Raw genomic sequence first — 144179 nt, 5'->3', positions numbered from 1 at the left:
GTAAACAACAAATCTGTCCTCAATGTAGTGAACAATAGATTTGTCTACAACATACTAAATAGCAGGTCTCCTACTTGCACAAAGTAAACAATTGATTTGTCTTGCACAAAGTAAACAGTAGATCTATCTTGCATAGAGTAAACAATAGATTTGTATTGCATAGAATAAACAATAGGTCTGTCTTGCATAGAGTAAACAACATGTCTATTGTATATTATAGCAAATGATACATGTCCTACTGCATAGAGTAAATAGCAATTTTGACATATATTACAGCAAATGATAGATGTGTGGAGGCTCAAATCAATGTCCAAAGTATCTTGAGACATGGGCCAAGTATCCAATCAATTATCTGAGTATCATATGAGCATCAATATGCATGTGTAGAAGCTTAAGCAGTGGTATAATGGCTCTCTATTTTATGACAGCATGTTGCCCTAAATATCTAGCCACAAATAGAGGTTGAGAAGGTCAAGATTAGTGCCCAATGATGAATGCCAATGCCAAGAGAGGAGAAAAGCAATGACTAGTGATCAGCAAGTGCCATAGTAAGTAGTAGTGATGTTACATGGATATGTTTCTCTTTTTCAAGCATGGCCAAGGCAACCTTTCTTTCTTCGTCTAACTTATGTCTTTGATTCTCTAGTTCTGTTAGTAGGTCTTTGAACTCTTCTGCATGGTTTTGCAAGAGTAGATGTATAGAAGTCAAGGATCCTTCAACCCTAAGTATTTTAGGTGTTCTTTGTTCAAACTCTGTGTATGTGATCACCAATCTTTAAGAACCTATGATAGTGACTTACTCTTATCTTACTTGCAAGAGAGCTACAAGTTACACCCACTTCTAATTCATGCACCATGTCTTCTAATTCTCCCTTAGAGGTACCCTCAACCATGGTTGTTCAAACAGATGGTGTGATGGTCATGATTGGAGTTAATGGGGCTTCCAAAGGAGCCTTACCTTCATGTAATATTGGTGCTCAAACCTACTCCTTGGCCGATGCTTGCTTGTGTTAAAATTCCTAGATTAGGGGCCCTGAGTGATACTTCTTCAACCCTTGTTGGCTACTCTATTCATTTTTTGATAACTAGGGCTAAATCCTCTATTCCTTTCCTCCTGAGCTCCTCCCATTGTCTTTCCTTTTATCCCCCTTCTTCCCTTCATGATTCCTCCTTGTCTTTTTCTATAGCCTTTTCCTTCTCAAATGTAGCCTTCCTCTTTTTAGTTGCTAGTTTAATAATGATATTTCTTTTTCCTCCTTCATTAGAGGTGGTTAAAATCTCAGTAGCTTTGATTGTGCTTCTTGTTGGTATTTTTGGGTTTCAATTCCTACTCACCATGGATCCAGGAACCTTTTGCTCCTCTCCTCTAGTAGTCATTATAATGATTAAAGCCGAGAGGTTTTTGCTACTATGTTTTCTGGCTTATAAATCTCCTCATTCCTACCAGAACTTCAACTAGAGACTTGGCTAAATGTTTTCTTACTAGATTCTTGTCATGTCTTGAGCTTCTGATGCATTTTTGCAAGTTTTTGTGCATCATCTTCCACTTGCTATTGCAATTTTCTTACGTCTTTTCCCCTAGATCATTTACAAGTTTTTGATGCAATGTTCCTTCAAGCATGGAAAACACTTATTGCACAGATACACATGGAGGCTTTGGGGATAGTACTACCTTTTTCACCTATGAGTCTTTCATGGTCTTCCCTATTATTGCGATTAGAATATCCCTGAACCCCACCAGTGTAGCTTGGGTTGTAGCCTTTTTCCTTTTTACTCTTACCACAATGTAAGTTTGGATTCTTCTAGGACCCATGGTCATGTGCTCAATGTCTTAGTTGTGTTGTGAATGGTATTCTTGACATAAGCATTGATATTCCTCTTATCCATAGTTCTTGCTACTACTCTCTCTAGCATTTCCTCTCAGATTCTACTCATTGTAGAGTTATATGTGGTGCTAGAGAATAACACATGTATCAGCTTAGCTTGGATTCTTGCAACTGAGTTTGAGATGTACTACAGTGACAAGAGAGATTGAGGTGTGTCTACTAAAATCTTGGAAATGTTGGTTTCCTTTTGCTTGTTTATGACAGTAGCTAATGTTTAATAGAAGGGAAATGAGTGACTAGGTAAGAGCTAGCTAGTTTGGCTCAGATGGATTGAGCTCCTAAAACAATAGGAGTTCCACATTTATCCCACTATCAAGCGTGGTTTTCGCTTGATAACAACAAGAGACTACCAGGCATGTGGATTCCCCAAGAATCCCACCTTGTCCAACTACCCTGTTTCAAATGCAAATAGTAGGATATGGTAGAAATTTTCCTTTTTCCTTGGAATATATGAGGCTATTTACAATAACACTCCTTTTAATATATATCATTGCTCTAAATAGTCGATGTTGGTTTTTCCATCCATGTTATTGTCATGTATAGAGTTTATAAAAGCTTATTTCTTGTTAAGGTTTGGATCTATACTACTTCTACATTGAACATGAGATCATAGTATTTATTTTATTTTTTGTGAACTTATGTCTAAAAAGAGAATTCAGAATTTTGGTTTGATAACATTACTAGGGGAAAAAAGTAGGGTATTGATAGCTTTCAAGTACCTTCCATTATGAGGATACAATTTATGATACTAGTTATTGGGAAAACCAAACTCTAGGAATTATTGATAACGATAAGAAGGTGAGGGTGGGAAAGCATACTGGTGGGAGATATTAGAAACCACTAGATCAGAGCTACCTAATTATATGATAATGGTAGCTATATTGTCCTAGTGGTAGGTAAATAGGATAGTGGTAGTTACCTTTTTCTAGGAAAGGATTCTAGTTTTATTAACTCAATGAAGGAAACCATAGTGAGAAAGAAATACATACCAGCATGCAATGGTAGCTACTAGTAGGACAAAGGTATCTCCCAACATGATAATGGTATCTGCCTAAAGAAAAACATTAGCTACCAGCAATACAATGGTAGCTACCAATATGATAGTGGTAGCTACTAGTGGAACAATAGTAGTCACCAATAAACTTGTGTAATCCTTAAGTACTTGCACGATATCATGATTCAAAGTCATCAAATGACAAAGGTGGCTACCAATACATAGTTGTAGCTACTAGTAAAACAAAGGTAGCTACCTGGATAATGGTAGCTAATAGTAGGATAGTACTAGCCACCAATGACCACTTGGTAAGTATAGATAAGTGCATTTTCTTATCACATCTAGTCATAGATCTATGTGGAATGTGAGTATGTTAGGTGAGAGATAGTCATGCACTTCATAGATTGAGATCCTTAAATTGATAAAGGATATGTCAAACGTTGTTGTCAAGCTTGTAGAGCACGACATTTTGGTTCCATTTTTGGGACCCAAATACATTGGTCACATAGTCACTCGCACACTTTGCATTGTTGAATAGGATGGGTGCACATATACCAACTCCAAAACGTGCACATAATAGTTAGATTTTGTTGAAGATGATTGAGCTAAATGCGTGGATTTTGTTTTTCATTAGATGTGATGATATTTATGGTATTGAATAATGGTAAAACAATTAAGTCATAAATAGACTATTCGTTTTCTTTCTTATTTCAAATGATGAGCTCCATTTTGACTCGAAGGAAATTTAAGGATTTATTGATTTTATCTTTGTTTACATTCTTTGACACTAGTGAGCAAGACCCTCATAGGGGGGATGAGAAGAGAGAGAGAGAGAGAGAGAGAGAGAGAGAGAGAGGAGATTTTGTGTGTGTGTGCGCACGCACGCACATGTGAACTCGTGCTTGCCACGACCTTGCACATGCCTTAAGTCCTAGAAATTACTATATTAATGTTAATTATAGATAGAGGAAAGAAAAGGAAAGGTAAGAAAAGTTTTAAAAAAGAGTAAGTTACAAGAAGGCCTCATCATTAGCATCATCATCATCATCATCCTCTCCCTTTGTTTATTGCAAATCACACCTCGGCTACACCTATTGTAAAACACCATCATCATCATCTTCATAACATCACCATCTTCTTCATCATCTCTCACACATGTTGCTATTTTCCTTCAACAATTCCCCATGACCACCATCATCATTATCTTCGACATCTTCATATCATATGTTGTCTACCCTATTACAGTCACCATCACATGCCCTGCAATTGTATGTTACAACCATGAACATCATCATTGGCATCGTTGTCATCATCATCATCCTCCTCAACATCTCTACCATCACCTACCACTATCTACTCAATTGTAGTGGTCATCACACACGTAGATTTGGTGCACCTTTAGCTATTGTTCACGTTGCCATGGATGATGATCATCATCATCACCATCATCATAATCATCTTCAGCATCTCTGCCACTATCTACTATTGTCAAGTTGCATGTCATCTTCACAATCAACATCATCTCGGTTATCATCATTGCAATCATGTGCTATTTGCTAGGTTTGACATCACAATCATCTTCATCATCAGCATCATAATGTGTGCATCTTCTTTAACTTGTGAGATATCACCTTTAGTCACCATCATCATGTTGCATGTATCACATGTGGAAAGTCATCACACCTATTGTGGTTGTCCTACCCATCTCCTATCTTTTTTGTTGCAGTTTCCCTATATTTTCTCTTTCCCTACCACTTTGCATCTCCACCATAACCTAACCACCATCTCCTCTAACACACCCTATTCCCTCTCCTTCCCCATCACTCTTACCCTTATTCCATCTCCCTTGTACACCAATATATAAGAGCCACTACAAGAGTAGAGCTACCATCTGCCATTAAGGAAGAGGGAAAAGCTACCACACAAGGAGCAAAAGACTACTAATAGAGAGAAGGAGCAACCAGTGGAAGCAAGGACTATGCAGCAACCATCACCACAACTAGTAGGATAATGATTTATGGTTGTCTCTCCTCCAATATGAAGAGCATGATCAATTTTATTAAAGATAAAGTCGTGGGAGGCTGTTACTACGATGTTGCATGAAGATTTCTTGCTCGTGGTGTTCTTTTCTTTGTTGTGGTTCTCTAAAGGATGAAACAAAAGCTTATTGATGATAAAAGTTTGATTTTCTTGCAGTAGAAGCCCATTTTCCTTGGTGTCTCTCTTGGGACTCTATGTTTTTGGTGCGTCATTGGGGAAAGTTGCCATCAACAAGCATCAAAGAGGCTGAAAATGAAGGAAATGGCATTGCCAAGAAGAGAAGAATTCAATGGATACTTGCCAAGTTCCTTCTACCACTGAAGAATTGGAGATTCTCATTGCCAAATCCACTTTTCACAAGAAGTTCATCCCTCAATGGTGGAAACATATTAGCATCATGATGCATGCTCTATGTGGTGGACTATTTCCTCTTTTTGTTGAAGCAACAGAGACATGCATCTTGGTGGCAAATTGTATAGGAACAAACTGAAGTGCAAAAACAGAGAGAATGACCATCCATGGAAGATTTAGCATTCATTGAGAAGTTTTCAGACATCATCAAGCGGGAGATCATGAAGAAGCTTTAGGAGTCGTAGTTAGTGGAGGTTCATGAAAACAAGAAAGAAAAGAGTTGGAATTTGTTTGTGGATACTCAATAGCAGGATACGTGGGACGCTTGGTGCAATGATAATTTTCTATTTGTCCAATTAGCAACCCATTGAAAGTTAGTGGATAGTTTATTCTTCATAACATACACTACTGAAACCATCAAAAGTTGGCATTACTATGATAATGGCACAATAATGATCCTCAAAAGAATGAGTTTTGATACCTTCAAAATGGAATATCTCCCCTTCTATAGCAGTTTGAAGGCTGAATTCAAAGACGTAGAAAAGCAAGAAGTAGAAGGGATGTTGGCTAGAGAGTCCTCAAGAGACTGAAGTCCCCCTTTAATTCCGTTATGTTGAGTACAAACCAACTGGTTGGAGCGAACCCCCTGATGAATGATGCAATCAAGAGGCAAGCACTAGAGCAAGTCCAGAGGTATGTGAGAAGAGAGAAGGCAAAAATCAAGGCCGAGACCGAGCTTGCAGCAGAAGCCTCCTTTGACACCTTAAAAGTACTCTTTATAGAAGTCCCCATGGCAACTCAAGGTCCCCTTCCTAGTCAAATCCATCTTGGAAATGTTAATGATAGGCCACCAAATGTAGTCCCATTGCCTATTTTTAAGGAAGAGTACAATGAAGATCCTGATATTCATGTAACAGAGTTTACGGTAGCATGTGTGGCTAACAATGCCAAAATCCCCGAGCATTGGCTAGCAATATTCTCCATCACTTTCAAAGACACGACATTTCAGTGGTATGAGAGACAAGCAGCATGAACTTTTGGCACATGGGATGACCTGAAGTTGGCTTTCCTCACTAAATTCAGGCGTGAAGATTTTGAAGAGCAAATGCGAGAGGCATTCATGAACCTAAGTCAGTCCTTTGGAGAAAGAGTAGAAGTCTATGACTCGTAAATGGAATCCATACTGAAGAGATGAACCAACCATCACTTGGATTAAGGCATCCAAAATGGAGTTTTCCTTAGAGACCTACAACCAAAAGTTCGCAAGTTTGTGGAATTGAGAAGACTAGTCAATCTACAAGCTACAGTGGAAGATGCAAGACTGTGTGACAAAGTTGAAGCAAGGTTGGCAATTACCTCAGGAAGAGGAGTCTTACCTCCTCCCATGCCAGGAATGGTATACCCACCAAATACAATCCTAGGGATAGTTCCCTACCCCTACCCCCAGATGCAAACTGTGCTGCAGTACAACGCACCTAATCCACAGTGGCCACATACAACAATGCCTCAAATGATGGTTCAACCACAACAACAGTGGCCCCAAACAATTCCTCCAATGGCAACTCAATAATAGTGGAATCCTATCCACTGGAATCAACAACCCCAAGTCTCAACAAGAGCTTCGAATCAGAACCAAAATAGAGGACCCTCTAGATCAACCCAACCAATGTATGTAGTAATAACAGAAGCTTCCCAAAACCCTACTACAAGTACTTCAAGAGGTGAAAATCTAAAGGACTACATGTTCAATTCAATCCCAAGTATCAAGAAATATCTTATGGATGTGATTACAGAAGAGCTATAGACGCTGAAGGTGAATAACACTAATATATCCACTCATGCGAGAGGTGGAAGAGATGTGATGTGTTCTAATACATGATGTGAAAAGTGCCATCAAGCGAGACATTTAGCCACTCAAAGTACCCAAAAATCAACTGTTCCTGGAGCCTTCTATTCATTATGTTTGAGGAAGAACCATACAGAGGAAATCTACCCTCTGAAAGAGATGCATGAACGAAGAAAGAAAGATGAAGACACAAGATTCAACTTGCCAGAATCCAAAATGACAATGCAGGACATTGGACCAAAGCCTAGGGAGTTCGGTCCTAATTTTGGTCCAAGGAGGTTTCCTTGTCAGAGTTACAAAGGACGATAGCATAGATCAAAGGTGGAGTGTTACAGATGTGCAGAAAAGGGTCATATCTCATCGAATTGTCCAAACCCTAAAAGGTCTATGGATTACAAACCTTTGTGTAGTCGATGCAAAGGAGAAGGTCACATTGCAAAAGATTGTCCAAATCTAGCTCTTATGAAAGCTATTTCTAATACCCAATAGAAGACCCAAGGACTTACTTCCAATTTGGTGGAATTGGAAGTGGCCGCAATAACGCATTCAAAGAAAGGAGAAACCATAGTTCCAAAAGAGAACGTTCCCTCTACCAAGACCGTGAAGTTCAACCTTCCTAGGGAAAATCAAAATAGTACAATACAGAACAATGTAGCAAAGAGCACTATAGAGCCACAAAAGGCTACGAAGACAATTGCAGAGACAGGACCAGAGGTTTGGGAGATAGAGGATGCTAAAGTACCTTCTCATGGAGAAGAAGCACAGATGTTTTTACTCCTAGAAGAAAAAGGGAAGATAAAAGTGAGTGTGGCCCCATTCCCCATCCAATTGGAAAAGCCTCTGGATCCTATCAAAGAATATGATTTGGTTAAAACTTAGACACTTTTAAACCAAACTTAACATTTCGACAATTGATGATGTTGTCTCCTAGCAGTCGAAATAAATTTAAAAGTATAATAACAAGAGAATTGCTCCCTTCATTGCAACCAAGTCCAACAGAACCTCAGAACCCGTGAAGGAAGTAGATATGGCTAACACTTTCCGAGATCCAGGAACTCCAAAGATAGGCATATGGATTGAAGAATGCTTTATTGCATACGCATTAATTGATGGAGGTTCATCAGTAAATATAATGAAGAATTTGACAATGAAGGATCTAAGTGTTAAAATATTGAGGATGCATAATAAGGAGGATCATTGAAGAGCAAATAGACAATCATAATGATGCATAAGCATCGACAAAGAAGAACAACTGATATTATCTAAGCATAATGCAAGTACAACTGATGAGAATGACTAATGGAATGAGTGTGGGGATGAGTGCCTTTTATAGGCTTACAGTAGGTGGTATTGGTAGGTGGAGAAAGGTGATAAGTGACCATGGTATTCACCAATTGTGGTTTTAATAAACCATGCATACATGACCTAGTCTAAGGCTTTATTTGCAAAGTCTTTCTTTGCCTTGTTTGTTCCTTACAAAGAGATGTGATTGCACATTTCTCAACACTCTCCTCAGTCACAACCAAGAAAGACACTAAGTATACAAAGGTTGTCATGAGTAGAACCTTGCTAAGTGTAGACATGGAAAGAACCAACCATACAAAGCTAGAGGTTGTTACAAGGCCTCACTAAGTATGTAGAGGCTGTAGTGTGCAAAGGTTACATCAGGAGTATAGGAGCTTATGGTGGGAACATTAGGCAAGTCCACATTTTAAACTTAAAAAAATCTATCAGAAAATGAGCTACAAAAGAGGGACTGGTGAGTCCTATCCTTTTGTTCTTGGGTGTCTTCTTCTTCTTCTTCTTCATTGTTGCCTTCATCTTCTTTGACTATAGCAAGATATGCTCTTTGAGACCTTTTCTTAGCATGGCAAAATTTTTCAATATTCCCAGTTTTCTTACAAAAATCACAAACTATGCTCTTTTTCCCTTTCACATAGAGGAGTTGTTGGTCTCCTCTTGGGATGCTTGTTTCTCCCTTGCTCTTGATCTTATTTTCCTCTTCCAAGAGAGAGGCTTTGATATCCACAAGCTTCGGCTTTGACATGTTGATTAATGTGGTAGGCACATTTTCAAACTCAAGTGGAAGACTCTTGAGAAGCACTCCAATGCAAATGTCTTCTTCCATCTTCAAGTCGATCCCTACAAGTCGTGTCAACAAGCCTTCCATATAATTCAAATGAGTTGCAAGTGAGGTACTACTTTTCATGTCAAAAGCCTTAAAAATTCAATTAGTAAGCCATATTTGGAGGATTTTGAATGGGCCCTGAATAGGGTTTCTAATCGATCCCATGTTACTTGAGAGGTTTCACAATCATCAACATGATGAATGTAGCTATCATCAAGTTCAAGCTTATTAATAGCTTGAGTCTTATCATCATTTTTATCCCATATGACTGAAAGTGCAGCTTCCCTTGGTTTCTTCTCTTGAGCACTTGTGATTGACCACAAGCCTTTCTTCATCAAGATCTGTTTGATCCTAGTTTGCCATATACGAAATCCAACACCATTGAATCAAGATGTCGGTGAGTCCTTGCCCATGTTGAGGTTGCAAGATCAGTAGCAAATCAACTCCAAAAAATTCAAATTTTAGTTGAGCACAAGTGCCAAGAAGCACTAGGTGATTAGGTAACTAATATGCCCTTTGAACTTGGGATCTTCAAGGCCTTGCACGTCCGAGTCTTCCCCTCCTTGGTTTGATGCTAGAGTAGCACAAAAAAACTTAGATTTGATCAAAGGCATAACATAAGTGCTAAAAGCACTAGATGAGTGTCAATGGACACTATGCTTGTATCTTCTTGGATTGAACTTGAATCTTCCACAATGTCCCCTTCTTGTTGGTTTGATGCCTCAAGTATTACTGAAAATTGAGTGAGAATTCTAGCCCAAGTGGCAAAAACTCCAATTGACTGAAAAAAGTGAAAAAATGAAGTGAAATAAAAGCTTGAAGTTTGATGGCTATGGAGTTTGCATTAGGGTTTCTGGGGATAGCCTGGTTTTTCAGCTCGTGTGAATTGAATAGTTGATCATTTTTTTAAAAAATTATATAGAAATGAAGCTTGGTAGATAGGCTACCAAAGCCCCATGATGATTGTAAGCATCACGGCGTGTGTAGGTGGATTGAGCAATACGAATAGAAATGGCGCAGATCCGGGCAGCAATTCATTGCAGGTGCAATGTTGGAGTTGAGAGGCAATAATGTCATACCCTAAGATGATAGCAAGGAGCACCCTGAGTCAAGGAAGATTTTCCCAAAAGGAAGCATGAGCTAAAATGGTCTGGGAAGAGAGATTCAATTCCTCCACTAAAGATGGGTAGCTATGGAGGTAGGTGAGAGATTCATGGGAAAGTGGAGGGAGCCAAAATTTCAAACTAAAGTAACCCAATCAATGGCCTAATGACTCATTACCTTGAAACCTGCTCTAATACCATGTTAAAATATTGATGATGCATGCTAAGAAGGATCACTAATGAGCAAATAGACAATCATAATGAGACATAAGCATTGACAAATAAGAATAACTGATATTATCCAAGCATAATGCAAGTACAACTTATGAGAATGACTGATAGAATGAGTGTGGGGATGAGTGCCTTTTATAGGCTTACATTGGGTGGTATTGGTAGCAAGAAAGTTGGAAAATGACCATGGTATTTGCCAACTATGGTTTTAATAAACCATGCATACATGACCTAGTCTAAGGCTTTATTTGCAATGTGTTTCTTTACCTTGTTTATTCCTTACAAAGAGGCTATGGTGGATGTGATTGCACATTTCTCAACATAGGCTTGCAAGGAATGCAGCCTATGCAATGGCTTATCAAATTGGCAAACCAAAGCAGAATCAAGCCTTTGGGTATTCTCCCATATGTAAAGACAACCCTCACATGAAGAGACTATTGGCTAACATATCTAGTGGTTAACCAAATTCCTACAGGACCTCATACCCTTTGTTGTTGGGAAGACCTTGGCTTTTTGAAGCAAGAACAAGGACAAACTAGTTCAAAGGAACCCTAACCCTAGGCAAAGGACCCAACAAGGTGGTGTTAAAGTTGTATGAATCACAAAAAGGCAATGGATCCACATCCATCGAAGTCATAACAGACTCCTCCAATGAAGTAATCAATGGTACATCAGGAGATGAAGAGGCCGTCAAACATATCTTTCCCAAGAAAACAAAGGCACAATCCCTAATAGTGGGCACTGTAAGCCAACTACCGAAGGAAGCAAAGTCTTTGTCCATGGGAGAATACCTCCTGCCTGAACTAGAATTGACTTCTAAAATCACCTCTGACAGCTAGATAGAATCGTGCATGTATTGTTCTCCCTGTTACATGGCAATCGCAAAGATAGAGATAGAGATAGACATAGAGAGAGAAGCAAAAGTAGAAGCAGAAGACATAACAGAGAGCTTTTTCTTCTCTTATAGAGCACCCATAGATGTAAAAACAGAATCTAAAGAGGACAAAGGTGATAATGTAGAAGAAGATTATGAAAGCGGGCTAGAAGGATCTATCCTATTCACAGAAGGCAAAGATGAGGAAGAAGTTCTTGAAGCCTCAGAAGCAAAAGGTACCTGTCTATTCAATAGAATGACTATGGTACCCTTTGGACTGAGTAATGAGTCATGTTATAAGCAATGCCTCTATAAGAAATGGATTAAGAAGAATAGGCCTTCCTTCAGTAGTGGCTCTCGTCGTCCAAAGTTACCCGTTCTAAGAGAAGATGATGACTATGCACCATGCCAACAACCCCCAGCCCTACAGTTTAAACAGAACTAAGAAGGTTCACGTTATGTGATGTTCTTGGATGCATCTTTAGAGGACAAGTCCTCGAGCCAAAAAGTAACTTATCCCCAACCCAAACGCGAAACCTCAATGATACCCTTTCAACTTCCCAAAAAGAGAAAGCTAATCCTCCATAAAAAGAGGACACTGATTCCAGTGCATCATCAGAAGAGGAGACCACTCCCTTGAAGGAGCCGGATCTCTACCCAAAAGCAGTCCATGGGACATTCATCTGTAAAGTGAAAGGTCAAAAGCAATTGACATTCGTGGATGCTAGTGGATGCTAATGGTACTGAACGTCACCTAAAGGTGCATCTAAATCTTCGAAAAGAAGAACTAATGGTCCTGCAAGACCTACTAAAGGAGAAATTAGATGTGTGTGCATGGTCGTATAAAGATTTAAAGGGGATTGATCCCACAGTATGCCAACACCACATCGACCTAGAGCCTAATGCCAAACATATGAGGTAAAGACAAAGGCACATGAATCCAAATTATTCTGCCCTAGTGAAGGCCGAACTACTAAAGCTCCTTGAAGTTGAGTCCATTTATCCAGTGGCTAACAGTGAATGGGTTTCGCCCATTGTGGTAGTACCCAAGAAGAATGTGAAACTGCGAATATGTATGGACTTCCGAAAGTTGAATTCCAAGATGAAGAAGGATCATTTCCCTATCCCTTTCACAGACCAACTGTTGAACACAGTGGTAGGCCAAAGCTCTATTCCCTCTTGGATGGATTTAGCAGATACAATCAAGTCCAAATCGCAGAGGAAGACCAATCAAAACAACCTTGGATGGATTTAGCAGATACAATCAAGTCCAAATCGCAGAGGAAGACCAATCAAAACAACCTTCACAATAGAATGGGGAACCTATGCTTACAGAGTGATGCCGTTTGGGCTTTGTAACACTCTTGCTACTTTCCAACGAGTGATGATGGCCACCTTCCAAAACTATCTACATGATTTCATTGAGGTGTATCTTGATGACTTATGTGTCTATAGCCTAATCCGTGAGCATTGGGGACACCTAGAACAGTGCTTTGACAGATGTCAAGAGTATGGGATTTCTCTCAACCCTGACAAATGTGTCTTTGGAATCTCATCAGGAATTCTTCTAGGCCACGTTGTCTATGCACATGGGATAACAATAGATCCTACTAAGATTGAGAAGATTGTTGTCTTAGCAGTCTCAACCAAACTAAAACAATTGAAGGGATTTCTTGGCCATGTGGACTATTACAGAAGATTCATTGCACACTTTGCAACAAAGATAGGCCCTTTGCAGAAACTCCTAAGAAAAGATGCCGAGTTTACATGAACCATCGATTGTGAGATGAGGCGTTCAACACCCTGAAGTAGTGTTTGATTGAAGCACCCATCCTGTAGCCTCCTAATTGGATGAAGGAGCTCCATATGCACACTGGTACATCAGTTGAAAGCCTAGGTGTAGTCTTATGCCAAAAGGGCCCCTCTAAATTAGATCAACCTATCTATTATGCAAGTCAGAAAGTAACCAATAGAGAGCAAAACTACACAATGACGGGGCTTGAGTGTCTAGCAATGGTGTTTGCCTTGGAGAAGTTCTGACACTATCTCTTGTCGACGCATTTCAAATTTTACGTGGACCATGAAGCCCTATCCTTTCTGATGAACAAGCCTGATGTGAAGGGAAGAATGATGAGATGGCTCCTTTTGTTTCAAGAGTTTGACATTAAAGTGGTTACCAAACCCGGTCACTCTCATGTCCTGGTTAATCGTCTGTTGCGAATCCCTCAAAGCGATGATGAAAAATAGCTAGATGATCCAGACCTTCTTGATGCTTCCTTGTTTCTCATCGAAATAATTACCCCATGGTATGCAGACATAGCCAACCTCCTAGCGACCCAACAGTACCCCCTGGTTATCTCGAGCTATAAGAAGAAGAAGCTTCTATTGGAATCAGCCCCCACACCCTGTTAGGTGGTGCTCTGTACAAGAAAGGCAAGGACAATGTCTTGCAATGATGTGTTGCAGGAGAAGATATTAGAATTATTCTTAAAGCATGCCATGACAAGCCCTATGGTGGACACTTCGCAGGAGAAGCAACAACCAAAAAGGCCTTACTTGCAGGATATTGGTGGCCAACCCTTCACAAGGATGCTATGATTACTACAAACGGTGTGATGCTTGTCAACGAATGGGAAAGCCTATCAAATCTAATGCCATGCCCCTGCAACTCATTCTTCCCCTAAAGCCGTTCGAGAAGTGGGGAATTGATTTCGTAGACCCCATTTATCCGCCAACCGAAAGGAAACAGAATAGATACATCTTGGTTTGTACAAACTACGTAACCAAGTGGTGTGAAGCCAAAGCTCTGAAGCGGGATGATGGTAATAGCATGGCCTTGTTCCTGTACAAGAACTTCATCACCCGTTTTGACAGTCTCCTAGAGCTCATTTTAGTGACCGAGGTACTCACTTCCTCAACAAGATTATGGAAGAGTTGACAACTATACAAGATCCTTCATCATAAGTCCACACCCTATTACCCTAGAGCCAATGGCCAAGCTCGATTCTGACAAGAACGATAGTCGCACGTCATCGTGATTGGGATGATCAACTTACTGAGGCTCTCTGGGCATATAGAACCGCCCATTAGGTGGGTACAAGACAAACCCCTTTCCAATTGGTATATGGAACAGAAGTCGTCTTTCTTGTTGAACTTGAGCTACCCTCTCTACGCGTGGCCATCAAAGAAAGCTTGGGAGATGATGAGTCCTTGCAATCCCGTCCCTTGCACTTGGAGCGTCTCGATGAGATTCGCAGGATGACCCTACAGTGCATGGAAGCCATGCAAGCTCGCAGAAAGGTCTATCATGACAGCTTCATCAAGCAAAAGGAGTTCAATGAAGGCACCTTAGTCATAGCTTATGATTCCCGATTTGGAAAGCTTAAAAAATGATGGATAGGCTCTTATAAGGTACTTGTTGTCAATCCTAATGGCTAAGTCCAAGTCCAGACACTCGATGCCTCAGATGATCCCTTCCTTACTAATGGCTATCGCCTCAAGAATTATTACCCTCCCTAGGGATCCTGACAATCACCGTTAATAGCTTCCTCATTCCTCTTACGAAGGTCATTACATCTTTATCTAATGCTCCTGATAACCCTCTTACTGATCCTGATGATATGGTTTTGTTCTACTAGCCTCTCGTAGCCACCTTCTTCTCCTCCTTGGCTTTCCTTCTATCTGATCCAGCAGTGGCAAGCTTCAACAATGCTAAATGGGGCCTTATAAGGTACTTGCCATCAATCCTAATGGCTTAGTCCAAGTCTAGATAGTCGATGCTTCGGATGATCCCTTCCTTATTAATGGCTATCACCTCAAGAAGTATTACCCTCCTTGGGGATCCTGACAATCACCATTGATAGCTTTCTCATTTCTTGTACAAAGATTGTTACGTCTTTACCTAATGTTCTTGATAACCCTCTTGCTAATCCTAATGATATGGTTTCGTTCTGCTAGCCTCTCGCAGCCACCTTCTTCTCCTCCTTGGCTTTCCTTCCATCTAATCCAGCAGTCGAAAGTTTCCAGACAAGCTTCAACAACGTTGGATGGGCCCTTATAAGATACTTGCCATCAATCCTAATGGCTTAGTCCAAGTTCATACAGTTGGATAATCCCTTCCTTATTAATGGCTATTGCCTCAAGAAGTATTACCCTCCTTAGGGATCCTGACAATCACCATTGATAGCTTCCTCATTCCTTATATGAAGGCTTTATCTAATGCTCCTGATAACCCTCTTGTTGATCATAATGATATGGTTTCGTTCGATTAGCCTCTCGTAGCCACCTTCTTCTCCTCCTGAGACTTTCATATGATCTAGCAATGACAAGTTTCTAGGCAAGCTTCAACAACACTGGATGGGACCTTATAAGGTACTTGCTGTCAATCCTAATGGCTTAGTCCAAGTCCAAACAGCCAATACTTCAGATGATCCCTTCCTTGTTAATGGCTAATGCCTCAAGAAGTATAACCTTCCATAGGGATTCTAACAATCACCATTGATAGCTTCCTCATCCCTTATATGAAGGTCATTACGCTTTTACCTAATGCTCTTGATAACCCTCTTGTTGATCCTGATGATATGGTTTCGTTCTGCTAACTTGTCACAACCACCTTCTTCTCCTCCTTGGCTTTTCTTCTATCTAATCCAGCAGTGGTAAGTTTCCAGACAAGCTTCAACAACGCTGGATGGGCCCTTATAAGGTACTTGCCGTCAATCCTAATGGCTTATCCAGACAATCGATGCTTCGGATGATCCCTTCCTTATTAATGGCTATCACCTCAAGAAGTATTACCCTCCTTGGGGATCCTGACAATCACCATTGATAGCTTCCTCATTCCTTGTACGAAGGTTGTTATGTGTTTACCTAATGCTCCTGATAACCCTCTTGCTAATCCCAATGATATGGTTTCGTTCTACTAGTCTCTTGCAATCACCTTCTTCTCCTCCTTGGCTTTTCTTCCATCTGATCCAGCAGCTAAAAGTTTCCATACAAGCTTCAACAACGTTGGATGGGCCCTTATAAGGTACTTGCCGTCAATCCTAATGGTTTAGTCCAAGTCCAGACAGTCGACGCTTCAGATGATCCCTTTCTTATCAATGGCTCTCGCCTCAAGAAGTATTATCCTCCCTTGGGATCCTGACAATCACCGTTGATATATTCCTCATTCCTTATACAAAGGTCGTTACACCTTTATCTAATGCTCCTGATAACCCTCTTGTTGATCGTGATGATATGGTTTTGTTATGCTAGCCTCTCGCAGCCACCTTCTCCTCCTCCTTGGGTTTCCTTCCATCTAATCTAGCAGCGGTGGTGAGGATGGTTCTGACACATGGTATTTCTACCATTCTCTTTATTAATTCAAAAAAAATAAAAAATATATATCGATTGTGGGAGAAAAGGAATTCGGTCCCTGTCATGCCAAGTTATTCTTCATCGAGAAAAGGTGGAAACACCCTCGGGAGTAGGGTAAAAGATTTTTTTTAAATAACAAAATAAAAATAAAACTGTTATGGGAGAAAAGGAAGCAATTCCATGTCATAACATTCCTGGTTCCAAGAAAAGGAAGCAATTCCATGTCATAACATTCCTCTTTCCAAGAAAATGTGGCACACACCCTTGGATAGGAAGCTGGCTGTGGAAAAGGTGATAAAACCCTGCAGTCTAGGATCATCGAATCTCTAGTCAACCTCTTACAGAACATGTTTTCGAGCCACCTCCCTTAGTGCACTGAATCCTGTAACCTCATCAGTGCTTTTGATTCCTACGACAGACTAGGTTCCAATATGCAATCCCAACACCGAACTTGTTGCCTACCTTCTTGAGTATGCCTTTTCATCAACCGGTCTACGTTGACACCATCAACCAGACGAAGCTGATCCTCATCGACAAAACTAGAGCGTTGTGAGATTTCATCCTAATCAGATGAGGATACGAGTATGGGTTTCCCTTTGTATCTATTAGATGAGTGTGCGACAGAGGGTGGGGTGAGTGACCAATCCTTATCCTTTACATTCAACATAGAGATGCGATGTGTGAATGGAGTGTTGTTCGCACAGGTTGGGCCTCTCAATGCACAAAGCACAAACTTGTTCATGTGCACGGCACTATAAGGCTCCCTGGTCTTCCTTTTTGCATTGTATGCTAGCACATGGCGGGTTGCACAGTTACACCATCAATTGCTCACAAGGTATACACCCTCTGCATAAGTGACAGTGAGGATTACATCAAGGGATTTTAGGAATGGGTTGCCCTCTAGTATCTATCAACCAAGCACGAGACAAAGGGGGAACTAAGAGTGAATGATGTTTCCTCAAACAATTATTGAGAGGTGCAGATTGACGGATGTTACGACACTTGTCATCATGTACGTTCTCATTTTCCTATGCACATACGGGATGGGTCTTTGCCATCACCCTAGGACATGTCACCTTGTCTATACACTGCACTACAAGAGTCCCTGGCCTTTCTGCTTCTTGCACCTATGCTAGACAGGATTGGACACACTAATCACCATCAACTGTGCACATTGGTATACTCCCTCCAAACCATCTCCCTTGTTGACTTCTGAACCGGGTGTGAAACTGGGTTTCCATCATTTTTCAAATCAGTGATGTCCATGGTGGGGAGAGTGACTGTTCTTTTCATCCCCATTGAGTGAACATGAGTTGAGTGCAATATTCCTCGTCATCAATGATTTCCCACAATTCCATCCACACAGCTGCCTCCTTGGGTGCTAATGTATGGCCTCTGTCGCATTGGACATATGCTATGAAGAACCTTGGTAACTCCTGCGACCGACAACGACACAGGACGCGACACTAACAATCGACATTACTTCTCGGCAACATGGGCTAGGTTTTCCTAACCCTACACTTTCTGTTTATTAGTGAAGATCATGTTTTAAGTGTGGGGATGTCAGCAGTTGGTCTAATGTATGGTCTTAAGTCCTTGATGTTCAACTAACCCTTCTCAGTAAGGTCTTAAGTGTGGGGATGCATCCCTACACATCTATGTTGCATTCCTTCATGTATCTACCATGATTTGATCATGTGTGTATGCCATGTCTTGATTGTACTCTGATGGGGTCCCTTCCCTACCCACCCATTAATCTTCACCCCCTTCCTATGGCCGTTCCTTTTTCGATTTTCTTTATCCCTTGTTTTGACTTTTTTCCATGTGCATGCACCCTATATTCACCGAAACCCATATCCACCCTTATAGCCATGTTTGTACCTTTGAATGGTACACTTTTTCTTTTTATAGCCCCCTATTCCAATCAACAGTTCAAAAGTTATTAATTTTTGAAGCATTTTACGTAAAATTGATGTGTTTCCATGTGAATACATCTTTTTTTCTTCAAAACAGCCAATGGATGCAACAGCCCTAACTTATACCTTTCACTTGATATTTTCTCGTTTTACCACCAATCAATTTGAGGTACAGTTTGTCTGTTATTAATTTTTGCGAGTTTTCGTGTCTTTTTTGTGCATCTTTTCATCCTTTTTCCATGCAAACCTGCCCTATTCTCCTCAAAACTTTATTCTTATTTGATAGCCTTGTCCGCCACACCTTTCTACCCATTATTTATTTTTACTTTGCCTTGTTTCGAACTCCAAGATTTTAGTTATTAATTTTTATATGTGTTTTCGAGCTTTATTTTCTTGTTTTTTCCATGTGAATGCCCCGTATTGTTCCCAAAAATGCATATTGACCTAATATCCTTGTCACCCACCCTTGTCATGACATTTTTTATTCTTATTTCCCTCTATTTCAATGTATGAATCTTTCACAATTAATTTTTGAGTCCCGTTGCATGTGCGTTTTTATTCTTTTTCTCATGTGAACGCACTTTACGTCCCTTGGAACCGCATTCTCCCTTATCCAACCAGTCCCACACCTCACTGCAAACCTTTTTCCTTTTCATCTCGTGGGGTTTCAACCTACGTATCCCTACGTATTAGTTTTTACATCTTGTTTTTTGTGCATTTTGTGGTTTTTTTCCATATGAATGGGTCCTATCCCTGTCGGATTTGCATTCTGACATGATAGGTCAATCCAACATGTCATCTTGCACAATTTTCCTTCTTTTTGCACTTTGTTCCAATATACGGATTTTTCAGAATTAATTTTTGTTTAATATTGCACCCCGACGTCACGCGGGTTTGCGCACAAACACCCCCTTTTTTGTTTTTCGATGTGCATGCAACGTCTGTTCTATCGTCCTCTGTCCCTATGCGTGGCTGCACCCTCTTCCGTTCCCAGCAACGCAAATTTTTTTACCCCCCACCCGTGTTGGCGTGCGGGACAAGGGGGCCGCTTGTCTTTTCTTCTTCTTCTTTTTTACAAAACTAATTTTTTAAAAAAACTTTAATTCTTTAAATTAAACAAAAATTTTCAAAATACCCCCCCAACCACCCGCGTCCCCCCACCCTCCATTTTCCCTCCTCTCTCTCCTCTCTCCTCTTTCTCTCTCCCAGACCCCTCTCCCTCTCCCTACCTCCCTCTATGCCCACCCCCTCTCTCCCTGCAGTCCCCCTGCGACTCCCCATCTCCCCATCTCCCTCCCTCCTCTCCTTCTTCTCCCTCCTCCTCCCTTCTTCCCCTTTACCTCCTCCCACGCCTGCCCCTTGCCCCACTGCATTGGAGCGCCTCCCTCGCCTCAATCCGCTCACCGCCCCCGAAGCCCCCCCTCACGCTACTTGCCCTGTTGGTGTCTCCCTCGTCGTCTACTGCTGAGACCTATGGGCCGCCCCGTCCCCTTCTCCGCTGTTGTCAATTGCTCGTGCTATGCTGACGTTACCTTCTCCACCACCAACGCCTTCCCCTCCTTCGCGCTGTCTTCAGCACCACCTTCGCTGGCGGATCGCCATCGTTGCCTCCTACAAACCTCCCACCAACTGCTTCTTCCTCCCCTTCCTATTCCAACTTCTTCCTCCTTAACCACCTCCTCCTCCCTCCATCCACACCTCCCCCAACCCCAACCCCCTCCACCCAACCAGACCCAACCCCCCATTCCCCCTAACCGCACCTAAGCCCCCTTCCCACCCTTCCCCATCCACACTCGTAAGACCCCCCCCCACTTCCCATAGCCCCCTTTCCCATCACCCCCAAACCTGCAACAACCCTGTAGCAGAAAGCCATTTTCTTTTAAAAAAACAAAAAGACAAGCCCATCTCCATGTGGCCCCCGCTCCTGCCTTGCGTGTTTTCGTGATTGCGGGTGTTTGTGTATTCGCGTGTTCGTGCGCGTAACAAGTGTGCTCATGACTCGTTCATGTGTTGTTAGTGAGCTTTCACACGAGAGGATGTACATTTGGACTTGTTCGTGCCGTGCTGCGTGCTCAATTGTTTCCACACTGTTGTTCACACGTAACCTCGAGTACCTATTTTTAATTTTAAAACCCGATAAAAACACGAGAAAACACCTAAAAACCTTAAAAATTCATAAAAATTGATCAATAAGAAAACAAAAAAATGGCTGAAATTTTCTTTGTCAAATTTAGAAATTTTTTGGATTATTTTTCTGGTTGCAATGCAGAAATTTATTTGCAAAAATTTACAAACATTCAAAATCCATTGAAAATTGAACAAAATTCATTTAAAAATCAATTAAAAATATTTTAAAAATAAAAAATATCACCAACTCATTTGAAAATTTTTGGACCGTTCCACAAGTTAAAAATGCTTTGCAAAATGGTCAAAGTATTAATTTTTAAGGTAAAAATGTAAATTAAATACCTAAATTCATGAAAATTTTATTTTAAATTCAAAAAATAAGCTTAAAATACTAGATGAATTCAAAAACATTGTTGAAACTTGATGTTTCGATTTTTACTAATGGTCGATTGTTGAAACCTCACCATTAAAATTTGAAATTTATTCATGTGACCAATTTAACCAATTTTGCAAACCAAAAAAATAAATCAATCAATCTACGCCTAAAAATTTTCCCTATGTTGGATTCACACCAGTATCTCCCAATAATATTTTTTCAGTTGAAATATCCCCACTTAATCACAACCAAATAATAATTTTATATATATATATATATATATATATATATATATATATATATATAATCTTTGTTTTTTATTTTTTTAACAACCAACAACAATAATCAAACAAACCAAATACACCTACACAAACCTTGACTTGATTTTATTTTTTTCAAAGGAGGTGTTGGTTTTGGTTTTTTGTAAGCTTACTTTGTCACATTTTTTCCAGTTAGTGGCCTTTTTCTTTTTGGGACTCACTTGCATCTTGGGACTGATACGTGAACATTTACTTTTATTGTATACACATCTATGCCATGTATTTATTTTATTTATTTCTTTATTTATTTTTTGGTTACCCCAAAACCACATTTAATTATTAAAATAAACTTTAATCACATACTTTTCCACACCTACTCGTATCAAATACATATTTTTCTAATAAATAAAAATAAACCCACCATTCACTTAGTACACGCTTCGTGCATTGTAGACACATCTAAGTTTATCTAAAAATGAACCCACCATCACAAGTGCACGCACTAAACAAAAAGTGCTAAACACACACTTAATTGTTAATCAATGAATTTGCATTTAGAGACTAAAGTAAAGGTTCGAAGTCGGGGTTACGATAAAGAAGTATTGTTTCACACATAATAATTTTTAGTTAAAGAATAATAAAGAATCGTCGTTTTCTTGTAAAGGTTTATAACCTAATAAAATCTCACATATTCTTAATAACATTATTAAAATGAACCCTTCACTATATTAATTTCCTTACATTGCACATTTCCTTTTTAATAAACGTGAATCGTGGGGATAGATCATGATAGAGTGTCAAGAGTCTGTTGTCGTTAATAGTGGTTACTAGTTATAGTGTCATATCAACATGATTAGTTCCTTTGAGATTTTCCTTTTTGTTTTGGTTATCTGGATGTGTCAGGGATATGGTATGTCTTGTTATTTTTCATTGTTGCCTGCTATAACAACATCACAGGCAGCACAATTGTTTTTGAAAACTGTTTTCACTAACCATGGATTGCTAAAAGTTATTATTTTAGATCGTGATTCTAGATTTTGTAACAACTTTTGGATTACTCTGTTTGCTAACCTAGGCACAAAAATTGATTTCTCATCTGCATTTCATCCTGAAACTAATGGACAAACAGAAGCCACTAACAGTACTATACTAGATCTTCTACGTGCTTATGCTATTTCTAAACCTCAGACATGGGATACACATTTGCATTTATTACAGTTTGCATATAACAATACACCACACACATCTACAAAGAAAGCACCGTTTGAAGTGATTTATGGTTATAGATTATCTACACCTGTTGCATCTTTGTCAAATAGAATTCAGAGTGCTGATGATATTGCTAGTATGCATAACACTATTTTTGATGAGGTTAAAGACATGATTGCCAAAGCCCAGCAATCATATACCAAACAAGCCAATAAGAAAAGACAAGCAATGAATTTTAAAGTTGATGACTATGTTTGGTTGAGAATAGAAAAACGTAGACTACAAAGTATAGATAGACACCCAATTGGGATCTAAGGTGTCTGATTGTATTGTATCACATGAAGCTTTCGGTCGCACATGTGTAGGGGTCATATCAAATTTTTTCTAGGATGTGGATTGCTTGGGGTAGTCAGTTAATCGATCAAGTTTGTGTTAGTTCCTTCGTATTGATATCTTATTCATATCCTATTGTTTTTGCATGCATTCGTTTTGCGATTGTCTGTGTGTGTGGTGTGTCTGTAATCCATCTAAATGGCGCCTTATACTCCTCCTCCGGTTCAGTACGTTCCATTACTATCTCATGACTATTCTTTATTACTGGAGTTAGATCTTATTAGCAAAGCGAGCTTAGCCAAGTTCTCGCACTCTCATGAGGATACCAATACTTGTGATCAATTTCTAGCCTCTTATAGTAAGAGGTTTGGCCCTGTCAAAGGAACTGTTATTCAACTGACGCCTAAAAGCTTGGGCAAGGCTCTATCTTTACCCTATCAGGGAGACTCTTTCCTTGATGCTAGACTCTTTCCTTAAGTTGTTGTAGAAGTAGACACAAGATGTGTTGAATCCCAAGAAGGTTCTTACCACTTCACGTATCAGTGTCTCCATGATCTCTAATCCAGTGTGGAAGCAACTATGTCAATTTCTCCATGACAGGTTTATGCCTGCCAAGATACCCTCTAATTACCTTTCAAAGGAGTTGTTTACAACTTCCAGAATGGTGTTGAAAGGCATAACTAGTGATTGGAATTCCTACATTTTGTCAAAAATGGATCAACGCTTTGTCAGAGGCACCAGGGGTAATGTAACTAATGTTACATTTGGTTCCTACCTTTAAGTCTTCTTGTCATATGCCGCCCCTCTGAAAGAAGTTCCTACCTTGATAGTCGATCCACCAGAAGCTCCTCCTTCTACTGAACACACTGATGTTGTCATTGAGGATCTTGATCCTATTCCCCCTGTGATAGTTCAAGGGAAATGCCTTAAATGAGTGGTTGAATCAGCCCCAGCTCCTCCTTCGGTCTCCATCCTTGTTTAATCTAGCAGTCAACTACCAACTTTTCTCACAACGTTGAATCTTTTCAAAGCATGTTGTGATGGTACTCTGGAGATTTCCATTCCTTCTGTACAATGCTTGGTAGCTAGAGATGCAATTCCCTTTCTATATCAAGACATTCAGCGTTCTATTGAGCTCTCGGTGACTATCTGTATCCAGCAACTTTATTCCTCTTGCTATGACGAAGTTCAACAGACTAATGAGAAGAGCTAACAAAAGCAAATATTGAGCTAGCTTTTACTCATGAATGCTTTTTTTATCTTTGTACCCAAACGAAGTAGCAGACTAAGAGCATTGATGCTCAGAAAATGAAAATTTCTAATTTGCACACTTAGTTGGCTAACACTAAAACGTAAGTGATTAATGTGACTAAGGAGAAGGGACAGATTGTTGAAGAAATCTCAAGAGCTTCAAGCTTTGATAGCTCCCCGAAAAAAGGAGCTTAAATTAGCAAATACCACCCTAGAATAGAGCAATATCCAAATTTAGCAACTTAATGATCAGTTGGTTTAGTCACGTTCTTCTTCACAAAGCCCTATTGTACATCCAGTTCCTTCTTTGTCCCCTATGGACTTGGCAGTTTTCCAATGACAAGCTACATTATGCCCTTTGTCCAAGCTAAACTAAAAAGGCTTCAATCTAGGATGGACTTATTATGGTCTTCATTTGAGCACTTTCAGGAGTATGCTCCTTCAGATCACTCATTTTTTGTGCACTATCAGCTATAGAAGTTGGGCTTCTATATTAACGTCTCAACGATGGATCTATCTCTTCCAAAGGATGGATGGAGTGGAGCTTGGTCTTCAGATTTATTGACTAAAGTTATTCGAATGGTATTTGAAGACTCTGTGACTTCGAATACAATGCTGATGTCTTATATGTATTTGAGAGGTGATCTGTTGATTTCAAACGATGAAGATCTAGCTTGGTATGTTGGGGATGTGGTCTTACAAGCTACCTTGTACATTAAACATTTGGAGTTGAGGATAAATGAAATGTTCCAATGTTATTCTTCCAAAGTGGCTGCTTACCCTTACATATCATGGGATACAATGATTGATTCTATAGTCTTGAACCAAAGGCAGAACAATGCCTCTAATCATGTGCAGAACATTAACCAACTGAGGGTGGATCTTTTAACTTATCTTTCCAAGAAACATCCATTTGATTCATCTTTCTTTGATGCTTACCATCAACGATCTACTTTAGGTCCATCCATTCCTAGCTTATCTTATTATCAACAAATAGCCCATCGGTATGATGCTTATTTTTTCCTTTATAAATCTAACTCAACAGTCATTTTACCTCTCCTTTTCCAACCTCAGGGTGCCCCTCAAATTCCTATCTTTACTTATTGTTCTTTCATTGAAAATCGAGTATTTTCCCCTTCTCCATCTTGTCCTTCCCCATCTATGCATATTCCTTCCACTTTTTCTGCTTATCAGTTAACACCTTTATTAACTGATTCGCCTAAATTCTTAGCTAATCCTTCTTTAGCTTCTTCCTCATTTTATGATTTTGCCTACCAATATCTTCATCCTCTTGTACCATTTCCTCTTCCATCTCCTACCACTTCTATTTCTTAGCCGCCTCAATTGGTTAGTGGATATGCAAGGTTTGATCCGAAGATTCCAAGAAGAAGAGGTTGCAGCTCAGCTGGTTCTCTTCTAGACTGCAGATTAATTGGCCATATAATTCCAGGGGAGTGGATGACTGCTAGTCAAGTGTACCAAAATTATCTCCATTTTGCCCAACAATATTCACAATCTCCAGATCCTTCAGTGAGATTGACACCTCACTTTGCTTGGTACCTAGCATATATGCATAGGCATTCACATAATGATCAAAAGGCCATTCCAAAGTTATGTATGAATATCAATGTGAATATTAATTTTCAACAACTGGATGTACTATATTTTCATGCCCTTTGTCTGCTTAGCAAATACCTTGTTTTGTTAGAACAGATGTGCTGCCTTCAATGCTTTCGGAATCCTTCAAAAACTTTTGTAGATGAATCCTTATCCATGGATTGTTTTCGTAATCATCAAGCCTTCAAGAGGAATCATCTTCATTGATACCTCTGGATGTATCTTTTATGATTCATAATGATATATCTTTCTTTTGGAGGTGTCATTCGGATGGTTGTTTTGTGCTTGTGTTGTGTTAATTTCTCTATGTGATGAGTTCGTGGTGGTTGAATATTGGATTTGTTCGAGAGCTCTCTTTTCGACTATTTGCAGTGATGGCGATGGTGGATAGAAAGTATAAGATGCAAAGTTGAAGAACCTCTTATATCCTTTACGAATTTATTATGATTTACTGTTATTTATAACAGATGTTAATGGCTAAAGGGTTTTCCTTTCATTGTATTCTTTATTAGAAACAGGTTATAAGTTGGGATTGTGGTTGCATGGTTTATCTAAGATGCTAAAGATGATCGAGTTGAGCTATTTAATGAACTTGTATTCCCTTTTTCTTAGGTCGCGAGGATGCTTCCTTAATTAAGTGTGGAGATATGTTGAATGCTAAAATGACTTGGTTTTTTGGTTGATTTTTGTTGTTTTATAGGGTTGAAAGGTTGATTTTTGATAGTTTTTAAATTATTTTGGAAGTATTTGAAAGTGTTTTTGGATGAGTTTGATTATGTTTTGGAAGCTCATAAATATTTTTAATAAAGATAGGAGGCTCTGTGATGTTCTGGTTGATTCTGTTTTGTTCTAAATTTTTTATGTATGAAGAATGGAGTAATGATTGATGAAGGTTGAGAATGTTTGAAAGCTCATTGAATGGTTTTTAATAGTTTGAAATGGTTTTACTATGAGCTATGTGGTTCTGATGTTTTCTTTTGCCCTTCTATAACCCTCTATTGAGCTTCTGTAGAGCCTCTGTTCTTGTTTTGTTTTGTTTTGTATGCCTCTATAAGTGTTCTATGGAATGTATGTGTGACTTTGGAAAATTTTTCTAGCCTTGAAAAGAGGTGAATGTAAGTTCAAAAGAGCTCAAGGATGTTGGGGGTAAAGGCGCCTCTGCCTAGCTGCCCGTATATTACTACACTCACAGTCACCGCCATTGCATACTGCAGGTGGCGGGTGCCCGTCACCGTTACTTTATTCTTTATTCTTTTAGTGACAGTTTGAATAAAGGAAGGCCCGATCACACATTATGACTGTTGGAGTTCCCACTTCTAGTCTCTCCCTTTCTTGCTCTTGCTCTCCCGCCATAGCTCTTGAGTCCAACCTTCGATCCGTCGCTCCCTTTCAACTGGTATCAGAGCTTTGCTTTCTGACTCTTAAGTTTGGTTCGTGGCATTCTCAGCATTCCATCAACTCCCTACTTGCATTGGGTCTCCTTCCCAACAGACATATCCGACTCCTTCAAGCTCTCGTCACTCCCCGGCTTCCCAAGCACCTTCATGGCATTGTTGGGCACCTTCAGGGCATTACATCAGAGGTATTTGATCATTTTCTTCAGGGTTTACTTCAGTTCTCAGGTCTCATAGGCTGTGAATAAGATTGGGGCAGCCACCATTGAAGCTCCCTTGCTTCATATCTCACTTGCCTTTGAACAATACTTGTTGCTGGAGCTTGTTTGAGGCCTTCCTTGGCTTTAATCGGACCCCTTCGAAGCTTGGCCACCATTTTTTGCAGCCCCAGGACCAGCATTTACAGTTGGCGGAATCACGCAGCCCTCCCATATACTCTCCCCCTCCATTGGCACTTGGAAAGGCTCCATTTTGGGCATATGAACATGCTTTGATGCTTGGTTTTGATGGTTGATGTGTTGGCATAGCATTTGGAATGATTTAACACTATATTGGGACTGTCATAACAGTCCACAGGCAGTTTATGATAGTGTTGCACTGACATTTGATGCTACAGCTTGTTTGGCATTGTCATTTGATGTCCGATTGGTCCCGTCGTTTGATGCCCGGATGTTAGGGGAATGTATGCCTATTGTTTGGCAACCATTTGGAGCTGATTTTGGTGCTGAAATTCTCAGTTTTGAACAGTAAATCACTGCTGTTCACAGTTGGACTGAAGTTATTTTACTCATGTATACTTATGCCTATGCTTTTCGGGCTATGTTTCGAGCATATATGGTGATGTATTGACACTTGGGGCTCGACATAGAGCTTGGTTTTGATTTTCAGGATCATTGGTTGAGCGTGAGCTCGCTTTGCAAAGCATTTGGATGCTCCGTCTTGGATATACTTATGGCATGTATGTTGCTTATGTCTGATCGGTCTTGACATGCTTAGCCTATGCCATTACTACATGCTAGTTACATTGTTTGGAGCCTATTGCTACTGGAGCTCGGTCTTGGCTTGACCTTGGATTCTCAAAGCTTACTTGAGCTATTTATTGGCTTGCCAGAGTTGTATCTTGGGATGTACTTGATGTCTTACATGCTTATGGATGCTACATACGGATGCTCTACCTCCTACATGTTTGGGATGTACTATTGATGTATTGTATTGGACTTATGTCATTGGCACTGTGTCTTGCCTTGGCTTGAGCTATTGAGCTTGTACATATAGCTTTTGTGCCAGTGGGAGCATTCTTGAATGCTTATCAGACATTGAGCAGGTGGTACTTTTATGCATTGAGCCGTTCCATGCTATTGAGCAGTTACAGACACTTGAGACTTTGGGACTTCTTACCTTTTGGGATGATACATCATATGTCTTGGTTCACTATATGCTTATGAGATAAGTCTCAGTTTTGGATCCCTGACATCTACTTGTGTCAAGTTTTGGTAGTGGTAGGAACACTTTGCCCTGTTGCCTGGGGGGGTGTCCCTACTCACTAGCAGATATTTGTATGACATACTTGGGTGTTGGATTCATGCTTATCGACCGTCATATGCTTATGCTATGCCCGCATGATGCCGGCTTTGGTTTTGGCAATATCTGATTGCCTTGGGATCCAATTTTGGCATTGTTAGCTCTCTTTTACTGAAATCTGAAATTTATTACAGCAAGCATATATATATGGACTGACATGGATTTTTCATGCTGAAACACTCTGAAATGATGTACTTTCACTAGTACTTGGTGGACAGCAACTTTGGTTCCACTTTCCTTGCTATTTTCCCTCGATTTTGGTGATTTTTTTGTCATTTTTTTGCAGTAAACAGCAAGCAATTTTGAACTGTCTACAGTCTTCCAGCCTGCATTATGACGAGTTCGTCCATTGATCATGCTATTTTCAACATCACTAAGCTTGATGGTACGAATTACTCTTATTGGAAGAGCCAGATTTGGCAAGTGTTGATACAGAAATCGTAGATCAAACCTTTGAGATTAAGCAAGCATCTATCTGCAACTATGCCAGATGAGGAATGGCTTAAGCTTGATGAGTTATGCAAGTCCACCATTGTATTGTCTCTCATAGAACAGGTTCACTACAATGTATTTGAGGAAGAACAGAGTGCATGGCAGTTGTGGGATAAAATCAAGAATCTTTATGACAAGAAAAGTCCAGCGAGTCAAATGTATTGGCTGAAGCAGCTTATGGATCTGCGCATGAAGGAGAATGTGACTATGTCTGCTCACTTGAGCCAGTTCCATGCTATACTCAAGAACTTGACTTCGCAGGACATCACTTTTGCAAAGGATGTCACTCCTCTTTTCTTGCTTGGTACTCTTAATGAGTCATGGGATGTATTCCGCACTACATTATGTGCCTCTACTGCTACCTTGAAACTATCTAATGTTGAGAGTGCTCTTCTACAGGAAGAGGTTAACCGTAAGAATTTGGATGCCTCTCGTGTGTCTCATGCTATGACAGTTAGAGGCAGGAATGATGGATATGGAAAGCATGGCAGTGGTAGTGGCCATGGACGGGATTCTCAGAAATCTCGGTCCAAGTCTCGTGGGAAGTCACGTAGCAAATCCCGTGACAGGAATGCAGATGTTACCTGTCACCATTGTGGGAAAAAGGGCCATATTAGGCCACAATGCCATGAATTGCGCAATGAAAGGCGCAAAGATATGGGAAAAGACAAAGTGCAGGATAAGTCTTCTGATCGCAGCATAGTGCCTGCAAAGTCTAGTGTTAAAATTGAAGAGATCAATGTTATGCAACCTAAGAATGTTGATGATGATGATTATATCCTAGCAGCTTCTTCTAGTGCTTCATAGATGACAAAGATACACTCTATGTATGCACAATGTTGGCTCTTGGACTCAGGTGCGTCCTTTCATGTGACACCTTGCCGAGAGTGGTTTCATTCATACCGTACTGTTTCGGGTTCTGTGCGCTTGGCTGATGACAGCTCTCTTGATATTGTGGGCATTGGTGATGTTAGGCTGCAATTTCCTTCTGGCAGCAGTTTTATTATGTAGGATGTACATCATGTACCTGCTTTGACACGCAGTCTCATGTCAGCTGGACAGCTTGATGATGCAGGATATCATGTATGTTTTGGAGACTCTGCATGGAAGATCACTCGTGGCAGACTTGTGATTGCGAGAGGTACCAAGGCTGGTAGTCTCTACCCTTTGATTGTATCAGCTTCTTCCCTTGATCATGTTTTGTCTGTGGGTTCTTGCCCGTTTGGGCCATATGTCTTTGAAGGGAATGAAAATGCTTTCTGGTTTGCAGTACTTACCGCCCCTTGATTATGCATGTTTTGATTCATGTGAGCATTGTCTTTATGGCAGGCAAACTAGGTCTATGCATAAGAAGTCTGGTAGGCCACGCATGAGTGAGCCCTTGGCATTGGTACATTCGGATGTCTGTGGGCCCATGCCTTGTCAGTCTATGGGTGGTGCAAAGTATTTTGTTACATTCATAGATGATTTTTCACGAAAAGTTTGGGCTTATCCCATTAAGCTGAAATCCGATGTATTGGCTGTGTTTCAGAGATGGCTTGCATTGGTTGAAAACCAGTCTGGGTATAGGCTAAAATGCCTAAGGACAGATAATGGGGGTGAGTATGTCTCATGTGCTTTTGAGCAGTTATGTGATGAGAGGGGTATTAAGCGTCAATTGACCGCCCCCTACACCCCCCCTCCCCAGAATGGTTTGGCTGAGCGGATGAATAGAACCATCCAGGAGTGTGTACGCAGTATACTTAGTCATGCAGGCCTACCACAGAGCTTTTGGGCTGAGGCAGTTAGTACAGCTGTGCATGTCATAAACAGATCACCTTCTAATGGTTTGGATTTCCAGGTTGCAGAGGAGGTATGGACTAGAAAACCCCCCTCTTATGCGTATCTTCGTGTCTTTGGATGTGAGGCATTTTTCCATGTGCTCAGGGACAAGAGAAGTAAGCTGGATCCCAAGAGTGTCAAATGCATTTTCCTTGGTTATGGGGATGCAGGCAATATGGGTTATCGTCTCTGGGATCTGCAGGCGCGGAAAGTCATCCGCAGTCACGATGTAGTCTTCCATGAAGACAAGATGCATAGGCAGCCTGAGAGAGTTGTTGAGATTCGCAGGGTCATATTTCAGGAGGAGCCGATGGCTCTCGCACAGCCAATTGGACAGCCTACAGCTGCAATAGATGCTCATGGTCAGGGTATTGGACAAGCAGATGGGCAGGCAGCAGAGCCTGCCGTGAGATGGTCTACTAGAGACAGACGTCCACCTGATAGATTTCAACCCTCAATGCATTATGTCTTGGTTACAGATGCAGGAGAGCCTTTCACCTATGATGAGGCTATGCGTAGGGGTGACAGTCACTCCTAGGAGAGGGCTATGCAGTCTGAGCAGGGGTGACAGTCACTCCTAGGAGAGGGCTATGCAGTCTGAGATAGACTCCCTACATAAGAATGACACTTGGGATTTGGTTTCCTTGCCTATGGGCAAGAAGGCTTTGCCATGCAAGTGGGTATACAAGCTAAAAAGTACCCCTAGACACCCAAGCCGGCATAAAGGCTAGATTGGTAGCAAAGGGTTTTAAGCAGGAGCATGGTGTGGACTTTGATGAGGTCTTTTCTCCTGTGGTTAAGATGACTACCATGCGCTTAGTCATGGCTTTGGTTGCTCAACTTGACTTGGATTTATACCAGATGGATGTCAAGATGGCTTTTTTACATGGGGGCTTGCATGATGAGATTTATATGGAGCAGCCTAAGGGCTTTGCAGAACCTGGCAGGGAGCACCTAGTGTGTAAATTAAAGAAAAGTCTTTATGGCTTGAAACAGGCACCTAGGGAGTGGTATCATAAGTTTGATGCCTTTATGCATCACAGGACTACAGCCGGAGTGCTATGGATCCGTGTCTTTACACGAAGAAAGCTCGTGATGGTTCTTTGTTGATTTTGGTACTCTATGTGGATGATATGTTGATAGCAGGGAAAGCTCATGATAAGCTAGATGCTCTTAAGGCTCAGCTCAAGAAGAGCTTTGAGATAAAAGATCTGGGACAGGCCGCTCACATACTTGGTATGCGCATTACACACGACAGGCATCAGGGACTCCTCTACTTGTCACAGAGGGAGTACGTTCATAAAGTCCTTGAGCGCTTCCGCATGCAGGATGTAAAGCCTATTGGCTGTCCATTGCCTTTTTATGTGAAGGTATCACAGGCTGATTGTCTGCAGACAGATGAGCAAAGGGTCGAGATGGCCAAGATTCCCTATGCATCTGCAGTGGGCAGTCTTATGTATACCATGATAGCCACTCGTCTAGATATTGTCTTTGCAGTTGGTGTTGTGGCACGCTATATCGCTACACCTGGCAAGAAGCATTGGGATGCCGTGAAGGGTATCATGAGGTATCTGAAGAGCACTGCAGATATGTGCATATGCTATGGTAGCCAGGATACAGGAGTGGTGGGGTATACTGACTCTGATTATGCAAGACATGCAGATAGTAGGAAGTCCACTTCTGGCTATGTATTCACCTATGCTAGAGGTGATGTTTCTTGGGTGTCCAGGGTGCAAAAATGCACGGCCCTTTCTACTACAGAGGCCAAGTATGTTGCAGCCACTGAGGCTTGCAAGGAGGCCATTTGGTTGGGTCGTTTAGTTGCTGACCTTGGTATTGATGCTATCCCTACACTACATTCGGATTCTATGAGTGCTATTCAGTTAGCCAAGAATCCGGCCAAGAATCCGGTCTTCCATGCGAAGACGAAACACATTGAGGTGAGGTATCACTTCATATGTGGGGTTGTTGAGGATAAGTCTGTTGATCTTGTCAAGATCTCGACTGACCAGAATCCTGCAGATCTGCTCACGAAAAAGCCTCTCTACAGAGCGCTTTGCCTTCCTTAGGAGGTTGATGGGTGTGGGATAAGATGACGTCTTTCCTCATTCTATTGTACATGTGTACATCTTGTACTGTCTTTTTTCTTTTTCTTTTCACTCCTCACTGGGACAGATTCGCCTTTAAGTGGGAGGTTGTTGGGGGTAAAGGCGCCTCTGCCTAGCCGCCCGTGTATTACTACACTGACAGTCACCGCCACTGCATACTGCAGGTGGCGGGCGCCGTCACCATCACTTTATTCTTTAATCTTTTAGTGACAGTTTGAATAAAGAAAGGCCCGGTCACACATTGTGATTGTTGGAGTTCCCATTTCTAGTCTCTCCCTTTCTTGCTCTTGCTCTCCTGCCATAGCTCTTGAGTCCAACTTCGATCCGTCGCTCCCTTTCAAAGGAAGTGGAAGAAGTAGTTTGTTGAAGACTCAAGAGAAGACTGGAGTGAAGTGACAGTGATGAGCTATGAAGAGTCACTGTAGTGGCTCTAGTGACCTTTCATATCAGACACACCTTTTGGAGGGGCACCCATAACCAAAGAAGGATTATTATGAGTTATTATTGAGCATTGTAGTAAGGATATGATGTACTATTGATGGAGAGAGAGAGAGAGAGAGAGAGAGAGAGAGAGAGAATCAGAGATAGCTAATTCTATGCAAGACAATGTATCTTTTTATGAGAGATTGTGAGAGAAAACCACGAAGACAATGAATATGAATACTATGTGATTTTATTTCCATTCAAAGTGGTGTTTCTCTTGTGTTCTCTTTGCTAGTTGATGAATTCTATGAAGAATATGAAGAGCATGATCAATTTTGTTGAAGATAAAGCTGTGGGAGATTGTTACTATGATGCTACGTGAAGATTTCTTGCTCATGGTGTTCTTTTCTTTGTTGTGGTTCTCTAAAGAATGAAACAAAAGCTTGTTGATGATAAAAGATAGATTTTCTTGTAGTAGAAACCCCTTTTCCTTGTTGTCTCTCTTGGGGCTCCACATTAATACAAGAGTTGGATTTAATATAGTTAACAAAAATGTACTTCATGCCTAAGGAAACCCACCAATCAAAACTATCCATTTTAACTTGACTATTGCCAATGGGTCCAAAGTCCACCCATAAGGTGTGTTGCAAGATTGGCTAGTCAAAATTTTTGGGGTGCAATTTTCAGTTAACTTTGTCGTCATTAAAGTGGTGGACAATGACTTGTTGCTTGGACATCCTTGGATACAGAACACATGACTTATCGAGGACTGGGGTGACAATCTAGTCTTCCTAGGGAATAGGAATGACATAATATGAGGAGACCTAGAATATATCCCCATTTGGTCTTGATACAATTTCCAACATGCCATGCAGAGATGCTAACTACCCTCTTGTCCAATAATCTCTCACAAAATACATTCCACAATTCAAGGATGAGCAAGACTTGATGCATACACTAGCTACTCTAGAATTTCCATTCACAAGTTGATTGCAAGAGATACTATGCTAGTTGATAGAAAACATGGCAAAATAGCCTCTCTCTTTTCTCATGCAAACCATATCTCCAAAATCCCCTGGTTGAGAGCTATGAATCCAAAAGACCACTTGTACATGTTTACATTTGTTCACCTCATTATATTTCTAAATCCTGATGGATCAACCACAAATATAGCTAGAGCCAAGTGGCCTACAGCTGTAGTGAGAGCTAAGAGGACTTGTTTTGCTTCTTTTGCAATTGCACCCCACCATCAACAATGGCATCCACATTGGGTATGTGCATTCAAAAGTAGTGAGTTGTATAGTGGACCTGTGAGACATTTGAATCTCAACTTTCGCTATAGACCATAGCTAATAGCTCACACACACACACACACACACACACACACACACACACACACACATTTAGTCAGGGTCCTTAAGGTGTTGATAAGGCAAGGTGAGAGCTAGTGTTACCATGCAAATCTTCCATACTACTGCTCAGTAGGGTCAACGATGCCAAGTATGCAAGGGGAAAGGTGTGATATTATAGGTGTGTGGAATATCAAGATGTGGCCTATTATGAGTGCCAATAGCCATGTTGACATTGCCCTACAATGTTGGATTGGCCACATTTGCAACATGGAGGAGGGGCTTCTAGTTTGGAGGACTTGCAGGTGCCATTATATAGTGATAGTGATGGCATTGGAACCATGAGTTGTCTTTATGAAAATTGTTTTTGAATGAATGTGAGAGAGAGATGGACAAAGATGGTTAGCCATAATATTGATCTCCTTGGTTGTTTCTACCATATTTCTCCTTTCCATCTTCCTCTTTCTTCACCTCATGTTAACCCTTAGACGAACAAGGTGGAGAATCTAGAAAATCTAAAGCAGAAGACAAGGCCAAGGCAAAAGTGAAACTGAAGATGAAGGCGTACCAAGAAGAATTTGGAAACACAAGAAGTGCAGAAAAATCCTAAATCAAGGAGAAAGGCGCACAAGAAAAAGCACATGTCAATACTTTTGTAAAAGAGCACAAGGCGCACCATGATTTATTTTAAGAGCGCCAGGCTCTCACCCGTGTAATTTGTAAAGGTAGATGGGTGGTAGGAAGGAAGCTAGGAAGACATAAGAACAATGGGAAAAAGGGCCTAGTGGGCCACGGCCATGTAAAAAAGGAAATAAGGCAATGACCACCCAAAAGTGTTTTAGGATTGTGTATATAGAGTTGAAAAGTGAATGAGAAGCTCATTCTTATGTGTGGCCAAAAGTAGCTCTCCTCTTCTTCTTCTTCTTCTTCTTCTTCTTTTTCTTCTTCTTCTTCTTCTTCTTCTTCTTCTTGCTTGCTTGCTTGAGCTTGTTATTGAGAGAGGGAGTGTGAGAGTGTGAGGGTGAAGGACCGGGAAGGAGAAGCTCTCCATCTTCTCCTCTCTTCTTATCTTCTCTTCTCTTGTCTTGTCTTGCTCGCGGCAATGGAGCTTGGAGCATGAAGCTTGAGGATGGAGCTTGCTTGAAGCTTGCACTTGGATCATGGAGCTACCGGAGTGCTCATTCGGGAGAGGAGGTAATTCGATCGGGCATGGAGGTAAGCTCACTACACCCATAGAGACAGATAGCACGTCGGCTATGTGAGAGGTAGCCATTAGTGCTTGGCTTGGAACGCTTGAAGCAATAAGCGGTCCGTGGGTCTTGGCGGTTGATCGCCTCTACATTTTGGTTCGGTTGTGCCAAGACCAACGGATTCAGGCCTTGAGCGCTTGTGTGCTTCGAATCGAGCATTGAAGTAGGGTTTTTCCCGAACTGGTGCTTGAGATAGATAGGTAGGAAGCGAGGGAGTTTGAAGAGGTATTTGATCTCCTTAACAAGTAGGTTTTTGGTTTTTTGGATTTGGAAAAGCATGTTGGAGTAGTGTAGGTATTTTTTTGTGATTTGGATGCATTAAGATAGGAAAAAACAAAGAGAAAAGAGAAAAACAAGCATTAGGGTTTCTTCTGTCATAACATGGCAAAACAGGGCACAAATCGTGGTAAACGAGAAAAAAGAGTGGTTGAAATGATTAATGTCGGTAAGTGAGTGATTGCGGATAGCAAGACCTTGCCCAGGAAGGGGTTTAAGGGCTAGGAGACCATAGAAGATCTCATTTTTTACCCTAGCATTGAGAGAGAGAGAGAGAGAGAGAGAGAGAGAGAGAGAGGGAGAGGGAACTTCCATTAGTGATTCAAATCAATCTTGCCATCGGGGAGTTCTTCTCACGCGCCAGGTATATCAAACCCTTCCTCCTACATCCTTGTTGTGATTTGAAAGTTTGTGTGCCTTGTGATTGCTGGGATCACTAGATTTAACGAAATCGCCCCTGGCGCTACTATCGTTTCGCGTAACTCGGCCAGTCTGAGTGGCTTGATTTTGGACAGAGTCCTAGAATTAGCCCTTAGCCCTCTTGCCTCAGCCCACGTCCGAACATACCATTCAACCCTATTTGGATTCCAACTCAATTCGGCCCAAACCAACTTGGTCCACGGTCAACATCCACTAACCTAACTTAGTCATCGACCATGTCCATTTGGCTGTTTGAGTGGCAAATTCGACCACTATTCCTATTCGGCCTTCAACCCGGTCCACTAACCTCACTCGGCCCTCGGCCACATCCATTGGGCCGTCTGAACAGCAAATTCGACTATTCCTATTCGGCCCTCGACCCATTCGAATCCACCACTCAGCCCCTGCAATTCGAACGAGTTGGGCCAGTCATATTTTTGTAAGTTTTTTGGAGAATTGCACTACACCCAACTAGAGTTCAACCGTGCAAACCTTATGAGTCAACCCAGAGCTTGATTATGATGCAAGGAATATGCAAATTCGCAAGACGCAGTCGCTTAGCAACTTGAGTAGGTTGTTGAAAGAGTCAGTGCCATAACGGCCAACCAATGGAGACATAGACCCCGAAATGAACCTAAAACGAGTAAGACGACGCAGCAAGAAATCCTAGAATGTCAATGGGCCAATCTAGCCAACAACGGAAAAAAGGCCACACTACAAAAACATGTATAGGTTGCATTTGGATTGCATCTAGTCAAAGTGGAATGCAACAATCTCAGGCTACAACTATGAGGATGACTAGACATGATAGTCCTGAAGATAGATGCATCTTGAACGACACTACATAGATGACCCAAGATATCAGTAGAGAATCCAAATTTAGCTGTGTAGTTGGGGACTCAAGGGCATGCATCAGAAGGCTTGAATTTACAAGCCAAGACCTGGAAGATGAAGACATAGTGCCGCCTGCTTATCTTAGGGTCAAACTCACCGCAAAAAGAGAGCACAATGTCGATGCTCTCATCGATGAAGGGGCAGATTTTAATATCTTGACCTATGAAGCATGGACTTTGCTAGGCCAACTAGAGCTCACACCAACTAATGCAACTCTTAGTCCATATGGGGGACACCCACAAGCACTCATAGGAAAGTGCAAAATCCTTGTAACTATTGAAGCTAAAAGCTTGCCTATCCTATTCCATGTTCCTCCAAATAGTGCTAGTTGTGGAAAGGAAACCCTCATAGGACGACCCTTCAAAAGGGCAACGAAGTGTGAGGCTGATTACGTAGCACAGAGGATACACTTGACACTACTGGGTGTGAGGATAATCACAACCTTTAGTAAAGGTGACCTCATCAAACCTTGAGGGAAAGACAAGGAACATTCTGACATACCATGCAAGTCTAGTGATGAGAGCAAGGACTTGTTGAAAGAGTTGATACAAGTGCATGTTGAACGGAGAAAATTGGTGAGTGAGGCCATGCTCGAAACAAGAATGTCAGGAGACAATGCCAAGGATGGGCTTTGGACTTACAAATATCATAGAAGACCCCAAAAGAAGCCCAAGCCTTATAGACAAAGGTATCGATGGAGAGCCAACACAATGCCGAGATGGATATCCAAAGTGTTGCTACGTACTCAAGGGTATTACGCTTGTAACCGATGGATTTGGGTACCAAAACCCCCTTCTAAACCACCTCTATCAGCCAAAGGCTAAGATGTATCAAGAGCGAAAAAGTGCAAGAGGAAATCTAAATGAAAAACCAAGTCTCGAGTCAAAAACATTGGAGTGACGGAGCCCCTCACGATCGAAATCAAGAAACCAAACGAAACTATTTGAAGAAGGGTAGATCCTTAGCCTAGCATGCTTAATAAGCACATATCATATGTATGTGTCAAGTGTACACAAAGGCCACTAGTGCCCAAGGAGCTTTCAATTTCCCAAAAGGATAACGAATGTCTTAGGTGCAACATTGCTCGTGGTAAGGTTGATTGCTCAGCAAAGCAACTGGCAAAATCATCTAACAGCCCCACGAGCAAATCTCCCAACTAGTGCCAAATCCACCAAGGAGTCCCAAATCTCTTACACCCTCTTTCCCTAAGCGGACACATGAAGCACAACAACAGTCGTCAAGTGCAACTACTCAATCCCAATCTCTATCTCCATATAAGCTTCCAAATGTTTAAGAGGTGGGACATGACACCACCCTTAGCTCTCAGCCTAAGGATATGCCAGTGCAATCCATCATGACTAGCTCAACTCATGCTCAATCTGCGCAAGTGAATGCGCAAAGGGAAACAAAAGACACGGCCACTTCTAATATGCTTAAGGACTTGACACTGCAGTCGACTAATAGTAGCCAGTCCACTAAACTAGCTGCTACTACTTCCAATCAGAAATCACAGCAGTCACAGCCTTTGGCCGTGATGATGCCTCAACGCTAGCTACTTCCTAGAGACTTGGTTGATAGGAAAGAGACCTTGACTTCAGGTCGGTCCTAAGTGGGAACGGCTGGATACTTCCGCTTCGGGGAAGACTCGAAAAAACCTAGATCGCAAACCTTGTGACATTCCTTACGAGTGCCAGGTGGCGCTTTTTAGACTCCCCTCTCGATGGGCTACTAAGACGTGTCCCACAAGTGGACAAGCGGACACGTTACATTGACCAAAACCTCTAGCAAGCTTGAAGTCCAAGATGGGCAAAACATTGCTTTCAAAAATGGAAAAGGAAATGGTGCAAAATAAAATTCTACCTTTGACTAAATGCTTTGAGGAACTTGATGACACAATGACTCTACTTGCTTGTGTATTTGATCAAAGTGGACATTGGAGTGTTGTTATAAAAGCAAAAAACTTCACAATAGTGTGGATGACATGGAAGGAACAAGAATAAAGTTATACCTATCATCCAGTTATTGTTGAAAAGCTCTTGAATATCATGTTCAAAGGCATAGTCAAACTTAAAATTTATTAAAAATAAATCTATTAGATGAACTTCCTTGCTTAGTCACTTATGAGTATTAAAGTTTTATTGGACACTTATGCTTCTAGATGTATTTGTGATGCACTTCGGCTTTCTAAATGCTTTGATGTATATGTTTTGAGGTTTCCTTACTCACTTTACATTCTAGATTTGTTTCCAGGTGGAGGTGCGTACTTACTTGGCAAAGCTTGGTTCTTTGAGATAGTGGGATTCTTGGTTTATGTATATGCTCTCCTATATACTATTGGATGTAGTTACTCCTACTTATGGGTTGTTTTGATTTCATATGCTTTGGACACTAGTACTTACCTCTCTCAGTAGTTTGTTAGTGATGTATGTGCTTATGGGAGGTATGGTTTATTGACACTTTGAGTTTGGGTCAATCTTTGGTAATGATGGTATATACCCTTAGTCATCACTACTACTTGCATTCTTTATATCATCCTGATTGCTAATCAAATATCCTTGGTAATGGGAGCTTGCTTTCTTGGCTATCGCCCACAATTGAATTGCATACACTGCTATCTTTATTTCACCAATATTGTAATTATGGTTTTCAACATTGACTTGGAGAGCAGTACTTTGGCACTCTATTTATTGAAGTTGGTGGACAATGCTATACTTGGGTATTCCCTCTTATTTTTCCCTTGTTGTAGAGCTGAGTTTTGGGGGCTGATTTGCAATCATTTACAGCAACCCACTCTCTTGGAGAGCAAACATTGTACTTTGGCACTCTATTTCTTGTAGTTGGTGGACAATGTTATACTTGGGTATTCCCTCCTATTTTACCCTTGTTGTAGTTGAGTTTTTGGGGCTGATTTGTAGTCATTTACAACAATCCATTCTCTTGGATTTTGCATTGACATACTATCATTATGGCTAGTTCTTTGAATGATAGTACTATTTTCAATATTGAAGAGCTTGATGGCACAAATTTCACCTATTGGAAGACTCAGATATGGTAAATGTTAGTTCAAATGAAGTAGAGCTTAGGCCTTTGAAAACCAAGAGTATAAAGCCCAAAGGCATGGATCAAGATACTTAAGATGCATTGGATGAGCTAAATAAATGGACCCTTATATTGTTATCATCTAAATAGGTTGATTTCAATGTTCTAGCACCACTTGAGAATAATGCTTGGTAGTTATGGAAAAATATATGTAATCTTTATGACAAGCAAAGTCTTGTTTCACATATGTATTGGTTGAAATAGCCCGTGGACCTTTGCATGAAGGAAGGGACTACTATGTCCTCACATTTGAATGAATTTATTCTATTTTTAGCTAGTCGACTTTGTAGGTCATTGAGCTCAAGGATAATCTTGATCCCTCCTTGCTTATAACACTTTTTGAGTCATTAGAGATTATCCATACTACCATGTATGTTGATATGCGTAAGGATGGTTTGAAACTCTACGATGTTGAGGGTGCCTTACTCACATAGGAGATAAATAGAAACCATGTGGATGTAGCTAGTAGTTCTTAAGCATTGACTATTTGTTGAGAATCAGCAATCACACTCACTAAAGGAGCCTCTTTGTATGGAGCTTCAGGGCCAAGGACATGCAGGCTAACCTATCCCATATGCATAATGGTCCCTACTGCAGTTTCCTACTTTCCTATAAAGCATTGTACTTGCTTCTTTTTCTTAATGCAATGATAGTACTCTTTTCTTTCCAGTGAAGTGTCAGTGTCATTGTCCACATACACAAGATTGTGTTTATGAGTCCAAGTCTCAATCTTGGAACCTAATTCACTTGTGTAACAAACAGTGTCTTTGTCTTCTCCATCATGAGTCCACACTTCTCCTTCCATCCACCATAACTCACTACCATGCTCTAGATCCCGTAACTTTAACATGGTATCAGAGCCCAGTCGGGCATGGCTCAACTCGGCTTAGCTCTCCTCTATCCTCTCTCAGCTCATGTTAATCTCTGGTCAGCTTAGTTCCATCCCATGACTTCATCTCCCAACTCTACCCTCACTGAAGCTTCCATGGCAGCCATAGCCAGCAGCACCCTGTCAGATTGAGCTGCTTATATCTCACTCCACAGGTCAAATTTCTTGGAGCTTCCTTCTGGAAAAGTATTCCCCAACTCACAAAGCTTCCCTGTATCACATCAATCCATGACATTTGGCTATCTGAAGCTCAGCATTGTGAAAATTCCTAGTCAATCACTGCCATAGTCTTCAACTATGACCTGTAGGACATACCCTCCATGGAGCCTTCATATCTCTCTCTGTAGAGCATATCTTCATGAATTTTCTTCTAGACATATCTTCCTCTACTTAGGGCGCTCCCTCCTGGCACAATAATCGATCACATTGGCGATCTATAGCCCTGGCATTGTAGAAATTTGACGTCCCTGCCCAAATCTGCACCGTGGCTATTCGCGCCCTCTGCGTGCATCGTGCTGTCCACGATCTGGACGATTTCCATAGGGCTTTGATAGCCCTTGATATAAGCTTCCTAGACATGTAAAAATTTTTGAAAATGATCAACTACAAGTCCTGCAATCTGAAAAAAACCAGGCCCCTGTCTCAGAAACCCTAATTCCACCATAGCCAAAATCTCTCAAGCTTCTTTTTTCCTCATTTTTCTCACTCCTGACACTAAACCAAGCTAAAGCCCACTCTAATCCATTGACCCAACATCAAATCAAGGAGGGGAAGGACCTGAGAAGATTGAAGAACGACCAAACGATCCTGAACAAGAAGAATTAAGCTCAACATCAACACTGACATAGTGTGTTTTCACACTGTCATTAACTGTGTCTCTTGACACATTGCAATCTGCTCTTCTACTGATAAAATCCCAGAATTCTGGTGTTGATTTGCTGCTGATCTTGCAACCTCAACATGGGAAAAGACTCTCCAAATGCTCGATTCAAAGGAGTCGGGTTTCACACATGGCAAATCCACATCAAGCTCATCTTGATGAAAAAGGGTCTCTGGGCCATCACAAATGGCAAAGAGAAGAAACCTCAAGATGCGGACCTTGCAACTACTTGGCAAAAGAATGATGACAGAGCCCAGGCCATTATCAAACTGGAGCTAGACGACAGTTATATCCACCATGTGGATAACTGCGAGACCTCACAGGATACATGGAAGAGACTTGACACCTTTTTCGGTGCACAATCTAAATCATCAAAGTATGGTCTCCTGATTGAGTTCTTCAGGCTTGAAGTGAAGTCCACCACATCACTTGCCACACATCTAAATTACATGGAAGGACTCCTAACCCAACTTGCAGGAATCAACATTAAAATGGACAAAGATGTTTGCATCGGTGTTCTACTTAAGAGTTTGCCTCTTGAATATAATAATGTATCAACAACTTTAATCAACATGCCAAATCCTGAACTTGTTGATATCCAGGCATCACTGTTAGAAGAGGAAAAGAAGCTAAAAACTAAGGAAGAACCAAGTACCTCTAGAGATGAGCATGCATTATATGTTGGCAACAGGTACAAAGGCAAGAAGGATCAGCTCTTCTGTGACTTCTGCAAAAGGACCGGACAAACCGAGAAGTTCTGCCACGCAAGAAAGAGATCCCAAAAGGCCTATCTAGTCGCAGTCAAAGAAGAAGAAGAAAATGGAGCAAAGGAAGAAGAAGATGAAGATGAAGACCACCAGGATCGGAAGGACAAGACTCATCAGTCCTTCTACTCTCATAACTCTGATAGACTGTTTTAAAAGCCTTGTATTTCCTTGCCCTAATGCTTCCTACCATAAGCTTTGTAAACTCCTTATGTAACTTGGCATTACAATCCCTGTACACTTTGTGAGGCCCCTGTTACAGCCTCTGGATGTCCATCATGTTTTGGTGCCCACACTTAGCCTTTTCTGCGACAGCCTCTGGTGTCTACCATGTTTGTGGTGTGCCCACACTTTGCAAGTGGTTCTCATTACAGCCTCTACACACTTTGTGCCTTTCTAGTTGTGATTGAGGAGGGGTGTTGAGAATCAGCAATCACACTCACTAAAGGAGCCTCTTTGTATGGAGCTTCAGGGCCAAGGACATGCAGGCTAACCTATCCCATATGCATAATGGTCCCTACTGCAGTTTCCTACTTTCCTATAAAGCATTGTACTTGCTTCTTTTTCTTAATGCAATGATAGTACTCTTTTCTTTCCAGTGAAGTGTCAGTGTCATTGTCCACATACACAAGATTGTGTTTATGAGTCCAAGTCTCAATCTTGGAACCTAATTCACTTGTGTAACAAACAGTGTCTTTGTCTTCTCCATCATGAGTCCACACTTCTCCTTCCATCCACCATAACTCACTACCATGCTCTAGATCCCGTAACTTTAACACTATTAAGGGTAGACATGATGATAAGAGCAGTAATGATCATTGTGGGAGATACTCTCAAAGATCTTAGTCTCGCAAGTAGTCTCACAGTAAGTCCTGTGGTCGTAAGGCCTCTCTTACATATCATTAATGTGGAGCAAGGTCATATTCGGTTACAATGCCATATGATGCGTAGTGATAAGTGAAGAGAAAGACAAGGGTAAAGTGAAAAAAAGTTTGATGATCATAGTATTGTCTCTAGTAACTCCAACGTGAGATAAATGTAGTGCAACTCAAGTCAAATTATGAGTATATCTTAGCATCTTCCTCTCTTGATACTTCTCAGTTGGTAGATGCTTCATCTACATTTCTCAATATTGGCTACTTGATTCGAGGATTTCCTCTAATGTTACCCCACATAGGGATTGGTTTCACTCCTATCACAACATGATAGGTTCAATGAGCTTGGTGGGAAATGACTCGGCATTGGATATTATTGGCCTTGGGGATGTAGGATTGCAATTTTCTTTAAGCAAAATTTTTGTTATACATGATATACACCATGTTTTGGCTTTGACCAAAAACCTACTCTTTATTAGACAATTGGATGATGTAGGCTATCATGTCTCTTTTGTGGATTCCATGTAGAAGATTACACGTGGGAATTTTGGCTTTGCTTGAGGTGCCAAGGCTAGCAGCCTCTATCCCTTGCTTGTATCTTGGTCTATGGACCATATTTTGGCTATGGTTGATATATCACATGTATCTTTATGGTATTGTCACATTGGGCATATGTCCTTAAAGGGAATGAAAATGATTACTCGGGCACAATGTCACCTTGGAGACATGTCCTTAAAGGGAATGAAAATACTTGTTTACAATATCTTCTATATCTTGATTACAAATGTTTTGACACTTATAACCATTGTCTTTACGGTAAGCAGACATGTAGTTCTCATAAGAAGTCTTATGTGGACCCATGCCCTATCAATCACTAGGTGGTGCGAAGTATTTTATGACTTTCATTGATGATTATTCACATAAGGTTTAGACATATCCTATTAAGTAGAAATTAAAAATCTTATATCTACATTTCATTCTTGGCTTGCTCTTGTCTAGAACCAATTTTTGCATAGACTGAAATACCCAAGGTTTGACAATGGGGGTGAATATACCTTTAAGGCATTTGAGCAGTTTTGCAATGAGAGGGATATTAAGCTTTAGTTGATCCCCCCTATACCCTATCCCAAAATGGTATTGCATAGCACATAAACATGATGATTCAAGAGAGAGTTTGTAGTATGCTTACCCAAGTTGTCTTACGACAACATTTTTGGGTTGAGGCAACCACTATTTCCATACATTTGATCAACAAATCCCCACGCATTGCTATTGGTTGTCAGGTTATAGAGGAGGTATGGTCTAGAAAACCTTCATCATATGCTCATTTGTGCATCTTTGGATGTGAGGCTTTTTGCCATGATCTCAAGGACAAATGCAATAAGCTAGATCCTAAGTCAATGAAATGCATCTTTCTTAGTTATGGGGATACATGTGAGATGGGCTACCACTTATGGGATCCACATGCTCAAAAGGTCATTTGTAACCATGATGTTGTTTTTCATGAGGAGAAGATGCATCAACAACGTGAGTAGGTAGTTGAGGTTCATAGGGTGATCTTTCAAGAGAAGTATCCTATTACTATACAACCAACTAGACAACCTACAGAGCTAATGTTCCAATGGTCCATGGTCATGATGTTGGATAAGATGTATAGGCCCCACAACCTATTTTGGGATGGTCTATTTGAGATAGACATCAACTTGATTAGTTTGAGCCCTTTGTGGACAATGTTATGGTGACAAATTTTGGTGAGCCACTTACTTATCAGGAAACCATGCTAGAAGTGATAGTCACTCTTTGGAGAGGGCCATGTAGTCAGATTCACTAGAAAAAAATCATACATGGGATTTGGTTCCTTTGCCCAATAAGAAACATGCATTGCAATGCAAGTGGGTATAAAAGTTGAAGAGTATCCATGGATGCCACAAGCTAGCATATAAGGCTAGATTGGTTGCTAAGGGTTTTAAGCACGAGTATGGTGTTGACTTTGATGAGGTTTTTTCTCTTGTACTCAAGATAATCGACCTACCCTTGGTATTGGCTTGAGTTGTCAGTTAGATCTAGATCTATATTAGATGGATGTTAAGATGGCTTTCTTACATGGGGACTTGCATGATGAGATGTATATGCAACAGCCTAAGGGCTCATGATGATAGCCTTATTATCTTGGTACTTTATGTGGATGATATATTGATTGTTGGAAGAGTTGATGATGAGCTAGATGCTTTGAAAACTTAGCTCAAGAAGAGATTTGAGATGAAGGACATGGAGCAATCCTCACATGTAGATTTAAATGATGCATCTTTTTGTGTAATGTTACCACTAAATAGGAATATGATGGCTTCTGGGGTCCATCACTTTATTGGATCATGTTTCCTAGTCCATGTAGATGTATTTGTAAGGCAAGCCTAGACATCATTCCAACTACATCAATAAAATCTGGGAGTAGTTAGCTGATCATTGTATAACTCCTTCAATCGATCATTATGGATATAAAAAAGTTGTTGTTGAGGACAATGGATGCAAAATAATATAAAACAAGGCATGAGACCTATGTAAGATGTAATCATTAGCTTGGAAATGAGAGCTTGCAAAAGAAGGTAGCAATATAAGAAGACGACTTACCTTGATATCCTTCAAATTTACCTGTGTGGACCATTTTTCAACATTCTATCTTGTAAGATTTGACTATGAATCAAGAAGCCATGAACATAAAGAGCAAATTTGATGAAGCAAGCTTCATTTGAGAGGAGATCCACACCAAATTTGACACTTAGATTCAAAGTGCAACCTCTTCTTCATCATTATGTATCATTTTAAAATGTTTTACATTGTTAGCATAATGTGTGAACTCTCTAGGATTGAATATCTTGTTGCATTAAATTTTGTTACATTCTTTGCATCTACAAGGAGACATGTACTCCATGTAGTGCTCTGTCCCATATTGTGGAAATTGAAGAGGATGTTGTATTGGAGACATTTTTGCTTTCCAAATAATTTGTTCATTGATTGGAACAAGGTGAGAGACATTTTCAACAATGGAAAGTGATGATTGGAAAGAAGAGATCTTGTGTCTTCCATTTGAAGGAGAGCCTAAAGATTCGTACTCAAAGATACAGAGTCTCTGAGTCTAAAGACAATCACATTGATATGTGGAGAAATGAAGGGTACCCACCACAAAGGATGAAGCATTAGTACAATTTTGGAAAATTTTAGGACATTGGGTGATGTAAAAGGCATATAATAGAAAACTTTGCGAACTAGAGACCTAGTTTGTTGGTGGCATCATCAAGCTAGAGCCATTGGGGGCACTTTGTCTTAAAGGTAAGATTGTAAATTTGCAAGATGTTGATATATAAGATAGGTTGTGCTAACTTATTATGAGATACATGATTAAGTTTTCTTTTATTTTTCAAGTTGGTAAGCCAATTGTCAATGCACTTATTCTATGAACAAATCTTTTGGAGTCCAACATGTAAGCTAATTGGTGGCTAGGAAAAAGAGATACAAGAAGAAAATCACCCAGTATGACACTTATGTCATGGATCTTGTGAATTCATAAATCCAATGTGCTTGCTAACTCGTTCTTCTTAAAGGCAAGCATATGATTAGAGCACCTAGCTTGGATATGCTAGCCGAGAGAGCTCTCTCAAGGCAATAAGAATACGTTTGCCAAGTGTTGTGTCTAACACAATTTACGATGTCATCATAGGTACTCCAATATTCAGAGCAAGAAAGGATAGAGGAAAGTCTTAATGAAGTGCTCTCTTGATCTTGATGACTACTACTATAGACGAAGCAAACTACAACTACCTCCCAAAGTTCATATACATGAAAATTAACAAGCATCACATAAAATATGCTTAAGATGTAGGAAAACTTAGTTGCAATAACATCACCTAGTTGCTAATAGGTCTAAGAGACATCCATGCAATAGGTTTTGAGATAAAAATGATGCTTTGCCTCATGCACGGAAGGTGGCTCCAACCTTCTAGAGTGACTACTAGTTAAGCTAATGGAAAAAGGCAAGATGATGTGAGGCTTTTTTTGAGAATTAGAAAGGTAGTGCCACAACTTTAGCAATGTTATGTTTGTGATTTATAAGGCCACTTCTTTGGGAAAACACATGGTTGTGGGAGGAAAAAAGGCTAGCAATACACACTTTGATTTTGTTGTCTCATATGGAGGGATAGAGGCAAAAGATTAAGAATAAGGTGCAATTATGGATGTGGAACCTCTAATAAGGATCATCCAAAGGCCTCCCTATAGATGGTAGAGTTTGGGAAATCCAACAACAAGGAGAAGGCAAAGAGGAAAGTTCATCATGAATCATTAAACATTTAGGCAGAAGAAGACAGAATGATCAACAAGAGGATGTGAATTGAGAGCAAAATTGGAATAATCAAGAAGATAGCAAGAGGTTGTTTAATTTCAAAAATCTACGAGTGGGAGGAGTATGAGAAGACAATTCGAATATCCTTTGAGGAATGAATCAAAAAAGAAATATCTTCCATATAATAAGAGTATGAGGTATGCCTTTGAAGAACAAGCACCACAAATAAGAGGCAATTGAGAGGATGCCCTCCTTTGGATAGAGTATGCAAGGAATTCTTAACTTTTTACAAGGCCAAGTAGTAGTAGTCAAGCAACTAGCTACAAAAGTGTGTTTTCTTGAAGAAAAGGTCTGTAGATGTTACCATACTAGCCTCCATTACTACAAAGAGACTTGTTAGCAAAGGCATAGAAGCTAACCACCCAACCAAAGCTCCTAGAGTGCACAACACTATCTTGAATTTTGAAGATCTCAATCACAAACTACAAAAAGATAAGAATATGGTCATCAAATAATGTCAAGTGACATAAGGGCTACTTGATGAGGAGAAGGTATTACACCATGGTAACATGAAGAAGGCAACCAGAGCAATCCTTGAGGCCAATCAAGAGATCAATACACTAAAACAAACCTTGGAGGAGAAGTATTTAATTATCATTAGTTAGAAAGAGGAAATTAAAAGAGTGAAGAAAACCATAGAAAGCCACCAACCTTTATGTAGGCAAGTTGTAGCAGTCGGATTATAACTAGCTCAAGAGAAGGCTAAACTTTCATGCTTACCATAGAGATATGAATCATTGTAGTCTCATGAGCAATTAGAGAAAACCTTTAGGGGAATTTAAGACAGCATCAAAGGATTGATGTTGCTTAGCACAATGGCCTTGGAAGATAGACTAAGTAACTTCAAGTGAAGGGAAAAATGCTAATGCAAAAGGTTAGATTCTCATGTTAGACTAGAAAGAGACTTGTTAGAGGGGTAAGAGGCAATTGTTGACAATCTCATGTCTATTTAGAGGGATATGTATTTTAAATCAATCTAAATTTCATTAAGCTAGTTAAGGAGGAGGATGTGGAGAGCCTAAAGAAAAAACTAGCAATGATAGAACTACCTCTCCAATATAACTTTGGTGCTTTGTTAACAATGATAGAGGTTGAACATGCCAAAGAGAATGTGAAACACACTTATAGAGATGGTGGTTATATCAAATGGGAGATCAAAGGATTGGGCTTTAAAGTAGTAGAAACTTCAAGACAACGTTCCACTTCTAGTACTAGACCACAAAAACTAGAAGGGGAATAGAATGTGCCATTAGAACCACTACAAATGGCTTTTCCATTACTAGCCTATGATGATCAATGGGAAATGGAGCCATAAGAATAATCCCAAGAGCACTCAGCAAAGAGCCCATTTATAATTGCCACAACTAGACCTAGAGGTAGCCAATAAAATGATTGGGACAAATATATCTACTATCCAACATGTGCTTATGATCCATATCCATGATCAATAGTTTTGACTCCATAAGCACATTCATATCCAAACAATTGATTAGACAAATAAAGAGGATTTTGTCCAATCTTACATGGATAGCAAGGTTGGCATGTAAAAGATGCATTGAAAACCAAGGTCCAACTAGCATGGAGTGTAACATCCTTGATATTAATGGTCATGCCTACTTTGCCTTTCATATGGCCACTAGAAAGGAGAGAGTGGTTCAAACATGATGTCCTTACTCTAGGCATTATAGAGCTTCATATGATCCTAGCAAGAATGAAAGCTACAACTTTCCAAAGATCCCTAACATTAATACCAAGGACCCAAAGACTACCTACCTCCTCCAACAACCTAGGGACTCTGACCATTCTTTGGTGCTTTTGTCAAGACATTCACTAATTGTCTAGATCCCACATTCTTTGTCACATGTATCTACCTTAAGTTACCGATTATCTCAATTATGCAAAAGTTGACAATATATGAAGATCGGGTTTCAACCTTGTTCTTTGATATGAATGCTAGAGTTAACGGAAATGCCATGGCCAGTCTGATACTCCCAGCTACATCTTTACCTAACATACCACTTAGAATTGTTGTAGGGCATAACAGGTGTATTGATTTCATCCCTTTCTCCTTTAGTCTCTCATTTAGATGTAAATACCACTTAGAATTGTTGTAGGACATGGCTGTGTATTGCTTTCATCCCTTTCTCCTATAGTCTCCCATTTAGATGTAATTGGCAGTTAAAGAGTACTTGATGAGTGAGAATTTCCTTGCTCAAACATTTTTCCCACTCCCTAAGGCATAATTTTATTTTTAATGGAAATATAGGGAGATGAAAAAGAAATAGTTGTGAGAAAGTGCTCCATTTTCTTACAGTTCTAGACACAATCACTACACTTAGGGATCCTCAAGTTAGATATGCCCAATGGCCTTGGTCAACTTGCCCCTTATCTAATCACCCAGTCATTCTCGCATATATCACAATTCAAGGCACCTCAAGCTAAGGGCACCCTCAAAATTTCTTAATAGAATTATAATCCTAAATTTCACCACACCACCTTGTCTCTTCCACAAATTAGATCATCAAGTGTGGAATGTACCTAGGGAGTCTTTGCTTACATAGCGTTAGATCCATCTCCTAATTTCACTATATTAATCACCCATCTTTGGTACAATTAGATTAGACACTGCCCGGTGGGAGAGAGCATAAGGTTCTATTTAAGTATACCTTAAAGACATGCCCCATCCATCAATATCCATCCCATTTCCTTGACCAATTCCATCCTTACATCATTATCTCATTGTCATTTGTGTCCCAACTAATACTGTCTTTAGTGCTTGCTACAACTTACTACATCAAACCAAGATACCAAGGGGCTAATGCTCATAAGGGGTGTAATGTTGACCCTGAATAGAGAAGGTTGCAAAAAGGCTGTACATATTCAAAGTGAAAGGGATAACCAAAGCAATCAAAGGTAAGGTCATAAGAGTTGAGGTCAATCATAATAAAGATGAAGATATTTGGAATTTCAAGAGGTATTGGAAGTAATGGTAACAATTCTTTTAAAATAATAACAATAAATGAAGCTAGTTAGATTTTCAAGAGGTGTTGGATCTCACAACTATCATTGATCAACATTTTTCAAAGATAAGCTTAATTTGACCCTTTGGCAAGGTAGGAATAGTTTGTGTAGGCTTTAGGGTAACTAATTCAACCAATCTAGAGACATATGCAAATCCATCAATTAATTGTATCATATGGTAAAGATGTGTGGACACGCTAGCTCTTTCCCTTGGGCTTGTACACATCTCATCCTAATCCATTTAGTTTTCTTTTTCACTATCTTGATGATAGAAGAGTGAGCTTCAACTTTCTCCTCCATTGTTTCCAACAATCAATATTTTAACCTTTAATCCTACACCCCTCCCCCTTTCCATCAAGACTCTTTGAATGGGTACATATGATATCAAATTGCTACATAGTCTAACATAAACTTAAGTTATGGAGTCTACTAGATAGATTAATATTTTACTATATGTTTTACTAAACATGCATGTTTTGAGTATGTCTGAAGCTCTAAAAGAAAACTTTGAGCACTTTTTGTAATGCATGGAATAACTAATCTCTTCTTTTTTGGGTTTTGTTGTTGCATTGTGATGGCCACTTTCTATACCAATTCACATATGTAACTTCTAGCTTCAATACACACATTTTTATTGGTTTGGTATATCATTTTATATAGTGTAGATTATTGTTTATTTTGCTGGCTCCAAATGGGATGCAAAGGATGCACATGATCATTCATTATTACTTCTATCTATCAATAGTATTATCATGCATTAGTCACTCATGTCAAACTACCAATAAAGCTTGTGATGAAGTTGTTTAACATCCATCATGTGTGTAATGTGGCATGAGTTGCCTATCTATTTAAAAAAGTTGGATTCTAAAGTGATCTATGGATTTATGGATGCATTTTTCATGAAAATGAAGGATCTCTACAAGCAATTGGATGACATCATCCTGTATGGTATGTTGGTCACCAATTTCTAAATGCCTTGCTAGACTCTTATCAAGGTTTGACATGTACAATTTGGCTTATGATGGTCACCAATTGACTAAATGCCTTATTATAGAAACTTCTATCTATCAAAGGTGTAATCATACATCATATATTTGTGTAATCATACATTATAGAAACTTCTATCTATCAAAGGTGTAATCATACATCATATATTTGTGTAAAACTACCAAGAAGGCTTGTGATGAACTCATTTAACCTTTATCATGCATGAAATGAGGCATAAGTGGTCTACATATAGAAAAAATGGATTTCTATTTAAAGTGATATGTGACCCTATGGATGCATTTCTCACAAAAATTAAGGATCTCTAAAAGCAATTGAAGTCATCCTATATGGTATGATGGTTAGCGATTAATTGAATGTCTTGTTAGACTCTTATCAAGGTTTTGCATTTGCAATTTGGCTTATGGTGAAGGGAAGGCTAAGTTCAATCATGTTGATGATGAGTTCAATAATGTTATGGGAAGAACAATCCAAACAAAATTGTTGTTATGTGTACATTTGATCTTTCAATTTGTATAGGTCATCACAAGGCTTTTAAAAAAGGACTAGTTTATTATTGGCTAAAGAAAAGTCTAACCCTACATAGAATTTAGGGCAAGATAGTGACCATATTAATTACTCATACAATTGAGAAGACAAACAAGGTGCAAGTTTTGGCAGTTATATTATATTCTAGTACTAAAAAGAGGAATTATGCATGTCATATTTAAAAAGACTATACATTCACATGACACAATGTAGTTACAATTGATTTGAGTAATAACAAGCTATATGTTGGGGCTTTGATTGCTCATATTTAGTCACAAGTGTTGCACAAAATGTCAAACATATTTGCCATTGCATAGAAACTTTGGTGTTTATGGGGGCATACATTTTTCCTATGGAGATCATAGTTTTGTTTGTTACATTCAGTGATAATGGACAATTGTTGTATTAATTTGTGGGGATGCCCTTGGATGTACTGAGAGCACTCATTTGATTTGTCCTTGTGTTTGCCATTGATTGGCCATTCCATTTGGCATTTGAGTTGTGGTATTGTTAATCTTTTTGTTGGTGCAATTGTCATCCTTCGATTACTTCTTAGTTTGCATTTATAGTAGTTGTGATGTGTCCATCCTCTTTTTCTAAAAATGCATGTTCAAAATTAAGAAGTTGGATCAAATTACTTTTATTATTGATAGGAGTAGATCTCCAATTTTTCGGTGCAAAAGAGGCATGTTAAGCCCATTAAATGCTAAGGTGTGAAGCCTAAAGACATGGATAGGGATGATTGGGAGGACTTGGATGATCTTTCATGCTCTACAATCATGCTAGCACTCTCTAAATTAGGGTGTTTCAGTGTAAAGGCACAAATGGCTCTGCTTGTGCATGTGGAAAAAGCTTTGTGATCTCTATGACAAGGAGACTGCTACATCTCACATGTATTGGCTGGAAAAGCTTGTTGATCTTTGCATGGAAGATGGGATATCTATGTCTACTCACTAGAATTTCAACACTCCTTTCAATCAACTTTCATCTCACACTACTGCTTTCAAAACAGCGTTGTCAAAGCCATGTTTTGAGTGAGTTTAAGGACTATCACATCTATGTTGTCTATTTTTGAGGACTCTACCAATACCATGTTCATGCTTGTTGCTTTATCTAAAGGATACTTTCAAGATAGGTACAAGGAATTCAACACCTATGTGTAGATTATAAGAGCAACTTGCTTACTGAGGAGGGTCAATAGGAAGAACACTAGGGTATTAGAAGTTCTAGTGCACTTACCATGACAGAAAGGTCTAATGTGAGAAGGAATTTCATGAAAGATGCAAGTCTAGGAGAAGTCTCACACACCAAAGTATCTAAAGTGTTTCTAATGTAACAAGAAGGCTCACATCAAGAAAGGTTGCTTCGTGGAAGAAAAAAGGTAAAAGTAAGAAGAAGACCAATGATGATAGCAAAAAGGAAGATAATTTAAGGCAAAGATGGAGGAAAATAGTGAAGATGATGATGTCACGTATGTCTCTACACTTGATGATGCTTTTCTAGCTATGAATAATGATGTCATGTCACATGATTGAATCATTGATTTAGATAGATCTTTTTATGTTACTCTACACATGGAGTGATTTGTGTTGAATGATGTAGGAAAGGTTGTGCTCAATTGGGTAATGACTATGCATGTCCCAAGAAGAACTTGATCAGCATTAGATGATTGGATGATTGTGGATACCATGTTATTTTGGGGAGTCATTCCTCATGGGAAATTTGCAAAGCATCTCTTGTTGTTGTGCGAGGCCCAAGTATGGTACTTTGTATTCTTTACATGTCTAGTATCAAAGATCATGTTATAGTAAATGTGAAGAAGCAATCGTCTTTATCTCTTTTGCATCATTGGTTAGGTAACATGTATGGCACACGAAATCAACATCCTTCCTTGTTTGTAGTATATCGTTTTATTTAATTTTTTATATATTGACGCGCTTGAGCATTGCATGTATGGAAAGGCAAGCCACTTGGTGTAAGAAGAGGTCTCAACCATTGGAGTTTGTCGGCTATAATGTGTGTGGACCTATGCCTATCGTGTCATTGAGAGGAGAATCATTCTTCATCAAATTCATTTAATAATGTTATATGGAAAGTATGGGTCTATCATATTCAAAGTAGGATGATGCCTTTGATGCATTTCAAAAGTTCTTGTCATATGTAGAGAATTACTTGGGCAAGAAGCTCAAATGATTATGTAGTGATAATGGTGGGGAGTACACTTCTCAAACCTTAAAGACTTTTGTGGAATGTGGGCTATCAAGAGGGAGATGAGTACTCCAGATAACCTAGCTCAAAATGCATAGAAGATGAATAGGAGCATACATGAAAAAAGTGAAAGTATGCTATCTAATGCATGTCTTCCATATAACTTTTGGGATGAAGCTATCAAAATAGTGGTTTATTTTATCAACAAATCACCTAGTTGCTCATCAATAATGGAAAAATATTTGAAAATGCATGATTGAAAAAGAAACCCTGTTATGTGGAATTTACATTTGTTTAGCTATGAGGTTTATATGCACATTTCCAAGGGAAAAAGGAGCGATCTTGATCCTAAATCACAAAAGATAAAGTTTCTTAGGTATGGAGCCCTAGAAGAGATGGGATACCGCTTATGCAATCCAGAGGCCAGAAAGATAGTATGCATCAATGATGTGATATTTAATGAAAAAAGGATGCATAAATAACCCATGAAGGCCTTTGAGGTACACATGGTGGTGTGTCATGAGGATGGATAATGACCATATGAGCCATATGCATGACCTATCCCACATGGTGCAAGGCTAGGACAGCTAAGAAATATTGAGGTGAAACTACTAGAACTAGGTGTGTGGTTTCACATTCAGCAAATAGATACTTTGCTTTAAAGGAACCTTGGCCTTTAAGTGGGACGTTGGTGGGATAAAGGCCAATAGCATATGGCTAGGTAGGTATTCACTTTATATGAATACACTACATGACTTGTATATAAGTGGAGATAATAGGAAACATGAGTACCCAACACCCACAAAACCTCTCTCTCTCTCTCTCTTCCCCGAGCCAGACTCATGCAGAGATTGCAGAGCGCTCAAAATCCCGACAGAGATGAGATGGGGAATCCTAGCTCTATACGAGTCGGGTCCGAGCACCGGGAGGGCTATCAGAGGAGATTATTAGCACTATTGGGGTAAAGCAGGGATGCTCCCTCTCCCCCACCCTATTTGGGCTCTACATCGACAATATATCAGATTATGTGGACAAACTTGGAGGGGAGGGGTCTTGCATGGGGGGGACACTGATACCCATACTACTATATGCAGATGATATAGTTCTCCTCTCTAGCATGCCGGAGGGACTACAGCACCAGCTAAACGCATTATAGACCTTTTGCAAGGACATGGATCTCATAGTGAACCTAGGGAAAACCAAGATAATGGTATTCAACACATCCACCCAATGGATCCGCCGGTCAGTGCCCCACTTCAAATACGGAGAGGATATAGTCGAGGTGGTCCAAAAATATGTTTACTTCGGGATCACATTCTCAAGGCTGAGATTAACCCTCAGAAGGGCTGCAGCGGCGGACATACTAACACACGGCTGCGTTGCCTTGGGATCTATGGAAAGTCAATGTGCACATCTACAATTTCAGGAACCTCGAACGAAGCTATGGCTCTTTGATACCTTGGTCACACCATCACTTTTGTATGGGATTCCGATATGGGGGTCTAGCCTCTACCATACATGACGAACCACATAAGATCAACCATTGCCTGAAGGGGAGGAGAGATACAAAGGATGGGAGCGATGGAACGCCCCCTGGTGATGATGATCTCTCGGTTGATTAGGACTAAACCATCAATACCACAAAAGATCGTGAGGGAAGAATTGGGAGCACCACCTACAGTGGTAGAGGCTTTGGAGCCTACCGTGACATAGATACTCCTGCCACGCACTAGAATCATCCAAACAACTCGCACCGCAAGGGGACATTGAATGCTGGTACGCCCGTACTTAGGCCTAGTTGTTTGTAGCTGCATGGGCTACACATGGACCACCTCCTCCCCCTACAATATAGTCTGGACTGCCCCCACCTGAAGATTAGTCGGAAGGAGCTAAACCACGTCATCAGGGCAAATATTATTCAGCTTCACACAGCCAAGACATGGGTGTTACCGGTCGAGGATCTGGGGAAGAACATGTCCTACCGAGAGCACCTCCTATGCCTCACACTTGATGGCTTCATTATACGCCCCAGATACGTGGATGTGCACGTGTCCCACGAGGTTCAAAGTGCCATCGAGAAACCTTGTACGTCATCACACCAGCCTACTGATCGAGAGAGGCAGATACAGAGCGGACTCTCTCCCCCCCAGAGGACAGGATCTGCCAACTCCGCCAACTGAAGCCACGGAGAGAAGAACATTACATATGTAGATGCCCAGTGTACTACGAGATCAAAGGCCGCTTTCACTATCTCTTCAAGGAGGGATTCGGACCACTCTCCCAAACATTACACTTCCCCGACCAGAAAATGCTTCGCGCTCTTCCTCCTAGAGCTACGCCGACATAGGGACCACATTCTACAGGTTCTGGACCAAACAGTCGGAAACACGCAGTAATGCACCCTCCAAGAGTTCTACAGACCCTCGGTCACCCCCTCTATAAGGAGCACTGCAGCCAACTCACCAATGGCCCCACCTCAAGGAGTCACCTTGGATAGAGCTACAGAGAGAGGCAAAGCTTGCCGCCCACACCTAGCAGGCCCACGCCCCCGCAGGAGACATCACCTACAGATACAACGAATACTACAGCGCCACCAAGGAGCCATACCCCGTTGCTTGAGCCTCTCCATGCTAGACAACCCCATGTGGGACATCTTAAGATGACCACGCTCCATGAGCAGTTCCACATTGCACTTGAAGTGCATCTAGATTGTATGAAGTCTGTATACCATTTTGTACCTACTCACCTAGTTCACCATAACACAAGAAAGTAGCTTTACTCGAACTTGGAAAACTTCCTAGACATTTTGTATGTAACCTTTTGGTCTCATAGGCCAACTTGGCTTCTCGTAGACGTTAATATAACTTTCTCTCTCCCCCCCTCTCTCTCTCTCTCTCTCTCTCTCTCTCTCTCTTTGTGTGGTGGATCCTCTATTATCAAGGCCTTCCTTATAGGGATTGATGTGATTAAAAAATCTTATCAATGTGCATTTTCATTATTTGGGAGTCTTGGTTTGCATAGAGCATAACATTTTGCAACTATAGTAATGTACTTTTTAAAATGTAAGTTCATTTTAACACCTAGTGTCATTAGATAAAAGTTAACTCAACATTGTTCATGAAATTACACCTAGTGTCATTAGATATAAGTTAACTCGACATTGTTCATGAAATTACACCTAGTGTTATTATATATAAGTCTATTTGACATTGTGTTATTTGTTTGCAAATTGTTTTGATTTGAATCTTAAAGATACTTTACCAATTGGCATACAAATAGTTCTTTAAAGACAATAGGACTTGACTTGCAACTTTCCAAGGTATGTTCATAACTAAGTTTTTAAACTATTTTTGTAATTATAATTTTATCACTATTAGCTTCCAAGTCCTATTCAAAGGCAAGATTGTTTATCTTGTTCAAAATAATCTCTCTACAAAATTGTCAGAGATTGAAAACTTTTCATATGAAACAAGGGAGGAAATGGAAAAACATAGGCTTATACTTCCATGGAGCTCTACAAGTGAATCAATCAAGTTATGATCCAAACCAAAAGGACATGTAAAAGCTTTGGACCTTAATCATCAAATGAAATGTTCCAAAACTCTATAAGTTGGCCTTCATTGATTACAATTCGAATAAGATAGCATATCATCAAAAGTTTCACATTTTGTGATAGGGGCTCCTTGAATTTTTGCTTTGAAAGACTTGATAGAGACTTTAGACACATCTTGGGATTGTTGAATTTCTACACCAAAAGACTTGATATCACAATAGATACCAAGATTGAAGATATCATTAGAATGCTAAACATGTAAAATGCACTAGATGCACTAGAATAAGAGACTTCAATGGTGAGAGATGACACCCAAAGTACTCGATCGAGAATAGATATCCATAGAAGCAGATGTAGACGAGCAAGGCTAGATGGATGCATGCCCAACTAATGACTATGATGTGACAATGAAGTTGAGTTGGGCAATGGCCATTTTCAACCATGTTAGCTTGGCGAGCTTACAAGAGTATCGTAGTAACCGAGACCTGAGCAAGACAACCATGATGGGATGAAGTTGTGTGTGCAAATAAGAGCTCTACATCGTGTGCAAACACGTGCATGTGCATACACATTAGTGCAAGTCGATGGGTGCCTGCATGTGTATCACCCAAATCCCTAGGCTATAAACAAGTTAAGTGATCTTACCTAGATGCCTCAACGATGAATCTTTAAAGGCACAAGGTTTCCAATCATGACTTACAATCAAACCAATATAGAGTTTAAAGTACATGTTTTATTCAATTATCTAACACATACTAGACAATTGATCATGATTTTCATTCTCAATTCAAGTCCTTATTCAAATTTTTTCATGTTCAAAATTTCTCACTATGCCCAAACATAATTAGTATCAGTGTAATGTTGTAAGAGTGATTTTGAACAAAAATTCTAAGGTGAAAATTGTTCTTGATACGCACAAAAAGTTAAAAGGTCCAACCACATGTTCCAATTAACTTGAGTTGAGATGAATTATTATTTGTAGGTGTCAATACAATTGTAAGCACAATTCCTTTTGTGGGTGATTAACAAAGAATTTATAAACAAGGAAAATATTTTTCTACAACAAAAACACTTTCATGAAATCTTTTTAATGCCTTTGGAGTTACAAAAGTAATACGCAATCCCAAAATCGACACTCATATTGTTAATATCATGTTGCACCCAACAATTGTGAACACATTTTCCTTTATGGACAATTAACAAAGAACCTACAAACAAGTGTTTTTATATGGCAATAACACTTCTATGAAACTCTTCAATGCCTTTGAATTTACAAAAGCAATGTACAACCCCAAGTTCGATGCTCAAATGCTTCAAAAGTTCTATGATGGCTAGCAAACAAAACTAAAAATGTGTATCAATTCAAAATCAAAGAGAACCTAGCTTCATAGCTACTTGTCATCAGCACAACCAAGTATATGACTTTTGAATTGTTCGAGCTCTGCCAACACTTCTTCTTCTGGCCTATAAATCAAGTCATTCATTCTCCAAATCTGAAAATCGTCAAAGCAAGCAAAGCTTGAGTAAATCGAAGAGGCCGCCCAACTTACACAACTCGAATAATCAAAGTAAACCTTCAAAACATCAATTCAAAGATAAAATCCAAATTATCCATATACAAGCCAAACTACAAAGGTATGTGTTGAAATCTTCATTTGAAAAGGACTCACAACAAGAACAACTACACACACTCACATTAAACTTGGGTTATAAAAAGTGTATAGCATGGCTTTAAGCCACAAAAGTAATAGAGCTATTTGATATACATGTCCTCTAAAAATTTGGAGTGACACACAAGATTGTTGGAGATTTTTCAAGCCATCCAAGAAGCACATCTCTTGGCAATCAATTCGGCCACCCTCGCAATGCATACAATAAGAAGCATTATATATAATAAAACCATTTTCAACAAAATGTCATAATTTGGCCCATAGTATTACTCTTATAACTCAAGTTCATATTGCAACTCTAAACCTATTGAATGTTGATTTAGTAAAAATTGTCTCAAAATGAACCCTCATCCCAAGGCTTTACAAATTTATGAGGTGGCCAAAAAACTTAATTTTTGGTCAAACCAATGACTCCAATAAATGCCTTGACTTGAATCCTTATAAGGATTGATATAACTCTCCAAAGCCATCCGAAATCATGGTGGTAAAACTCAAGCTTTACTAATATTGCCAAAAGCATATCACAAGAAGATACTATCCCAATTCAATTTTGAGAACTTACCAATCATAAAATTTTCAATCTCAATGTGGTCCCAAACAATCATAACTAACTTACATTTTAAAACAAGAACCACAATGCAAGCCCAATGCATTGCCCTTTTTATTTCTCAACTTTGACTTTGCCAAGAGCTTCAAACATCAAAGGGCCAAGCTAGTAAGTGTAAGAGGTAAACTTCTCAAAGTCCTAACAAAAGAGGCATAAAATATGATTTTGCACTAAACAACAAATTATATGATTAGGTCTTTTCCTTATTGTAGAAGTTACAAGCTTTCGAAAATTTATGACAAGAATGTTATCAAATATTGAAATGGGATTTTGTGGAAGCAAACAAGAATGCAATAAGTCACACAAGTCAAAATTTCCCTCATGGACTTACTAGTATAGTTATTGCATAGGCATTGCTTTACATGATACTTCTTGTTTGTATACATCTATTCCAATGGAAATTTTGGGTATAAATTCATAGGGAACTTACAAATGTCAATACCCTTACTAATAACAAGGTCTATGCTAGGCCCCAATTATGTTATTTTGGTTTCACAAGCAAATTGGTTGAGTTGTAAAAACATGGGTGCACACTAATGATTCAATAAAATAAATAGCACATTTAAAGCTCATGGCAAGCTTCAAGTCTAATTGTCAAATTATGATGCCAAATTAGTAGGTTTACCTTGCACAATGTTCTCCCACCTCAACATTCTCCCTCTTCAAGATGTCCAATATTATTATTTATTGTCACCACTTCCCAACAACTTTAGCTTACAACCCCCCAAAAGATCATCAAAGATTAGACAACATTCAACATTTCTTAGAAGCCATGAGTTTACATTCCAAAAGTTTGCTATTCATAAGTTGATAACTTTTTATAGCATCAACCCAAATTTGATAAGATGTTAATGGTGCACATCATGGGTGGTTAGGCACTATTTGTTGGCACACTAGGTGCGAGTTGGTAGCTCCATTCATTCCTAATCTATAGATTATTGGATGCTTAATTCTCTCCTCTCTCAAATAACACAATATATGCTGACTCCAGACAAGTTACCCCAAAAATTTTGATTGCATATTGTAGAAAGTAAAGGGTACCACTTCAACCAAACCTCTACAAACAAGAATTTTGCCACTAGAGATGTGAGATCCATTGAACATGTTGGTCAAATCTTCATGGAGTGCAAAAATCAATCCAATGTGGGCCCAAGGATATATTTGACACCTTGGTGATTTTCAGTCATCATTGACTAGGCATTGATGATGATAAACACCGCATTCCCCTTCTTGATAGCTTTAAAGAAGCTACTCACCTTGCATAGGATAACTTGGTTGTGCAAGCACTTTTAACTACTACATGCAACAAAGAAAGTGCCTCTTATCTAAAAGATGAGCATTTTCCATACTTTGATCATGTTAATAATAATAGCACGGAATTATGTAACATGCCTCTTGGCAATCGTACTATACAAATTGAGTTTACAATATCAAACATAGATTTGATTATAGCATTGATCTCTAGAAGCCACAACATGTTGCCAAAGGGTATGCCTAACAGTATGGAATCAACTATGATTAGACCTTTGCACCCACTTCATGTATGATGAACCTTCGGAATAATTGCATTGGATGCACGCTTTAATTGGCATGTGCATCAATTGGATGTAAAGACTTATCTTTTTGAATGGTGATTCATATAAATCGATTTATGTCATTGTATGAGAATGTGTATGTTAAGAGAAAAAAAGATAGCAAAATACAAGCTAGCTACAAACTAACATTATATCGATGATTATATACCCAATATTGTGTTACAATGAGAATGAACCTCTTACACAGGCTGAGGCAAGTGGCTTGTTTACATAATCAATTATGTAAAGATCAAATGAGTCCAACTACTACTCTCAAAAGACTAAATACATATTTTCTCTTTTCGACCGACTAGAGAAGAATTCATAGGAGTCCATTAAGGAGGATATTTCAATACCCCCCTTGGCTTGAATAATAGGCAAGAGATGAATAATTAAGATGATTAGACTAGGTTGTACTCACTCTAACAAGACAAAATATATGAAACTTCAAAACAAGAAATCCAAGATTACAAATCCAAATTCCTTGTGATAGCCATAAAGACCAGGATTACTAAGAAAGGCTTCTAAAACTCCAAACAACAAGTGTAGGAATACTAAGAAGACTATTTCTTGAACTTTAAAAATAGAATGTTCAAGATTACAAGACCAAAATACTTCTAAAACTTAACCAATAAGTCTAAAATTACAAGAGATACCAAATAAAAACCTAGCCTCTACAAAAGAATTTTCTTCAAATTTTGCAAGTGTGTAATTCCTCGATGAAGAGCTTCTTGGTTGGACACCTTTGTTAATGATCCTAATGATGCATAAACTTCTTCTGCATTGTTGCTTAAATGTGTTTGATAGCCTCCCTTGCTTCTAGTATGTGAACTTGATCTTCTCTTGATCCCGTGTACTTTGAGTAGAATCCTTCTCTCTATACTACCTTGGGGAAGCTTGTTGACTTTATTAGAATTCCAATAAAAGAAGATACTCAATAAATTTAGAGGTAAATACTTTCTTTGTCAATATATCAAAGCTCAAAAGAACAAGCACTTATGTAAATAATGTTCTTTCGTGTGAATAGGCACCCATCTCTGCTTGATCCCATCTAAGTATCTAAGGATATTCTTGCTATAATGCTTAGCTGAATTCAATCTTAGTACTAGAGCAAAGCTTTGACCTTTAATCAGGTGTCTCAAGCCCACAAAGTCAAGGAAATTGATGGTGATGAAACTATGAAACAAGCCTTCCTCCTCGAGTAGGGTGATAAATAACCTAATTAAGCGCCGATTACAACAAGTGCAAAAGTCACAAACTCAAAATGCACACTTTACCACTTTAATCTTAAACATTGGACACCCTATTAGCCCCAAAAACTTGCACCCCTTGCGTTATTCTTTTATTTTATATTGCAAATGGAAAAAGTATAATTGAGATCCTCTGCCCTCCTCCACTATCCAAGTGCCTCTTGCTATCCAAACTAACCAATGAGCCTCCAAAACAATTTACCCCTTGATTTGCTTACAAATTGTGGCCTTCACCTTGTCCCTTGAAAGACAAATTCAACCCCAAATGTGATAGATCCACTATATACGAGAGCTATCCAAAACTAGCAAAGCGAAAGAGCTCTCTCTCCCGTTAAGCATTGGGTAATACTCCAAACCCTTCCTTTGTTAAACCTAACTGAGCCCAAACTAAAGTCAATTATAACTAAAAGACATCTAGGTAAAGCTACAACAAGTGAGAATGGTACCCTAAATCATCCTCTTTAATCCACTTTGCATCTATTGGTGAAATGATGTTGAAGCTTCACCAAGATACATATGGAAACTTTGCCTCTAACTTTGCTTGCCTCAAAAGCCCCACTAGATTGTGCACCTTTCTTTCTCTTGAGCATTGCAATTCTTTATACATTCACAGTCGCGTAATTCCAACTTAACTAATATGCAATATTGCATTCTGGTTGATTGGTCCCTCTTATGTACTTGACATATTAAAAGTACCAAATACATTAGGAAACATTTTTGTTTATATACTTTGGACCACTGCAATGTGACTACGCATGAAAATTTGAATACTACCGACCATACTAAAGTACATTTTTCCATACATTGCATGCACTATTAGCAGTATTTTTCCTCGTGATCAATATTATGCAAAATATATTTGTGTAACCAACATTAATACCATGAGTCCCAAACACAATTGCCTACATATATACACTGCCAAACCTGTCACTTTGTGCCCCAGTGCCATGCCAACATTGCTATACATGGGATTATATATATTACCAACCGTACATTGATAAATTGAGCCTTGCACACCATACATTAGTTGCTACATACCATAAGGAGTTCTGACATACATCCTTGTATATCGTCCCTGACCCACCCTAACATGAAAACTAGTGCCACCACCAAAGTAACCTAGCTTCTCCATAATTGCATGCATGACTTGCTATCCAAAAAGCATTGGATTGACACTTTGAAGTTAGCCTGGCCTTGCGTACACTTCAATTGTCTAAATACTATCATTTGCTCATGCTCACTACCACATTTAAAATATCACTCTTAAATTGGCTCTTCCTTCGATGCATCTTCCTATCCTGAAGCTCTCGAATATGATTTTTCCTTCTCGCATTTGATACCTCCCTTTAATGGGTTTAACCAATGCATGAACTAAGGATCATTTAAAAACTATATAAACATTTAATCTACTATCCTTAGCTGATCTTTAAAACAGTCATCAAATTCATCTTCCTCTTCCTCTTGCTAGTCATCAACTTCAAGAGACCTAAAAGGACCCAGATTTTAGTCTAAACCAACATCATCAGCTTGTTATCCATGGTGTCTCTCTTGTCCAAAAACAAGCATTACATTTTTTCCAACTTAAATAAGTACAACTTCAACACTAACACAAAGTTTCTAGATTTTAATCAAGTGTCTCGAGCCCACTAAGTCAAGGGAATTGACAATATCTTGATAATGGAACCAAAAAATCAATCTTTCTCCTCGAATAGGGTGGTAAATAACCTCATTAAGCAATAATCATAAGCACAAAATTCACAAAAATAAAAAATACGCACTTTATCACTTTAATCTTCAACATTGGGCACCTTGTTGACCCCAAAACCAACGCCTTTACGGTGTTTTTTAGTCTTATATTGCAAATAAAAAAAGTACAATTGACATCTTTTGACCTTTGCTAATCCAAATGCCTCTTGTTATCCAAATTGACCACCAAATCTCCAAATTGATTTTCCCCTTGGTTTGCTTGGGAATTTGCCTTCACCTTGCTCTTTGAAAGACAAATTCTATCCTAGATCTAATATTTGCTTATTGACCTCCACAACCTCCTTCAAATCCCTTAATATCAACTACCAAAATTCAAGTCCTAGAGTCTCAATTTTAAATACATATCCCAAGACAACTCTATCAAAACTCTTATTTTTGTTTTATAATAGAGTTTACAACAAAGATTGAATAAAATTTCTTTCTCAGATGGCTCAAACTACTAAAACTACAAAGATGACTTAAAAGATGACTAGGAAATAAAAGAATGTTGTAAAGAAAAATTTTGGAGTTTCATCACAATAAACACTAAAAAGCAACTACTATCCTTTTTAAAAAACAATGGAAGTTGTTACATGCAGCTTAGGACCACCAGAAATACTACTACCTCATCTTGTATGATATCATCTACACAAGAAAGACCTTAAACTGTTGATGTCTGCTCTTGGAGCACTTCAAACTACTATCAAATGTTGTAGAACTTATTATTGGTGGTTACAAATCACATTAACAACCTCTCCTTGGTCTCAAACAACTTTCTTCTCTCTCACAATAACTAGACTAGACTTTTTCCCACCCCTAAGAACGTTTTTTTCACTTGCATGGCATGTTTTGCTAAGCGACAACCTTCTAATCCCATTTTTTAATATTATTCAATTTATTAAATTAGTTTTAATTAATTATTATTTAATCTCTAATATCACCACTACCATTAGTATCTAACAAATTGGTCTAGACCAAAATTTGACATCGAATACTACCTAATACCTATCAAGCATAGCTTATTATAGCTTTTACCTTTAATATCTTTTGATATCTTGAGATCCTCGATCCCAAACTGTGAAATAATTAACTTGCACCTCATATATGCAAGTTGAATTTGTTTGAAGGAACAAACTAATTGAGAAAATATGAGAGGAGAAAATGGAAGAGGATATTTTAGATGACCATTGATTTGTTATTCATGTGGAAAAATAGGTCACATAAGCACAAATTGTCCATACCCACCAAGAGCAACAAGGGATATGTATCATTTGCCTCAAAATCCTCCCAATCAACACAACGATTATGATATAGAAATAAAATATCATACTTCTTCTCAAACATGAAAGCCTACATAAAAAAGAAAAGGAAAAATTGCCATAAAGTGTGTCCTTGTTGGAAAAAAATGATGAGGAGAATAAAACTCTAGATGTAGTGCAAGCAACAAAAAGGATGAGAAATGGAATCTAACTTCTACTTTTAAAAGGATCCAAATGCATCTCTCCTCTTATCTACCAACTAGGGAAGGATTCACTTAAAGGTATATTTCAACACAATCTAGCCTCCTTTCCTTCACCTCGTATTGTTGCTTCATCTCGAATTTCTCTCATCTTAGGAAATTTGTACTTATCTTTATACTTAGCCAAAATCATAACTTCTAAACAAGTGTTTTCTTTATAGTTTTATAACTAGCAACTCAATTCTAGGTTATGTAATACGAGGACACTTCTCCACAATAGTCGAATGTATTAAAAGTTACATATGGAGCATTTTATTCAAATTACCCACATTTGTGATCTAATATTAGAATATAAACATTGGATAGTATTAAATAAAGATCTACCATACTATGATACTATATCATGTAGCGTATGTGACATCTTGACGATAAATATTGGGTAATATTAAACACACTACATCTTAACTATTGTACTCTGACAAGCTATCATATAAAATATGTAGCATCTTGGCATAACAAAAAATATTTAGTATAAAAAGGAGATTTTTACTATGTAATTATATCATCGTTAAGGTTAATAAGCAATAACTAATCCATACTCTTTACAATAAATCAAATATCTTATCTATCCATGCTTAATCTTTGTACTTGTACTTCATAATAGGATTTTATTTTTACATTGAAGTTCAATTATAGTATCATATAGAACAAAAGTAAACATTGATTAACAATGTCAATCAAGAGTGTATTTATAAACTACATCACATGCTATTAACTCGTAATAGTTCTTCAATATTGAAAAACAAGTTAAAGCAATTATCATCAATTTATACAATATTGGCAAATATATAACGCACGTGGAACACTCAAACTTGCTCAGTTTTATTTCTACACAATTCAGCGAGCATGAACAAGCCAAAACTCCAAAGTTAATGTACATTGTCCATTCATTCACAGCATTCTTACATCTTCATAAGGTATTCTCAATTCCATTATCGAGCCTCTATCCCAAATCAAATTAACATGTATTTACTCATCGAATGAGTCTTTGGGATCTCAAAGTCCAAATTAAATTGTGCAATATATCTTCTTACTTAAATATTGCTATTTGACATAATTGAATGTATATATTGACAACTATTCACAATCTAAATTCAAAATTTCCTCTTGGACACAATTGTATATGCAAGCACAATGTACTATGCATGTCACAAAAGAGTATCAATAGTGGTAATGCTCGTATAAAATTGAATGTACATCTAAGTGGGTAAATTTATTAACACAGGTTGGTAAATTGACTCAATAAATATTATCTTAAACACTAGTTTAATCCCCTTGCACAATGGCCCTTTAGTTCAGTTATTTCTCTAGAAAGTGCACGTATTGCCTCAAGATATGCTTTGGTACAAAGGGTCATCATGTTCTCAACCAATGTCAATATCAAGAGTACTCTCAACTAGAAATTGTTGTGATGTTGCAAGGAAGAATGCAAACTTTTGAATCTTAATGCAGTTCACAAAGGCTAAACAAACATTTGTGGGACAACTATTAAAAAAGTTGAATGATATTTAGAACCAAAAATGCAACAAACAATTTTACATCTCCCTCTCGATTACATACTTCCATCTTAGATAATCGAAGGCAACGTATTCTAGTACAATGACATTTCAAGCTTAATTGACCTTTCTCGTTCATAGAGGATACAAGAGACCATATGTACAAGATAAGATCTTAATCACAGAGATCACCTTAGGTTGCAATTAGTTTATGAATTGGCATGCAAGTTTATTGAGCTAAACTACCCTTTCTCAATCAAAAAGGATGCAAGAGACCGTTTGTACAAGATATATTTGAGGGCATCCTATTCACAAATTTGATATATATCAAGAATCCAATACAATATGTGAAAGGCTCAAAGCTAGCTTTTGTTCAATAAAGATCAAACCAAACTAGCCCTACTTAGTAGAGCATTTTAGCTCCTTGCAATAAGACTGGCAACACAAGTCGAGATCAAGTATCTTGGCCAACATGGAGAAGATATAGCATGTTCTTCACATTGTAGGCTTTAAACCCACAATAGTTTCTCATCCATCGCATTGGATTCTTGCTCTCATTTCTTCATTTTAATTACAAAAACATCTTACACTATTGCTCAATCAAGTTGTCTAGGTTCAAATCAACTATCTAGGTTCTCAAGTCTTTTCTACAAGCTTGATTTAGATTGCTTACATGATAGCATCGCCAAAAGGCTCATTACTAGCTTTGGTTCATCAATATAAATATAACCCGAATAGTCCTTTACTATGCTAGAGTATTAGAGCTCCAAAATCATTTACGGACATTAAGGAGACTAACACAACCAATAGGTACACATGCAAGAGAGGTAGCACATGCACCAAGATATAAAACATGTTATTCACATTGGAAGGTGAAAGCCCACATGCAATCTACCCTCCCTAATACACTGACTTGACTCCTTACACTTATTTCTTCATTTCCCCATATCACCTAACGCCTTGAGTATAACAAGATAATTCGCTAGAAAAAAGTCCTATAGAAATGCTCAAGTTTCCAACATATTAGAAGTCTTGTGTAATAGCTAACCTACATGCCAACTTATGCTCAAAACATAGCTACTCCACTTCTGAAGTAGCAAAGCGACAAGAGGTCCCGTGATCACTCTATTAAATCTATCAAGACATTAAGTTCCACTACATAAGCTAACACGATCAATAAAAGCTCAAGTTGTGTACGCATGTGAGATATGCAATATGCTCTTCACAATTGGTGGGAGTCTCACACTAGTTCTCCACACCCTTGTCCAATGCATAAACTTCACCCTTTTTATCCAGTTTTCTAAGCTCACATCCAAAACCTCTAAATACAAGGTGACCTTTATATAATGGTGTTTTAGGAATATTATGTTAGTCCATCGAAAATAAGCACAGACATAAACATCAATTCACATCAACTAAACTCTATCCACAATACTTTGAACGTCTTATTCCTACCTAGAGATGTTTGACTACAAAAGTCATCCACTAGAAAGAAATGGAGTAATAAAGATCTACAAAGATGCTCAATGTAGCAAAAAATCATTAAAATCTTATGGATTTTACTTCTCTGAGATCTATAGGCTCTTGAACAAGGAAAATTTATCCAATTTTTGTAAGATTGCACTAAATAAAGAAACTTGTTTATAACTTGAGTGGTGTGGGTTTTAAATATTAAAGCATAGTGTATTAAATCTTAAAGCATGGAGTATCAAGCAAAATAAGCATAAGTAATAATTAAATGGTATGGCTTGCACCCTAGCTCATGATATATTAATGGGCTTGATACACCCTCACTCATGAGATATTCATGAACTTTATAATATCAAGTGCAACACTCATTGAAGGTGAACGTGCGAAAGGATCATTGACACACATCCATGAGAACAATGTGAACCGTGGAATGTCCGTGAGGGATCGCGCTTGATGATGCGATCGGCATCGTCTCTCCCCTCGTCGGAGTCAAGCTGCAATGGGGGAAGCTATGCTTCGGGGTCGTCCCCCTGCGACCGAATGGGTGGAGGAAGGAGGGACGCCTTCGACCTTTCTCCCTTGCTCAAGGTGATCCCCCTCCGTCGTGCCCATTCGGGCATGCCGTCCCCTTGATAAACCTTTTGCCCCTCCCTGCACGCAGGGGTGGCACGAGGAACTTAAGAAACCTTCTCTTGTCTAAGACTCCTGCCCTCGAGAGGATTGACAAACAAAATGCAACAACTCTCAGCAACGGATATCTTGGCTCTTGCAACGATGAACACAACGAAATGCGATACATAGTGTGAATTGCGAAATTCCGCGAATCATTGAGTCTTTGTAAGTGACTTGCGCCCACGGCTCGTCCAAGGGCATGCCTACTTGAGCGTCCCTAACTCCGCCACACCCTCTCCCCTTCTTCCGAGGAGGATAGAATTGATCGTCCACGCTCCGACATTCCTCTCTTGGAGTGCAAGGGATGTCGCGGTTGGTTGAAATGTACTGGCAACACCGTGCAGTGACGTTGCTCTACAAGGGTGGTTCGTCTCCTTGTCGAGGTGGCGGCTATTTACTGGTGACTCTTCCAAGGTACACATGTTAGATCGGGCTCTTCGAAGCTAAGGCTTGCCCTCCGCGACCCGAAACGCAACTCGGACCTCAAATCAGGCAAGGCTACCCACTGAGTTTAAGCATATCACTAAGCGGAGAAAAAGAACTACCAAGGATTTTTCGGGTAGCTACGAGCGAACCAAAAAGAGGCCAGCTTGGAAATCATGCGGCTTAGCCGTGCGAATTTTAGTTTGAAGAGGCATCCTCTGTGGCGGGCCGAGCCCAAGTTCCCCTAGAAAGGGGCGTTAGAGAGGGTGAGAACCCGTCGACCTCAGACCCTGTTGCTCCACGAGGCGCCGTCGACAAGTCAAGCAGTTTGGAAATGCAGCCTTAAGTGGATGGTAAATTCCATCCAAGGCTAAATATGGGCAAGAGACCCATAGCGAACAAGTATCGCGAGGGAAAAGAACTTTGAAAAGAGAGTTAAAAAGTGCTTGAAATTACTGGGAGAGAAGCGAATGGAGGCCGCGGGTGCGCCCCAATCAAATGCGGAACAGTGCAAACTAGTTCGCCGCTCAACGCAGGGTGCTGGTTAGCATGGGCCGGTGCGGCAAGACAAGAGCGAGCTTTAGATGGCCCGTCGATGCCGTCGCGCCGACCAAGGAACGAAGCTTGTGCCACTAGTGGCGGACTCTGCATCTGCACCCTCAGGATACTAGCACTCTCGACTTTCCATCCGACCCGTCTTGAAACACGAACCAAGGAGTCTAACATGTACGCAAGCCAGTGGGTAGCAAACCAATGGAGGCGCAAGGAACCTGATAGGTGGGATCCCCTTCACGGGATGCACCATCGACCAACCATGATCTTCTGTGATAGGTTTGAGTGGAAGCATACCTGCTAAGACCCGAAAGATGGTGAACTATGCCTGAGCAAGGCAAAGCCAGAGGAAATTCTAGCGGGGGCTCGTAGCGATACTAACGTGCAAATTGTTCGTCAGACTTGGGTATAGGGGTGAAAGACTAATCGAACCATCTAGTAGCTGGTTCCCTCCAAAGTTTCCCTCAGGATAGTTGGAGCTCCTCGCAATTTTATCAGGTAAAGCGAATGATTAGAGGCATCAGGGGTAAAACACCCTCAACCTATTCTCAAACTTTATATAGATAAGCGGTCGAGGTTGCTCTATTGAACCCCCCCGCGGAATGCAAGTTCCAAGTGTGCCATTTTTTAGCAAAATTGGTGATGCAGGATGAACCGAAAGTCAGGTTACGGTGTCAAATTGCACGCTAACCTAGATTCCACAAAGGATGTTGATTGATTAAGATAGCAGAACAGTGGTCATGGAAGTCGAAATCTGCTAAGGAGCATGTAACAACTCACCTACCGAATCAACTAGCTCCGAAAATGGATGGTGTTGAAGCGCACGACCTATACTCGGCCATGGGAGCAAGTGCAAGGCCCCAATGAGTAAGAGGGCATGGGGATCATGGCGCAGCTCTAGGCGTGAGCCCGAGTGAAACGGCCGGAGTGTAGATCTTTGTGGTAGTAGCAAATATTCAAATGAGAACTTTAAAGACCGAAGTAAAAAAAGATCCCATATGAACAACAATTGGACATGGAATAGTTGATCCTAAGAGATGGGGCAGTCCTATGTCAAGGGCAACAAAATGGACATTGCAATAAAAACTTTGTTGATTATATATAAAGACGTGTGAGTAGATAGAGACAGAAAGCTTCTATTGTACCATCTCCTAGATACAGACAGAGAGCTTCTATTATATAATCTCCCTTGAGTATTTCCAAAAAGATTCAATTACTATTGAGAGTTTTTTTTATAAGCGTTCCTAATTAAGCTACTTATTAATTCCTCTTATTGATCGCGTTCGAATGATTGACCATTTCAATAGAATAAGAATATTGTAACCTTATATTAAGCATTATGAATAAGTTTGGTACAAATAAAAAGATAAAACCTAAGTCATTCAATTGGCAAAATCGAATTTAATATAAAATAATGACATCCCTTTTCATATAAGGATAGTCGGATATTGATAATCAAATCTTATATGTAGAGATGGCACAATCAAAATATTGCTAAAATTTGAAGGAGATTATCAAGATAACATATCAAAAATGATACAAGCACGACCACTAGAGTGCAAGCATGATATGAGACTATTGTGTTAAGCATACATTGAAACCACCTCAAGCCCTTTTCTTTATTTCAATCCTTGGCCCAACAACTATTATTACCAAGATGTATTGGTTATAAAACTCATTCGAGTAAGACCAACAACGCTTTGTCTAGGAAGGCTTATAAAATACCATAAATTGTCTTCTATAACTCCTTAAATGTTCAATTAAGATTCCAAGGCTAAGAATGGAGCTGAATGGTTTCTAGCTCAATAACTCCACTCAAAAATGCATCCTTGCATTAGCTTTCTAGTTAGCTCTACTCAAATCAACATTGTTGCACCTATCACAAGATTCCCATTTATCATCTATATTGATCACCAACAAGTAGCAACCAACAAGTAGCAAGAGTTTGAAATGTCTAAAGAGATTATCAAGCCATGCTAACACCATCGTGTACATGTTTCAAACAAACCTTGTATTTAAACTTCAAAAAGATCTTGACCAACACCCTCGAAAAAACAAAAGGGGATAAACAACTCGAATAGCTAGCACACTAGGTATGTTACCCACTTGTAATTTGTGATTCTATATTTACATTGTCTTGACTTTTATCATCTAGTAGCTCGTCATCACTTGCCATTGAGGATAAGCCAAGAAACGTAACTACCTACAATCTCAATTAATGTCTACAAAGCATACTTGCCTAGAATGACATTCCAACTCACCAACACAACACCAGGAAAGGATTCAAAAACGCCATGAAATGTCACTTTTCAAAATTTCATGGGGAGTTTTTTATTTTGGTATTTAGCTTTGTTGTTTTGTACTTTACCCAATCGTGTTTCTATTTCCAACAAATTGCCATGTACTTTGATCTGTCAACTTCCATTTCTAACCTTCAATGTGCAGTTTTATTGCATGAGTCCACAATGCATGTAGCCACACAAAGAATGGCACACCTATGGTGGTGTTAGTAACCCTTTGATTCTTGCTAAAAACAACTACCACATAGTAAGTGGATATGTGCACATTTAGTTCCTCTTCATTACAACCATCCATTATGAGAGAGAACGCATGTAGCCACATAAAGAATGACACACCTATGGCAGTGTTAGTAACCCTTTGGTCCTTGCTAAAAACTAACTACCACATAGTAAGTGTATATGTGCATATTTAATTATGTGAAGGCTAGAGAAGAAGCTTGTACCACTAACACGTATATACATACCTAAAAGCTAAAATGAACTGATCATTCCTATTTCACCATTTCAAACTAAGGTTGAGACTTGGGTTCACGACTCTGAAACCTTTTTCAATTTCCTAGTTTTGAGAGCTTCTAGCAATTGTACCATAAAAGTATTATATGTTGGGCAACCCTTTTCTTTTTTCCACAAGATATTTGCAAACTAGACGTCTATCTGTCAAGATTGTGGGGATCAAGCTACCACCAAATGCCCAGTTTGATCGCCCCATTTCCATCTCGTCATCTCAATACAAGGCCAAAACTCAATTTTACGACTTCAAAATCTCTTTGTTTCCCAATTTGAATAACTCCCAATGACTGACATAAAGGTATGTGTTGACCAAACTAAATCTGTTTAAGACTCTGATGACCTGAGTGCCTGCACATAAGCAGCCTACCAGCTTATCACCTCACATATGGGAGAGGGAGAGCTCTTGCATCCACCTCAAAAGGTAGTGATCACTTGGACGCTTATAGTCTCTGTCCACTTCTTATTAAATACTGCCATATGGGAGAGGGAGAGCTCTTGCATCCACCTCAAAAGGTAGTGATCACTTAGATGCTTATGGTCTCTGTCCACCTCTTATTAGATACTACCATATGCATTACACTTTGTTTACAAGATTTCTCCAGACTTTGCTTGCACCTCATGCACTCCTCATGATTGCACACCTCAACAAAATTCATCTATTGATAAGAATGTGAATTGCCTTTCTAGGTTACGTAGTGTCTAGCAACTGCAAACATCCTTTTCAAAATTGTACTGTCACCGTGCATCTGGAGAAATATATTCATGAGTACTAACTGCTGTGGCAAAGTCTTATGGCTTATCCAGTGACAAATCAGTATCAAACTTCAACCGGAGAACATTTTGGGTGATGCATTGACTCTGAATACTTGTGCATTTCTACGTTTTACAGATTGGCAAGGTAAAGTTCTATATATCAAGACTCTGAAGATCAAGTTATCACCAGCTGCCTAGTTTAGCATTAACAATAACGAATTTCTCACAACCCCAGAAAATTGCAGGTTAGATAATCAAGAAAAACAAACAAATTGAATGGAATGATTGCATAAATTCCTATAGACCCAACTAACCTGAGAAACATCAAACATCATCTGGTGATACAACCAATACCTATTTAGGCTGATGCACTCAGGTGGATGCAATGAGTGGTAAAATGAGAACCAACCTGCAAAGTGCCACCTCCACCTGTCTTTTCACAATCTGCAGATACGCTTACAACTGTCCATGGATCAAGCGCATTCCACTGGAAATCCACAACGTTGTCCCTGTTGAGCAGCACATAACAAGAATACTGAGACACAAACTTCACATTGCTCTTACATTTTCATTTAATGATTAAGATATTTGAAAGCTACACACATCAAGAAGAGCCTATTAACAACTCCAATGTTAACAACAGTCGTCACAGGGAGGACTGCGTTGCTGAAGCAAGTGGGACTAATTACTTTAACAACCTGTTATCATGTTTAGCATGCTTAAAAACCTCAGGCTGAGCCTTAATGTAGATAGGTTTAATCCCAATAGTACACATGTTCTTTCAGGAATACCTCAATCAGCTTAAGCAGTATATATCAATTGATAGTCCACAACCTGCTCAAATTACGACCAGAGCATCCCATGTCTGTACAAACGTAATTCCTCACTTCCAATAAATCAAATGAGAAAGAGAAGGTAAGGGGAAGGTAAAGGGAAGAGTTGCACAAGATTACAAAGCAACAGGGATCTGAAGCCCTGTGAAGAGGAACATCACCAAAGAAGCAGACTGCACCTCCACTTGCTTGAGAGGTGGCCCAACAAGAAAACTTGCTTGAAACTGTGAACAAGCGCACAGACAATTCCAGGATGCTGAAACCTAAGAACCCCAGGTTGTAGTCACCCAAAACTCCATAAGGCTCCAAATATTTGCCTTTCGTGCTTGTTCCTGTTTCTATTTCCTTGTTTCCTACAACTCAGTAGTTATTGGAAGCATTTTCCTTTTGCATCCATTCTGGTCATCATTTCGGTTTCCATTTCCCTTATTTCCTATAAGCATGCTGCAAATACGTACCATGCAATGGTCTCAAGGGTGTTAAGCCGCTGACAAAATCACTAATGCCACAAGTATTGCAAGAGCCTACAAGGCATTCTCACTGACAACTGGACTAACTTCTAACAGACACAGCAAGCTTACCTAGGCATGCAAAATTGACCAGCAATCTTAATAAAGTGTTCTATTGACAAAAATCCATGTTTTGTAGGGAAATTTATCAAGTTGTAGCAGGTGTTCAAGGAAAGACCCCATTAAAATCCACAGCTTCATGCTACCAGAACAAAACATCAAATCCTTTTTAATACATCTAACCATTCAATGAAAGAGCAAAAGGTCAAATCATTTCTCATGAATATAATGATGCCAGGTTATTTTGTGTGGAACCCACCGATTGTAGCCATCTGTACAGTAGATGCAGTCAATTGTAATTTTTTTAATATAAACAGGGGCAGTGGTAATCATAGATGCCACATATCTTCATGTACTGTGATATAACGCTTGTTAGCCAGACTGTCAAAGACATCATTAACACTGGCCATAAAGATCCCTTATTCAGAATTTGAAAACTAGACAACTAAGCTAGACATTCATAAATAGCATGTACTCATCTCTTCACTCTTCCTCATCTAGATAAATAACTACCAGTGTGAAGAGCTAGTAAAAAATCACCTTACTGACACCAATTACTATGTAAATAAAACATTTTACCTGTGACCAGCATGTTGGAAGAAAAGCCCTGCAGGAGGACCACTTGAGCGTTTGGAGGGTTTGCTTTCCTCCTTTTTCTTAGATACCTTTCAGATCAAAAGAGCAACATATCACCATCATTAGACTTCACAATACACCAAACTAACTGCGTATCAAGCAATTACCAACCAAATCAAACCATCTAGTGCAAACCATATGAACAATAAAACAACTTGACAAGGCATCAGATAAAAAACTGTCAGCCACTTTAAAGAAAATATCTGCAGAAAGAAGTCAGCAGCTTACATAATAATGCACTCCTCAAAAATACCAATCCATGTTGCAGCTTGCTGTTGATAACATTTTCTTCCCTTTCTACCATGGTGCGCATGCAAACTGTAACTAAGAAAGCAAGTTTACAATCAAATGTGACAAGCACCAACAACCATAAAGTCTTCTTCATGACATGTAGGAGATTGATAGGGCATTATGTTCAATATGATCTATAAAGTTTGCCAAAGAACCTAATTGATTTCTGTGATGAAGACGCTATTAGCAATGGCTCTATTTCTAAAACTAACCTGACATACAAAACCGCAAACTTGTAAGGAATCGAGAACTGAGATAGATGCCTACTCTTGACCACCAGACATTCAAGCACGGCTCTACTTAAAGGCAATCACACATGTAACACATTGGAGTTCATAATGACACCAAAAACTCCAATGGCCAAAGAAAGAGAGGGAATTTGTCTTACGGACTTCCTCGTGATCTATAAGCACATAGTAATACCCAGAATCTGGACTTCAAGTCAGTATGACAACATCTAAAGACGGGTAGAAGGTCATCCACTCACGGAAGAGAAGAGTTGTCTAGCACTACCAAGTTGTTCAAGGGACCATCATTCATACATAAGTGCATGGAATAGTCCTTCTATGCATTAGAAAGCACATGAGACAACATTCTCTACCTTGAAAGACTAGTTCATTAAGTGATTCTTCAAAGCAAGCTAGGCAGAAAATCTCATAGTCAAGCTTATTAATGGTGAACAAAAAGGAAAGTGAATCCATTCAGGACTATGTGACAAGTGTCTGAGGTCTGTTCAAAAGAATACCAACCATAGAGCAACCCATTAACCAGGTTGCTTCCAGAATCTTCATCAATGGAATTAAAGCTAAAGAGCACCACAAAGCCATCGCTGGAAATTCTAGCATACATAGAACAAATCTGAACAAATGTGATTGAATTAATAAGGGTAGACAGCCTGCTCAAAAGAAAGAAGCAAGGCATGTTGCACCCTCCAACTCATAGTAATCTCTAGAGCAACAAGGGAAAAGACAGGGATTTGAGTTTTTCATAGGATGTAGGGAACTTAATGCAAGAGCTGATGAAGCTAATAGATAGCCTCAATCCTAGGCCTCCTCATCAACCAAATGTTCATTGCTTCAATTATTGCCCACTGTCGCATGTTTGCAGCCCCACAATTGCATGCCTGTGTTGTCACCTGCCTGAATTGCTGCCTGCTGGTACAGTTATTGCCTTCTCTGCAACCTCCTTATCCTTCTCCTGCTCTGATATCTCCCTCTACTTGTGTTTTTACAAATGATGCAATATCTTTCAACATTGAAAACGAGCATACTTAAGACCAGCACACAACTTTTGAACCAAGACCAAGCCCTACAGTTAGAACCAGGAACTCCCTCCCATCACTATGCAGCAAGTGGAGATTGAACAGCTGATCACCAACTGCATACACAAGGCATAGAAAGAAGACAACAATGCCCTCAATATCGTGAATAGGCAGCTTGTTGAGAGGAGACAGAAGCTGGAAACTGAATGTGCTTCATTCTGTGCAAGCGTTGCAGCTTAAGATGCCCTAAAGAACAATCTGGAAGAGGTGCAAACCAATCCCAAATTGGAATAAGGAGAAATAAAGCTAACTGTCAACAATGAGCTCACAAGGATCAAAGCTAAGATACAGCTTTTACAGGAGGAGAAGCAAAAGACCACAAAGACCACAAAAGAGACCACTCCTTTGGCAGAGATACTCGAGAAGACACAAAAGGAGATGGAGGAAGCAGAGCAGCAGATATAGGTAGTGAAGAAGGGCAAACAACAGCTCTCAAACCCTATGCCCACCACCACCATCATTAACACCCTGTAAGAAGCAAGGAGAGAAAAGGCACCAGACTACACGTACGAGTGGTTGGGGTGAAAGTACATGAACAAGGTGGAGGACACCAAGGATTTACATGTAACATGGGGAAGAGGGGAATCAAAGAAACCTTATGCACATCATTCTGGAAATTAGGCAAAGGATCGTATAAGCAGAATGGAATAGGAGAGAGCCCAAAGGACATGGCCTCATCTTGTCCTTCCCCACAACGATGTTAGAGATTAGTCATCCCCTGGACTAGCATTTCTCAGGCTACAGTTGGTGCAGTCAGTTCTCTTGGAAGGACTTGTACATTTCCTGTCAGTTGTTTGGGCATTATTCCAACAGTCACTAGTATCCGGGCAGGTTTCGTGGGCAGGACAGTGCCACACAGGCAGGCTGAGTTTATTGAGTTTATTGCAGCCATCCAGTGAGCCAGTTTTAGTGGCATTTGGCCAGATTGGACACATTGGCCAAATCTGGCAGCAGTCCGCCAGATTTGGGTGGCCAACCTGCCATATTTTTCCCATTATTTACTGACTATTTATAGCCCATTTCAGCCTGCCCTCTTCAGTTGCTCATTTTCAGATTTCTAAGAGAGATCCGGCTAGAGGAGATACCTCAACATCCCTTGTACACTTGCCCTCTTCATTTCAGCATTCATTGACTGCAGATTTCTGCATTCTTCTGTCTCTTTTCTCTCCCCCTTTCTCTCATGTTCATTGTCTTTCAGTCTTGTCCATACACTTACGGATTCACTACACTTTGACATGGTATCAGAGCCACGTAGAAGGGCTCATTGATTGTGGGCAGACCTAATCGGGAGGATTCTTCATGACAAAAGTTTGAGTTTTCAACCTTTGAAGGCTACGGTGAACAGGTTGAGCGTGGAGGAGTGAAGTTGCTGTTTTTCACAAGTCCTTGCTGTTCACGGAGGAAAGGCTACGTTTTCAGTCTTTTGCTGCAAATTTTGAGTTTTCATCACCTCCTGCAAGTGAAACTCTTTGAGCATGAGCGAAGGAAGCCCTAGCAAGCACTGGCACTGTGCACAAAGTCAGAGGGGGCTGCCCTTGTTTTTGTGCAGGTCATTCCATTTACAATGTTGACCGAAATTGACGCGGAGTTCAGGCTATTATGAACCATAACATCCCCTATATTGTCGACTCTTCATTCAGATCAAAAGCTTGATGGGAAAAATTACCATATTTGGTGCATAATGATGCTTGCCATCTTGGACTCTTATGATTTCGTGGAGCTCATCACCAAGGCTATAGACTGTCCTAGAGCTCGTGATCCCTCCAAGCGTTTTGTAAATGAGAAAGCCAAGTTGATGAAGGTGCAGGCACATTGGAACAAATTGGATGCCCGCATCTGTTCTTTCCTCTTTCTCTCTTGCACTCCAACCATCATTGCTCACATCAAGCACTTGATCGTGGCTCAAGACATAAGGTTGGAGCTAGATGAAATGTACAATCAAATGACGGTGATGAAATGGGTGTCTCTAGAGGTAAGATAAGGACTCTCAGTCCTAACAAGTCTCCTCCTACGCAGAAGCATGTCAATAAGCTTTGGCAATTGCAAAAAAGGTCCAAAACGCACTGAAGGTGATTACCTCAAAGGACATTGCGATAACTCTTCTTTCTCAGTTATCGCCATCATTCAATGCATTCTACTCCCCCTTGATTGCTTCAAGGTGGACAAAGACCCTCAAGTGGAAGGAGTTGGTTCCTATGGTCTTGGACCAAAAGGAACAACTCAAAGGTTAGAATGCTCCCAAGATTAGCCAGTCTTCCCAAGAGAAGGGAAAGAATACCAAGAAGGAGAAGACTACAAAGAACTCAAGAGCAATGGTTGCTCCTTCATCGGCCGCCTTCCTCCATTTGGAGGTGGTAGAGAATGTTTCTCCAACAACCACTAATGCAGCGATAATGGTCCCATACTCTCGTAAGTGGATTATGGACAGTAGTGCTTCCCACCCTATGACTCCTCCTTCAACACAGATTGCTCATATGCATTCATGAATGGGCAAATCCTTATAGGCAATAGCTCTTTGGTTCTCATCAAAGGCAAGGGTGATATGCAACTGATTCCGGATGGGCAGCGATAATGGTCCCGTACTCTCGTAAGTGGATTATGGACAGTAGTGCTTCCCACCCTACGACTCCTTCAACACAGATTGCTCATATGCATTCGTGGGCAATAGCTCTTTGGTTCTCGTCAAAGGCAAGGGTGATATGCAACTGATTCCCGAAAGGCAAGATGGTGCCCACACATCAGAGGTGCTCTATGTGCTAGATCAAGGATATCATCTTCTTTCAATGCACAAGATTTGTGTTCTTGGTTTGATACTGGAGTTTGATAAGGACTCCTAAGTTCTCAATGGTGTTTCTTGGCAAGTTCTTTGTGCAAGACATGAGGAGAATGGAGTCTACAAGGTATGGTCTTCTTCTGCCTTTTCTTATCTTCTTTCATCACACACTCAAACTAAGCTTTGGCATGCTCGGTTTGGCCACCTCAACTACAAGTATCTTCGCAAGGCCGCTTGTGGGCAGCTGATACGTGGATTGCTAAAGATTGGGGTGAACAGCCTGCCATGTGTATCTTGTATTTGTGGCAAGTAGCATAGTGATACTATCCCCAAAAGACTTCGCAACAAGCGAAGAAACCATTGGAGCTTGTTTTGACAGACTAATGTGAACCCATGAGGACGGAGTCCCTTAAGGGAAGTTTGTATTTTATGCTAATTGTTGATGATTTTAGCAAGATGACATGGGCGTATTTCTTGGCCTTGAAGTTCGAAGCATTCCCACATTTTAAGGATTGGTTGATCTTTGAAAAAAACCTGTCTGGCAAAAAACTCAAGACCCTGCATTCCAACGAGAGAAAAGTTTCTCTCCCATGAGCTTACTAGATTTTGTACTACAAATCATGGCTCACTAGGAGTTTGCCAACATGAATATCCCTTAGGAGAATTACATACTAGAGCGAAAGAATCACAATGTGACCGAGGTGGGGCGAACTATGATGCAGCATTAACAAACACGTCGGTATCTTTGGGCCAAACTAGTGGCCACCGTTGTCCACACCCTTAATCGGTACCCTACTTTGGTCGTGGTTGGTATAACCCCTTTTGAGGCTATATTTTGGAAATAAGTCGGATGTCTATTATTTCAACGTATTCCAGTATGATGCCTATGTTCACATCCCGAAGAAAAAGAGAGACAAGTTTGAGTCGGCTTCTAAGGAATAAGTGTTTGTGGGGTATAGCTCACAGTCCCAAGGATACAAGCTCTATGATCTCGCTTCCCAAGAGAAGTAGAAATTGTCCTTCCTTCTTGAATCCTTGAATAGGGTGGTGAATAACCTAATTGAGTACTAATTACAACAAGCATAAAATTCACATAAACTGAAAATGAACACTTTACCACTTTAATCTTGGACATTCTAAATCATGTTGGCCCCAAAATTGATGCCCTTTGTGGTATTTATTTATCTTATATTGCAAATGGAAGGAGTACAATTGAGACCCTCTGGTGACCTCCGCTATGTGTCTCTTTCTATCAAAATTGACGAGCAAGCCTTCAAACCAATTTACCCCTTGGTTTGGTTGGGGATTGGTCTCCACCTTGCTCCTTGAAACACAAATTCTACCCCAAATCCAGCTGGCTAACCTCTTGAATCTCCTTAAAATTCCTCAATTTCAACTACTCGAATTCAAGCCCTATGCTCTCAATTCTAACCACGCATCTCGAGACAACTGTCAAAACTCTAATTTCCACAATAAATTAGGATTTACACTATAAATTAGGATTTACAACAAAGATAGACTGAAATCTCTTCCTTTGATAGCTCAAACTGCTGAAAATGCTAAGATAACTTGAGAGATGGCTGCAGGATAAGCGAGCATGCTGTAGAGAGAGAAATTTCAGAGTTTTATCACAAGAAACGTTGAAAAACTAATAGTACGTTGCTCAAACAGCCATGCAAACTGTCTATCACCTACACCTTAGAACTACCAGAAGACTGTTGCTCCCTCCTATATGTTGTCACTTGCACTAGTAGGACCTTGGGCTATTGTCACTTGCTCCTAGAAGGCTCCAAAATGCTCTCACATGCTCTGCCACCGATCCCTGGTGACTGCAAATAACATTAGCAACCTCTCCTTGCTCTCTAATAGCCTTCTCCTCTATCACAATGGCTGGAATAGACTCCCATCAGCTCTTAAAAACGTTTTTCCCACTTGCATGGCTAAGTTTCGCCAAGTGGCGACCTTCTAATCCCATTTTTCAACACTATCCAACTTATTAAATTAATTTCAAATTATTGCTTTTAAAAATTAAGTTAATAATTATTCTAAAACTCAAAAAATTAATTCCACTAATCAATAATTAATTTGACTGAGTCAATTTGTCTTCCAAGCATCCTTGAGCAATTATTAGCCCTTAGACCGCCATTAATTAATCAATTAATGCCTAGTCTCTAATGTCACCACTAACATTAGTGGCCAATAAATTGGTCTAGACCAAAACCTCACACCAACTAGTACCATCTAGTACTTGTCAAGTATAACTTATTACAACTTTTGCCTTTGGCACCAATTCATATCTTGGGGTCCTAAGTCCCACACTCTGAAATAATTAATTTGCACCTCACATGTGCAAGTGACATTAACGCATTTGATTAACTTTTAATCAAATGCTAAGTAATAATAAAATTTCACGTCCCCACCAGAAGATCCACAAGTAATGATGAGTGACTGACTGACTGAGGAGAAAGAGCCTGAATAAATAGGATAAAAATATGTCCTCAAAATTATCAGATCGACCAACAATAACTGCCCAATATGACCATAATATGACAAATAAAAATGCCTAAATATCCTAAATAATGTGCCCAATCTCTGCATGCACAGACTCATACATAAGCGGACATATTTGCTAACACCCTCTCTCGTATTATGGGTGATCTGATACATTTTAATGGTACAATGATAGTGAATCATAAACCATACAACATAGAACCACGAAGTAGAACCATGGATACCCAAGCAGTGGGTGATCAAGCCACCTCCAAGGTGCCTCGAGGAGAACCTGATGTCGATGTGGATCATATCAACTCCTAAAAATAGGATAGATCATAGCATATCTCTGTGTCTATCCCAATGTCTCTCAATAGCATACATTACCATCCTGTCAAAAATGCCTCTAAAATATACATGACCATGGATTCCCTGCCTTTGGCCAAACCACCTAAGTGTCCTCTCATGTGAGCTCATGACTAGGAACCAAACCCGCTCTCTGTCAAAGAAACAGCCCATCATGAACCTAGATGTCAATCCAAGCTCCAGTATTTGAACCTGCCAGACTTCAATCAAATGCGTCACGCAAGTCCCTCTCTGAATCTTGTGCATCTTTATAGATGTATAGATGAGGTGTGGCTACCCCATCTCACCACCCTCTCTCACTCCCTCTTTGGCACTGTAGAGTCGTGAGGGATGCCGTCATCACCACCACTAGACAATAGTTGAGGAAGGGGCTATCAATCCCTTCCTGGTATCCGAAGAAGCTAATTCTTTCTGTGCCTTAGACTTCTCCTTGGTCGGAGGATCAGAGTCTGAGTCTAAGGCAAATGATGACTCATCGGAGGAGTCCACATCCCACTTTGTCTTATTCTCCTTCTTCCTGGAAGCCGCTAACTCTTTGCAATCCTACCGTAAATGACCTTTCTTTTTACAGTGGTAACACTAAGGTGTTCAACTTCTTCTTCTTCGAACCCCTCTCTGAAGCTGCAAGAGCCTCACTGGAACCTGATGAAAGCCGCCCTTGTAACAGCAATGATGCCTCATGCTCAAGCAACATCAAGGTCATATGTGTAAAACTGACAAGAGTCGATGATGTCTACGCCCTCAAAGCATTCGCCACTCCATCAAACGCCGGAGGGAGTTTGAAGAATACAATACCAATAAGATGAGCCTCTAGAAGGACGGACTGCATTTGCCGAAGCTGTTCTTGGATGTGGGTCACAAAGTAGAAAAGACTGGATTGTATCTTTAGCCTCGAATAAAATTTGTTGGAGTTGTCCGTAGAGTATAACTGCCCTCGTAGCGAAAGGTGCCGCGTACATCAGCTGCAACTTTGTCTATACTTCAGAAGATGTCCTACAAGAGGTAACCACCAGTAGCACTTCTTTGGAAATACATCGAAGCAAGGCCGAGTAAGCATATGCATCATCCGATGTAAGCACCGCTTTCCCATGGTTGTCTTTATCAAAATCAACTAGAACAAGAGAAGGCCGCTGAGAACGATAAATAGCTCCGCAAACCATATACCATAACCGCTTCTGTATAAACCAAGCCTTCATCACAGCACTCCATGTGAGATAATCAAGTCCATGTAACTTATCATCAGTGGATATGCATGGAGAAGCTATCTGTATAGGATTTAGAAGAGAAGTAGATAAAAGAAGGTATTTGGAGATGGAACACAACCACACCACAAGCACAGACCAGAGAAAATGAGAGTTCACATGCAATATTCATCAAAATTTGACCAAAACAAGGAAAAAAACTGCTACGAAAAGTCAAAAAAACAGCCAAAAACTGCCCGAAACAGCAAAAACGGCTTGTTAATGTAGTCACCCAGCCAAGAGGAGATGCAGAAACACCAAAACGTAAGTTGGAACTAGCACACAGGTAGTAAAGGGGTTGATGCAGGCTGTACGGATGCTGACGTCAATAAAAACGCAAGTAAAACAGAACACCTGGTTGGAGCAGCAGTCGCCTGATCAGTAATGGTCAAAACAATCCTGAAATCAGCAAAGAAAATACGACAGGAGCATAGAACCTAAGCTCCGATACCATGTCAAAAGTGGAGCAGCAAAGGAAGCGTAAATTTATGCTATAATAAACTGTTGAAACACTGGACAAAAGAGAAAGGGAAAGAAAGAACACTGAAGAACACAATACAGATGAGAACTCAAATGTATGCTAGGGAAATGGAATCTATATATCCAACACAAGACAATCGCATACAATAGTGAGTCACTGGCCGCGTGAGCACCGGCACAAGCTCGTCTCCCCAACAAATCCACAAGTAATCACTGGCCGCGTGGGCACCGGCACAAGCTCCTCTCCCCAACAAATCCACAAGTAATGATGAGTGACTAACTAACTGAGGAGGAAGAGCCTCAATAAATAAGACAAAAATATGTCCTCAAATTGATCAGGTCGTCTAGCAAAAAATGCCCAATATGACCACAAAATGACACAAATAAAAATACCTAAATATCCTAAATAATGTGCCCAGCCTCTGCATGCACAGACTCACACATGAGCGAACATATCTGCTAACACTTAGATGGAACTATTGATGTGGTCTGCTACAAGAGAGAATAATCTTGCAGATTTGTTTATGAAAGCGCTTCCTTGGATTGTTATCCAACAACACTCCAACTCCCTAAGCCTTATGCCACGTCCAAGATCTCAAAGGAGGTGTTAGAGATTAGTCGTCCCCTGGACTAGCATTTGTCAAGATATAGTTGGTGCAATCACTTTTGTCAGAGGGACTTGCGCATTTCCTCTCAGTTGTTTGGGCATTATTTCCAACAGTCGCCAGTATCCGAGCAGGTTTCATGGGCACAACACTGCCATGCAAGCAGGCTGAGTTTACTGCATTTGATGCAGCTGTCCAGTCCGCCAGTTTTAGTGGCATTTGGCCAGATTTAGTAGCAGTCAACCAGTTTTAGTGGCAGTTGGCCAGATTTAGAAGCAGTCAACCAGATTTGGCTGGCCGACCTGCCATATTTCTCCCATTGTTTGCTAGCTATTTATAGCCCATTTCAGCCTGCCCTCTTCAGTTCGTTTTCAGGTATGTGGGAGAGATTTGGCTTGAGGAGATACACCAACAGCCCTTGTACATCTGCCCTCTTCATTTCAGCATTCATTGACTGCAAATTTCTGTGTTCTTCTGTCTCTTTTCTCTCTCCCTTTCTCTCGTATTCATTGTCTTTCAATCTTGTCCATATGTATCCGCATTCGCTGCACTCTGACAAATGAAGGCTAAGAGAGACTACTTGGCACAACAACAACATTGAAGGGAATCAATGTATTCCTATGAGATGACCTTACACCTACTGAAGGAATGTATGCCAAGAATTAAGGAAACTAGTGAAGAAGGTAAGCTGCCTTTTTACGAAGCTGGAAGAGTCCTAATTTGAAGAAATGTGTCAAATGATGGTGCAATACCTATGGGACAAATCTGAAACTAGTCGTGTGGAACTGTAATGGCACACTACAACTTGATGTTGCTAAATTTGAGGAGACTTTCAAAGGTCAGGATATTATCTTTTATTCAAAGACGCATCAAGATCCACATTTAGAGACATGTACCATGCATGGCACCTGTGGCTCTAGTGGTATAGCAATCCTATTTAGAGAGGAGTTGTACCTGATGATCCAAACAGCCTATCAAGATAAGTATGTGAGATATATGGGGGTGAAGGTGTTGAGGTTTTTGAGCAAGAGTAATGTCATTTGACAGGGGGACTTTTTAACTCCAGAACATCTTATCAGCATTTGTCCTTTTTAGATGCATCGGAGAAGATGTTACAGAACACGATTTGATAGACCTGAGAATGGAGCATACCTCACCTGATGTGTAGAATGCACAGTATGGGAGATGCCTTATTGAGATGGGCACGGCTCATGGATTATCCATACGCAATGGCATGGCCAAATAGCCGTTGTAAAGATCATTCACGTGCTCCCCTCACTCACAAAGTGCTACCACAATGAACTATATACTTCCTCATGCTTACTCTCCATATCCATGATCTCACAATCTCCCACGCCCCCTATTGGAGTTCCATTGGGTCATGCTTACCTGTCATTTACATCAGATTTCTGATTCACACAGGGGAGACTTCCAATACAGCTTACACGCACCCAATATACTTCTTTTCCAGGTAGACTACAAGTATCTCCTCAGAAGAGATCTTCAAGTCACTATATGATGATGACCCCCACCATCCCACTACCTGAGCTCATACGACATTTCAGTGAAGCCTTACATGCAGCAGCAGGTACAGCCTTCCAGGACTCACCCCCCACACAACAAGCTCCCTCCGAGCTGATGCTCGGAACAACTAGTATAATGATGAGAGCCTATAAGACTGTGTGTGAAGAGCAGCTGAGATAGCCACTTCTTTTCCACCATCCTTTGAGGTCAAAAATCAACCATACTTTGGGCAAGCATCAGATGGATAGAGACATTAACATACCTTGGGAGGCCTCTTCAAAGATTACAATGTCACCAAAGGAGTAGGATGTTCTATTAAGAAAACCTCCGAAAAAACTAGAGATAAAATACAAGGTACAAAAAGTCTTGTGAAGAACTTCTGAGTACATAAATACAATGGTTGAGTGAACCACCAATCTCATGGGCTGTAAGTGAACAACCAATCTCATGGGCTGTAATATAAACCATGTGAGCTGCTAATAGAAATAAGTACTAAAGTTCCATATCTGCATAAAAGCATCTCTCCTTCTCATCTGCTTAGACTCGCCCTAATAGTTTCTCACATCTCCGATGGAGAGAGTAATCTGTGTCCAGATCCTAAAGAGAGTCTCTATAGTGGAGACATCCTCAAAACATTGTTCGTCTCCTACTGGAAGTATAGGGAGCCCTCATCGTACTGGAAGGGTAGTAATCTGCACATGTCCAGCCCATGCTCCAAGAACTAATGAAATGCTGCAGTAAACCATGGCCTGTGGCGAGTATGTTAATTCTCGACGGCTCAGTCTGGTAGCTTGTCTAGGCTCAAGGTTGTGATAGAGAGAGCTGTGCATCCAAAGTGAACAAGTGCCTCAGCAATGATTGGCTGATCCTTGGGGATGGACTCTTCTGGATCGTCTCATAAGAAACCAAGGGGGTTCTAACTGCCCAACGCATCCTTTAGGAGGCTACCATCAAGCCATGAGTTGACTTCACAAGAATCACTGAAGTGTGAATCTTGAGAAGAGGAGCAGGAACTCTACACCATGTTATCTACCTAAATCAGTGACCTGAATCAGTTGTTTCTCAACATTGGCTCCTATGGCAGCCTTCTCTATTAACATTTGCTCCATTGTCTGCATCCATACCTCTATTTCTAATTAAGATTACAAGAAGGCAATAGAATATCTTTGAAACTTTTAGGCATTGCTACTGACATAAAAGCTGTGACAACTAAGCCAGCAAAACCCACCTTGCAACAGATAAAATGCTACGATGCAATCTTTTCAGAAAAATCATCATGCCTGAGATCCCACAGCAAATAAGAATGCACGATTGGCAGTCCACTGTAAACAGCAGGGACTCTCAGAATCAGGGTCTGAAATGAGAAAGCAGGGCTGGGAAGCCAGAGAATGCAAAGGTGATTTAACTGTGTGCACTGGGGCAGCCTTTTGTAGGCTCTCTGACCTGCACTCAGCCAACCAGATGGCTCCCAGCCTAAGTACTGGTCAGATCCCCCATGTGTCAAGTTCAAGCACCACATCACCCCTACCTGCCCACCAAGTTGCCTTGCATTCTGCCACATAAACAGCCACATCACCCCCTCCAAATCATCAGGGTCATCAAGGCCTATGCTGGTCACGCCCATCTCTGTGACTTTTGATAGTCAAGATGAGCCTATAGCCCTTCAAAGATATACCAAATCATCATTTACCACGAGAGGACATCCACCAGAAGGCTCACCTTCAGCAAACTGCTTGCCATGTTGCCAGCTTGACTTTCTTTTCCAACCAACAAAGTATCTCATGAGATGATGTCTATCACTTTAATTGGTCATTCTTATCTGCCTCTTTCTTTAAGAAGATTTCCCTTGAGGCAGATGGTTTAATATTCGATCATAGATGAGCTGAGGACCAAATGCAACTTGGTTTATTATTTGAACATAGATGAGCTGAGGACCAAATGCAACTTGCTACAGATGCACAGATGCGGCCAAGGGCTGCAGAACAATGAGAAACTGTACTTGAGTTTCGAATGGGTGGCTCTTTTAAGGTCCTCCTATACAGCCTCCTACAGTAACAATAAAGAGTCAACCTATGTATGGCTGGGCCAGCATCAGGAGCATGTGCAATTTTACACTGAGTACACACCCCCCAGAGCAACCTTCAGGAGCAGCTCACTGCATGTAAGCATGATGAAAATATTCTTTCTAAGCTCAAACTAAGGACTCTAACCAGCTGCTTAGCATTCTATCCCATTCTGGACACAAAAATAACCCAAATTTAACACTGGGCACATTTTATTACTATTCAGTAGTTCCGAGACCAAAATAATTGCTTCTATTTTCATCATGAGTGTAAACACTTGATGGCCGATACCAAAGGAATAACAGCAACTCCTAAACATTATCTAATAGCACATATACCCTGTAACTGTAATTCCTCCACTCTCCCACATGACTACGATATATCTTGAACCCACATTGTGGGCAGCAAGAAAACAATCAAACTCATATTAAAAACTTGCCAGATAGATCTTAAGACTAGCAACATTAAGAAACGAATATTATTGCAAATACAACCAGGAAATCACCTCTATGTCATTCAAAAGTCACCAAAAGAAAACAGAGATTGCAGCATGACAAAAATGCAGCATCTAGCAAAAAGAAAAGCACAACATATTCTATAAAAACCGCAATTTTACCTTCTCAAAGTCCCACAAGTTTACAAATCCATCTTCTGCAGCACTGCCGAACACTGACTTCCGTTCAGGGCACCACTATAGGGAATATGAATAATGTTGTGAGATTATAAGATCACCTTTATACCCACGACAACCCAAATTATTCCTAAAAGCATTCAACAAAAGATGGCTTTGCAAAGCGTATCTCAGCTCACAAACAACCCATGAGGACTCAAATAAGCTTAGGTATGGCTTTAAAAAAGTGATATCTGTATTTTAATTTCAACAAAGCCTAGAAAATTAGATTGTAGAATACAAGATATTCACTATATCTCTAGCCATTTGTTAACTGTTCAAGGCGCTGTACAGCTGTTGTTAGCAACTCTTTATTTAGGGAAGTTATAACCGTATGTTGAAGGTCGTACAATATATGGATTAAGACATGCAGGAAATTATATAAGGAGGCAACCACGATTGGTCGTATTTGTTACTGCACAATGGCATAAATCTCACACGCATATCTTCCTATTAGCTATTTTAGAGGCTTTCAAAGAAACTTGGGCCATTTTACCAAGATTTTGCCAAAAAAAATGTGCCCATGCCCAATCTTTTCTGAGTTGAAGACAAAGTAGGTAAAGCAAATAAACTATCCCAATTCTTCTATAGCTATGTTTATGTTCCAAAGATGTTGACTAATGCATGGACACTTATCTCTTAACACTCATCTCCTATTAATAACCTACAATACACACGAAATCAAGATTTACTTAAGAACTTTGTCCTTGGAAGAAGTTAGCTGGTTTCCTCCTTTGAATCTAGGTGTACCCTTCTCCCTGATATTGCTTAAGGTCCACATAACTGCTGAAGTCTAAGACCAAGTAGTAGGAAACAACATGGAAGGGGTATAGCTAATAGATGTCACTTATATAGCCACCAGTCTTTGACCTTCAAATCAAACCCTTCTGTGGTCCCTGTAGCCAACGGTCTCATATTTATTTTGGCCCATCTTAATCAAGCGACCATTTGTTTCATGCGAAAGATGTTAATGCCCACTGAAAGGGCATCAGTTGAGTAAAAGAAACTAAAAGAAGAATTACTGCACAACCTTTCTACAGGAGGAGGGGCAAAATGTCATAGCCAGAACTGTTTGCATTACCAAACCTGGGAAGCATGTTTTATGAAGGGTAGTCTAAATATGTTAGTTTTGCACATAAACACAAGATTGAAGCACTTGTAAGACCTTATAATTTCTACCTCATTTCAAATAATATTTCTTACCTGTACACACAACACAGCTGAGGAGTGACCCTGAAACCTATGCACAGGAATCCCTTGGCCACTTGCAGACAGCTTTCGGCGATCAAACATTTTGATGGAGTTATCAGCTGAGCTGTGTGGTCAGTAGAAGTTATTCAATCAGTTCTAAAACAGGAATTGCTGTTTCAATATTAAAACATCTTATGAAATAAATATTTGACCAAAGTAAAGCAGACCAATCAGAATGGTACCCTGTCAGTAGAAGATTGTCATCAAGTGAATTCCAATCGACACAATGAAGGTCTGCTTCATGTGCTTTCTGGACCTGGGATTTCAAAGAAAAACAACATAGCCAACAACTCCTAATTAAACTTGAATATATGCGTAAAAGAAATTATCTTTTTTCTAGCTTTTGAGCTAGATAATTACGAAATAAAGTACCTTAACAGCCGGATCATTTCCAGAACGAGCATCCCACAATATCAGGCAAGAATCATCTCCCACGCTACAGAATTCTTGGTCACTGTTAACAGGATTGTTTTACTTGTTTAGTAACAAGGTCCCACTCTTATTGTTTTGCTGATAATCTTCAAGATAGTCTTAAGCACACAACCTTGATGGGTGAAATTGCACATCCTCCACAGTTTCTGTGTGGCCCCTAAAAACCCCACGAGGAGAAACCTTAGTCGCATCTGACAAAGATGTGTGAGATGCGCCTCCACTTTTCTGTTTCCCCCCTGTTGGAGTCACAGGCTTAGCTGGCGAGGGGTCTTTTGCTGATGTTGTGAAGTCTTCTATGCTCCAGAGCAAAACACATTTGTCCTTGCCTAACACAAACACAAGGGCAGGCACTTCATTTCATTGATAAATACTGGCTACATGATATTCTGCCAAGAACAATGGGAAAAAGAAACAAAGCATGACAAGTATAGGCACCTCCTGAGAGAACATGAGGTGCTGCTGGACTTAGGGCAAGAGCAAACTCTGCATTCTCTGTATGCCCAGTCAATGTCTACAAGAAATATGACCAAATTAGAAGAATGATTACGCATTGATTACATTGTTCACAAAATAGGCCACAGATAACAGGTTAACACAAAATAATTCTGCAAAACAAAGACTGTACAAGTAGTGAACATGTGCTATTCAAAACTGTCAAATAAACTACACAATGACTATTGTCATGGTAATGATGCTAGCAAAGACATGCCTAACCAGGCACAGGCAAAGGCCAGGTTAGCCATGTAAAGGCCACAACATTGCATATAGTACCTCAACTCAATGTCATTCCTGCTTGTAAAAATCAAAAATAACAAAAGCTGCCTGCCAGCTTGAGTTAGGCCACCCGTCAACTTCCAAGTGGCAACTATAAAGAGACAATTAAGGGCATACCAGTAAATTCCACTCAATTACCTACTGCACACACCGAAAAAAAAGCTTGTGATAACATCTAGAGATCTAATGAAAACCAACCAGATCTGGCTTGGACACGCTAGCACCAACAACAACTTGGCAGTTTGGCTGTGTATCGACATTCCAGACATAAACCTGCACAGTAAAAGTTGTATTAGAATTACACAGTAAGAGGCTGAATTTAATTGCCAGGATACAGTTGCTACCTATGAGGCACATCAAATTTGATGGCTCAGGTAGATAGTATGGAAATACAATTGCACATTTACATGGAAACATTCCAAACAATAAGGATGACAATGTAATGTTCAGAGCATAGCTGGAAGGTACTGTTATGACATTGAACAACTTATTTGGCAACCTTGGTTTGCTAGATTTATGTAGTCAATTCTCGATCTCAAAAGGAAAAAGGTTTCTTCATATTCTAAATAGGCTACTGAGGCTCATGGGCAGTCTACTTAGTCAAAGGCATTTTATGCATCAGCATGAGTAGTGCCGAATGTATAGGGACTTCCAGTTCAGCATTATGTTTCTCCACTAAGAAGTAATATGCAACAAGTTGCTTATGGATAGCCATGTATTCTGCAATCTTCGGCACTTTCAGGATACTTTGGTAGGGTTTCACCGTTCAATGTTGGGTAAGTCTTGAAATGCAAAGGAACTAAGCTGCTGGTTTTCAGCCTTTTGTCCGAGGTTTGCAATGGAAAATATATTTTGGGGGAATGTATACTGGCAAGTATGATAACATTAAGATGTAGTCAAGTAGGCAAATTGGTAGGTTTGGAGAGTTGGGAGGCCTTGCAGGGCAATTTTGTATGCAAGGTGTTCAAAATAGTTATAAGCTTTGTAAGGGCTTTTGTAAATGCTGGTTTAGTACCATGTGGGGCACCATTTCAAATTTTGAAGAGCATCCATGAGATTTCCAATCAGTCTTTGTCATGTGAAATGCCATGGTTGGTGAGAGCAACTGATGGAAAATGCAGTAAGGAATAAAAAAGAATCAATTAGAGAATAATCCAATCAGTTTTGTCGCACGAAGGGTCAGTGCTTATGTGAGAGATAATTGGCAAAGGCACAAGGGAGCAAAGTGACACTGATTAGAGGAAATACCAATCAAGTTTGTTGTGAAAAATATAACTATTTATGCCTCTCTCTCTCTCTCTCTCTCTCTCTCTCTCTCTCTCTCAAGTTGGCTATGCCGAGGACAAGAAGGAAAGAATATGGAAGCAAGGGCTCTCAAGTTTGTGCACAAAAGAACGAGCCTCTATTCAATTTTACACTTAATATAAATATGGTTTCTTTTTGGGTGGATATCCTTAACTCATTTAACACTCTCTTACCCACTTATAATGCAAGGTCTTTCGAATATAGGCTCAATTCAGGTTTAGGTGTGACATTCAGCATTAATCAGTGAACATTTCATTGAATTTCTCAAAGTTTACTTCAACGTTCTAGAAAAATTTGGGACCTTTACCTCAAATTTCTTTCTTCAGCTTTGATGTGTCCAAAAATTATATTATTCGACTTGGTGGTCTTGTTTTTTAAAGATGTTGAAGTAAAATTCTTTTTGGTCACATTTATTGGAAAAATATTCTTCTACCTCTACTTATGCAATTAGAACATAGTCAATATTCCTTCACATCCATAGGTTGGAGAAGTCTCCTTTCAATATTTCTTCTTTAGATGCCTCGTGTCACCAGGTGGTGATACTTTTTGCAATTGCTTTCCTTATTTACTTATATAAATATTTTATTTTTCTTTTCTTTAGTAGCTATTGCTTTTTACCCCCACAGTTCTCTTGGATTAAGCCGAGATCTTTGCATGGCCACGAGAGGCAGCCATTGGGACAAACTGGACTAATGGTTGGTCTGAGCCTTCAGACCGGATTGAATGGGCATTGAAGAATAGAATGCTAGTGGGTTGGGACTTTGTGCTTAGCCACTGGAGATGGTGCAGGACAATGAGCCTACCCAAGACAAAAGATGCACATGTGAGAATGCCCACGGAATAAAAGTCACCGCAACTAAGCCACATTACACTTTTTGATGTGGTTGCAATGATAAAAGTTGCTCAGAACAACTTGAGGAATGCAAGGATCTCCATCCCTAAAATTTAGAGGGTTACTATTTTTGGACCCCAGAATCTATTTGTGTCATTATCTTTATTTTTGCAAGAGGATTAATTTTTTGGTCTATCACAAGGTCAAATTTTGCACCGATCATGGAGAATTTTAGACCAGAAGGTTTCAACGGGAAAATTGTTACATGTATGCCATGTGTCACAATTTAGGCACAAATTTCCAAAAGAGAGAGTATTTTTTTTTTATAAGTGTAATAGGCAAGAGGGGCAAATCTAAGCGTGAAGTTTTCAAGGGCTGACGGCAGATTGCTGCAAGTACATCAGCTATGGAGAGTACTTCTTTGTCTCTAACTCATGTAAGGAGGTAGAGCTTGCTCCCTCTGGTCAACCCTCTCTTGATTCTCAAAGGAAATGCTCTGCATGATGGGCTGATTTAATCAAATGTACACTTCTATGTTTTCTTTCTTCTTCTGCTGAGGCAAGAGCCTCACTGTTCAGGTTCAGGAGCAACTAATTGCTCCTCCAATGCAGGAACTAAAGAAAGTGTTAACCACGCCACACAAGAACAAGGTTTTCAGCTTTGATTTAGTGCTGTTTGTGGAACTGTTTCACTGCTGAAATGATGCCAGGGTTAAAGGGTTTGTAGAGCAACTAATACGGAACAGAACTGGAATGAAATAAGGCTGAGAAAAGGTCAAGAAACAGGTGAAAAACAGTAAATACAGAGTTCTGCAGATTGCAATTCTGCACTTGAATTATTTAGTTATGCTCATAGAAAGCGCTTTCCTACTTGGGATGATGTTCTGGATATGCTGTACTGTCCTTATGCACTTGAAATTTACTCAGAAAGGGATGTTATTTTGGATATGCTGTACTGTCCTTATGCAGCTGAAATTTACTCAGAAAATATGAAAGTCAACTATTCACAGGTTTTGTACTTTGGAACATTTCTTTTTTTTTTGTAACCTTCCATCTTTTAATTGATAAAAAAATATCAAGAGGGGTGCCGGGGTGCCGGTCTTCGGGGCCAATCTGGTGTTGAGCGAGAGTGAAGTCTCTATTTGTGTGTGTACGTGAAAAGACCATGTATTAATTGAAGGAACTACCACTTTTATGTGAGTCATAGACCGGTTTCATAGTTCCATCCCCGGGATTTAAATTCTTTTTTGTAAGAATTTAAGCTCGGACAGTTTTAGGTGAAAAGGCCACACACATGTTTTACAGAGATTACAAGTGAGACAGACTACGAGAATTTTCTTGGGTACAGTATTTGCTAGATACAGGACTAGAGAGATGGCAAACATGGACAAAGGCAAAGGAAAACTGCCTCACAAAGAAGAGAGTTCTTCTTCTGCTCGTAGACACCGAAGAGAGAGTATTGGTGCACAGGTGTCAGCACCTCTAGAACCGAGATTGAACCACAAGATGAGTAGCAAGAACACGAGGACTTGTTTATGGCACAACTCCTCAGTATGATTGGCTCTTTCTAACAGCTTGCAAAGAATCCTCAAATGCAAAAATTTTTGAAGTCACATAATGAGGATTCTCAGGCTGAGTCATCACATCATACCATGGAGCGCTCAAAAAGGCAAACCTCTAATGTGCGTGTGCATGTGGAAAAGACACCAAACATGGAGACAAGTCCAATGCAACAAGAAGCACAAGCACAGGACCAAGGAATGAATGGTCAAGGCAGTAATGCACGAGAGGCACAGCAGACTATTCCTCCTCTCCTCCTCAGTTTCCTATCTATCCTGGTTTCTTTGGTGGTGGGTCAGTTTTTCAAGCAATGGCTAGATTACCCACTGGTTATCAAGGATACTTGCCTAGAGGGCCACTAGGAATGATGCCTATTGAGTCAGTGAACCCACTTTATGCTAATATTGGTCTATAGCCCGATTATTAGACTTTGCAGAGTCCTTATTTGATGCATGGAGTACAAAATGCAGCAGCTGGTTTTTCTCAGCCTAGTGGCCATATGGCAGCTAAGACAGGTGAAATGATGTTGATAATGCACCTAAGGGACTCCCCTTTTTACAGCCACCTGTCTATGACAACCTAACACCAAAAAATGCAAAGCCTAAAGACTATAAAGAGGGTGGTCAAGCATAAAAGTTTGAAACCTTCAGTGGTATGCAAGATAAGCTGAAAGCTTTAACATTTATACAGCAGTTTGATGCAGCTTACACTGGAGGAAATTTTACTGAGACTTCTAAGGTGCGGAAGGCTGCAACTTTTTTGAAAGGTAATGCTTTGCAATGGTGGAACATATTGTTGATGCAAGGATATTCACCTGCCACTTGGGTCCATTTCAAACAGTTGATTACAGCCTCATGGTCAACTAATACGTTTGAAGTAGATGTCATGACTGCATGGCATAAATTGGACGCAGCAAATTGTGTGGATTTAGAAGAGTATAATAAGAAATTTTAGGAAGCACTTTTCCCCGTGAGTTCTTACACGACAATGCCCCTGTCGGAACAAATTGAAAAGTACTGTTGCGGTTTGCCCGAAGCCAACAAGGATTATTGTACCAAGACTAGGGTTACAAATATGGTACAGTTAATTGAAAATGCTGGTGTGGCAAATGCATTGTTGAAAGAAAAAGCTAACAGCTTTAAAGGCAATGAAAAGAAGGATTCTCAGTTTAAGCAAGATCTTGCCAAGAAAAAAAAGCAATTTCCATAAAAGACCAGCTTTACAAATAAGTCTTTTTGGAAAAAAAGATTTCAGCAGCAACCTCAAACTTCTTTTTAAACAGGGCAAAGGACAGAACAAGCCACTTTTTGGCAAATCATTTGAAGAAAGAAAAGCTTTAATGATGGCTAGGAAATGCTTTATATGTTCTATATGTCAAGGGGAGGTCTGAGTAGTCATTGCCTCCTATATCAGCATTGTGAGGTACTAAAAGACCTATTTTAGATGGGAGTTCTAGTGACCTTGTTCTGCTGACTTGCTAGGCAACTATTCTAGGAGTTCCTGTTAGTGTGAGACAGTTAGAAAAGTCTGCGAGACAAAATAAAGATACAAAGGAAAATCCCTAAATATCTGAAAGATTGTATATGAATACATAGAGGTGTGTAAAAAGTGGTTCTAACCCCTATAAAAATAGAACAGGAAAGAAAAGAAAAATCCTTGAGCAGATGACAAGCTCAACACATGTGGACATTGATGATGGACTGCCTGGTTAGATGGGTCCACACGTCTACACTAACAAAAAGGCCATATTACTTCTAATTGCCCACAACAATCTTCTAAAGATGCGGAGGATAAAGATGCGCCAAGTAAAAAGAAGCCCAACATTGGCTTAGTGCCTGATATGGTGGGAGATCAATCAGCTGATGATGCTACAGAATTGTGTAGAGCTTGGGGAAAGATCAAAGATTCCACAATGCTTATTTTCTTTGATCCTGGAGCTCATGCAAACTTTATCTCACCGACATTGGCAACTAAGCTGGGTATACATCTCAAGGAAATGGGACCAATTGGACAAGCTGATTTGGCATGCCTAATACATACTAAACCTGTCACCCCCATTCTTGGCAAACTCCGTATGCACATCCAGAGCTATGTGTACACAAAGGAGTTCCATATTATGCCTTTAGAGGGCTATGATGTTCTGTTGGGTATTCCATGGTGCCACAGGAAGCATACTATCTTGTATACTTACAACAGAACGATTACTCTTGTACATAGGAGCAAGACTCATGTGTTAGATGTGAAGCTTAAAGGAAAGCCTATCCCAATTGTTTCTGTTTCTGCAATTACTTTCGTAATGAAAAATCATATTTCTGCATTCTTGGTTTTTGCAAAGGCAATTAATGAAGTTGATAGTAATATGTCTGTACTAGATAAAAGTAGAAGGGCTTTCTTACATAAATTTAGTGATTGTTTCTCAAATTCGTTACCAAGAGAGTTACCCCCTGAGAGGCCTCAAGATCAGACCATAGATCTTATTCCAGGGACTAGTTTTTCCAATAGGCCACCGTACAGGGTCAATGCAACGCAATAGAAAGAGATTATGACACATGTTAATGAGCTTTTAGAGAAGGGACTAATTCAGCCCAATAGTTCTCCGTTTTGTTCACCTGTGTTGCTAGTTCAGAAAAAGGATGGCTCTTGGCAAATGTGTATTGACTACAGAGCCTTGAATAAAGACACGATCAAGAATAGGTTTCCGATTCCGAGGATAGATGACATTCTTGATCGATTACAAGGAGCAAGAATGTTTAGCAAGATAGATTTGAAAAGTGGATACCATCAGATCAGAATCAGACCAGAGGATATCCATAAGACTGCTTTTAGAACGACATTTGGTCCCTATGAATTTTTTATCATGCCGTTTGGGTTGACCAATGCTCCTGCCACGTTTAACAGGATGATGGATAGAATTTTCCGCCCTTATCAATGTTTTGTTGGCACATTCTTTGATGATATGATTCTCTTTTCAACGAATGAAGAGGAGCATAGAAAACACTTAGTTACAGTCTTTAATGAGCTTAAGCATAACAGATTGCTCATTAATGGCAAGAAGAGTGAATTCTTTTTGGAAGAGATTCACTTCCTTGGGCACATAGTTTCTAAAGATGGTGTAAAGATGGATCCTGCAAAGATAGAAGCAATTGTATCTTGGCCAGACTTGAAAACCGTTCATGATATCCGCAGTTTCCTTGGCCTATGCCCCTACTACAGAAGATTTGTAAGACACTTTGCAGAGATTGCTTCTCCTTTACATGCGCTTGAAAAGAAGGATGTCAAATGGCAATGGACTGACAAAGAGAAATCAGCATTTAGATGTTTAAAGGGAAAAATAACTACAGATCCAGTACTTATTTAGCCAGATCTGTCTAAGCCATTCATAGTGCAATGTGATGCATGTGGAAACAGCATTGGTGCTATATTAATGCGGAATAACCAAGTGTGGCATACGAGAGTAGAGTACTTTCTATCATTGAAAAAACTTACCAAATTTATGAAAACCAGTTATTGGCTATGATCCATGCACTTTCTAGTTGGAAAAACTATTTGCTTGGTGTTGATTTTGTAGTGCAAACGGATCATCAAACACTTAGATACTTTCTCACACAGGCTAAATTGTCAAAGAAACACATGCATTGGGAAAATTTCCTATCGATGTTTCATTTTCACATAGCGCATGTGAAAGGCAAGAAGAATGTAGTTGCAGATGCTTTATCTCGCAAACCACAGGTGTCTGCTATTTCAATTTCTTATCACCATGAATTTGATGATATGAAAGAGTAGTATGCTGATGACAAAGATTTCTCTGAAATCTATGAACAGTTGATCAATGGCCAACATCATAATCATTATGTGTTCAAAGAAGCCTTTATCATGATGCACAGAAGACTATGCGTTACAAAACAACTAAGGCCAAAAGTTTTATTACAAAGTCATGCTCCACCTTATGAAAGACATCGTGGTATTGATGCTACAGTCAAAGTGGTAGAGACTTTCTTCTATTGACCAACCTTGAGATCTAATGTTGATACATATGTCAGATCTTGCCTTGTATGCCAAAAGGTCAAATTTGATAGACAGAAGGCACCAAGATTATTGCAACCACTCCCTATTCCAAAAAGGCCATGGAAAAGTATTGCCATGGATTTCATTTTTTATCTTCCAAGAACTTCTTCAGGAAATGATGGAATCTGGACTATCATTTGCAAATTCAGCAAGTAGGCACATTTCATTCCTGTAAGAAAAAAGATTAAGTCATAACACATGATAAAGATATTTATGCATAATATTTTAAAGTACCATGGATGATGGAATGCTACGGTCAATTGTCAATGATAGGGACCCAAGAATGACTAGCTTATTTTGGAAAGCATTGTTTGAAAACATGGGCACTACGCTGAAAATTTTCATCTTCTTTCCATCCAATTCGACTGTTTTAGATCTACTGAAGTGTTATGTTTCATAACATAAGACTTCTTGGGAACACTACTTGCCATTGGTTGAGTATGCATACAATAATATAGTGCCCTCATCTACTCGCAAAGCACCTTTTGAGATTGTGGAAGGTGAAAAGAAATTGCCTCCCCTTTTGCAGACAAAAGATAACATTTTTTAAGCAAATCGTTATGTAAAAGATTAGGAAGAAGCATATAAAAAGGTCAATTATACCTTAGAAAAGTCACAAGCTAAACAAAAAAGAGCTATTGATAGTCATCATCGGGAACTCTTGTTCAAAAAAGATGATTGGGTCTTATTGCATTTTGAAAAGGCACGTTTGAGAAAACAGAAGGGCAAGGAACTTTTGTTTCCAAAGCTGAGTATCCATTACTATGGCCCTTTTCAAGTCTCAGAGAAGATCAATGACGTGGTATATAGGCTGAAATTGCCAAAGAATTGAAAAATTCATAATGCATTCCAAATGAGCTTATTGAAGCCTTTCATTGGTGAAGTGCCAGAATATATGGTTTAAGAGAAACAACCTAAAGTAGAGAAATTAGATGAGATTCTAGTTCCTAAGCATATCCTGGCTCATAAGGATAGAAAAGTGAAAGGTAGAGTTATAAGAAGATTTTTGGTGAAGTTCGAGAACTATTCACCAATGGATGCCAAATTTATGGAAGAGATTGAATTAGCATATTCGCCTCATTTATTGCAACCTTACCGAGAAGCTTTCTTGTTGGAATCTACGATGACTTAGAATGCTTTTTGAAGCAATGTACATTCTCTATTTTACAATTGAATACTGCATCTCATTGAATAATGCACAATGTATGATTTACACTTAGCACTAACATGTGTATCATTAAATGAAATCTCAGTGCTTTGAAGTTGTATTTGTTACACTTCAGTTGAATGATTATAGATGTTGTGACACTAATAGTTCGAGGATACGTGCTGTCGCCCTGTGTTGCATCCGGAAACATGTATATTAGAAAGGCTCCTAGTAACCATAGTTGGATATAGGATGTGATCCTTCCCCTATGTGAGACTTGAACTTGCAATGGCACAAATGGTAGTGGAGAAACTCTTACCATCGCCCCGTGTCATCTGTTAGCAAGTGATACATACGATCGCACTAATAACATGGAGAATCTTGTTATCATCCTGTGTCATCCGTTAGCATGTGTGGCATGCAATCGAGATCGCTTGCTTCTTTCAAGAGGGGAGTATGTCACCAGGTGGTGATACTTTTTGCAATTGCTTTCCTTATTTACTTATATAAATATTTTATTTTTCTTTTCTTTAGTTGTTGTTACTTTTTACCCCTGGAATTCTCTTGGATTAAGCAAGGATCTTTGCATGGCCAGAACAGACAATCATTGGGACAAATTGGACTAATGGTTTGTCTAAGCCTTAGGACCGGTTCCATATTGAATGGGCACTGAAGAATAGAATGCCGGTGGTTTGGGACTGTGTGCTTAGCCACTGGAGATGGTGCAGAACAATGAGCCTAGCCAAGACAGAGAAGATGCACATGTGAGAATGCTCACGGAATAAAAGTCACCATAACTGAGCCATATTACACTTTTTGATGTGGTTGCAATGATAAAAGTTCCTCAGAACAACTTGAGAAACGCAGAGGTCACCATCCCTAAAATTTAGAGAGTTACTATTTTTGGACCCCAGAATTTGTTCGTGTCATTATCTTTGTTTTTGCATAAGGATTAAATCTCTAGTCTGTGCTGAGGTCAATTTTGCACCGATCATGGAGAATTATAGACTGAAAAGTTTAAACGGGAAAATTGTTACATTTATGCCATGTGGCACAAATTCCCAAAAGAGAGAGAGCATTTTAAAAAAAACGTAATAGGCATAAGGGACAGATCTAAGAATAAAGTTTGGAGGAGCTGAGGGCAGATTGTTGCAAGTACATCAGCTATGAAGAGTACTTCTTCATCTCTGACTCATGTACGAAGGTAGAGCTTGCTCCCTCTGGTCAACTCTCTCTCTATTCTTAGAGGATTAGTACAGTTTGTGGGGCTGTTTTACTACACATGAATCATTGAGTTATGGTCACAGAAAATGCTTTCCTAAAAGGGATGTTGTTCTGGATATGTTGGACAATAAAAACAGTAAATACAAAGCTCTGTAGACTACAATTATGCACATGAATCATTGAGTTATGGTCACAGAAAATGCTTTCCTAAAAGGGATTGAGTTATGGTCACAGAAAATGCTTTCCTAAAAGGGATGTTCTGGATATGCTGGACAGTAAGAACAGTAAATAAAGAGTTCTGCAGACTGCAATTCTACACATGAATCATTGAGTTAAGGTCACATTAAATGCTTTCCTAAAAGGGATCTTGTTCTAGTCAAGCTATATTGTCCTTATGCAGCTGGGATTTACTCAGAAAATATGAAAACCAACTGTTTACAGGTTATGTATTTTGGAACATTTCATTTTTGTAACTTTCCATCTTTTAATTGATAAAGAAATACCGAGAGGGCGCCAGTCTTTGGGGCCAATCTGGTGTTGAGCAAGGGACCGAGGTCTCTGTTTGTGTGTGTGCGTGAAAGGTATTAATTGAAGGAACTACCACTTTATGTGAATCATAGACCGGTTTCGACCAAAGCAGAAGAGACTTTTTTCTATTAGCCATCCTTGAGATCTAATGTTGATGCATATGTTAGATCTTGCCTTGTATGTCAAAAGGTCAAATTTGATAGACAAAAGGCACCAAGGTTATTGCAACCATTGCCTATTCCAGAAAGGGCATGGGGATGTATTGCCATGAATTTCATTTTTTATCTTCCAAGAACTTCTTTAGGGAATGATGGAATCTAGACTATCATTTGCAAATTCAACAAACATGCACATTTCATTCCTGTATGGAAAAAGGTTAAGTCAGAACACATGGTAAAGGTAATTATGCATAATATCTTCAAGTACCATGGAATGCTACGGTCAATTGTCAATGATAGGGACCTAAGAATGACTAGCTTGTTTTGGAAAGCATTGCTTGAAAGCGTGGGCACTACACTGAAATTTTCATCTTCTTTCCATCCACAAATTGATGGACAATTTGAAGAAGCATATTCGACTGTTTTAGATCTACTGAAGTGTTATGTTTCAGACCATAAGACTTCTTGGGAACACTACTTGCCATTGGTTCAGTATGAATATAATAATTCACTGCACTCATCTGCTAGCAAAGCACCTTTTGAGATTGTGAAAAGTGAAAAGAAACTACTCCCATTTAACAAACAAAAGATAACATTTTTGAAGCAAATCATTATGTAAAAGATTGGGAAGAAGCATATAAAAAGGTCAAGTATGCCTTAGAAAAGTCACAAGCTAAACAGAAAAGAGCTGCTGATAGTCATCGTCAAGAACTCTTGTTCAAAAAGGATGATTGGGTCTTATTGCATTTTTAACAGGTTTTGAGAAAACAGAAGGGCAAGAAACTTTTGTTTCCAAAGCTGAGTATCCATTACTATGGCCCTTTTCAAGTCTCAGAGAAGATCAATGACGTGGTATATAGGCTGAAATTGCCAAAGAATTGAAAAATTCATAATGCATTCCAAATGAGCTTATTGAAGCCTTTCATTGGTGAAGTGCCAAAATATATGGTTTAAGAGAAACAACCTAAAGTAGAGAAATTAGATGAGATTCTAGTTCCTAAGCATATCCTGGCACATAAGGATAGAAAAGTGAAAGGTAGAGTTATAAGAAGATTTTTGGTGAAGTTCGAGAACTATTCACCAATGGATGCCAAATTTATGGAAGAGATTGAATTAGCATATTCGCCTCATTTATTGCAACCTTACCGAGAAGCTTTCTTGTTGGAATCTACGATGACTTAGAATGCTTTTTGAAGCAATGTACATTCTCTATTTCACAATTGAATACTGCATCTCATTGAATAATGCACAATGTATGATTTACACTTAGCACTAACATGTGTATCATTAAATGAAATCTCAGTGCTTTGAAGTTGTATTTGTTACACTTCAGTTGAATGATTATAGATGTTGTGACACTAATAGTTCGAGGATACGTGCTGTCGCCCTGTGTTGCATCCGGAAACATGTATATTAGAAAGACTCCTAGTAACCATAGTTGGATATAGGATGTGATCCTTCCCCTATATGAGACTTGAACTTGCAATGGCACAAATGGTAGTGGAGAAACTCCTACCATCGCCCCGTGTCATCTGTTAGCAAGTTATACATACGATCGCACTAATAACATGGAGAATCTTGTTATCGTCCTGTGTCATCCGTTAGCATGTGTGGCATGCAATGAACGTCGCTTGCTTCTTTCAAGAGGCGGGAATATCACCAGGTGGTGATACTTTTTGCAATTGCTTTCCTTATTTACTTCTATAAATATTTTGTTTTATATTCCTTAGTTGTTGTTGCTTTTTACCCCCAAAATTCTCTTGGATTAAGCCGAGATCTTTGCATGGCCAGAAGAGGCAGCCATTGGGACAAATTGGACTAATGGTTGGTCTGAGCCTTGGGACCGGATTAAATGGGCACTGAAGAATAGAATGCCAGTGGGTTGGGACTGTGTGCTTACCCATTGGAGATGGTGCAGGACAATGAGCCTGGCCAAGACAGAAGATGCACATGTGAGAATGCCCACGGAATAAAAGTCGCCGCAACTGAGCCACATTACACTTTTTGACGTGGTTGCAATGATAAAAAATGCTTAGAACAACTTGAGGAATGCAAGGGTCTCCATCCCTAAAATTTAGGGAGTTACTATTTTTGGATCCCAAAATCTGTTCACGTCATTATCTTTGTTTTTGCACGAGGATTAATTCTTTGGTTTGTGCCGAGGTCAAATTTTGCACCAATCATGGAGAATTTTAGACCAGAAGGTTGAAACGGGAAAATTGTTACATGCATGCCATGTGTCACAATTTGGACACAAATTCCCGAGAGAGAGAGAGAGAGAGAGAGAGAGAGAGAGAGCATTTTTTAAAAAACGTAATAGACAGGAGGGGCAAATCTGAGCGTGAAGTTTTCAAGGGGCTAAGGGCAGCTGCAAGTACATCAGCTATGAAGAGTACTTCTTCGTCTCTAACTCATGTACGGAGGTAGAGCTTGCTCCCTCTGGTCAACCCTCTCTTGATTCTCAAAGGAAATGCTCTGCATGATGGGCTGATTTGATCAAATGTACACTTCTATGTTTTCTTTCTTCTTCTGCTGAGGCAAGAGCCTCACTGTTCAGGTTCAGGAGCAACTAATTGCTCCTCCAATGCAGGAACTAAAGAAAGTGTTAACCACGCCACACAAGAACAAGGTTTTCAGCTTTGATTTAGTGCTGTTTGTGGGACTGTTTTACTGCTGGAATGATGCCAGGGTTAAAGGGTTTGTAATCCAACTAATATGGAACAGAACTGGAATGGAATAAGGCTGAAAAAGGTCAAGAAACAGGTGAAAAATAGTAATACAAAGTTTTGCAGATTGCAATTCTGCACTTAAATTATTCCGTTATGCTCATAGAAAGTGTTTTTCTACTTGGGATGATGTTCTGGATATGTTGTACTGTCCTTATGCACTTGAAATTTACTCCAAAAGGGATGTTGTTCTAGATATGTTGTACTATCCTTATGCAAGTGAAATTTACTTCGAAAAGATGAAAGCTAACTGTTCACGAGTTTTGTACTTTGGAACATTTCTTTTTTTGTGTAACCTTCCATCTTTTAATTGATAAAGAAATACCGAGAGGGGCGCCGGTCTTCGGGGCCAATCTGGTGTTGAGCAAGGGAGTGAGGTCTCTATTTGAGTGTGTATGTGAAAAGACCAAGTATTAATTGAAGGAACTACCGCTTTATGTGAGTCATAAACCGGTTTCACCTTGTCTCATTGATACCGATGCTATTAGTCACATGATTCATTGGGGTGATTGGCTCTAGGGTCTCCACGCTCAAGAGGGTATATTCACTGTAACTAACATGTCGTCAATGCCTATTTGTGGTGTTGGCACTTTGCCATTGTTTTCTGACCATCCATCTTTACACTCTATATCAAAACTCTTCCATGCTTTGGACTTAGGCTTCCATCTTTCATGTGTTCATGGCCTAACTCGACTCGATACTTGGGTCGTCTTCACCAAGGTGGCTTGCCTATAGGATATCAAAATTCATGCACAAGATTCATCTATTAAAATTGCAAGACAACTTAATGCATACGAGCTTGTTGGACATTTTAGTTTTACCTACAAGTTTTATGCAATTTGTGCAAGAGTGATTTCATTGCTTCAATTGTACAATACATATTCTCTTTGTGTTATGGATATTTTTGAACTAACTCTATGATATTGTGGAGTAGTCAAGAGACAAAAACTAAATAGAGATATAATTTAAAGAGATGCGAGCGCCTTCAATCTCTCCAAATTTTAAGCTATATTTCATATAGCTTCCATCCTTATCTCTTCTTGCTATTTTGTAATGCCGGCTTTCACTTACTGTTTTTCGGGGTTACTATTTTTGGCATTTGCTATTTTTGGTGGTTAGTGAAATCAATTAACAAACAATCTATCCATAATTACCCACATAGAATAGTGTTCCCTCTTTGTCTTAGATAGCAAAAGAAATCCCTCCCATTTCATTGAAGAACTTATCAATGAATAGAGAAGTCCTTTTGTCTTTTATCTTTCAACTTTATTGACCGGATATTTATTACATTCGGCTACATTGTCTCAAATATCATAACTCTTTGGCTGTTCCACGCATGGACTTAACATTCATAGAGTATTCATTCTTGCAATTTTCTCTCTCTTGGGACACAAACTACAACATTCTCCTTTTCCATATCTTAAATCGTAGTCAAACTCTTAAAGTAGTTTGGTCTTTTTAGCCTTTTCACCCTTCAAATTTCTTTGATTAATAAGCCACTTAATGGTTTCTTGATGAGACACTAGTATAACTTTGGCACATTATAAATAGTATCACCATTTCTTCAAAGCATGTATAAGGGCATACAACTTACTCTAATAATTGACATAATTTTATCATACCCCATCTCTTTGTTATTTTCAAATGGTATTTGTCACAAGACTGCACCTATTGCAAGATTACTTTCATTGTTTCAAACACGAAGGGTTGATTGGAATTCATAATATTCTAAAATGGAGCTGTAGCAACAGCCACCTTAAGCTATCTAAAACTTTCTTGATAGATTGTACTCTGTTGGAATACTTTCTTGTTTCTTTTAGGTTGATCGATCATGGGAATAATTAGTTGGGCATAACCATGAATGAATTGGCAATAGAATCTAGATAAACATAAGAAGATTTGCAACTCTTCACAGCTGGACGGGAATGAGGCAAGATGCCATCCCCAAGGTCACCTCAATTACTCTTCACCCGAAGTACATGTGCGCTACCTAAGGCGGCTGATCACTGCTTTGGTACATTTGATCTCCCATATAAGAAGGTTCACCCTTATGGAGGGCGAGAACCAGCAAGGCTCTGGTTTGAGTTGTAATCTCAATCCCTTGATGAGTTTTAAGACCACAGGGCATTACCAAAAATTTCAATAGTGCCAATAGCTAAGTTCTTAATGTTGTGATGTTAAGCATTTGATACTCTAGAGGCATATGCTTTAGTCTATGTTGGTCTTTTCCAATTTTCTGAGCAAAGTGTGAATTGATATCTTTGTTTCTATTTTTTCGTTCTCCACTAGATTCAGGTGGTTTCATATCCTTAAGAGCTGGATTGTCTCTAATTCTTGGCTGAGTTTGTTTGGGCTTAATATCTGAACAGATACTCAAGCAGTCATGACTACTTGCTCCAGCATCCTTTGATGTGGAATGTGTGTTCAAATTTAAGGATATGGATCTATTATCCTTCTTTGCTCTTTTTTGATATTTTGACTAAGTTAGCTAGTTGCACTTTTATGGTATGACACAGCAGTCTCAGGTGCTCAAATCAGGTCCGCAGGCTCTAGAACTTCTCTTATAAGCTGGGAAGCAGTCTGGAACAGCAAATGGAGCTGTATCACAAGTAGAAACAGGTCACCTGGCTTATGACCACTCTATGACAGCAAAGCCAGCACTTGCACAAGCTCCCCAAACTGGCAAAGGCTTCTGGAGGGTGTGGGAAGCAGTGGGCAAGGGAAAAGCTGACGGTGTGGCTGGCTTAATGAGGGAACAATGGATACAAAAACACACGACTCCTATGTGTAAGAGGATCGGGGGTGCATTTGTCCTACTATTAAAAATAAATGGATTTATGTTAGATAATTTAGCACTGAGTGATTTTTTGGGGCCATTTTAGGGAGACTAAATTAGGGGTTAATGCACCATAATTATGACTCTGTAAAGCCTAATATTAGTATCTCAACGGAGCCTTAAGTTCCTTTCAATGCACATTCAAATCATCAGACAATGTTCAAACCAAGTGAGTGATTTTCTTCTTTAATAACCCTCAAGTTTGGCAAAACTCCTGCCTTTGCTTCATTTTAAACAAGTTTTGATTGGCACTGAACCACACCAATCCTTGTATAGCACAACATCAATTGAAACAGTTAATACAGCATTCAAGCATGTTGTTCAGCAGTTCGTATGGCAGTCAAGATCAGGATTCGAATTCTATTGACTGTAAGGATTTGTTGACATGCTGCATCAAAACATGTTTGATGTATGTATGTCTTAAGAGTTACCTCCAAAGAAGAATTGGTTGCTGCCAGTATTCAATCTTCAAACAGCTTTGCCTGCACTTAATTGGCAGCGACCCTCACTAACAATGAAATTCTAGCCTACCATTCAAATCTGAGAGCTGCTCTAAAACAGTACCTGATCTCCTATTGTCTGAAAAGAATAACCTAATTTGAAGCATGTGAAGCTAATTTAATTATAACAGAAGAGTTGAATTATAGCTAAAAGAACTGCCTCAATAGCAATAATTAAACAAAATTTGTGCAGCAAGTATTAATGAAAACCTCAGGACTATCAGTATGAGTTGCAACAATTTGTCTCTTCTGAGGCAATTCTCTGATTCTATTGACCTGGAAAGAAGACATAATACCAATAAGAAGAGATATTATTGTTGACTAAAACTAACTCACTTTGTACTCTACACCGATTTCACAAGAAAGAAGATAAGAGGAAGAACTCTAATTGCAGTGTGCTAAGAACTTCAGCTTGCAAAATTCAGGTGTAAACAAATCCAGGAGACACTCTAGCTTAGAAGTGCTGCTTCAGAACCATAATTTATCATGGTTGTTGAAGCATTCAATACCAGCACAAAGCCTCCCTGTGATCAATCCAAGTAGACAATCCAGTGCAAAATATGACTCACCTCTCCTGGATGGATAATGGTTTTGTGCTTTTTAACAAAAGGTGACCTGGACTCCTCATTAAACTGTTACATAACATACAGAAGTCAGAATCAGTAACATCAATGTTTGCATTAATTGTCAATCGTTGGTTTCTGGGAAAAATAAACAAGCATATAAACATGCCTGTGAAATGTGTTCAGCTGCCGCAACTCTAGGCTTAACCACCTCACAATTTGCAATCACCAATGTATTTGGCACCGATCCATCAGTCTAGATCATGTTGACAAAATCCAAAGTCGAGCACAAATTTGTCACCGCAACCTTACAAGTACGAAAACTGACAAAATCAAATGAGATTCAAAAGCTAACCTACACTGGCCCTGCTGCTACCAGGACACTGTAAAGCCCTGAATGCTGAGGTTGATAAATGCTTTTACCTTGAGGTTAAACTGATTATTTTGAAGCTAAAGGTTTGCCAACAAAGCCGTCCAAGTCATTTTCACACATTAAATTGACGTTGCACAAGCCCTTCTACCACCTGGACTTAGATTACTAACAATTCAGAAAGTGGTTGTCTATATAAGGACCATCCTCTTGATTAATCATTTACAACCATTTCTGCATTTTACTGAAGTGTCAAACTAATTTCATAAAACTCTCAGCCATTGGCAAATTTAAACTGGCATTGTCCCAACCTCAAAAGCTATGACCTGAACAATGTCCTTTCTGATGATTAAGTTTTTCAATTTGATGCTAAAGATTCATTGGCAAATGATAATAGCAGTTTCTTGTGTATTTAATTGCTTTTTTGATTATCTTGAAATTCACCTGCTCAGATAAGTAGAGTCGCTGACGATTCTTGTATGTTGCTTGTTCCAGTTGAGAGCCCCATCTGCATGGAGGTTAAAACATTTTAACATGGTTAAAATTGACTTGCCTTTCAGTAAGCCCAAACACTATCTTTGGAGTGTACATGGACACAAAATGGAGGGAGGGAAGAATCTTGAAATCCAATCTTTACAGAGCAATTATGGCTGTAACAATTGTCCTCTTGAATAAACCACTGCTGAAACATTGAATGATAGAAGGCTGAATGAGCTTGAATTCAATGCTTGCTGATATTAGTCGTTACCGTGGATTGCGTTATAAAGCAGGATTGCCATTATGCGGTTAATGAACTTGCAGTAATGCTAAGACTTGTCGCAAGTTAATAAGAATCTCAATCAATCAACCAAGAAAAAAAGTAATTCAGGGTTTCATTTAAAGCTGCCAAAGATGCTAATGAAAGAAAACAGTTGGTACCTATGGGGCAAGGAATGCAAATGCAAGGCCATCACGGAAGTGCCAATCCAATGGATTTTGGACACCCGGGCGTGCATGCTATGATGGGGCAGCCAATATATTTTGGTGGAAGCACAATTTTTCATACTATGGTTGGACAAGGACCACATGCAGGAATGCATGGCACAAATCCCTATAGTATGCAACAACCAATGCATGGTGTGCAAGGCCTAATGTATTCAAATATGGTTGAAAATATACAAAACCCTATATATGGTAGCATGGGTTTGATGCCTGGGACACAAAGTAGTATGTTTGGTAATGCATCTGCATCCCCAAAGGCTTATGGGGATAAGGAATGAATGCTGATCGTGCAAATGCTCCGTTTGGTGTTGGTTTTGATGTAAATTCAGCAAATGCACCCTTTTTGCAGTAGCCAGTGTATGACAACTTGACACCCAAATGGGCAACAAAAGACTATGATGAGGGTGAAAAAGCAATGAAGTTTGAGTCCTTCAATGGTGCACAAGATAGGCTGAAAGCTTTGACTTTCATTCAACAGTTTGATGCAACCCATTCAGGGGAAACTTCACCAAGTCCTCAAAGATTCAAAAGACAACCACTTTCTTGAAAGGGAATGCATAACAATAGTGGTCCACTCTTTTAATGCAAGGTAGAGCACCATCAACGTGGATACAATTCAAACAAATATTTGCATCGAATTGGTTGACAAGTACCTTTGAGGTGGACATCATGATAGCTTGAAATAAGCTGGATGCTAAGCAATGTAATAATTTAGAGCAATATAATAAGAAGTTTTGGGATGCATTGTTGCCTATTACTTCTTATTGCCCTGTACCCCTTCATGAGGAAGTGGAATAGTATGTTTGTGGGCTGCCCAAAGGAATCAAGGATTTTTGCATTAAATCCACCATGTCTAGCATGTCTTAGCTCATAGAGACTACTACTACAGCTGATGCTTTGCTGCATGGAAAGGATTCGGGCTTCCTAGAGACTGGGGAGAAGCCAAATGAAAATTTGTTTAGGTTAAGCAAAGAGACTCATCTGAAAATTAGCCTATAAAGAGGCCAAAATAGCAAAGAAATGGCTCGAAAACATTGGCAAAACGTAGGGAATTGATAGCTGCAAATTAAAGTTTTATTTGTGAACAAAAAGATCACATTGCAAGGGACTGTCCCAATAGGCAGCAAGCTAGAAAATCAGAAAATCAAGGAAATTCTAAAGAAAAGAAACCCAAAACATCCATGGGATTGGTGCCCAATGTTGTTAGTGATCAACCCAATGATGATGATGCTGAGTTGTGCAAAGCATGAGGCAAAATTAGGAATCAACATGCATGCATTTTCTTTGATAATGGTGCACGAGTCAACTTCAACTCTATTGACATGGCAGCCTGTCTAGGCATCAAAGAGGATGAGATGAGACCCATGGGAAAAGTTGGAATGGCATGTAAAGGCCATACAGAGCTCGTCAGACCACTCATTGAAAAGCTTCGGTTGCATATATAGGGATATGTAGACAGCAAAGAGTTCTTCATTGCTCCGTCTGAGGGTTGTGATGTATTGCTTGGTATGCCATGATCAAAGTGGTTCCATACATAATGTACGGCACTTATAGATACGTACTATACGTCGTTCTGTATGGATAAATTTTTTATGTACGTAAAAATACGTACCTTTGTAAAATAATAATAAACAAGAGGATATTTTAGGGTGTTTCCCACTGTACATTAAGCATAAAGATATATACATTCCCTACTTAGTACTTATGACCATGTCACATCACAATTGAAACCTTTAAGCATTAAACATTTAACACGTGCATAACACTAAATAGTGAAAACTAAATTTTAGACTATCAAACTAACATTGAGGAAGTCTACATGATAAAGAGCCAAAACATAACACAGTACACTGCATCAAACAACGTACAATTGCTAACAAGGAAGTTAGGAACAATCCACCAAGGTGACAAATGTCAAGTCAAGATGGCTCCTAATAGAGCATACATATGTCATAAATAAAAACACTCAACCGAAATATATGAAAATTCAAAATTTTTAGATTTGACTGTAGTCACTAGTGCCCACAGTCCACTGCCTAGGCTCTAGCAAACTCATGATCAGAAGAGGACGATGATGAGGCTGAAGAGAGCATGTCTCCATCCGCCACGACATTGCCATTGTCGTCAAACTTTGGCTCTACCATCACAGGGCTTGTAGCCTGGACTGCATCACCTAGATCCTCCTCCTCCTCAATGTGAATGAGACGAACTGCCTCATTCGCACGTCGCCGAGGAGTCCGAATGTGTAGCTTCCCTCTGCGAATGCCTTTCCGTCGAGCACTCTCTGGATTTGCAGCTTGCTCACGTAGTGGAATGCTATAAGCACGTGCGTGTGACCTCCGAATGGGTAGCTTCCCTCTGCGAATGCCTTTCTGTCGAGCACTCTCTGGATTTGCAGCTTGCTCACGTAGTGGAATGCTATAAGCACGTGCGTGTGACCTCCTCACACGCCTATCCACCTCCTCCATCTCTCTATGAAGCATACGCAAAATCTCCTCTTGCTCATCCCTAATATGCTAGTCCTCATCTGTGATCGGATGATTCGGATCGCCACCAGCTTTATACGTGAGGAATCAGCCTGTTCAAGATGGCAACATAGCATATATTTGTTAACATTGAACAATAATGTAAATTTTGAATACTAATATAGAGATATAATATTTCAAACATGTAAATAGCTACTAGTTCGAACGTGCTTGGGTGTCCCCAAGGCATGGTAGGCGCGCACAAGCCTCATATTGGCCCTGCAATACACTAACTTCTCCGATTGAGAAGTGCTAAGGCGATTCCGGATCTTTGTATGAATCAAAGAATAAGCACTCCAATTGCGCTCACAAGCACCCGCTGAGCAATCCTGCATTTGCAGGTGTCATTGGCTTAATAATTGCCATTGCTACACTTGAGAGAGTGAAAGAGAGAGAGAGAGAGCACAGAGAGTGAGTTACCTGTGATAGGATACGTAGAGCCAAATAAGTCAGACGTGGAAGACCTTGCCGACCATAACTCTGCCACCATGTGAGAGGAAGACTAGTAGCCTCCGAACGCAATGCCACCGCCCGTGAAAATGATGGTCCCAAGTTATTCATGAAGCTACACATCTCTGCATCTATTTGAAGCTGCTCCTCCTCGTCAAAGATACGTGCGATGAACTTGTCTTTCAGTTGCATGAGATGCTGCTCATGGAACAAGCTTGGGGTCTTGTAGAAAGGATGAAATAAAGCAGCCATCCCATGAATGGGACGACTCATAAACTTCCACCGACTCTCTACAAGAGTCAAGATATCATCTCGACTGCAAAAATCAGCAACATCAAAGTTTAGACACATTGTAAGGCCAATGCATGTGCTGTACTATATAGCCTATGCATTAAAATTTAATAATAAGTAAATAGCATATGCAAGCAGCCATAAAGAAGTACAAGAACAAAATCTAGTACTTACCGCTGCTGAGACAAGGCTTGGCATGCTGTGATATGGCTCTTCATCTGCATGAAGAGGTGATAAACCAGACCCAATGTGGAGCCCTCCATGTCCATGACTCGTAGCATCACATACATGGGCTGCAAAGCCACTGTCAAATCCTGCATCTTTGTCCAAAAAGACTCATCTAGGATACGCCTTTGAATGGCTTTGGTCGCCTCTTTTTGTGCATGAGACATGTCCCTCCACTTTGGGTCCACAACTGTCTGCAAAAGTGGATCCCTAAGCTTGAAGAGCCTTTGCAACACCAAAAACATGTATACAAATCTGGTCTTGGAGGGCCACACCATATCTAGATTACTGTGGCTACGAAAGATGGCTAAAGCCTGATGCTTCTTTCAAAAGAATGTGGTCATCCTAGTAGCATCTGAAACTGTGGGCTGCACCCAAGGTAGTTTGCCTATGTTCTCCATAAGCAAGTCTAGACAATGGGCTGCACATGGAGTCCACACAATGTGTGGAAACTCCGCCTTCACCATTTTTCCCATTGCCTTACAGTTGGATGCATTATCTGTAACAACTTGGACCACATTCTCTTTACCAATCTCCATGATGGCTGTACGAATATGCCCATAGATAAACTCACCTGTGATCTTCTCTCCTGCCTTCCCTGCATCTACAACGCGCAAGAAGTAAGTACCAAGACAAGAGGAGACAAGTATATTTATGATGTGCCGCCTGCGTATATCACTCCATCCATCAGAGATGATGGTGCATCCAAACTGCTGCCAGCCAACTTTCACTAGGACCAATGCCTCATCTATTAAGGCCTTTTGCTCGAGTGCAGTGGTGCGCATTTTTTTGTAATCCAGCCCACACCATGAATCTGTAGCACTAGCACCCACTTGGGCAATGGCCCTAACCATCCTCTTCCACTGCTCAGTCCTTAAGACATTGAAACTGATGTTGCACTCAATGAGAGTGCGAGCAATCTCCATCTCAGCCACCTTCTGACGCTCTCTCACCCAAGACTGAGAATGCACACGTGAAGGCAAGGTGGTTTGCCTAGGCACATGCACATCATTAGAACCTTCCTCCTCCTCCTCCTCCTGCATGACATGAGCCCTCTTCCTACTAGCAGATGGCTGCTCTGAGGCAACGGGCTGAGACACAAAACTCTCCTCTACTTGTGTAGGAGGATCACCAAACTCCCCAATAAGAGCATCGTGCAAGGCGTCTTGTGTTTTCTGGGATCCTTGGCCTTTTGCTGCTGCCCCCATTGTTGGGAAGTTCTCAGCAATCAACTTCTCTCGGACAGCTTTTGGCACCTTCTTGCACGCACTACAATTGTTTGTGCAATTGATGCCCGTCAAATGCTTCACCATACACGTAATTGTATTGGTCAATGTGAAATTGCAGAATTTGCATGACCACCTGCGACTACCTGAACCAGCTTGCTCGGGAGTGTTGACGATATGGAGTATATTGGTATACTCCTTCCAATAGGGATTGACTGGTTTCGGCATGATGGCTCCTGGAGCAAGATAAGAGAGAAAAACATCAGTAAATATGTGCGCGCGCATGCACAAGAATCAACGCAAGCGAGCGTGCGCATACGAGAGAGAGAGAGAGGCTCCAGCATGCATGAATGTGAGCCCATATAGAGAGAGAGAGAGAGAGCAGAGAGAGAGAGAGACGAGACGTACCTGGTCTATGCACGTTGGTGCCTCCTTAGCTCACGTAACTTGCAAACACTGAAACAGTGAACACGTTTGGGGCTTTTGTCTCAATTTGCCCAAGAAAATACACAAATAACCAAGCGATGCAAAAATCGTTAGGCACATCACGTTTTGGGCCCCAAATTTTACATGAAAAAAATGATCACGTTTTTTATGTTCCATACGTACACAAAACGTACGATCAGTACGTACAGTACGGCAACGATCCGTACGTACGTACTGAACCTACCTTGCATCGGATGCACTTGGCAATAGTATTCAATGAGCTGTGTAAGTATTAATTATTGATAAATGACAACAAAAGTGAATTCTTTTTGTATGCTTTCCACTTTTTGGGGCTTACTAATGTTCCTCTCACGTTCAATAGAATGATGAATTGCACTTTTCCGTGGCATAGAGCATTTGTAGATACTTTCGTCAATGGCATGATTGTTCATTTGAAGAATGAGCCCAAGTATTAGAGGCACTTGACAATAGTATTTAATGAGTTATGTAAGCATTTGCTCTTGATAAATGACAAGAAATGTGAATTCTTCTTGTATGAGATCCACTTTTTGGGGCACATTGTATCGACTAATGACATTTGTATGGATGCTGTAAAAGTTGAGGCAATTTGTTCATAGCCACATCTCAAGAATGTTCATGAGATTCGTAGCTTTACGGGACTTTGTTCGTATTGCAGAAAGTATGTATGGAACTTTGTTGAAATTGCTTCTCCATTGCATGCTTTGCAAAAGAAGAATGTGCCTTTTAGATGGACAGCAATGGAAATTTCAGCATTTGATATGTTGAAAGACAAAATGGCTTTGGATCCTGTGGTTGTGTTGCGTGACCTCACAAAGTCATTTTTTGTGTAGTGTGATGCATGTGAAAACAACATTGGGGCTGTTTTAATGTAGGATGGCCGTGTAGTTGCTTATGAAAGTTGTGTTCTCCATGGTGCAGTTCTATGAGAAAGAGCTCTTTGCTGTAATTTATGCACTATCTATGTGGAAACACTATTTGTTGGGGGCTGATTTCACAGTGTAAACATAACATCAGACATTGTGGTACATTCTGGCATAGACAAAGATATTAGAGAAGCATATAATATTGGCAACTGTTCTCTCTATGTTTCATTTTTAGATTGTACACATTGATAGGAAAAATAATGTAGTGGTTGATGCATTGTCATGAGAGCCTCAGTTATCGGCTGTGAGCATGGTTTTCCACAGTGAGTTGGATGCCATGAGAGATCAATATGTTGTTAATATAGACTTTGGGAATGTATATGATCAGCTTTACAATGGCCAGAGGCTTGAGCACTTTATACTTAGAGAGGGTTTTTTTATGATGCATGGACAACTGTGTGTCACAAAGTAGTTGAGGGCCAAGGTGATGATTGAGAGTCATGCTTCTCCTTTTGCAAGGCATAGAGGTATTGATGCCGCAAGTTAGGTCATGGAGCACTTCTTTTATTGACCAGCTTTGAGGCATGATGTTGAGCAGTTTATCAAGACATGCATTGTATGCCTAAAAGATAAGTATGATAAGCAAATGATGCTGGGTTTATTGCAACCCTTGCCTATTCTAGACAGGCCTTGGTAGATTTCTATGGATCTTATCTTTCAGCTTCCTTGCACATACATAGGGAATGATGGGATAGGTTTGGTAAGTAGGTCCATTTTATTCTAGTGAGGAAGAAGATAAAGGCTGATCATATGGGATGTCTTTTTATGCAGCATGCGTTTAAGTACCATGGCATGCTAGAGTCGATCATTAGTGTGATTAAGACCCACCGATGATCAATTTGTTTTGGAAGAGGCTATTTGAGAACATGGACACTATGCTGAAATTATCTTCATCCTTCCATCCGTCCGAGGAGGCTAACTCCCGAGTTTTGGATCTTTTGAAGTGCTGTGTATCAGATCACAAAGGGCAGTGGGAATAGTATTTGCCGTTGGTTGAGTTTGCATACAATGATATCGTGCATAGTTCCATTGGTAAGGTTCCTTTTTAGGTGATAGATTGTGGCAAGAAAGTATCCCCTATTTTGCATACAAATGATAAGATCTTTGAGGCTGATCGCTATGTGAAGAGCGTGGATGCAACTTATGAGAAAATTATGTATGTACTTCAAAGATCATAGGATAAGCAAAAGATGGTTGTTGATATTTATATATGTGCTTTGTAGTTTGTAGAGGGTGATTATGTATTGCTGTGTTTTGAAAAGGCAGGTTGAAAAAGATGAAGGGCAAAGAGAGATTGTATCCAAAGTTGAGTATGAGATACTATGGGCCATTCAAGTGTTGGAGAGGATTAATGATGTATGTTATAGGCTGAAATTGCCTCTACACTAGTGAATAAACAATGCCTTTCATGTGAGCTTATTGAGGCTTTTCATGGTGATGTGCCAGAGGATGTATCTCTTGAAACTCAACCCCAGGTTGAGGAGCCGGATGAAATATTGATACTTGAGTAGATATTGACATAGGGTGGGAAAGATCAAGGGCAAGGTTTCCAAACAGTATTTGGTGAAGTTTCAAAATTATTCACCAATGGATGCTAAATGGATGGAGGAGGATGACTTGATAGACCATTCTCTGTTGTGTTAGCTTTACCTTGATGCTTTCTAGTTAAAGTTGACTTTGGATCGGGCTCATTTAGGCTCAGTAGAGTAGGGGTCCAAAGTATTACTTGGTGGTCCTGAGGGGGCTAGTACCTTCACTCCTGAGTATTCAATTGATAGTATGTTTTCAATTTTTGACACACTTTCAATTTTTGACACACTTCCCGAGGCTATTGCTAAACCCTGATTATTGTTGCAAATTAGGATTCTCTCTCTCTCTCTCTCTCTCTCTCTCTCTCTCTCTCTCTCTCTCTCGCACTCGCTCGCGTTGATTCTAGTGCACGCGCGCGCACATATTTACTGATGTTTTTCTCTCTTATCTTGCTCCAAGAGCCATCATGCCGAAACCAGTCAATCCCTATTGGAAGGAGTATACCAATATACTCCATATCGTCAACACTCCCGAGCAAGCTGGTTCAGGTAGTCGCAGGTGGTCATGCAAATTCTGCAATTTCACATTGACCAATACAATTACGCGTGTGGTGAAGAATTTGACGGGCATCAATTGCACAAACAACTGTAGCGCGTGCAAGAAGGTGCCAAAAGCTGTCCGAGAGAAGTTGATTGCTGAGAACTTCCCAACAATGGGGGCAGCAGCAAAAGGCTAAGGATCCCAGAAAACACAAGACGCCTTGCACGATGCTCTTATTGGGGAGTTTGGTGATCCTCCTACACAGGTAGAGAAGAGTTTTGTGTCTCAGCCCGTTGCCTCAGAGCAGCCATCTGCTACTAGGAAGAGGGCTTGTGTCATGCAGAAGGACGAGGAGGAGGAAGGTTCTAATGATGTGCATGTGCCTAGGCAAACCACCTTGCCTTCACGTGTGCATTCTCAGTCTTGGGTGAGAGAGCGTCAGAAGGTGGCTGAGATGGAGATTGCTCGCACTCTCATTGAGTGCAACATCAGTTTCAATGTCTTAAGGACTGAGCAGTGGAAGAGGATGGTTAGGGCCATTGCCCAAGTGGGTGCTAGTGCTACAGATTCATGGTGTGGGCTGGATTACAAAAAAATGCGCACCACTGCACTCGAGCAAAAGGCCTTAATAGATGAGGCATTGGTCCTAGTGAAAGTTGGCTGGCAGCAGTTTGGATGCACCATCATCTCTGATGGATGGAGTGATATACGCAGGCGGCACATCATAAATATACTTGTCTCCTCTTGTCTTGGTACTTACTTCTTGCGCGTTGTAGATGCAGGGAAGGCAGGAGAGAAGATCACAGGTGAGTTTATCTATGGGCATATTCGTACAGCCATCATGGAGATTGGTAAAGAGAATGTGGTCCAAGTTGTTACAAATAATGCATCCAACTGTAAGGCAATGGGAAAAATGGTGAAGGCGGAGTTCCCACACATTGTGTGGACTCCATGTGCAGCCCATTGTCTAGACTTGCTTATGGAGGACATAGGCAAACTACCTTGGGTGCAGCCCACAGTTTCAGATGCTACTAGGATGACCACATTCTTTCGAAAGAAGCATCAGGCTTTAGCCATCTTTCGTAGCCACAGTAGTCTAGATATGGTGCGGCCCTCCAAGACCAGATTCGCATACATGTTTTTGGTGTTGCAAAGGCTCTTCAAGCTTAGGGATCCACTTTTGCAGACAGTTGTGGACCCAAAGTGAAGGGACATGTCTCATGCACAAAAAGAGGCGACCAAAGCCATTCAAAGGCGTATCCTAGATGAGTCTTTTTGGACAAAGGTGCAGGATTTGACAGTGGCTTTGCAGCCCATGTATGTGATGCTACGAGTCATGGACATGGAGGGCTCCACATTGGGTCTGGTTTATCACCTCTTCATGCAGATGAAGAGCCATATCACAGCATGCCAAGCCTTGTCTCAGCAGCGGTAAGTACTAGATTTTGTTCTTGTACTTCTTTATGGCTGCTTGCATATGCTATTTACTTATTATTAAATTTTAATGCATAGGCTATATAGTACAGCACATGCATTGGCCTTACAATGTGTCTAAACTTTGATGTTGCTGATTTTTGCAGTCGAGATGATATCTTGACTCTTGTAGAGAGTCGGTGGAAGTTTATGAGTCGTCCCATTCATGGGATGGCTGCTTTACTCCGTCCTTTCTACAAGACCCCAGGCTTGTTCCATGAGCAGCATCTCATGCAACTGAAAGACAAGTTCATCGTACGTATCTTTGACAAGGAGGAGCAGCTTCAAATAGATGCAAAGATGTGCAGCTTCATGAATAACTTGGGACCATCATTTTCACGGGCTGTGGCATTGCGTTCGGAGGCTACTAGTCTTCCTCTCACATGGTGGCAGAGTTATGGTCGGCAAGGTCTTCCACGTCTGACTTATTTGGCTCTACGTATCCTATCACAGGTAACTCACTCTCTGTGCTCTCTCTCTCTCTCTCTCTTTCACTCTCTCAAGTGTAGCAATGGCAATTATCAAGCCAATGACACCTGCAAATGCAGGATTGCTCAGCGGGTGCTTGTGAGCACAATTGGAGTGCTTATTCTTTGATTCATACAAAGATCCGGAATCGCCTTAGCACTTATCAATTGGAGAAGTTAGTGTATTGCAGGGCCAATATGAGGCTTGTGCGTACCTACCATGCCTTGGGGACACCCAAGCATGTTCAAACTAGTAGCTATTTACATGTTTGAAATATTATATCTCTATATTAGTATTTAAAATTTACATTATTGTTCAATGTTAACAAATATATGCTATGTTGCCATCTTGAACAGGCTGATTCCTGACGTATAAAGTTGGTGGCTAATCCGAATCATCCGATCACAGATGAGGACCAGCATATTAGGGACGAGCAGGAGGAGATTTTGTGTATGCTTCATAGAGAGATGGAGAAGGTGGATAGGCGTGTGACGAGGTCACGCGCACGTGCTTATAGCATTCCACTACGTGAGCAAGCTGCAAATCCAGAGAGTGCTCGACGAAAAGGCATTCGCAGAGGGAAGCTACCCATTCGGACTCCTTGCCGACGTGCGAATAAGGCAGTTTGTCTCATTCACACTGAGGAGGAGGAGGATCTAGGTGATGCAATCCAAGCTACAGGCCCTGTGATGGTAGAGCCGGAGTTTGACAACGATGGCAATGTCGTGGCGGATGGAGACATGCTCTCTTCAGCCTCATCATCGTCCTCTTCTGATCATGAGTCTAGGCAGTGGACTGTGGGCACTAGTGACTACAGTCAGATCTAAAAATTTTGAATTTTCATATATTTCGATTGAGTGTTTTTATTTATGACATATGTATGCTCTATTAGGAGCCATCTTGACTTGACATTTGTCACCTTGGTGGATTGTTCCTAACTTCCTTGTTAGCAATTGTACGTTGTTTAATGCAGTGTACTGTGTTATGTTTTGGCTCTTTATCATGTAGACTTCCTCAATGTTAGTTTGATAGTCTCAAATTTCAGTTTTCACTATTAAGTGTTATGCACGTGTTAAATGTTTAATGCTTAAAGGTTTCAATTGTGATGTGACATGGTCATAAGTACTAAGTAGGGAATGTATATATCTTTATGCTTAATGTACAGTGGGAAACACCCTAAAATATCCTCTTGTTTATTATTTTTTTACAAAGATACATATTTTTACGTACATAAAAAATTTATCCATACAGAACGACGTATAGTACGTATCTATATGTGTCGTACATTACGTATGGAACCACCTTGATCTGATGCTCAATCTCATTCTTCAAAAAAACAATCATGTCATTAATAAAAGTATCTATAAATGCTCTATGCTACCGAAAAATGCAATCAATCATTCTATTAAATGTGGCAAGAGCATTAGTAAGCCCAAATGGCATAACAAGAAACTCATATAAACCAAAAGATGTTCAAAAAGCTATCTTAGATACATCTTCAGGCCTAATCCGAATCTAATGGTATCCACTTTTCAAATCTATATGGCTGAAAATAGCTCCCCCTTGCAATCTATCCAAAATTCCATCAATCTTAGGAATCAAAAATCTATTCTTTATCATGATTTTATTCAACACAAGATAATCAATGCGCATGCGCCATGACCCATTCTTTTCTATACTAGAAGCACTAGTGAACAAAATGGAGATGAGCTGGGCTGAATTAACCCTTTCTCCAACAACTCATTCACCTGAATCTCCTCCTACTAGGCTGTACTAACTCTGTAAGGTGGCTTGTTAGGAGGGCTACTATCGAGAATCAAGTCTATGCCATGATCCTCAAGCCTTTCAGGCGGTAGCTACCTCGAAAGTGACTAAGAAAAGCAATCAATATACATTTTCAAACATGATATACAATCTTTATCCAAGTGAGTCACATTCCCAATATTTTCATTATCATTTTTATCTTTAGTGAAAACCAAGTAAGCTAAAATATAATTTTTCATTACTTTGGAAATAGCAGATTTTGCTTTCAATTTTACATCCAAAGTATGAACTTTGCCTCTATGATAAAGAGGTCACAATTTCATCATGCATATCAACAATTGCATGCACACGATGGTACCAAGGCATCCCAAGCAAGACATCACATCCTCCCAAAGGTGTAATAAAAAACTCTTTGCTGTCCACATAACTCTAGAAGTGCAAACAAAGCTTTCCAATGATAGGAGTGACAAGCTCTATATGCCCCTTGCATGCCATATCAATCTCACCCATGGGTTCCATCTCATCCTCTCAGATATCAACGAGCAACCATATCAATAGAGATAAAGTTCGACCGTGCTCCTAGATCAAGGAAAAATAAGTGCATGCTGATCTCTAATTTTCCCCGGATCCCCATGCTCTACAAAGCTTAGTACTATTATTGTTGGGTTGATCTACCACTATATCAGATACTAAACTAGCTGAGGTTTAGCTCCTCTTTCCCTTACTATTGTCCTTACCAACTTATTGTTTATTAGGACATCTCCTTGCCACATGCCCCTCCTGCTCACAAATAAAGCATTTATTTGTTGGTAAAGACAACCCAAGTACAAAGTCCAATAAGGCCAATCTAGTAAGGCCATAAATTGAGAGGAGTGAAAAGCCCAAGGCTAAAACATGTAGAACTTCCAAAACGAAACTCGATGAACAATCTGGCAATAACGGCAAATTGCCAACACCACTAATAGGCACCGAACAAATTTCACTAATAGTAACAAGACTCTCAAATGGACAAAGATCCCGTTGCAAATCTCCTCGTGGCTCAAAGCACCAATGTCAATAAGCCAAGGTATCTCAAAAGATGAGGCATTCATTGCATAAGGCTCCTCCAACACGTGGATATAAAGAAACACAAACTCATGGCTAACAACAAGTATAGAGGTAGAGAAAGACTCAGATGATCTAGCTCCATCCTTCGCTCCTAGATGAAGGTGGGGATACTTTCCCATAGTGTGGGCATCAAGGCTTCTTTGAATCAGTATCAAAGCCTTCTTCCGCTCTCCTATACCTGCTGTGAAAGCCTTCGTAGAGTTGAATCCACTAGCTCCTACCTCTTTAAGATACTCATCATGCTCCAAGATGAGCAAGGCTAGCTCCTCCCAAAGAGAAGTCTCTGGACTCGTCAGTGTAAGAAGACTGGTGTAGATGACATCATACTTTAGAGATGGCAATTAAGCCAAGAGAATGATGGCCATATCCTTTGGAGATATCATCCTACCAAGGAATGCAAGCTCATCCCTCATCCTCCAACTTGTTGATGTGATCATTCATGGAAGGAGAGTCATTAATACTCTACATTCAAAGTTTCTTCTCCAAGGTAATCATGTGGGCAAATGGCTTCTATTTCCCACACTTCCTACATTGTTTGTAACCTACATAAAGTTTGAGTTATCAAAGCCTTGGAACCAATGATATTCCGTATCTCTAGCCCTACAAACACAATAAACCTGCTATGCTTGGCTGTAGAAGATTCCAAACAAAGAGAATAGTCAACTACACCTACAAGAAACAATTGTAGATGTCTCACCTTTGTTGAAAGCACTTGTGAAACGCAAAAAATCTATGTTTACCGCAACAAACAGCAGGCTGAAAACTTACGTTTTCAGCAGTAGGGTCGTCTTCTCTAGAGGAAACCTCAATGTCCTCGCTTAGGCAATAATAGCATGTGAGTGCATAATGGAAGAGGAACACAAACATGAGAGAGAAGAAGAAGAGAGAAGACAATAGGAATGGAAGAGAAATCTGCATTGGATCTGGAAAGAATGCTGAATCACACTGGAAAATGATGACAGCACCAAAGACAATGACAATAACGCTCAAAAAGCATGCAGCCAACAGCCCCTGCAAATGACGATGAAAAATGCTGCAATCTGAGTGTCACCTGCAGAAGAGGAAGAATAATGATTGGTCCAAGATGGAGACCAGCTACAAATAGCAAAAGTCCCCTTAAACTGGCCGACCAGCCTGCTGAGCCACTAAATACAGAACTTGGCTAGCCAAATCCAGTCAACCAGCACCAGGACAAGCCGTTATTGTTATGGCTATGAAAAACCGGTGACAGGGGCCACTAGAGAAGATCGCAGCTCGCATGGGCCGACTGGTGCCAAGTAAATGAAGGAAATGCGCATCTAAAAAGCAAGAGTAGATACATAAGTGGTAAGACAAGTTAGATCCCAAAGTTGAAAGCATGATTCATGGTTGCCACATGCACTCATTGACCATTTCGTAATAATATAAAGCATTTCCTTTGTGTTAAAACCATTCATGAGGACTCCATTTTCATGCCAATCTCGTTGGGAAGAGAGAAGTTCAAACAACAGCACTAGATTCACTTTGATTCTCTGCTTTTCGTATGTTATTATCATACTACCAAGTCATCATTATTCCTCTCGTTTAAAGAAAAAAAAAATCCTGATGTATAAATTTCTTCAACAAGCTCAACTTTTTCTGAGGTATATACTTCTTCAAAATAAGCATAAAACTCGAACTAGGAACATGGACCTCAATTAAAAAAGATATCAAACATATCGCTGAAAAGAAGTTGCTTGCATGGCGTGTTTGCTCTCCAAAAAATCATCAGTATTCAATTTCATCTACTTGTATTATCTTAAACCTGCAAAGCGCTTCATTATTCACTGCTGCCAGTTTTAATGCATGCTGTGGCCTCGCTTTGCCGAAAAGGATGTGGCAATGCATTAGGAAACCTTTTTGCAAATCGACTGCAATATGCACTTCGAAATTCTCTTCGTATCGATACCAACAAAGACAGAAAAACGGAGAGAAGGCGCTCAATTCGGACCACCTACCGACAGGACAGGGATGGCCAGACAAGGTTATGGTTAGCAAGCCAGTCGTAAAGGACAGGGACGAGTGACTTCCACTGGGTATAGCGCTCTTCAACGGGGCTATCGCTGTTCTTCATTGTGTGCAAAACCTGCAAAAAAGACAATGAACAGAGTAGATGTAAGACAACAAGGCAGACTCGGCTCACGTTTGTCTGGATATAAACCTGCACGGCTTACTTCATACCTTCCAGGGTCTGGGAAACCCTAATTGACTCGCGTATCTCCCCGGCTCCTCCCAGGTGGCCGACAGAGCGCGGGAAGGCGTGAAGACGTAAGAAATCAGGTCAGGACCACCGTTGCTCAAATCTCAGGATTCTCCTTTAACGCACACTTCTCCATAAATACTTCTCGGCGCTCTCTCTCATCTTCCGTGTCCTTTTTTAACAATTTTTTCTTTTAAGAAAAAAAAATTAGTATACAATGAATTCTAATTCTACTTTTTATTCTAATTCTAATTGCTTTTAAAAAGAACTAGTGCTCAGCGCAATGTCATAACAATTTAAGAAAAACTGGGTTGACATGTTAAGTTTATTAATACTAAACAAGAAGAGATGAATCAAGTACAAAGTGGGATAGGTATATTTATTTATTAAGTGTCGCAAAGCATGGAATACATCATTTACAACGTATTAATTTTTTAAGTAATTTTTTTTACATCTCGTTGGGTGTCCATATAGGTTATTGTAGCCTCGAGTAGTTGAATTCTTTTTCAATATCATTTCTTGCTCTATATTCTTGGCCTTTTCTATGGTATCCACTATGGCCTCAATACTAAACTCAAAATTTTCTTTAAACAATTCGTAGTTTTGGATGTCCTTTTTCATCTTCTTAACAGGTCTTCTTTTGTGCTACTAGAGTCTTTTTTGAATGTTCATCGTGTGACCTACATAGACCTTTCTATTTTGTTTGCATTTGATGTTGTAGATGATGTGCAAGCTCTTGTCTCCTTGCATTATTGCTTTTGGATTGGCTTGGTGTTGCTTGGAGTTGGTGTTATATAATGTGGTTGTGCTTGAGTTGGTGGCACCATTTGTAGCGGTTGAGGTTGGTGTTTTGGTCCCATTAAAAGTTTGATTTCTTGTTGGTTTGATAGACTCTACTCTTCAACAAGGAATGTTATTGTTGTTAGATATATTTCTTATAGTTTGTGTTAAATATATTGTGGGTTTCAAATAAGCTATGTTTTGAGTACTTGCATGGGAGGTATATGAGAGCATTGAATGGATCGCTTTGGGTGCCATGGAGTAGGATGTAGGTTTCTTTGTTGAGTAAGTATGTGACCTTTTCGATGGTCACAGCAGGCCTTTCATGGTCATGGGTGTACTTGTTTGTTGCCAAAAAAAAAATTAGTATTGTGTCCACTTCTTGTTTTTTTACTTCTACCAGGAACTTGAGTGAGATATTGAATTTGTAATGCAAGATTTTGATTGTGTATGTGGAGATGCCATTTGTTCTAGTGCTCTAGTAAAACTTAGGCAGAAATTGCTTGTAGTGGATTGTCTTGTATATCTTCATACTGCAGATCAAATCTGTTAAGTACGTGTTTTAGATGTCCCATGCAATGAGATGTGCTTGTGTTAGTACGATTAGAATCATTAGCAAAACTAAGTATTGAAGATGATAGCAGCGTTTGTACCATTTGCAATTCTATTATGTTATCCAGTTGGATTTTTGTTGAGTATACTTTTGGATGTGTTCATCGAGTTTTAGAGGTTTATGTAGTATGTTCGGGACGATCCTCAATTTGTTGTTGGGTGTTCTTGTGGTTTTGAATGTATGGCTTGAACATCTACATACAAGGTTCAATATCATTAGATGTATTTTTACTATTGGTTTTTTAATAGATTTTCGTAGTAGTACTAATTGTATTATGTGTACCAGATCTGAGTCATCTTTGTGTTTGCAAATGTTATTTATCTATAAAGAACAGCAAAAAGTTATTGTGTTAGTATTTGTGAAAGTATTCTAATTCATGCAATAATATTTGGAAACAGAACAACAAAATTGCTTGTTTTTCGTACTTGTTGCAATAATTGTAGGCGATGTTTTTGAGTTGTATCGTACTATAGTGATGTATGTTGAATTTTGGTGAGATGTGTTGTTTGCATGTGTGAACCATTATATTATGTTTGGTATTGGAACAGAGGCAGATGGATGTAGGAGTCCAACTATACATAAAATTTTCATTTCCATTATGTAAGAGAGCATTAGGTAGACTAGTTCCAGCATGATTGCGCTTCTTATGTATAGGAGAGCTTTTTAGGCAACTATAGCTCCTTGATATTTGTAACCGATGATTGCATATGTAAGTGTTAGTGAGAATGTTGATTTGTGGTACCACTTGCTATTTAGTGCCTTGCATTGGTGCTTGCTATGTTGCAATGTTAGTTGTTGGTTGGTTGATTAGATATTGACTTGGATTCCAGAGATCGTGTCATCATTTGTTCTTTTGATACAATCGATTTTACATATGGCACCATTTGTTGCACCTATAATAAGATCGATGTTATATGTTATCATTGCATTCACTCCAATTGCTATCTCTTCTATCTCGTGGAAGTTCTTGTCTTGTAACCAGCTTTGCAATGTTAGTTTTTCAGCTGCATTTTTTTGAAACTTGACAGTGTGGATCTCTTTGGATGTGTAGTATTTATGTAGAAGCTGCTTGTTGTAGTAATAGATGTCTTCCATATGGTACATGTGATTGTTGTTCTCTAATCTACAAAGTTTAGGACCTCATTCTCATCAATGATGCACTCATGTAGGCATTGTTGTATCTCTTCCTTCATTGGATACCAATGCCTAATCACTTATAGGAATTGTAGGAATGGAAAGTCTTGAGCGTGTCAATTTGAAAGCATGGAGGGTGTGGTGTTATGCATGTGTCCAATATGCTGACGATGTGATGTAACATCGTTGGCAAAATCAAGTCCCATGGTTGTAGATTAGTGGCAACTATGCAAGGTCACTGAATAAGATAACAAGATTTTTCTTAAAGGATTGAGTAGAGAGCCTTGGTAGATGCCGACTATTCGGCGTACTATTACATCAAATGTTGTTCGTGTCAACATTGACATCTTGTCGATGATGATTATGTTTACTTCTCTTAACACAATGTATTACTCATTTGTCTCTTGCAATGATACACAATATCGTTGTGCAAGAACTGGTATTTTAAATTGGTAGTGGACAATGGTCAACAGGCTGGATAGTCTAGTTGTGGTTGCTCCTCTATTTGCTATAAGCAACACACTTTTATTATTGGCAATGAGGTTGTAACTATAATGGCATATGAGGAAGCTTTTCCCACTGCCTAGTGTGCCGCTAACCATGTGGAGGCTAGATTTTGCATTAATGAAGACTATTTACTACTCTAGTGTTAAGGTACTACCAGGTATTGTCTTGAACTCTTTTGTCAACTACAACATCTTGGTTCATAATGATGCAACACTATTCCGATGCTCAGTTGATGTTGTAGTTGTTGTGAATATTATCTTTTATGAATGGGAATTTTTGGATGATCATATTTATTAATTGGTGGATCTAGTCTGATGTGAGTAAATTTATTGGTGTATACTCGATGACATGCATTTCAATATCTTTCTCATTTATGTCAATTTTACAAAGTTGGCACTCTGTGTAGAATGATTACGTTGTATTTTTTTCATCGCTTATTAGCTTGTTCTTGGATTTGAACATTACTCGCTACAATAATGTATTGAAGAAAAAGCCTTCAGTTTGGTGGCCGAAGTGGAAATCAATGAATCATACTAGTCTTTTGTGATGCTAGATGATGTTTTCATAGGTGTCTTGTAGATTACCTTCGATTTCAAATGTAGATGCACTTTCGGTGATGCCATAGTTTTTGTGATACTCATAGAATGTCAAGTTGTTTAAGCACGATGATTGGGCACAATATAGATAAATGGGGTGCATGACGATATTCCCTATCCTTGTGAGTTTTCCTTGTATGTTAGTAGGGGATGTGTCTATATATTCGACAACCTCACTTTTTATTACTATAGAAATTTGCATGCAATTCAAGGCCACCTTGGTGGGAGATATTGGCTTGGAAAGTATTGCGACAGAGACTATTTTTTGCTTGTTTGAGTCCAAGTCTTGGAGACCTAGTTTTTTGGCATCTTTTGTTTGATTGTTTAATCTATCCATTGGCTCACCCTTCATTATGTATTTCAACAGGAATGAGATGGATGAATTTGTTACTCATTGAATGTTCATGTGACCCCCCACAAGACTAACAATGTTGGGTGATATGGCACAACATTGCAGTGCTTATCTTCGAGATAGTAGTACATGTACTGTTGTATTTCAGGGTCTATTATTGTTTTGGATGATTGTGTGCAACAAATGGAAATCCGTACTTGCATTTTCCATGGCCACTAGTACTAGTTATATAGCAAGTGTAATGACACTTATGAAGTTGTTTTGCCAAGATAAGGGCTCTTAGTTTCTGTGTTGAGCTGCATTGATCATCATTTGATGAAATATATGCATAGATCTCATTTGTTATATTGTCAATATCTGCATCATGCAACCATAAAATGGCGTGTGTATGTGATGAGCCCATGTGTTGAACTTCATACATATCAACATGATGTTGGATGCACCTAGACAACCATATTTTCCAATGATGTATTGATTAAAAAATAGGTGGAACCTGGTGAAAAATTGGATAGCATTCTCCATATGATAATCTTTCCACGAGAATTATGGATTGAGCTACTTTGCAATGGCTTCCAATGTGTTGATCTCAACCCACCTTGCACTAGTCACCTCATCTATTGTAGTGGATGTAAGGAAAAAGTGAGGCATGCCCCACACATTCACCATTATGATAAGGTCCTTCAAGTCATGATGGTTCTAAGAAGGGGACCTTGGTATCGATGTAGGAATGCTATAGCAAAGTACATGCATGATGACTTCTCATTGGAAATGTTCTTTTTTGGTCTTTTGTAGTTGTCGATGTCTCTTTGCAAGTAAGTATTGCTCATACTGATTGAAATTGGTATCACTTGTTTAAGTTGGTATAAGATTAGGATGTAGGGCTTGTGCAATAAGGTATAGATTGAGAATAGTGTTGATGTGCACATCTTGATCTATTTGATAAGATACATGTTACCATCGTATGTACCACACCCGAGTGGAAAGAGGAATGGGAATAATGCATTATCCAACGTGATATTTGGGTAGGATGAGCTTGTCAAACTCCACAGTTGAACGTTTGCTAGTGTGTCAATGATACTTGCACATTTTGCTCGCCGAGACAATTTAGATTTGTTTATATCATACCAGCTTCTAGCGTATGATTTTAGTGTTGTTTTTTAAGAAGCCATAGTTTTCATTTTCCTAGAAGACCATAATAAGGACCTATGATATGGTATCTACATAGAGTCCAATACTATTGTGTATTCTATTAGCATTAAAAAACATATTTATGTGTTAGAATAGTACAATTCCATGATTGAATGGATTGTTGCATCTTAACTCGTATGCTTGAAATAACTAGAAAATGTCTTCAAATGCAGCTAAGCAATATGAAATGGCATCCCTTTAAAAGTATGAAACACATGAATTAATGAGTTTTTGGAGCTAACTAGATGCCGTTATGAACTTGTCATATGACTTGGCACATTCTATTGATCAAGAGTACCTTGCAAACAGAAAATGAAAAAACAAAATATTGCTTAATCAAAGTCTAAGATGTGGTGTTTCCTATGTTTGTCTTTTTTTTAAAACACATTTTGTTTGAGATTGAACTTATAAGCTTGTAAAAGTGGAGCAATAACAAAAAAGAACATACAAACATGATATACGAGTAGCATTGCTGAAGAGCAGGCACATGTCTCTTCATTGTTTTATAATTATGGGGGAAGGTGCCATTCCTCATCTTTTGAGAAGGTGATGACTTTTCTTTGCTTTGCTTTTCTTTCCTTTAATGTTGATGATAACAAAAATTCGAAAATATAGAATCTAACCTTATCAAAGATTATATGTATAATAATTGTAATTGCCTTCGCTAAACTTAACCCTGCAATGATGAGATAGAAGCAAATAAAAACTCATACTCAGTGATTAATTAATTAATTAATTAAATTATAACTAATTCTCTTAACCCTTAATTAACCCCCCTTTTTAAAAATTAAACCCTAAAATCTAACACCTAAATAATGTGATTATTTAAAATTAACTCATAGTAGTAATTAACTCAAACAATGACTACTCACTACCAATGAATATTAACTACTAAAGCTAAAAGCATAACTACTAAAACTACTTATAAATATTAATTTCCAAAAAACAAACTTCTAAAACTAACACTAATCACTAAAAATAAACCAATACTAGCTTCCAAACTAATGCAAACTAACATGTATCACTGATTAATTAATTTAATGGCATAATTTCTAAATCAACACAAACTAATGTGCATCATTTATTGATTAATCTAATGCTAGCTATTAATAAGTAATGTAATAATTTAGTGCTAATCCCCAACATTGCAAAAAAAAAAAAAAACCACTACTCACTAACTTAGAAATTAACTATCCTAATAATTAATTAGCATACATAACTATTAAATAGTTAATATAATACTAACATAAATGAACTAATTACTAATGTAAGAGTAACATAAGAAATAAGCAACACTAGTGTAATCAATAATGAACGTAATACTAATGTTAATTAAGTAATTACTAATTACAAGCAAACATTAACATAGCTAATTAAATGTTTAAACTAAAGTGACTAATTACTAATTGAATGTTAAGCTAATGACGCAAAACACTTGCATAATGACACAAAAGGATGACTTCGAAACAACAAAATGATGATCAAGTTCAATGACATGACTGTTTCTCTTTATTATCTAACAAGCAAAATGATGATCAAGTTCAGTGACAATGATTAACCTTACAACTAACATCGAGGAGGCAAGCAACGAAGGAGGAACGAGAAGCACATACATCAACGAGTAACGAGAAGCACAACACTCTGCATAACTATTTAAAAGAGTAGTGCCATATGCGTGCTGGAAGCATAAACATAGAGAAAATGTGTGTTGTTTTCTTTTTAACAAATGAAAAATAAGAAAAAAGATAAGTAAAAAATGATCAATAGCTGAACATGTGAAAATTTTTGGTATAAATGAACTAGGCGCTTTGTGTTTTAGGACCTACAAATCTTAAGCGTGTATGTCAAGCGATAGTCTAAAACCCCCCCTCTCTTCACTAGTTGTCTCCTCTCTCTCTATATGTGTGTGTGTGTGTGTGTGTGTGTGTTTGTGTGTTTTTCCCCATTAGATATACACACACCACCCTCTCTAAGAGACTTAACACTTTAGGATCGGTGCATGGGCTTTAAGGGTGCATGTCAAGCAATGGTCTAAAAGCCCCCTCTCTTCTTCATAAGTCTTCTCTCTCTCTCTCTCTCTCTCTCTCTCTCTCTCTCTCTCTCTCTCTCTCTCTCTCTCTCTCTCTCTCTCTCTCTCTCTCTCTCTCTCTCTCTCTCTCTCTCTCTCTCTCTCTCTCTCTCTCTCTCTCTCTCTCTCTCACAAAACACATTTCCCATTAGATATACCACACACCACCCTCCCTAAGAGACTTACAATTTAAAATGTTAACACTTATATCTTCTCCCAAATTTGCACAGTCGAATGGAAACACCCATATAGTTGGATTTTAGATATAGACTAATATGTATTATGATGTACAAATGTTGAAAATAAAAAGGAACAAGGTTGTGAAAATAAAACACTCCTATGTGTAAAATGTAACAAAGTTGAATATTTACTACCATTGTTATAATTACTTTGGGGTTTCTTAATGTCTAGTAACATATTTTTAGGTGTCTTTGTATATAAACATGGAACGCTTTAGTGCACACATTTACATTAAAATGTTTGTTGGGTATATAATAATAGACTCAATGCAATCTACACTTACATGTTCAAAGCAACAAATGACATGTACACTAAGATATAACTCAAGGGGAGTCAAAACCTCGAACATACTCATTTAGTATGCCTATCAAGGAATTTATCTACACTATACAAAAGACAACAAATTTGTATCAAAGAGATAGATGGCAATAATGGATGTAAGGCAATCATCCTCACACACACACGTGCATGCGTGCATGTGCACACGCAATGCATGAGAGTAAACATTACTCTACAGATGCAACAACCATTTCCTACATGCCTTTATTTCCTTCAATGTGTTTGATGTTCAATCTTCATTCAAGTAATAGAACTCTCTACTTTGCCAATCACAACAATTTCATGAGCTATGCACTATTCAACCTAATGCAATTGTATCCACAACACATTCTTTCTTATTTGAAAACCGAACTTATAATGAACACAAATACATAATGCCCGACCATGTTTTAAGGTGGAAATAATAGGATGATATAGAAATTCATGGAATTCACGGGAACCAAAAAGAAAAAGGACTATTGGCTTTTGGATGCTCCACTCACCTTGTCCCCCTCCATAATTACATGTAAGATCTTGGGCATGCTTTCAATGTTCTGTGTCTAAAAATGAAAACTTGTGACCTCCCCTCCACTTTGTTGCAGATATGGTAGCCTTGGAACCATGGATCATCTACCTTTCCATTGATTGATTTGGAGATGCTAGAGAGCAAAACACACACACACACACACAGAGGAAACAAACTTGAGCCTATCCCTAAATTCCAGAGGAAACAAACTTGAGTCTATCCCTAAATTCCATCAAATACCAATGCACAATCTTTTTCCAAAAGCTCAACAACGTCTTCAAGTCTACGTAGGCCTCGACCTCTACTCATCGTAGCCATAGTACAACAACCTTGTCATAGGGTCCCATGCATGCTCCTCCATCACCTAAACTATGGGCTTATGTTTAGTTAAAGTTCAATACGTATAGGGGAGATTCCACCTTGCATAGGCTATAGAGCTAGACCAATAGCTATTCTCATAGACCAGCATTCATGTGATGTACTTCTTTCAATAAGGCATGACTGAGGAGGAGAGAGAGAGAGAGAGAGAGAGAGAGAGAGAGAGAGAGAGAGAGAGAGAGAGAGAGAGAGAGAGAGAGAGAGAGAGAGAGAGAGAGAGAGAGAGAACACTCGCACACACACACAAATCCAAGCATTCTTCATTTGGAGAGCTTGATGTATGTGTGAGTGTGTGTTCGGGGGGGGGGGGGGGGGGGGTGCACACTTCCGATCTACATTTGCCATAGCCAAAGGATGCTTCGATTTCTAGCCTTCACTCCCCCCATCATCCTAATCAATTTGTTAGTTGCATGCAACAATAAAACTTTCACTTATAGTAAGATGGAAGAACTTCCGTCACCTAGGTGTTGGTTGAGGTGAGTTAGGGTTTTAGCAATGGAGGCAAAAGAAGGGCATGCCTCTCTCTCTCTCTCTCTCTCTGTGGTGCCTAACATCTCGTTGAAATCTCAAAAGACACGTCAAAGCACAGAACCTCATCGAGCCTTGTTTTATGAGAACGAGCTTTGCAAGCAGTTGCACAAAATATCATGTCATTCTAAGTTGAACAATTTCATTTGTGTATATGATCTTTGGAGTTGTATCAATTTTGATTGTTAGGATCATCAAATACATGCATGCACGAAAAAAAGTTTGAGGGATATACTGACTAATTATGGCTTGAAAGCAAGAAGATTGCATACCCAAGCCAAAACTTGTTGAGACTTGAAAAGGCAATGATTAAATGCCTTGAAAGCAAGCATGCTCCATAGCCATACTAAAGCCTACTGAGACTCAAGAAGGTAGTGATTAAATGCCTACCATGGGACCCTACAAGGGGGCAAAGAGAGAGAGAGAGAGAGAGAGAGAGAGAGAGAGAGAGAGAGAGAGAGAGAGAGAGAGAGAGAGAGAGAGAGAGAGAGAGAGAGAGAGAGAGAGAGAGAGAGAGAGAGAGAGAAGGGTGCGAATTTTGAAAGGAGTGGTACTTTAATGCACATGCTAGGGGAGGCAACAGCTAGGGGAGCTTGCAAGTTGCAAGTCATAGAGAGAGAGAGAGAGAGAGAGAGAGAGAGAGAGGGGGGGAGAGAGAGAGAGAGAGAGAGAGAGAGAGAGAGAGAGAGAGAGAGAGAGAGAGAGAGATCAATATATATTATGTTTTTGTCAAAAAAAATTCTTTAAAAGTTGGCCTTGGAGACTTGGAGATGGTTCTTTGCTTGTTATGTAGGCTTGGTAGGTGACATGTAAGGTTTGGTTTGTTAGATTTTTTCATGCTTCACATCAATTTTAGATATCGATGTTAGTAGTACTTAGGGCCCTTGGTTTGCTTGAACCTAACTAACTACTTTAGTCAAGTCTCTCGAATGATGTTGCACCCATAGACAAGGGCTTAGACACTTTTTCTCTACCAATGCTTACCTTAAAGGATGTTGCACCCATAAACAAGGGCTCATACTCACTTTTTCTCTCTACAATACTTTAGTCATCACCCAATGCTTTAACCTAGGTACCACTATTGCTACTTTGGATTGTCACCACCACCACTTTCTTTAAGACACACTTGTTCTCTAAAAAATCCTATGTTCATAATAAAATATGCCATCTAATGAGAGAAACTTGTGATATATTTATAGACTTGCATGTATAAAAACGAATAATGTTGCGCAATTACACACACACACACACACACACACACACACACACACACACACACACACACACACACAAATGAATATTTTCAAATGAAACTTGAAAATTTGGCTTAGCTTTTGTGGCATGCAATGTGTAACTCCAATATTATGTTTGGCATGTCTATCTCCTTCTTCAAATGCAATTGAATGCTACCCACATGTGGTCTTACCCCTATGCTCTCTCTCTCTCTCTCTCTCTCTCTCTCTCTCTCTCTCTCTCTCTCTCTTCTCTCTCTCTCTCTCTCTCACACACACACACACACACACACACACACACACACACACACACACACAAAAGAGAAGAAGAGAGAGACAAAGAGGTCCAATCATTACTTCACATACCAGGGTCTATGCAAGTCCAACATCTTCTAGGTGTTGCCTACAATTTATGTTCCATGTGTGTAAATAATATATGTATGTTAATGCACATACAAAACATAGTACTTAGAAGAGTGGATGTTAAATCTTAAAATACACATTTTTTAATGTTATAATTTTATTCTATATTTCTAGTTATAGGTGTCCTATCCACCCCTATTCTCTTGAAATTTGCATAAGGTGAGGTGTAGAGGCGATTAACCGCCGAGACCCACGGACCGCTTATTGCTTCAAGTGTTTCAAGCCAAGCACTAATGGCTACCTCTCACATAGCCGATACGCTATCCATCTATATGGGTGTAGTGAGCTTACCTCCATGCCCAATCAACTTATCTCCTCTCTTGGGCACTCCGGTAGCTCCAAGATCCAAGTGTAAGCATCAAGCAAGCTCCACGCTCCAAGCTCCATTGCCGCGAGCAAGACAAGAGAAGAGAAGAGAAGAGAAGAAGAGAGGAGAAGATGGAGAGCTTCTCCTCCCCAGTCCCTTACCCTCACACACTCATTCCCTCACATTCTCACACTCCCTCTCTCAAGCCCAAGCTCAATTAAGCAAGAAGAAGAAGAAGAAGAAGAAGAAGAAGAAGAAGAAGAGGAGGAGGAGGAGAGCCACTTTTGGCCACATACAAGAATGAGCTTCTCATTCACTTTTCAACTTTATATACACAACCCTAAATCACTTTTGGGTGGTCATCCCCTTATTCCCTTTTTTACATGGCGACCGTGGCCTACTAGGCCGTTTTTCTCATTGTCCTCCTATCTTCCTAGCTTCCTTCCTATTGCCCATCTACCTTTACAAATTGCATGGGTGAGAGCCTAGTGCTCTTAAAATAAATCATGGTGCACCTTGCGCTCTTTTACAAAAGTATTAACATGCGCTTTTTGTTGTGCACATTTCTCCTTGATTTAGAACTTTTCTGCACTTCTTATGTTTCCAGATTCTTCTTGGTGCGCCTTTGTCTTCCATTTCACTTTTGCCTTAGCCTTGTCTTCTGCTTTAGATTTTCCAGATTCTCCATCTTGTTTGTCTAAGGGTTAACATTACCCCCTCCTAGACAAGTGCCAATCCCATGGCACTCATCGTCATAGGTAGCAGGCTTTGGCATGCATCGAATGGCATGCATCAAAGACGTTGGTGGAAGGGACATCTATGGTTTGCCTTGGAGGAGTTTTGGTGGTGGTGCGGATGCAAGGTGTTGGGGGCACGTTGTTGGCCTAGGTGGTTGGTGGTAGGGTTGTTGGAGTTGGTGATAGGGATATTCTTTGTTGGGAATTGCATTGATGGCTAGCACATGTGTGGTTTGTTGGGGATTTTGCACATGATGGTGGGCTTGCATGATGATAAAGGATAAGATTTCGGAGTTGAGTGTTAATGACGAGCTGATGGTACTTTCGTTGGAGTCTTCAATACCTGCGCAATTGAAAACCTCTCATATGTGGTCTCTCTCTGGGGGTAGTTCTAGTCTTCTTATCGTGCACAAGACGTAGTTTGATTAATTCGGGAGACAGGTTGACGAACTCTAGGCGACGAGCCGAGAGTAATGTCTTACACTTGAGGACCCCAACTGTGTATAGATTGTGGTGCAATTATTATGTGAGTGCACGTGCATACTTAGATATTACATAGTTAGGAGATTGTTGGTTTGGTTCCTCGTAGCAATGTGTGGATGAAGTAAGGGTTCAATGGGATGGAAAATTTTGTCAATGTTGAGAAAAAGTACACTTGAAGGCTTTTTGAGACATCATTTGTGATTTTGACAACATGATGTAGCATAATTGAGCTCATTAATGCCTTAGCTTTTGGTAGCTGGTGGCTACTTGTAGTGGTTGAAGAGTACAGTGTACTTTCCATGGTATTTCATGCCTTGCTTACCATTGTTGATTGCAATAGCGCTGAGATGGAGTGCAAAAAGAATTGTGTAAATGGTTCAAGGTGATAGGTCTAACCATAGGGAGACAAGCTCCCTAGGTATGTCATGCCCTTGATGTGCCATGAACAATTGTGGGGGATGTGTAAAGGGCTAGGGGACTAGGGACAGCCAGCCAACCGAGGTCACTGGACATACCTAAGTTGAGGACCCCTAGATGTTGTGCTGTGATCGTAAGTGCCCTTTTTCTCTTCCCTTTTCTTTTCTTTTCTTTTCTCTTTTTTTTTTAATGGGATAAAATGAATACAACCAATGCAATATATTGAGGCTATCAGCCTTTCATTTGGATTGAGAAATGTCGAGATCCAAAGGCTGTGAAAGATGGATATGACAAAGATGATTGTGTTACTAGCCTTGATGCTAGAGGAACAATTGTTGAGATGGAGAGATACACTTGAGATTTTGCAAGCCTCTTTGTAACATGTGAGACATTGGTTTCAATTGAGGTAGCAACTGGAGTGAGCCGGATATAGAGTTTGGCCAAGAAAGGGAGAGTAGCCATGACTATGCTTTGGGCCATGCTCAAATGCATTGTGTGCTTTCTGCAAGGTTGATTTTCTCTTCCTTCAGGGCTTTCATCATGGCTCTTTGCTCTTGGTATTTTTGTCACTTTCTCCATAACGGTTCTTTGTGGGGTTGGTGGTCTTGGACATTAAACAATTTCATACCGAGACATGTGACATCTTGCATTCACTTGGCAATTAGTGAGAGTACATGTATGTCATATGCTTCAACCATAATGAATAGGTGCAATTCAAAGAGACATCACTTATCTGAATCCCATGGTGTTGACTTCGATGCATATCACCTGCGCTTGATTATCATTGTTTGTTTTTTTTTTTGTTGGTATTATCTATACACAATCACAAAACTCATTGTTTATTTATGTACATGTTTATGAATCCATGTCACTTCATGAGGATAAAAACCAATTGTAGAACTCACGATTGTAATGGAGTGTGGCACATGTATCCAGTACTCGTGGCAGCCTACTCAATAACAATATATATTTTGCGATATCGAGTAGCATGGTACCTTGTCTGAGTCTAGTTGCAACATGTAGCTCCTCCTCAGTGAGAATCTTATAAACTAAAGAGTTTTCTTGACTAGTTCCGACTAAGTCCATATCCCAAATGGCAGTCAATACCTGAAGGGAAATTGGCGACAATAGATTGGGTCTCTTTGACACCGCCATTTGGCCAATCGCTCCTTTGAGATTGTCATAATCTGGGCTCCTAGTTCGGCCACTGTAACACGATTTTCAAACCAATGTTTTTCAAATTGACTTCGACCCTTCGATTGTTGCTTTAGTTGCTCTATCTCTAAGAGATTTGGTTGGCATAGCGCTTCGTTGAATGTCACAATTAAGCGTAGTTCGTCAGCCTCCTCGTTAGAGATGAGTTGCATGCACTTATGTAGGAGTGTGTCGTAGTGGTTGTTAAGGTATTCTTGCTCTTCCTAGGATAGAGGAAATGGCAAGTATTCCTCAAGTTGCTCCTTAGGGAATATACCCATGTCTGCAAGGATGTAGACATGTGCAAATAATTTGAGTTTAGCATCCAACTCAATTAAGCTTTCTATGACACTTCTATGTTCTATGAAGGCTTGCTCGGTTGCTATCTCATGCAAGGTTCTGGGAGTTTCCGTAGGCTTTAGCATAGCCCAGGGGTCGGGTCTAGATGAGCAAGTTTGGTTAATGCTAGGATGCCTTATGTCCTAGAGGTTTTAATGTTTATCCTGAGGCTTTGTTGCTATTGTATCATGGTTTCCCTTGGATATGACTGGTGTAGTTTTGTCAACCTATTTTGATAGTGTTGTATCCACTCTTGATTGGTCAATGTCAGTTCTTTTGTCAACCTGTTGTGATAGTGTTGTATCCACTCTTGACTAGTCAATGTAAGTTCTGTTGTCGGTGGATTGAGTATTGCAAGCAATCATTGATGGTAATGGTTGCTTTGACTTATCAGAACACATGGATGTGTCTGAGGTTTCATCACTATTAGGAGAGATGGCCATGGGTTTCTTAGTGAGTGGACTCGATGCTTTATCCCCAAGCTCTTCTGTGCTCTTGGTCTTCGTATTCTTGGTGTCCCCAACCACTTGTAACCGCCATTTTTTTCGTTGTTTTCCCCTCTTTTTCTTGGTCAATGAAGGTGTATCCCTTAAAGAATTAGGAACCTGAAGTAGATTAGCCGTTGATATGCTTGGTTGGGCCTCAGCTTTCTCTTTCTCTGGTGTGTCCTCATGGGACGTAGCTGTGACCTGCTGGACAACCTTGCTAGGTTGATTGGTCAGATGTGCCATCTCCTTGGCCACATCTTCGAGAGGTTTCTCCTCAAGCCTAGGCTTGAGGTGCTTTGACAGTGCTAGAGGTTTCAAGGATGTTGATTGCGACACCTCTTCCACGGGTGAATTGCTAAGGACACGTTTCACACCAGATGAACCACTTTGCGTAGGAACAACAGAGTCGAAGCAAATTTATGCTGCACTTGGTTCATGGAAAATGGGAAACGAGAGGGATGCGAGGCTCAACCTCTCTGCCCATAAGGCATAGTCCCATTCCGCTCCCCTAAAACAGCATAAATCGGGATTCTAACTCTACTGACTCTAGGTCTTCACAATTTCATTATTACGTCTTTTGAGAAAAGTTTCGAGCTAACTGGGACCACCCTTCCGTAGGACGGACCCAAGTCACGTCCACTGCACTTTCCTCGATAGCTTTAGTTGTCTAATTAGGTCTACCACATTTATGTGCGACATTTAAAATCAGCTTCATTAATCAAGCCTTTTAGGGCACATAGTTCGTTCATGTAATTTACAACACATACACAAAAACAAAATAAGCAATCCTTTTATCAAACAAGTTCCTTAACTTATCTTTAAGTTAATCTTTGTCTTCTGCCCATACAGGAGAATTATGTATCCCTTCTGTCCAACAGAAGTACCCGGTCCAAATCTCATGGCACCGAAATTTCCATCCTTTATCTAGAATAGAATCTTCCAACGTCCCAGATGTTAGGCACACGGGGATCTCCAACTCCATTCTGGACAGGCAAGGTGTGTCCAGAGCTCCACCTGACCCACAAGCAGTCTAGGAGTGAGATGCCATTTCCGTGGTTGGCCTTTTTACCACTCGACCATCGGCCTGTGAATCGAGCAGTGCCCTCTCGGGATAATCCGCGATGTGATCTTGGAGATGATCCACGCATGCAAAATATCATTCCTTAATTAATCCAATTAAAATTCAAGCATAATCAAAGCAATCAGCCCTAATATCATATTCTAGAAAAACATTCCTTTATTCCCATGGCAACTTGTCATTACATACCCTTGCCATGCATTTGCCATCAACACAAGTCTTGGAATATCTATCCAAATCACAATGCAACAATCCCTTGATTGAAAG

At 39.7% G+C, this 144179-nt stretch overlaps 1 protein-coding gene, 1 non-coding gene and 5 pseudogenes across 2 annotated transcripts; 5 read left to right on the top strand and 2 right to left on the bottom strand.

Annotated features, from left to right (window-relative positions):
• Positions 1–60240: 60240 nt before the first annotated feature.
• FVE (Transducin family protein / WD-40 repeat family protein) lies at positions 60241–128121 on the bottom strand. The gene is made up of 16 exons (XM_087672350.1): positions 127968–128121; positions 127745–127872; positions 112242–112305; positions 111597–111683; positions 111434–111496; positions 111075–111140; positions 94183–94257; positions 93646–93721; positions 93323–93536; positions 93151–93232; positions 92961–93034; positions 92731–92842; positions 91474–91548; positions 77647–77732; positions 76075–76174; positions 60241–60616 (listed from the first exon to the last, which is right to left on the bottom strand). Exons 2-16 carry the CDS (start codon positions 127858–127860, stop codon positions 60515–60517), a joined length of 1392 nt encoding a protein of 463 aa, XP_087528476.1. The 5' UTR covers positions 127861–127872; positions 127968–128121; the 3' UTR covers positions 60241–60514.
• On the top strand, positions 71195–71344 carry LOC148009983 (5.8S ribosomal RNA). The gene has a single exon (XR_015689828.1). It is a non-coding gene; the product is annotated as a 5.8S ribosomal RNA (ribosomal RNA).
• LOC148009982 (25S ribosomal RNA) lies at positions 71629–73259 on the top strand (annotated as a pseudogene).
• Positions 97504–98095, top strand: LOC148009981 (uncharacterized; annotated as a pseudogene).
• On the top strand, positions 98129–98889 carry LOC148009980 (uncharacterized; annotated as a pseudogene).
• Positions 114815–126508, bottom strand: LOC148009978 (uncharacterized; annotated as a pseudogene).
• LOC148009979 (uncharacterized) lies at positions 120883–123557 on the top strand (annotated as a pseudogene).
• Positions 128122–144179: the final 16058 nt, after the last annotated feature.

The sequence above is a fragment of the Lygodium microphyllum genome, chromosome 30 (assembly GCF_053477565.2).
Source record: "Lygodium microphyllum isolate KBCC chromosome 30, Lygodium_microphyllum_v1.1.10, whole genome shotgun sequence".
Lineage (NCBI taxonomy): Eukaryota > Viridiplantae > Streptophyta > Polypodiopsida > Schizaeales > Lygodiaceae > Lygodium > Lygodium microphyllum.
This window is presented reverse-complemented; position numbering and strand designations above follow the sequence as displayed.

Excerpts from the sequence above, each read along its gene's own strand:
- FVE (XM_087672350.1), bottom strand. The coding sequence starts at position 127,860 with ATGAAGAACAGCGATAGCCCCGTTGAAGAGCGCTATACCCAGTGGAAG. Across the intron at positions 111,497-111,596 it reads CAGCTGAACACATTTCACAG|TTTAATGAGGAGTCCAGGTC; the intron begins GCATGTTTATAT and ends GTTATGTAACAG. Across the intron at positions 77,733-91,473 it reads ACTTGTGGGACTTTGAGAAG|GTATCTAAGAAAAAGGAGGA; the intron begins GTAAAATTGCGG and ends TTGATCTGAAAG.